The sequence below is a fragment of the Lichenostomus cassidix genome, chromosome 1, assembly GCF_008360975.1.
Source record: "Lichenostomus cassidix isolate B80296 chromosome 1, HeHo_3.0, whole genome shotgun sequence".
Lineage (NCBI taxonomy): Eukaryota > Metazoa > Chordata > Aves > Passeriformes > Meliphagidae > Lichenostomus > Lichenostomus cassidix.
In genome coordinates, this window is record NC_139479.1 from 105,001,356 (window position 1) to 105,111,432 (window position 110,077).

General features: G+C 40.1%; 1 protein-coding gene across 2 annotated transcripts; it reads left to right on the forward strand.

Annotated features, from left to right (window-relative positions):
* The first annotated feature begins 1,111 nt into the window (after positions 1 to 1,111).
* On the forward strand, positions 1,112 to 84,246 carry SAMSN1 (SAM domain, SH3 domain and nuclear localization signals 1). 2 transcript variants are annotated; one of them, XM_085075007.1, is made up of 17 exons: positions 1,112 to 1,211; positions 1,723 to 1,859; positions 10,987 to 11,124; positions 17,310 to 17,350; positions 19,772 to 19,809; positions 21,318 to 21,404; positions 25,163 to 25,230; positions 28,703 to 28,771; positions 32,349 to 32,472; positions 33,637 to 34,013; positions 66,532 to 66,603; positions 67,177 to 67,332; positions 69,280 to 69,400; positions 70,789 to 70,940; positions 73,070 to 73,276; positions 74,291 to 74,441; positions 82,995 to 84,246. In XM_085075007.1, exons 2-17 carry the CDS (start codon positions 1,836 to 1,838, stop codon positions 83,198 to 83,200), a joined length of 2,031 nt encoding a protein of 676 aa, XP_084931133.1. In that variant the 5' UTR covers positions 1,112 to 1,211; positions 1,723 to 1,835; the 3' UTR covers positions 83,201 to 84,246. The 2 variants fall into 2 exon arrangements, with proteins under 2 accessions (XP_084931133.1, XP_084931145.1); XM_085075019.1 differs by lacking the exons at positions 1,112 to 1,211; positions 1,723 to 1,859; positions 10,987 to 11,124; ... (5 more) ...; positions 32,349 to 32,472; positions 33,637 to 34,013 and adding an exon at positions 50,504 to 50,675.
* The last annotated feature ends 25,831 nt before the right edge of the window (positions 84,247 to 110,077 follow it).

Sequence of the window (110,077 nt, forward strand, 5' to 3'; positions counted from 1 at the left end):
GGGAAAGGGTGCTTTTGGTCATTACTTTCACAGTGCTCTGCACATGAGGTTTTTGCTCTTAGTTCAGTTTTTCCAGCTGGAGAACCTGAGGCACAGGAAGAGTGAGAACTTGCTCCCTCACAAGGAAACTAGCAAGTGAGCCATAAAGCAAATGCAAGCCCATCTGTGGCAAGCTTGGTCTCTCAAATGTCTATTTTTGTGTCACTGGGTGGTAATTGACAGAATCTGTTCCTGTTCCTCAAGTTTATAGGAGGAGTAAATGAGAAGTGTCTCATTAATTTGCTTCTGAACGATAACATTTGTCATAAAGTTCTTCACAGCCAACCCTACTGTACTAATATGTGAAACCAACCTGAAATTATAACTGAAAAGGAGGCCTGGGAAAAGCCTTCAAAAAGACTTTTATATACTTCACAGCATATTGGACGAATGTAAACTAAGGATTTTTCTTTTTAAAATCCTGAATCTTATCTGTGTTTGTCTGTGTGAGCCCTGTTTGGTGTTTGTTCAGGGTGGAAACCAACTTATGTTAAAATGTACTCATCCTGTCAAAGTGCAGACATTTCAAATTTGCCGGGATTGAGATTCAGACTGCAAAATTACTAGAATAAACTGAAACAGTCAGAAGTAGGAGCAAGGAAAGAGATGCCTGTCCTTTACAAATATGAAGCTGTGGGCCCAAAGAAAGGAAATCAAGATCTTGGTCACAAAATGACACTGCCTCTCCATTTGTGGTAAATTTCAGCTTCTCTCTTCAGTGCAAACTGCTGCTTGTTCATGTAATCAAATTCCATAGCATTCACATTAAAGCTATAGGAAATTAAGGGAATAAATCATGGGAAATTAATTAAGTCTTGGTAGGCAATATTATTCCAAACCCAGTCTAATTTCAGGTATTTCATAATCTGAAAAAAATTGAGACTCACTGTACTTTCAGGATTAATTCTTTGTTAGACAGTTCTACTCCACTACAGGTGAAGAATTTTCCTGATTTATATCAGCTAGTGACATAGACTACTGTTTTTCTTTACAATTGCTTCTCCTTTATTTACTTGTCTGTGTATATTATAATACCTCTCACTGTAAACCAGGGATCAGCTTTGACTACTTCCAATTTTTTATTTTCCAGATTTTCCAAGTTTTCAGATGGAAAAATTGGTTTAGTCCTAATCTTCATCATCAAGCAGTCAGCATGTCAGGCACTCAGTTTGGTAACTATTCTTTAGACTACAGGTGTACAATTTGAGGTTTTTGCTTGGTTGGTTAGTTGGTTGGTTGTGGGTATTTTTACTAATTTGTTTATGGCTCACAGGATTTTTTCCCAAGGTTTGTAAGTAAGAAGCTTCCATTCAAAATGTAATCAGTAATAACTACTGAATTTTGTATATTAATTCATGTATATAGGAAACAGCATTTCGTGAGAATTTCCGTCTTTTGATAATTGCAGTAAGCTGAGAAGATTTGCCTTGGAGTTAGGCATATGTGCCAGTAGTCTCAGACAGAAGGAGTTTTATTTCTCTTAGATGATAAACTTTAATGGAAACAACAGCCTGCAAGAGAGCATTTTCTGAGTTCATGAAAATCATTCAGACCGTGCTTTTGTTTTGCTAGTAAACATTGCTCTTTAATTCAGAAAACAGTTTGTCCTGGCCTGGGGAAGCCTGTCTCATTTGATAATGGGCTCTGAATTCAGTGGATTATTGCAGGGATTTTATCTTGCAGTAATCTCCAGGGAGAAATGTACAAACAGCTGGGAGAGCAAGAAGGAACTGCATTGTGCGGCGGGAGTTTGTGGAGCAGAATTTTAGGGTGCTGGAGTGGATCTCAATACCAACATGAATCTTTTCTGTTTTTCTCTGGTAAGTGTACACACACATGTTTTTATTTACTGGGTTACTGAGTTCGTAAACTGAACTGGTGGGTGTGTTTTTTTTAAAAATAATGAAGGTTTTATATCACAAAAGGTGCAAGGGTTGTATAACAAGAGTGAGTCTCTCTAGCCTAGATGAGGGAGTTTTTGTGTAAGAAATTGTATGTAGCAAAATATGATTCATTAAAAATATAAAGCAGAGAAGGTATAATAAATGTGCCATGCACTATCTCTGACTATTGCAAAACCATGCAGGTTTAGTCACGAGGCATTTCATCCAAATACAGTAAAATGCCTCATAGGTAATATAAAATTACTAAATATATTTATGTTGTAGTTTGTTTTTACACTAGGGTTTTTTGGGTTTTGTTTTTAGATAATATCATCCATTTTCCTTCTTGAATAGTTTGGGAGAACTGCTAGAACTTCTCAAGGAATAGTTTTCTAGCAGCCAAACATGAAAACATAGTCATCAGGGCTAATTTAGTCATGGCAATATTTGCACACAGAGAGGACTTGATTTAAATCCTCTTTAGTTGGGGTTGCTTTTTTGCACATTCTCTTCTTTTTTTTTTTTTCTTTCCTTCCCTTCTCTTTCCTTGCCCCAAGGCAACTGCTCAGAATGAACAGGTAAATCAGGATAGGAAATCCACAGAAACTGTTTCTGTTTCAAGAGCTTAACCATCTGCCAATACTAATGCCCAGTATTAGTAATGGTAATTAGCTGAGTATATTTGCTGTATTTACACAGCACAGTAGATCTGTTTGCCCATTTTTCATCTTTTGTCTAGCTGCTTAGTACATCCTCCCCATACATTTAGAAAGAACAATAAAAATCAATATTCGAGCTGCACTAATACAAATTCAAATAGGGCAACTGCTTTGTGTAAATCGTTGTTCCTGATTGCTAATACTATCTTAGTGCAGAGTCCTGGTGTTATCCAGGCCATAAAGATTAAAAGCTGGTTTGTACTTAAAGTAAAATGCAGTGATATTTCAGTATTCTGTGACAAGGGTCACTCAGAAAAATAATTCCCTGGGAACTCAATGACAATTTTGATCATAGTTTAGTGTGAATGGCTGTGTATTTGTACAAAGTTAACAATGGCTTTGTGGCACAGTCTGTAACAGCTTGAAAATACTCATTTCAGAAGTTCTTTGGGAAAGAACTGTTCTACTAATATTCTACTGCTCCATTGGAGCAGCTTCTTGTTTTCTATGTAGTTCACTTTTAAAAAAGGTGTTGAGCCTTGTATCGGTTGAGAAAACAACATTTAGATGAAATGCCATGTAGCTTGTGGGGGTGAGAGTAGGTCAAGTTCCAGTTTCCCTGTTAAACTCACATGCAGCACCCAGGGCTTCTGTGGGAGAGGTAATGACTGCAGTGCTAATGGATGGTTCAGACAAGTGAAAGCTGGTGCCATGATAGTTTCTGTAATGAAATAATTAGTTCTGTTTAAAGATTGCTGCTAAGAAGATAACCTCCGTTCTTTACGAGCTTTACACAGGAGCCATTCTGTCCGCTTTGGTAATCTCCTGCTCACCCACCAAAACACCCCACAAGTTATCAACATCTAAAGATAATTTATAGGTCATTAATGTGTTTCATAAAAGGAAGAGCCCTGTGCAGTCCTCCCTATGCTGTGACACGGGGCAGGTGCTTTCAGTAATCAGATTGTCTAGCTTGGAAATGAGCTGCTGATCCAGGTATGGCGCTGGGCACCTTTACTCTGTCGCCCTGGGACTGTGAAAAGGCTGGCTACAAAGTAGTTGTAGTGTCATACATAAGGGTGTTTTTCCCTTGGAGAGAGTCAAGCCATAAATAATGAACAGCAAAAACTTAATAAGGATTTAAAGATGACTTTTAAAGGTGCTAGGGGAGACAGTTCCTTAGTAGATGCAAATAGCCACTGATGGATAGAATTCATGGCTGATTTACATTGAGTGAACATCTGGAGTAACTGCTAAACCTGAAACCATGGAAGAGAAATTCAGGTTATTGACAGAACAAAAAGAGCCATACAAAATAAATAATATTCTCATGGAAGTATTTACCTCTTGTAGACTCACTGTCAAGATTTCAGACTGCGAAGAGTGTGTGCTCGTGTATACATGTCTGTGTGCGTATGCATATATTGTTAAAACACACTGGTTTATAGCTCAGAAAATACCTTTCAACCTGACAGAGTGTAGTGGTTGAAGTAATCTGCAGCCGGGGAGCATGACAACAATATTCTGTTTAAAAACAAAGTTTAACCAGACTTCAGGCTGATCCAAAGTGGTAGAACATCAGGGTAGTTGGAGGAACATCTGTTCATCCTGTTGAATTTGAATTTGGGTTTGCTTTCATACCTGTCCATAAACCTGAGACACAGGTTTAGCATGAGAGACACAGTGTCATGGGCCAGTGTGGCGAGTGCTGATGTGGAGATTGGAGACACACAATAGTCACAAGAGGGTTGCAATGGGACTTTGGAGCTTGAACTGGATTCTCTTCTCAAGAAGGAGTCTGGAATAATTCCAATCTGTCACCACCTGGGAGTCCTGTGACCTCCTAGTATGAATGCTCCAGCACAGGGTGTTTCCCCAGCACTACTTTGTGTCCTGAGTTGACTTCAGAACGATTTGGTTTCTTAGCTGAGATTATTTTTCACATCAGACTCATTGCCTTGGTTTCAAGGGATTTGCTGGCAAATTAGATTTGTCTTCAAAACCTTGTGTCCCTTATCCATTTATAAAATGATCAAAAGGGTAAATGTCCCTTTTTTGTAGATATATTATGTTAAAAGGTCAGTCTTAGGCCCTAAATTTGCAGTTTCTTTTCCATCTCATGGTGCTTAGTATATCAGACAATTGAATCAGAACAGTACTCTTTGTATTATGGGCAATGTACAGAGGGGGCCCCAAATCAGCATGACTTTTGTATGAACTGCAAGAAATTATGCTGCCAAACCACCTGTTTTGATGCACTCCCTAATAAATGTCAGAATCCTACAAATCTGAGAAATAAAATCTATTACTGGACTGTGAAGTCCTTTAGTTGTGGTAGAATATTTTTCCTACATTATTTTCTTGAATTGATTCTCCAGTATCAAGGATTGTGGTTAGCACCAGTTCACCTGGAACACTCCCTGTTAAACCTATCCTGAGTTATACTCACAAACACCTGACTTTCAGTGAAGTTTCCATAAGAAAATGGATGTGAGACTTCCTTGCACAAGGCAATACTGAAAGAGTAGGTCCTACATACTTTGGCAGGGAACAGTGGCATTAATGGAACTAATGGAGGCAGGGAAGAATTTCAGACAGTTAAGTGTGAACCTCTTGTAAAGCAGAAACCTGTGTAAGAATGCCAGCAGAGAAAGTCTGTGACACTCCTAATCACAGTGTTGCTCAGATCAGTTATTCAAGTTGAGCACTGGTCTTAGGATTTAAGCCAAACAAGATCCTTTTCATTTATCTATTTCTTTCCCATATGGTGCCTTTCTAACCACCACTTTTGCTAGTAAAATGTAAAGTTAAGTACAGAGTGAAAGTCTAATCCTCTTAGTGATTTTCAGTAGCATTGAACTAGTTATATGTTTTATTTTGATTGTTGCTTTAAAGATGCGCTGACAGCACTATGTAAAATGTATTACATCTAATGTTATAAACTGAAACAGCCCTTGGCACTAAAAGCTAATGTTTCTATGGTGCAAAATGCAGAGAGAATAAGTATTAATAAAAGTGATGTAGTGGATAAATTATGAATTAGCTGGAGCCTCTATATGTTAAAGAAACCACTGAGTAAATAGAAAGATGCTAATGCTGCTATAACCAGGGGGATATGATGGTACTTAGAAACGGACTGGACTTAAAAATATGTTTTAAAAAAGAAGGATTAGCTGAATGGGGAAAGACTTTCCTCTAAAGTAGAGTGTGATTAAAAGAGATCTGAGTGGATGAACTTTGTGGTGCTTCCCATGTAATCGTCTCCATATAGTCCTTGCTCCTTTTACCTGGATTGCTATTTTCTCACCCTTAAACCTGAGATGGAAAATGACCTGACTGCATTACTAAATGCTCCCTCTCCACCTTGTGATCAATCTAGTCTCTACATGTTGTGATGATAATAATATCATGCAAAAGAAAGAGCTACAGGTAATTATTTTCTTCTAGATATGAGCTAGGATATTTTGTAAAAAAAACCTCCTGATGCAAAGAGCTTCAGAAGGCTTTCTTATTTTATGTAGGATAAAGAAAATGTGCTAACTACTCCAGTATTAAGTTAATATTTTATTCTGCTATCTCTTATTTTCCTCTGCGATGTTTACTGTGCTCAGGCCTACTAAAAGAATTAGCATATGAAATGAAAAACTTTACTAACTTGGCAGGTTTTGGGATAAAAGTAGGCTTAACTGTAAAATAAAATAAAAGGGAGCAAGAAAATTTCAATTTGAGTTGCCTTCAAAGAAAGGCAATTACTACAAGGAAAACATACTCTTATAAAGCATAAAACCAGTAAGCAAAGAAAACAATTTTGAAAACTGAAGATGTATTTTCTCTTTGTTGGGTGCTCTCCTTCTCCCTCCTGTGCTTTTTGTGTGAGTTTTGGTTTTTCCATTTGCTTTCCTGGTTCTCCTCTCTCACATCTTTTCTCTCTCCCACGTGTGTGCTCACTCTTCCTTGTGTCTGCACTCACAAGCCCACAAAAGCCTTCTTTCCTTCCTCTCTTCTCTGTTTCCATCTTCTTTTGCTTCTCTTTCTTAGTTTTTTTCTTCCCCCCCAAGTCTCTCCTATCACTGTTCCTTGCCTCCTCTTTTCTCTCCCTTTTAATCTTTCTCATGCTTCTCTTTCACATGAGCTCTCTTTTATGCTTCTGTCTCTTACTTCAACAAAGTCATGTATTATTCCCTATTGAGGGAGAAGTATATGGTTACATTTTACATTGCAGAATCCTGGAAATGTGTGACAAGCTTTTAAACTCATCCTTTTTGTCTAGAGCACATGATTCTGCTCTCTCACCCATTTTCTCTCTTCTCATGACTTCACTGTCTTTTCTGCACTCTCATGCTCTTTCTCCCTTGCTTAATACTTCATGGCCACTCAAGCTCATGCCCTGGTGCTCAATTTCTTGCACCTTTTTTCCTCTTTCCCGAGTGCTGTGTTTGTCACAAGGATTCCCTGTCCACCATTTCTCACATATTCCCTCTTACTCACAAGGTGTCCTGCTCTTTCTTATCCTGCTCCTCACAGCTCTTCTTTCTCATGGCCTTGCACGTCTCCCCCATTCCCATGACCTCACCTTTCCCTCACAGCCTCATTCTTGCTGTCTCTCCTGCCTTCTCTTCCTTGAACATTTTCCCAGCACACTCTCTTTCTCACATTCTCTCTTTCTTCTTTTTTCTCACACACTCTTGTCTTTCTCTCACACATGTACTTTCTTGCTTGTGCACACTCCTGCTTTTTTGCACACTACCTTTCTCAGGCACCTGCCTTTCTCCTGATGGTGTCTTTCTAGCCCCTTGCTCTACCCTTTGTGATTTCTTTCTTGTGCTCTCCTGCTCTCTTGCCTTCAACCCTGCCATTTCTTGCACCCACCCTTTCCTGTGCCCTGCTTTCTCATGAGCATTCTCTTTTATGTGAGCATTCCCTCTGATGTGGGCTTGCTCTGTTTTACACTCGTTTGCTTTCTTACTCTCTCTTTTGCGCACTTCCTTTCTCACATCTCACACTTTCTTACATGCAGGGATACTTTCTCATGCTCTCTCCTTTTCTCATGCCTTGATTTCCCTCACATTCCCTTTCCTGTGCCCTCACACCCTTTCTCACAAACTTTTGCTTAACCCTTTTCATTCCTTGATGCCTGTTTCTCACTGCATTTCTCTGCCCCTCTCCTTGGGCTTTCTCCCTTTTCATTTCTTGTGCATTCTCTTTCTGGAGTGTTCCGCCTTTCTTGTGGCCTTGCTTCTCTCATGCCATCCCCCTTTCCAACACCTTCCTTGCCCATGCTGGCAGTTTCTCTGCAGCCATGATCTCACACACTGTGGGCTTTATCCCACCCTTTTGCTTGCCTATCTCGAGGCCACCTTTTTCCCATGCCTTCACACACTCTATTTCTCACACGAGCTTTCTCTCTCAATTGGTATTTCTCAGGCACTCTTTGTCTCCCCCATCATTTAGCATTTCTCTAATACACTCTTTCTCTCCCTTAATCTCACTTTCCCTCTTTCTCTCACACTCATTCTCTCTTTATTTAGTTTTCCCTCTTTCTTTGCCATTCCTTCTCTCTCACCATCCCCCCTCGCCATCCCCTGCCTCCATCATGCTCAAACTCTGCTCACTCATGCCAACTTTTCTTTGCACATTTGCTCTTCCGGCATGTTGCTAAGCCCTTTCTCATGCCCCCTTGTTTTCTCACCCCTCACTCTCTTTTTCATGCCTAGTCTCTTTGTTGTGCCTTCAATTTTTTTCTCACAACCTTGCCCCCTTTCTTGCAACCTTGTGGCTTTTCCTGCAACCATGCTCTCTCTCTTTCCCATGGCATCATGCTCGCTGTCTTCTTCATGACATCTCTTTTGCACACCTTTCAGACTTTTCTCTTTCTTTCACACTAATTCCCCCCTTGTTTTGTGGCCTTTATCATACACTCTTTTGTGCATGCACTCACCCTTTCCCATGCTTTTGCTCTCTTGCTCGCTTTCTTGTCCATGCCCTCCCTTTGTCAAACCCTTGCTCATTTTCCTGCACTTGATCTTTTTGGTGCCCTCCCTCTCCCATGTGCTCACTCTTTCTCATTTCCTGGCTCTTCACCTAGACTTGCTATTTCCCATGTGCTCAATCTCTACCTCACACATTCCTGTGCTTCCTCCTGCACTCACACCCTTTCCATTCCCTTATGTTAACTCTTCCTCAGGAAAACTTTATTTCTCATCCAATATCTCTGTCGCATGCTCTCTTTCTTGTCCTCTCCCTCTCTCATTCATGGGTCCTCTCACATTTGCACATTGCCTCTCTCTACCCTGCTGTCTCATCTCTCTCTTCTCCTCCCACTCCCTGTTTTGTGTGCTGGCTCTTCCTTGTGCATTCACCTTTTCTTGTGTTTTCTCTCACAGCTTTCCCATGTGCTTCACTTCTTGCATGCATTCTCTTCCTCATGCCCTCATAATTCTTTGTGCACATCCTACTCCCTGTGCACTTTCTCTTTCACATGGACCTGCTTTTTTTTCTGCACACTTGCTTTTTCTTACATGCCCACCCTTTCTCGCACCCTTGAGCTCCATCTCTCTCACACAAGATTTCTTTCTTGCTTGAGCTCTTTCTCACATTTGTCCTTTTTCAAGCACTAATTCTCACATGCTCCCCCTTACGCTCTTTTTCCCTTTCTCTCTGTTTCACCTCTTATCCTTCCCCTTCTCCTCCCTCTCTTATCCTTGTTCTTTTCCTCACTTCTTCCCTTCTCTCTTTCTGTATTCTTTCAGTGTATTTTCTTACCCTTTTCCTCCCCACTACCACTCTCTCCTTTCACTGTTCCTTGTTCTATCTTTTCTCTCCCTTTTTTGCTCTCTCACACTCTCTCTTTCACATGAGTTCTCTTTTAAGCTCCAATCTCTTCATTAAGTACTCTCTTCACTAAAGTTGTGTATTAATCCCCATTGTCAGAGAAGTATATAGTTGCATTTCACACTGAAGAATCCTGGAAGTGTGTAACAAGTTTTTAAACTCATCATTTTTTCTCTAGAAATGCTCAGTCCACAACTTCGGATGGGGAGGCTGAGCCATCATTGCTATATGGCAAAATACTTACAGTGATAAAAAATAAATGCAGTAATAAAAAAAAATGCAGTTGCTGTCAAAACCCAGGCTCAGCTGGATGTTCAGCACTTCCATGTGTAGTGAGTTTCATAAACTAGGCACCAATTTCCCAGGAAGCATTAACTCATTGGTTCCTAGAATAGGTTCAAGTACATAACTGGAGTATTTTCAAGAAGTTCACCATGTAATATTTCTCCCAAAATATTTATTTTGGTTTATCAAGAATCTAGCAGACTGAGGCAAATAAAGATTCATTGATAAACATTGTGCTTGCAAAAATTAGTCATCTTTTTGAACTGCTGCTCCACCAGTCAAAAATATTGCCTGTAAAGCTTTACATATTAATAATATATCTTCAAATATACATCTGTGTTTATCTTCTGTGCTACAGGAACAAGTGCCTTTAAATAATAATATACGATGTTAATTTCAATGGTGTTGCTCTGCTGTAAGTCACACTGCTATAAATTTGATTTATTCCTTAATTAATGCAGTTAAAATTAGTAATCAAAATTCATTGGGAAAATATTCAGTGCAGATCAAAATGGCAACATCTAAAATCATGGATCATCAGTTAGAGTGTCTTTAGTTTTGCCATCTGCTTTAACTTAACTCTTGAATTATGAAATAGCAGTGTGTGTATGTAATCCTGGCTCTTAGAGTTGTGGGACAAAAGTGAAAATCTTAGTTTCTATTAAAAAGTTTATATTCTTGGTGATTGGAGAAAAAGAACCTTACATGTGCATTAAAACACTGAGTTCAAAAGTTTGAATGCAAATGGAATTTTAAATTCTAGCCATTACTGTTATTTTAGGGACCTAAACCAAAATATTCAGATTTTGTGAGCTGGCAGGATTGTTTCTGTCTATTTCTAAGTAATGGGGTTACCTTTTTGCATCAAATTAACTTTCTTTTCCTGTATAGAAGTACTAACTATAAAACATTTCTATGGTTCATATAAAAGCTTTCATGGTTTATGGTTTTCATAGTTTTCACAGGAATTTTCATGTAGTGTTCAGTTGGAGATATACATCTGGTTTTACTCCTTCTGAAAAGATAATATTCATTTTTGCTGTACTCTCAGCTTTACAGCTGGCAATCTGTAGTGTCTAAGTCATGATGCTGTGAACTCCAGCATTTGGGTAGTTACTAAAAGTTCTGTATGCCTTTTTAGAGAAGAAACTAAATAAAGGATTTCAAAACATGGAATGGAAAACACACTCCATTGTGCAAATCATGCAAACATCTTGTTTTTTAAATTACTGTTAATTTAATATCTTTGCAAGTGCTCACCTTTGAAACTCTGTTTAAATGTCTTTTAGGAGGGCTCTATGGACAGCTTGTACGAGCCTGTCCCAGAACATCAGGAAGCCAAGGACACAGCTACTCCTGACAGCCAGGCTGACACTCCAGTGAGCACACATGTGAACTCTGGGCCACCTGACAGGTCTATGTCTTTGGTAAGTAACATTTAATTGCAAAGCATGCAAAGCATTTTGCAAAAAAATTTTGCTCTGTACACTGGCACGTGTGTTCTGCTGGCCTATCTGCGAGTTTGAGCTATCTGGCTCTTTAGAGCCACTGTTTAAATCTCATCTCTGTGGCCAATGACCTGATTTCTGCCCAGTCTTAACAACCACACTTGAAAAGCAGGTCATGAGTGTCTCTACAGTGAGCAGCAAAGGCAGATTAGTGCAGCTGCACTGGACAAGGGAATTTCTGTTTGCAAGTAACAGCATACGAAAACGCTGGGTACAGATATTGGTAGGGTTTGTCTCTAAAGAGTATATGATTGGTGTATTTGGCTGTCCTTTTTATTAATACAAAAAAAAAAAAAATCATTTCTAAAGTGTGAGTTGCATGAATTTTGTAACTGATGGAATAAACCTGACATTTTACAAGACCTCATTAGGCAAACATGTGAAGAAGGTTGTCTTCTGGGTTTTTTTTCCTTCCTAAATGATGTTACCCTACTTAATCCTTTCTTATTTGTGTGTTATTGGTAGAATATATGAGGCTTTGACAAATACTTTACCATGGTATATTAAATTTCATAATCTCATTCATTTCACAATCTCTGTTCTCTGCTTTGTAATGTGCCTTTGCTTATAATTACTGCTTTTATTTCAATGTATGATGCAGTCTGGTGATTGAATAAAGGGGAAAGCAGGATGCTCATCATTCAGAGGAGACTGTCCTCCCTTCAGATATTGTGCCAAGTTTTGCCCACATGCACCCTGGGTTAGGTACCATGTACCTGTGAGACTGCTGGGCCCTTGGTGTTGCAATATCACACAGCAGGTTTGCACCATCACACAGAATTTGCTTGGAGAAAGAGGTGGAGCTGGTGGGATAGGAGAATGGCTGGGGAATTGTGGCATGCTCTTGTTAAATTGCTGAAGGACTGAAACAACTTGTTCTTCTCAGACCCTTCTGCTGTAACTTCTCACTGTGTGCATGTGCCTTTCTTCCAGATAATCACCTCGGGGCTTTATATCATGGCCCTGGTTTTGAGAGTGCAGCAGTGCAGAGATCTCAAGATGATTCCTCATAGCATCAGCACACATCTATGAGCCTGGGCTCTGAAATGTCCCTACATTATAATTTTACTGCAGTAGGTGGGAGATGCTCTCCTGAGTGACAGGGTTTTCCCCATTACCAGGTTGTGACCTTGTCAGCATAAGAATGAGCCAGCTCTACAGTGCTGCAGCTAAGAGTGTTTAATTGTGGTTGTGAAATATGGCTGTAACCTCATCTTAGCATGCCTGTAGTACCTTCATTGTGGGAAGCTCTAGTTATTTGTATTTGTGTACTGCATGCCATTCTGCATGTGTAATATCTAAAGATATGCATTATAGTACAGCTCCTACATCCATTCATTCTTTTCCCCCTTTGCTGTGACTCCAAACCAACTTAATATTCAATGACGGCTTCACTAATGTTTCCTTGGCCAACAGAGGTTTATATGTTAGGAACAGTATTTAGTCAAAGTAAAATGAAAATCAAAAAGGCAGATTTGGTTTTTTGGTTTGTAACCAGGATAGGACATGATAGCCTAATGGATTTTGCAAAAGAAAATGAATAGCAATTGCCCTTTATTTTCTCAAGGTATGGTAAAGACTCGTCCATAGCACTGTGCTTTGCTATGGTTTTCACAAGGTGTAAGACTAAGACTTAAAGCTGCAGTTGTTTTCTGCTTTTTATTTGGCTGCACTATTTCAGAATTTTCATTATTATGTTGGTACAGAGTTAGGCTTCATAAATTATTTGGTTAAATAGAAATAATCAACCTATCCAATACAGAACTTTATTTTCCTTGACCCAGCCTGCAGAAGCAGATTTGCTACTCGTGTAGGATTAGAAAATCCTGTACATTAATCTGAAAAAATTGTGGCAAAACATCTTTCCCACTGCTCAGTGTTTTGTGGGATGGCACTGCAAAATCCATGAAGATAAATGTATAACAGTGAACAGAGGAATACAGCACTTTTGCTTCTGCTACCTCTTATCACATATTTTGGTTTTCTTAAAGGAGATATTTTGGTGATGCCACATTAATTCACCATTAAATACAAAGTTCATCATCAATGAAAACAATCCTAAATGGGGTATGTACCCTTGGCTCACTAGGTACTAACAAGAACCTTCCCAAGGCTGGCTCTGGGTTTTCTTTTCTGGTTTGAGAGAATATTCAATTCAGCACTTAACTAAAAATATCGTCTGGATGCTGTGTCACTGTGCTGGCCATAGAATCAACACGATTATTTATAAAATACTTTCTAGAAATGGAAAACAAGATTAACGATGACGTGTCGGCAGTAAGACCTATGGAAAAATGTCACTAAGGCCAGAGGCCTGTGTGTAATCTTATCTGCTATTTCTGGCATGTGAGTTATTAGAGCTACACCTTGGATGAAGCCGTTAAGCTTATTAACTGAGCCCATTTGTACTTCTCTCCCATTTTTAATTCCGTCACTCTGTTCCAAGCTGCAGGGCAGCCCCCACAGCATGATAAATTCGGAACATTATTGGCTCCATTTAGCCATCCATCATTACCTAGTAATGCATGGATAGAAGTGCACTGCTAAGTAGGTATGGACTCGAGTGAGTGTTTAAATGGTTGGCTGAAGCACGGCAGGTTCCACAGAGATGTTAAATCTCCAAAGGCTGGAGCAGCCTGGCACCTCACATTTCCTCCTCAGGAGGTTATGCCTTTCCCTTTTCTTATACAACTTCAAAATCAACAGGGCAGGAGGCATCCAACATCAGCTCTTCTCACATTTATAAAGGGTGATTAGGGCTAGTGAAAATTCTTCCTTGTACTGCAACAAGGTAGTTCTTCTCTTGCAGTGATCTTGTCTGTTGTGATTTGTGCTAATCATAACTGGGTCATTAAATTCTTCTGGAGACGTGGGAAATACAGGGTAGTGAGGCCACTGAAGCTGTGCAGGACATCATTCAGTGAAAACACTCTTTGGACACTCCTTTTTGAACTGTGGCTCTTCTTGGTCCTGGCCAAATATCTACCCAAATTACACATCCAGTATGAAGAACAATCTCTCTTTCATGTACACTGCTCTTCTCCTTCACATCACTCCAGACACCTGTTTAGTATCCAAAATTATTTGCCAGGGATGTTTCCACTCTGGTTTCCTGCAGTACTATCCTGAGCATGTTATGCACACTTGCCTTTTGATTTTAATCCTCTTGAAAAATTGGCCTGTTAACTTTGTGGTTGCTTTGCCTGTTGCTCAGCTTCAATAACATTCTCAGAAAGAAAGAAAAAAAGTGGATTTATGGAGTTGATTTTGTACTTCATGCATAGCAAATCTGAATTGGACCTTCCTCAGAAACAGCTGGTAGCCATGAGCACGTAATGAATCATGTGGGTACTCTTTGCCTGTAACTATGCTATTAACTGGGAAACTGAATTTCTACCTCTTGATGCCTGGTGTTACAGTCTTCTACCTCGTGAGCTGTCTCCAGCTTCCCAGGAAAAGAGTCTTCAGTATTAAAAACATTTTCGTATATATCCTGTCAGACTGCAATCACCAAATGTCATAAGATCCATGTATTTTTGAACTGCTGGCCGTGATAGGATTGACTACCCTGTATATCAGAAAAGTGCCAAATAATTAATCAGTCACTCTAAGCTGTTGCCAGGAAAATCACAATCAGTTGTGATACCTGCTTTAATCTGCAGTGTTATAATTGGCCTTTGATTCCAGTGAGGGCAAGAAGAGGGCTAGTTATCTCAAATGGTCATTTCTCTGTTTGCAAGTCTTTACACGCTCAGGAGCTCTAGCTTTTCTCAGCCAGCCTGGAAACACCAGAGGGTTTAATTCAATTCCTCAATTCAGAGTTACTTGATAAAATCAAGAAAAAAAGGGCTTTATCAATAATTTCATCATGTTGGGTTTCCACATGTGCAGTTTGTTTCTAGGAAACAGATTGTTCACATTTGGGATAAGGAAGGAAAAAATTGTTCCCATAAACAAGTTAATTAATGCTCTTTAGAGAATGTGGAAAGTAGAGTGTAGGTGAAACTTAATTTAGACTATAAGATAAAATATGTTTCTAGAAACTAGTTTCACATTAAATTTACATATAATTTTAAACATAGTCAATGCTGAAAAGACACTTTAAAAAATGTACAAACCACAGTAATTTATTCTTGTACCCCAGTTTAGCCACCTGATTCAGAAATAGCAGGAAGAGTGTGTGGAATGAAAGGTGCCATTTTTAAATGGCCATTTAAGTTCAGTACATATTTCATTTTGGCACTGCATCCCCTGATATCTTATGAACTCACATCAGTCATCACCTCAATATACGATGTATTGTCATCAATGCAACTTTGCTGAACTTTAGGAATTGGTTTCAAGTTATGGAGCAAAAGATTAAACCCTGTTTCATGGTCCACACCAGGGGTTTGGTGTGTGAAGATGTGAATTAAATCTTTCTAGGTATATGGCCACAAAGGGGCCTGACTCCATTTCTTTCTCTGGATCATATAAAAATTTTTAAGTTACAATATCCTTTGGTCTCTGACCTCCATGCACAATCCTTCCTTTAACAAACCTCTTTGAAATCACATATTTTATATTTTTCAATGAAATGTTGACACTGCCCTTTAAATAAGCCCTAAAATCACTTTCTAAACATTTTTAACTTTGTGTTGTTTGTGCACCTTATCTAGTAATTTCTGTTGAGTTATTGAAAAGACTTGTCCCAAGACTAAAATGCTGATTTTTTTTTCAGGAAGAAATTTATTCTACATTGCTTACTTTATTTGAAAGTGAGTGACTAATTCTCTATACTCTTTTGATCTGCACAGAGCATCTGTGAACAAATCAACACAGGCAGAAAAAAATTATGTGGAAAATGCTTACAATTATTAACATTCACAAATATCCATGCTAAAAGGACTTCCTACGCTCAGCTAAAATAACTTAGTGCAGAAAAACAGCCTTTTCTTAATGTACTCCCTGAAAAAGCTTAAAAAAATCTATGATGGGTTTTACTGAGAGGAGGGGGAAACTGTAAAATGATCAATTATGCACTTACAAGGTTTTATGTAGTACAGATTTTGTTTTTTTATCATGCAACCTGGATGACATTTTTAAATTAATATGGTCAGAGTCATGCAGATGTAGCTAGTGTTACAAGAAGTAAAAAAATTAAACATATCGTTGTGAGAAATAGGCCCAGATACACTCAGTTTTCAGGTTTATAAAATAATTAATGGTTATATTATTTTTTTAATGCTTCTTGTTGCACAACAGATTGAAGTGGTGTCATCATGGACGTTTTTATCCCTGTTCCTGATTTCCAGGCTGGAAGAGATAGATATAGAAGTTATGCAGTGCTTTGATATTCTGTCTCAGGAGATATCAAAATAACATAGGGATAGAGATCTCTTCTGTCCTAGCATGACATCCTCAGGTTTTCCTACAGTTAAAACTACCCTCAAGTCTGTGGTTAGCTGTACAGCAAACATGCATTGAAATCTTTGGCATTATTTGCCCAGCAAGGCACCCTTTGGTTTTCTCTCTCAACAGCTACCTAACTTCTCCTCCTTCCCACACCTTGTCAGGGTACCAATATTTATTGTCATGACCCTGGGGGCTGTGTGGTCTTGCCTCCAGGCCAGTGTTTGATTCTGATTTGGTCCCCCTCAGAGCTTTCAATTTTATTTACAGTTTCCTGCACCCTTCCACATTCCCCAGAATGTTTGGGTTTACAGAGTCTGTGCCCTGTGACCATCAGAAAACCACATCCCATTGTAATGTGTGGGTATTTTAATCCTCATAAAGTTTAAAAGAATACTATGGAATAAATATTATATTCATTCTTGGGGTTTGAGCATGGTTCTCTGGTTTTTCAGGGCTATTATGGTTGTCAGCTTCATGGGAGCCATGGATAACTAAAGCCTCCTGAAATCAGGACACATAACTACAAATATTCTCTGATGCACTGTGTCCTCCACAGCTTCAGCTGTTGGAAAAAGAAAGACTGGAAATGTTAGTGGATATTTTAAAACCCACATCAAAAGTATATAATTGTCTTTTCAGTAAAAAAAAAAATACATTTAGATTAAACATTTTTGATTTTCATAGAACTTTTTTCTCTATCTTTTTAAAAGGAGTTTCCTGACTTTGAGAACACACTGACCAAAAAAAGAAAGTAAGTTAAGACCAGTTCAAGGTCTACACAGTGTCACTATATTTGTCTGTACCTTTCATCTTTGTTGTTTTATTAATGTTTGCCAATGTTGCTTTCATTCTCATAGAGTACATGTATTAATGTTGCAGATGAGGAGCACGTAACAAGTTTTAATAAAGCTCTTTTGGCATGACTTTTTCATATCCACAAAGATTTCTTCCAAAATATCAGAACCAGGACAGCTAAAATCAAATGCAGTTAATCTGGGCTTGGTTTAACCATATGTCTGCTTTTCTGAAAGATTGAAGTGGTAACCTATTTTATAGCATGTTTGCACCATTGACCTGATAATCTCCTGAAGAGGTTTATTTTTGTTGTTTGTTTGTTTTTGTTTTTAATCCAAGTAAAAAATTAGTTTGCAAAATGATTTGAATAAAGCAGGTCAGACATTATTTTATGAATCATTTTTGTGATAGCAGCATATTTTGAATCCATTCATGGACACAATGCTATGGTTTGGGCTAATGATCAATATTTATTCGCAGGCAGGGGAATTTATTTTGAAAATTCTTTTTTGCTTCAGGTTGAAGGCTATTGCTTCAGGTTGATGTGGTCCCCTTCAGATGAAATCTGAAATCCTGCAATGATACAGACAGATCTTATCTGTCTGCTGTGATAGACATGAAAATCCATGGAGTTTTTGTTGGGTTTTTTTTTCATTTGTAGGTGGGGCTCCACTAAATTCAGAACATCAATGTTATCTATGTCTGTTCCTAAGAAATCTCAAAATAGGTAAAGATTTTTAAGAAAATGAGGAGCTCTTTTGTCTTTAGAGCTTTAATCTATTCCTGGTCATCTGATAAAAACACTAGCAACTTCTCAGCTGCAAACACAGAGATGTGTGCACTCATCTCTGAGATCCCAACTGTATGTCACCAGCCAGGGCTTGGTGAAACTGCTCCCAAAATTTCATTAACTATAATATGGACACAACTCTGTTGCTCATGGATTTCTCATAATTTTACACTTTAAAGGAAGTCAAACTACTATGTAGGCCTTACCAAACTCTACCAAATATGATGCAATCACCTGGATGCCTAAATTATCCTGCTTGGATCAGAAGTAGGTCTACCCCAGGAATAAAAATAGCAGTCTATAGCTACAATGTCAAATTTTACAGTGCAAATAAAATTATTCTATTTGAAACCTAATCCTATTCTAGACAAATTATCAGAATTTAGAACCGTTGTCAAGATCATTTGACTGATTAATTAAAAAAAAAAAACTGAGCTGGAAAATAATATTTTGAGCCAACATGAAAAGATTTTGTAATGAAAATTATTTCATTGTGTCCAAATTATTTCATTGTGTCCAGCCGTCACTGTCTTGGCATGACACTCCCAGTGATAATGCAGCAATTTTCCCATTCACCTTTCATGTAGGTATGGAGGAAGTGAACGAGGAATTAATCATTCTCTGTTCCCTACAATGGGGCAACAAAGAAGTAACAGAAATAAAATAAAATAAACAGACGTATCCCTTGTTTAGACAATAAGAATTAAATAATGGAATTCTGGAATCGAAAAATCCAAGTGATTTTAAAAGGAACTACTGGGTACAGTCCAGTTCCTTAAAAAACCCACAATAGTTCAGTTGCACCCTCTTGCTCAGGAAAGCCTTCAGCACCTATGTGACTGAAGATGGGAGAGGATCCCAGATTTTGTGCTCTTTCCCTTCTGCTGATCATTGTCACAGATTAGAGTCCTTGCTCTCATCTACTATAACCCTCTGGCTTCATCTACTGCTTATAAACTAGTCTCCATTGGGTTTTTAATGGATAAAGTGAAACAAATTAATCTTTATTCAAAGATTTTTCCCCCTTTGTTAACTTAGTATATTCTTCAAGTTGTGCTCTATAAACCACTGACCACAGATGGAAGCATGAGTTAGGATTAATCCTTGATGTAACTGTGCAAAAAGCTGAAGGTTTACTGGGGCAATAAAATGTCACTCAAGGTCCTGGGGATGGTATGTTCACATGTAGCTCTTTGGTTCAATCCATTATTATGTCACCTGACTTCAGGAAATCATTTCTAAATGTTGTAGGACACTTTAGATAATTTCTAAAGAAAAGTATATCTTCTTTTCCTCCTGATGGATTCCCGATTCCAACATGAGTTCTTCATTCCACAAATGAAACTTGGGTCACATATTCTTGCAGAAGGAAACCTCAGATTCTCTCAGAGCTTTGTGTGGCATGTGGGAGTAGATGATTGGGTGAATGAGACAAGTAACTCCAATTTAAGCCAGTGGGAATAGCACAGCTAAATCCCTGTGCCCTGCTTTGAAGAATTAGTTTGAAAATACCCGTATTTGATTAAACACGCTTTAATTTTTTCATTCTGACTTTCAGCTAATGGTAAATTCTTTTAATTCTTTTAGATCCATCCAGAAGTCCATGTCTGAAAATGAAGCATTTGGTTAGTAGCTGCTTAAATCATTTACTGTTTACTTGCTTATCTCAGAGAGCCAAGTTTAATTAAGGGTTTCATTTGTTTTACAGCTTTTGAAGCAAATGCAAAGGAAAGGGAAAAATAGAATTAAGCTATCGATATATTCTCCCCTCTTCCCTGCTTTCCACAGACACATTTGTAGGTAGATATTGAAAACAAACTAGTGAAACATAGAAACTGCATTGAGATGAAGATCCTATCATATTGCTATTATGGGACAGCACTAGAAATACTCAGCATGTCCAGTGTTTCTTTTAATCATTTCAATAAAACCCTGAAATATCTCTGATCTGATAAAATTCAGGTCCCTGTCCTTTCCCATTTTAAACCACTTTGTGAGAGTTTTCACAAACAAGTTAACCAAGAAAGAAATTCAGGGGTTTTGTTAAACCCATCCTGACACTGTGCATTATTATCTACACTTGTGTTTCAATGGGTTCTATTTTGTAAATCCTCTATAGGATATAATCATCAGCTTCTTAAAAGTAAAATTTCCTATTTTTTTTTTTTTTTTCAGTGAGAGCTTCCTGTTATCATGCTGTCATTTATTCTTTGGCATTCTGGTTTAGTTGTATCTGGCCCTTGCTGAGTACAAAGGTTATTGCGTGTGCCTGTAATGATGTGGCTCTACTTCACAGTGTGTCTCAGAGAGATGAAAGCTCCTAGGCTTCACTCTGAAGCTCTGCAATGGGAACACTTTCATGCAGAACAGCATCATTTGGTCTACAGCAAACAGGCTCTAATGAATTCCCAGCTCCTGGCAGGACCAACAAGAGCTTTCATAAAGAAAATTTTCTGACAGAATAGTCAGAGTGAAACCCACCATTAAATAAAACTCAACAAAACCAAAGCAAACAAACCCAGAAAGCACAAACCCCTAACAGTTATCTACATGTTGTGAAGCATGAGCACTTTGAAATTCACTGAGGGAGCAGGGGAATGGCAATCTCCTGCCCACAGCCAGCCTAGTTCTGCCATCCAGGCTGAGACATTCCAGGCCTTGGAGTGTGTGGGACAGCAGTGTGGGCATCCTTGATGCTATTCCTTGCAAACACTCCAGCTTGTTAATGGTAGACTGAAATAATAACAATTACACAATTCCTGGAAGCAAAAGAAAGGCACAGATGTTCTGTGAGATCCTAGGTCTTAAATCCAGGGTTAAGATAACAATCATTCTGATCATGTGTTAACAGTATTAAATGAGGTAATAGACCATAACAGGAGATAAAATTCGAAATCTGACCACAATAAGTATTATCCATCCATCCATCCATCCATCCATCCATCCATCCATCCATCCATCCGTCCAAATTCCTATATTGCAAAATCATCAGTTCATTTCCATGTTTGAGCAGATGCTCCAGTGTTCTGCAAGCTTGTTTGATTTGCATTCTGATGCTATTTTTATAGAATTTCCTGTTATTTCACAGTTTTGGTACGAATTCAGGTGACTGCTCTCTGTGCTTTTACTTTAGACAGGAAAAATGTGAATGGCACACTTTGGCAGGGTTCCAGGAAGCCGGAGAATGATTCCTACATCAGAAGGCACTGTCAGCTTGAAGGTAATTGCTAAACATATTTCAGCTGATTTTGCATTTTCCACAAAGTGTTTAAAAGGGCACCTAGGAAAATTTCTCATTTTTCACCAATAATACAGCTAAATAATTTGTCAGGTCTTTTAGAGATTTATTTTGTCCTCAAGGGGGGAAAAAGTAGTTAAAATAAAGCTTATCTTAAAACTTGGAAGCTAAGAACATACTTTGTGACCAGTTCCCTCTGTAGTCCATGGGCCACAGGAGACTTTCCCTACAGTAAATTGCCATATTATATTGAATTGGGCTTGCCACCTGTAGTAATCCACGTTTCCTGGGTATTTTTTACACTGCTCCAGATATCCAACAGGGAAAGAGTGCAACTTTTCTCAGAGGAAAACCTTTTGTGGCAGGTGCAAAAAAGAGCTGGAAAAATTTTAAATGCAAGTACTTTGATTCTCTTTCTAAACCCGTTCTGACCAACTTTATTAACACAACCTTACAGCTAATATCTGAGAAGTTGCTGTTTAAGAGTGTAGTAACATAAATTAATTGAAACAACATTGAGTATTGACAAGGGAGCAGTCACCTCACCTATTTTAAACACAAACTGGCCTTTAAAAATCAAAATGCTTTGATAACCTGCTTAATGTTGCTTCCAGGAATGGCATTTATATTTGTACCTTTCAAAGTTGAGGTACACCTCTTACTGTTGCATAATCAGACCAAACCAGACAAGGCTCAGCAGAAGCAGAAATCAAGATATGTGAGATTGAATTGGATGTGTGTTTTTTTCTCAACTTAAACCAACAAAGTTGGAATATCTCCTGCAGAAATGGTCTAGAGATCCTCAACTGATAGGAGATTCCACTAGAACCTGGATATGTCAAAGTAAGCAAAGGATAGGGAGTCAAATATCCTTCTGGATTTTGTTCACCACTTGAAGTTAAACTTTCAAATGTTTGGAAATAGATCTGAAATTGCAATACCTATAGCATTTGACCATCTATGGGAAAATCTGGTTTCTTGAACTCGAATCCAAAGTGAGAGATGACAGGAAGATATAGAGGAATTCTGCTCTTTTACTGAGCTAGTGAGGGGAAAAGGGACCTTCAGTAAGTCTCACTGCCTTGCAAGCAACAGGTTCTATTGATAGGTGAAAGAAATACTAGGCCTTTGTCTCCAGACAAGTCTTACTTTTGACCAAAACCATTTTGGAATGATTCTTCAAATGATACTTCAGAGGCTGCCCGATTGGAAGTGGGGAGAGGCTGAATGAGAAAGCAGAACTTTGTGACCTTCCTCCAAAGTCTTTTCTACTCCAGGCATTTTTTACCCTTTTAAATATCCAAAGCATGCAAAAGAAGCAGTGCACATTTTAAAAGCTGACAAGTGTTGTAATTGAAGGGCAGGGGCCCAGAGGGAACAGGAACCAAAGCTGGCAGCTAAATAGAAATCTCCCTTTCCCCTACTGCAGTAAAATTCTTTCAAGGGAAGTCCCCTTCACACAGTGGTGAAAACCTTTGCAAGGAGATTTACAGTGTAACACTATTGATCAAGATAATTCGTCACTATTGATCAAACTTTTCTCTTAGCAGAGATAATGCTTTAAGGTCCGTGAGTCTATTGCATAATATGAATTTCTGTTAGATTTAAAAAGCCATGTGTGGTGGTCAGCATGGAATTCTCTGCTTTCTTCAGAGCTGCATCCAAAAACCTGTCTCAAATCTCACTAAAATCAACGGAGAGACATCCACAGACACTGGCAGCCTTTGGATGAAGCCCTTGATGGCAGCATGTGTATTATTACATATACAAGCCCAAGTTTTCCAGATTGAAAACCCAGTGAAAACATATATATACCACAGCCATACATGAAAACATATATTCCTTCCACAGCAGGAATACCTACCTTTGCTCACAAGGCCAAACCCAAATTATCAGAACGAGATCTGCCAGCCTAAAACATCATCGTTGAAAAGTTGACTGTGGAATTCACAGTCATTGGACTTACATGAAAGGTTATGGAGACAAACATGGAAGTATTGGCACCTCTCAGAGCCAGTGGATGTGATTCTCCACTGCTCCTAATTTGTTCCACAGGAGAGTGACTGGCTGGTACCCATTGCCAGAGTAGGAAGACAAGGACACTGCAGCTCTATCTGTAGTTCTCCTATATTTTTACATTGTTTTTTGTTGTTGTTGTTGTTGGTTGGTTGGATTTTTACACAAGTACTTCATTCCATAATGGAATGGGAAAAAAATCATTATGGCTATCAAAAGACATTGTGGTTGGGGGACCCACTAAGCTTTGCTTTAATAACTTGCTGTTTTAATTTGGGTTTGAACAATATTATATCAAAAGCAGTGTCACTGTATGTAGTCTTTCAGGTTAAGGACATTATTTGCTGCCCCACAGTTTTTCATGATTCATCTGCAAACAGCTACTCAATAACAGTATTTTGGGTTGGGCTGTAAGAGGACTTTGGGGCAAAGGGCTGAACACTGCAAGGTTTAACTTCCAGAGTGAGCTCACAGTGCCCAGGGCTGCAGAAGTGCCTGCAGGAGATGAGAACAAGTTATCCTGAGGCCCAGAAAGAGCCCAGTTATGTTCGTCTGGTGTTGCATAAGCACTGCCTAATGTGAGTTATGGTGCTCCTGGAAGCTCAGCTGGCTACAAAATGAAATAAACAACCAGACTGGCAGACACCAGGCCCTCAGTTGCTTCAGGGAGATTTGTAGGTGCTTAAGACAACCCCAGATCTAGACCTGGACCTTATGTGCATCTTTGAATATAAATTTTAATGATCACATTCAGACACTTTTCCATGTGATAACTAAAGAATCTAAGTCACACAGAATTATTCCCTGAATTAGTCTTTCTCTTTCTAGTAGTTGTAGGGAATACAATGCAATCAGTCTTGCCTGCCTACAGTTATTTTTTGTGAATCTGTATGTTCAGTAAGCTGTCCTTTTGAAAACAGGAGAGCTACTGATGCTGTGAGGTATTCCACAGAAGCAATAAGGATGCAAAATTAGGATTAATGAGAAAAAACCCCCACATATTCCTGCTGTTTTCTAGTGACTTTAGAAAATGTGGTGTGATTAGCAGATATTTTTCTTTTTGTTTATTTCATCCCTGTAAAATATCTGAGTGATCCTGACATCTGTTCTGATGGAATCTAATCACTAAGGCTGTCCTACAGTTGTATAAAGGTGGGTGCTTTGCCTTAAGATTGGGAGTAAAAGTAGGTCTTTCAAAGCAGCCGTGCTAAAATAATTTTTTCAGACTTTTTTGACCTATTATTGCTTATTGTTGCAGTGAAGGTTAATACTCTTCCCATGGAAACATTCATTTATTGCAAGAGGTGGGAGAACGCTCATCCTTTGAAAGCAATTTCTAATCTAATCTAAGCTAAACAGATCTCAGTTGAAAAGATCATTTTTGCACTTCATTTTTTATATGAATATTCTAGACTTTGCTGCTGTAAATTAGCAGGGCAAGAGGAAGGTCTCAGTGGGGTTCTGGGTGAGTAAACTGATGACTAAGTACAGAAGAAGAAATAAGCATGAATGAGTTTTCTCTCTGTGTCAGTTTGCCAATTTGTTCTGCAGTCTCACTTCAAAGCAGTTTAGGATAAAATGTGTGCTTAAATGATATAAGATTAACTTCAGAGAGTCAAAATGTCAGCTCAAAACATCGAGAGCAATTCAAATTATATTCCTCATAAAAACATAAAGCAGGACATTTTAAAGCATGTTTTCTCTTTTCTGGTCATAATTCACAGAAGATAATATTATTGCTGATGGAATACATTTGCTGCAAGGAAAGAAGATAGAAGAAACAACATGTCAGGTGAAACAATTTTTCAGAATCTAAAATTTCATTCAAGTAAAATTTCATTTCTTGTTTCCATTCAGCACTTGCCTAGCCTAAACTTCATACTCAGTATGCCTCTTTATTTTAGAAGCTGAGTTTAAAAGAAGACTCTGGTGACTACCAAAGTTGTTCGTGATTTTACTCATGCAGACCATATGGATTTCATTGCCTAGAAAACCTTTTCTATCCCTGAGTGAATACATTTCTGCTAAACTGATGTGCTAGAACTGTGTCTGGCAAGATCTATACTAAGTGTTTAGATCTGTCTTGCATGATCCACATTGGCATATGTATCCCAATGCTTTCTGAATTTCTATAAACTTACACCATATCTCCTCTTCCTAGTACTGTGTTATCCATCCCACTGGCATGAGCAATTAATGGATTCTGACCCTTGGGTTTGCATAACCATAACAAAAACATAAAAGTAGGTAACAACCCATCAGCTGGTGAACAGCAGAGCTGAGGAGAAAGACTTGCAGCTCTGGGATTGGAATGCCTGGTGTTTGGGGTTTATGTCACTTCCAGTCCAACACTCGCTCTGATCATGTGTTAACTTAATTTCCTATCTGTGACAAACCAGCTTAGCTCTGCTGATTTACAGGACACAACAGTTTACTCAGTTTGGGACTAAAAATGTGTAACATACCCATCTATATGTGGGTGTTCTAAATGAGGAATTAATGCAATAAAATTATTAAGAAGCTGAAAATCTCTTCAATTTTCGTTTGCAGAAAAGTTTTGAATTCAAGGTGAGCACTAAACTTTAGAAAAGGCTCCGAGCTAAGTTCCCTCTGTTGTTTCTATACAATGTCAGGAGCCCTTTTGGATGTTTAGGTTAAAGCCAAGAAAAAAATGTACATTCATCACCCTGAAGGCATCTGAGATAAGACAGAGAACTGTGAAGACCCAGTGTGTAGGCAATGCTCAGCTGCATTGAAGGTCAAAGACGAGATCTGGGTTAAAAAAAAAAAAAGTCAAATGATCTGCATATCGGGGGACAGACAACCCTATAGGAAACTGGTGCCTTGAAAGTCAGTCTGTCCCAGGTTTCTCCTGCTTTCCCTCAGGGTTTTATCTGTCTCTGCATTGTTAGTTTGTTCCCATGATTATCTCCTCTCCCAGCTGCCAAAAGAGTAGCTAAGGAGAAAAGGAGAAAATAACTCTTCTTCTTTTGCATCTCTCTTTCTCTGATTTCTTCCTCTCATTTTCTAAGTATTGTGGAGAAAGATTACTCTTTGATTTCCTGCAATAGTTCTTCCCTTAGTGTGAGGAATCTCTGTCTCTGCCCATATCCTGCCACAGCAGCTTTAGGACTGACTCCTGGTTAAAATCTCCGAGGTCATTCCCCAGACATGACAGAATATGGAGGGAAAAAGTGAATAAGGCCTATGTTTGCTTTAAGTTCCCATAATCCCTTAAAACGTTCCCCCATTAACCATTTGCCCCATTTTAGAAGCAAAGTTATATTTTTGATTAATCAAAGCATTTGAAGATGCTTTTTTGGGGTGCATGAATGATGAACTGTAGGGACTTGGACCCCCCCAAACTTCAGTATCAATTTAAGACCTATTGCACTTGCTTTTTAAAAAATTCAAGTTTAATGGCATTATTTTGAATTTTAGTGACTGTTACCTCTCGTCTTCATTATCATCAAGGCAGCATTGCTATAATTCTTTTTTGAGCTTCCAAAATAGTCTGATTATATCTGTATTCATTTGCTGCACTACATTATGCACACAAACAGGGAAATGCTGAGAGAACAGCATTATGGGGAAGCTCTCACAATTTTTCTGCAAAATCAGCAGAAATTAGTGTCCTTACAAAGTGCCTGTCTGCTGATGCACACAGCATGGGGAACAGACAGGAGGAATGAGAAGTCTGCATGCAGTTGCACAGCTGCAGCCTCAGGATCACAGAACTGGGTGGGAGAGCTCACACAGCTGGGCTGTTCCAGAAAGTCCAAGGAATTGCAGGCTGCTACTCCCAGGAATGTGATGGAGCAACAGGCACAAACTGAGATACAGGAAATTTTCCATAACATAAAGACAGCACTTGTCTAGCATGAGGAAAGGTTAGACATTGACAAAGCTTCTTAGAGAGGGTAGGAGAAGTTCATTTTTGGACATACTGCTGTCAGGGGATGGACCTCTGCAGCTTGCTCTGGGGACCTGTTCTGAGCAGGGAGTTAGACTGGAGAATCCCTAAAAATGCATTCCTGCCTCAGCTGGTCTGTGGGAGCTTGTGATTCTATGAGACATGGAAGAGGCAAATTTACAAGCAGGAGTAAATCTCACAGATGAGCACCTTAGAATTTTTCCCTCTCATTGAAGAAAAAGAAAAAAAAGTGAGAAATAAAAGCCAGAAAGCAAATAAGTTTCCCTGCGTGCTTCACAATATCTTTAATCCTTCTCCATGTCCTAAATTGACATTCATTCATTCCATTCATTCTGTAAGTGCTGGAAAATGGGGCTTGAAACAGAAGTACAGGTTGAGTGATATAGCATGAGCACTGCAAGAATTGTATCTTACCATAAAAAGTACCTTTACTTTCTGCATTTATTTTTCATACCTTTGTTCTTATTTACTCACATCTAGCAGGGCTCCCTTGATGGCTCGAAGCCTTTGTAGCATATTGGGAAGGACATAAAATATCAAGTAATGCAGTCTTTGGGCTAATACATTTTCAAAAATGTTTCATGCCTCATTTCTCACGTAAATTCTTAGGTTGCATTCAGCCTTCAACGTGCCATTCATATTCATGAAGAAAAGAGGCCAGTGTTCATTATTTTCCTGATAAGCTGTAGGCACTGTCAGGCTCTGTCCCACTGGGGACTGCAGTAATGCCCCAGGGAAAGTGTGTTCCCATGGTGTTCCTCTCCCGAGGCCACTGTGACCAAGAAATGGCTCATGGGCAGATGATGGAAATGTGAACAGTCTTGTCTTCTGAGGATCGTCCCATTTTCTCCTCATTGTTAATCCAGTTCAAACTCACACCCCTGGTGCTCAACATCCCGGGAAAAATGAGGTGAAAGAAGCAAGAACCTCTTTAGAGCTGCATCAGTGATGCTCCTCAGCTCGGGGGTTGCTGCTGAGGGATGTCTTCTCTGGCTTTCCTGCTCACTAATCAAGGAAAGCCAAGACCTAGGATGAGATCCAAGGATCCCATACTATAATGCTCAGCTCTGCCATGGTACCACTTACACTGGGATGTCTCCAAGACACTACTGAGCCCCAGATAACTGAGGAAATCAAGACAGCTCAATATCAAAATTATTTCAGGGGGTGTCGGCTGGTGTATGTCAGTCTTTTACTTTCATATCCACACAGTAGCAGGTTGAAAAGCTGCCAAGCTATCATCAATATTCAGTTACATGACCCTAATTATGCTTATTCATCTTATGTAAATTGTTTTTTTTTTTTTTAATTTACTTTTCTTACTATCTAGGTGATAAACTATGAGCAATGGATCCCACCACGAGTTCACAATCCAGGTGTGCCAGGCAACAGTGAAATGGTGAGTTGACATGAAAATTCTTCATTGTTTTTCTCCAGCAGCTGGGAAGAACAGGCTGTTTTAGTAGAATTTTCTGTGTAGTATGCTCCTTCTCTAAAACCTGAAAGATCTTTATCCATGTCCTTGTTATTAATCATGATATCTTTTTGTTTTTTGAAGAATACCTTATTATTTCTCTGCTATTAATCATGATATTTCTTTATCATTTATAGAATATTGTATTATTGCTCTGTGATTCCCAGGACAAAGTCTGCCTATAATCCTAGCCTGCTTAGTCTGACTCTGCAATCATTTTAAATTAGTTGGAGTACGAGACCAAAATAATGGGAATATTTAAAGGTCAGACATATATGGGCAGAAGCACATGAAATAAGTTTGGACAGTGCTTCTCTATACATTGGTTTACTGTGGATTCACTGATATTTTTTAATAGAAAATGTATCTAAATTTGGTTCATTTTACACAACTCTTTGAAACAGAGCAAGAAGTTGTCTATCATCATATACTATTTTAATATTTTATATGTGCAGGTTATTACTGAAACTTTCCAAGAGTTTTTATGCTACCATAACAATTAGCACTGTGGACACAGTAAGCATACACTAATTTTTGTCTTCTACTATTACTCTGAATTTAAGTGCATTGGTAATCATGATTAAATCATTCCACTTCTTTGGGAAAGGCAAAGCTGTTGAAGAAAAATCATAGAGATTAGACTGTGCCATGACTAAATTCTTTATGCTGAGAAGTGACATGCTGTGCAAGTGGTTTTATTGAAATTAATGCAGTTACACCCAGGAAGGAGAGTGCTCAACAGGGCTGAGATTGCTGGAATCTGACCAGCAGTGTTTTACACTTAGCTTCCAAATTGCTGTATTTCTGTCACCAGGTTAATCCTCGTAACATCTCACTGTGCAAAGATTTCTAAGGTATTTAAAATACTTTCGGATAAACTGGAAACAGTTTATCAGACACAATTTAGGTCTTTCTCCTGTAATGCATTTTAGAAGTGCATTTTTGAAATGTGTATTTTTTGTGCTTAAGTATTCCTGCACACTTCATGCAAATTATTTGCAACTAAAGGGCAGCCTGTGATTTATGTTTTTACACAATTCATTTTGATTTGTGAAGTGACATGATTTTTCATCACTAAAACCCATTAAGTAGGGAAAACAATAATATTCTTGGTTATTGGTCATATGGGAATTCTTTCCTTATAGATTGGGCTTATATATATGCTTACAGATTGGGCAAAAGCACAATTCTCCTGATTGTCTGGTTCCTACATCAAAGAATGTTCGGATAGGCAGATAAAATCTCAGATTTGAATGCTTAGGTAAGACAAAATAAAATTCCATAAATTTCAAAGCTGTCTCACCACCAGCTGATAGTGCATGAACTTTTTTCTCCATGAAAGGGTGTTTCTGCATTTATTATTTAAGCACTTATGACTTTTTCCTAGCAATAGGCTCTATGAAATCAGTGCTTTTAAGGAAAAGAGGATTAGAGTTTGCCATTAATGAAATTATCTGAATAGATTATCTTCCATTTATCTTGATGTCTCCATGATGGAAATCCCAGATCATAAATCAAAGTCATCATGTTGCTTTTGTGTCGTTACTTGTAAGTGAACAAATTATTATTGCTACATGAGATCTAATATGAGAGCAATATTAGCATTTTAAACCACTGTGATTTATTTTGCAAAGATATCTCCCAATGAGAGACTGAAAAATTACACCTCAGTTTCTCTCTTAGCTAAGGTAAAAATGCATTCTTTCTACCTTGAACTTAGAAGAAGAAACAAATCTACACAGAGATGAAGGGCAGAAAAAGCACAGCAGAGCAGGTGGTGCTGATGAGCTGATGTCCACTCTGTGTCCTACAGGAAGTCTACCTGTGTTCACATCGTCTCTGTTGGACACCAACCAGTAGCTGGAGCTCATCAGCTGAACTTTTGGAAAGTGCCTTTTCTTTTAATTTTTGTGGCACTTTGAGACTGAACTGCAGCTTGCAGGGATAACTCTGAAATTGATTTCAAAACTAAGACACCAATGAAGACATGACTTACAAGAGACACTGGAGACGTGAAAAGGCATCAACTCTCTGGCTTCCTGCTCTGTTCCTGTGGCTGATTCCCAATTTCCAGGACACAGCAGATTTCAAGGAATGTACCATGCTGCTGAGATGGAGGGTGTCTAAGCCCAAGTGATATCCACTGTGTGAATTTTGCACCATTGTGATTAAAAAAGGAGGACTCCTAAGGTCCTATCCTTAAGGAACAAAGTCTGCATAGGCTCCATCAGCATCACTGTGATTTATATCACCCATGAAGGAAGCCATGAGAGATTTATTTAGACACATAATAATAATAATAATAATAAAAATAAAAATAAAAATAATAATAATAATAATATAGTTTTATGTAACTAAGAGTATTTTATCATAATAGTGCCTGAAAGGATAAAACAGTTCCAGATTTTTTGTGTGTAATTAAGGCATGTGGGTATCTGTTTATTTCACTAGGTCCTGCTTGGTTCAGGACAGTTTCTAATATTGTGTTAGTTCATTGTTATTAAATGAGGAGGATATAGCAGATTCTGTAGGCTATTAAATCTTCATGCTGATTTATATCTGGAGAAGGATGATGTGGTTGTGCAAATATTTTCAAGGTTTTAAATCAAACATCTGAATATAGAGGGAAGCCATACAGTATTGTTCCAAAAAGTAGCCATTGGTGAGTTACAGCCTCACTAATTTGTAATTCCTCTTTTCTTTAGTTTTTCTCAATGAAAAGCAGATATCCTATACGAAACTGAGCATATGACTATGGAATAGAAGTTATTTGCTGTCAGAGTACGAAATTTATCTCTGAAGCTCACAGAGAGGTTCAGAGTCAGGCTGGAAGAGAACTTTAATGTTTCTGGAGTGATTTTCAAGATAGGAGCTGGTTTAACATAAATGATGTATGTGAGATTGGCTGCATGCTCACCAAGCTCCTGCCCTAGGACACTGTAGTACCTAAACCTGGAGTTTCCCAGTAGGACATTGCTGGTGTGTACCATAAGAGATTTGAATTGTCATTTACATTATTGTCATTTAATCCAGGACATGAAACAAGGTATTGAAAAAAGAAAGACACCAGTACTTCAGAACACTCTCCCATACACACTTAAATGCAGTAACTCTCCACATCTGGGATTTCTGCTGCACACTTCAAATGCTTCTAGATAATGCAGTGAATGCATATATTAAAATGCTTTCTGGAACAAATCTGGAATGAAGTATTCAATAATGCTGGGGTATCCCAGAAAAGTAGTAAGTGAACAGAAATAGGAACACTGGCCTAAGCTTGATGTCTCTTGTGAGTTGCCTTTTTATTTTTTTTTTTCACCTATTAGTCCAAAGCAAGGAGGAGCCTAACTTTCAAAGCATTGTGTCAATGATCAGTTCTTTGAATCTGACACTTTGTCATTCTCAAAATAAACACCATGTTACCCTTACATTTATTTGTAGGGTTTGAATAATTTTAATGTCTTCCTTTGTTTGGTTTTGTTTTTTTTTGTTTTTTTTTTAGGGTACAGAACCAGACAATAAAGCAGAGTCCAGGGGAACATTAAAGCGATTGCAGAAATTGGTCCGAACAAAGAAAACAACCACACAAAGCCTGGAAGACGTCAAGCACGTTCTGGTGCCCCTCAGTGAGTACAGCATCACATCAGCATTCTTTCCAACATTTGGCAAATGACACTGGATTGAACATAACTGTAAACAATCCTGTCCTGCTCTGTCATTCACCACCCACCATTTCCAACCCCCAGCTGAGATGTTACTGTGATACCACTCCAGCTCTGACTTCCTCATCCTGTGAAAACCTGTTTCCTGTCACACTAGCTGGAGTTTTGTAACAGTGCATCTCGCAAGTGGGGATTCTAAATAAATGGAATTGTATAACAGCAGGGCCCCCGTGCTGGGGACATTTTGGTTTTCCTAGTTTTGCAGCACATTTCAGGTCAGAAAGGCAAAAGTCACAAACAGGAAGATAACTTGCGATGTTAATCCATTAGTCTGTGAGTGCAGGAAGATCTGAGTTATGATAAGCAAGTTGATCTCTCATCACACCTGAGTGCCAAGGGCCATCAGACCCAGGAATTCTGAACTGATTCTGGCCTCAGCAGATTTTGTGGAGTCTCCTGTAGATCACTGCTCTGCCTGTGCAACAGTTCTTCCTCTGAACTTGTTTTGCCAACATGATTTTAACAGTGTGTGCATTTGTTGTACAATGCATTTGTTTACATGATTATTTATAAACCAGTATTAGCAAAATGAATTCAAACTATGTGATGAACTCCTGCTCCAGCCAAATCACTGCTTGGGCTGAAACATATGAGGAAATAGGGATTTCAGCAACCACTTTGTAACTACAATATACATACAAGAGGTGGGAAAGCAATAACCCTGAATGCTTCCTGAAGTTTTCCAGCTCAACTCCTGCTCTCTGCAACTATCAGCAACATGACACTTAGCAAATTTTCATGGGCAGAACTAGTAAAATTTTCCACACTTTTGAGAGAACAAGACAAATACAATAAATGGAGAATAAATCTCACTTTTGGCTCAGATGTCTGACCCAGTACAAAATCCTTTCCATCTCCCTAATTATCACAATTACTTGGTTTTGGTTTTGTTGGGAATTTTTTTTTGTTTGTTTGTGGGAGTTTTTTCCTGCTGTTTTTTTTAATGGGCTTATTTTATGGAGTCTTTGGCTTTTTCATTATATAGAGTGAAAAACAGCATTAAAAAAAAAGCATGCTCTTTTCTCTATGACTTGTAACATATTATAACATGTATTTGCACTTTTAAAGATACCTTAGAAGATGCCTATCTCTCTGAAGAGGATGAAGAAGCACTAACTTCCTGCATGAAGCTGTCAAAACCTCAGGAGAAAAAGACATGGAAAGACAGTGCAAGGAGAAAAGAAGGGACTGAGGCCAGGGCGGATTTTATTTCTGCGTCTCTGGGCCGCTCATACACTTCCAGACTTAATAACTTAGGAACTATTTCAATTCATTCCGAAACAGAATTTCACTTGTGGAGTGACTGGAAGCCATTTCCTGACAACCAGCTCTGTCCTTGTGACTTCTTAATTTCAAAAATAGAAGAATGGGAAAACTGTACTTGCTCTTCTCATCAGCCACATCTTACATATTCCCTAACTGATATGGATCTACAGTACTCCTGGGTAAGTGGAAGTGGTTTCTTTTGTGCTGATATGCATAAAAATTGGAAACTTTTTGCTCTGATTCAGCATTAAAGGGATGCTGTCATCTTCCGTGTGGTTATGAAATGCAATAAACCAAATTTAGATTTCAGGTAAATGGATGTGAATGCATTGTTCAGGCTAACACCAGGGGTTTGTATAGCCCTAGGTAGTTCATTTTTAACCATGCAGACATCAGCAGCATTGAGATGGAAGGCTTTAGGCTATTCTGTTTCTCATCAGCACACTCATGTTTTTTTGGATTTTTTCATCTGTACTATACTCATCCTTCCAGGCTTAGAAAACTTTCTGGAAGTCTGGGCTAAGTCAGTAAGGAACAGTGAAGACAATGGACTTGGAGCAGGCTCCTAGAGGTCACTGCAACACTAGTAAAGGACACTAGAGTTATTTAGGCAAATGTCAGATGTTGAAGAGGTATCTGTGTTTCTGTCTTCTTGGATCAGCTCAGCTGGTGGAGCCTATTTTTGTAATTACCTGTGTGGCAGCAAGAAGATTTTAGGGACAGAAAAAAGAAGCAGAGTTTAATCTTGGTCTGAAATTATCTTTCTGGATAGCTCTCTGGAGGAGGCTTTTGTAATTTAATTGCTGGTGCTTTTTTTTAAGGGCTATTTATAACTAGAGGAACAAAACCAAGCAAAAATTCTTTTTGGTGATATATACAAAATATGGACACTGCAACGAAGCTTTTCTCCCTCTCCTCACTGGGCACAGCAGGTCTTCTGGCTGTTGTGAGCACATGGAGGGTGACTGGATGAGTGAAATACATCAGGGAAGCAGTAAAAAGTAGCCACTTTTCCCTTTGTGCCTGTTCCCTCTACAGTGCTCCAGGGACAGAGCTGTGTCTCACTGTGAAATAAAGCCAGCTCCCAGGAAAGTGCACCTAAACCACAGGAGGTGAGATACCTGCAGAGACCTGCCAGCGGAGTGTTCAAATGTGAGCCTGAGCAACCCCAGCCCTAGATCAGAGAGAGTCCTGCTGAGAGCAGCATGGTCTGTAACGTGTGCCCATGTAGCATGAGAAAGGGAAGGGATGTGGGCTCTGTACAGCAGCCACATTTCTGAATTCATGGAGGTGGTAATTCAGCTCCTTTTCCATGGCACAGTAGCTGACACACCAGGCAGAACCTGAAACATGGGATTTATCTAGCTGCAGATTTCCCAGGGATTTGGCATAGTAAACAGAGTCTAAAACTTTGATTGATGGATAATCGGAAACAAAAGGAAAGGAAACGATCCCTGAAAAAGGCTGAGGGAGGTGCAGCACTGAAACCTTGGACAGCCTCAGTGTTACACACTCCCAGGGAGACATGCAGACAGACCTGGCAGAAATGAGCTGGGAGCACTGAACAAAGACTGTGCTCTGTCAGGTGAGTCCCCCTGCCTGCCAGGAAATAGGAGTCTCTGCAGAAAGGGAATTGTGTCAGGGGTGCTGGGCTCCATCATATGCCTGTCTCCTTCATGCAAGCAGCTTTCAGCATCCCAAGCAAAGGCTGAAGTCCCAGGTCAAAACAGAAATAAGAGGAGTCAGTCAGATTTATGAGAGTGGAAGTGTCAATTCAAATAATTTTATTTCATTTTGTCACAAACAGGCTGTTAACGTTCCCTACCCTGGTGAGATTTGTCCTACCCATGTTACTATTAAGTGCCAGCAAGGGGTTTAGTGGTTTTTTTTGTTTTCTGAATTGTTTATTTTGCCATCTGCCTTCCTGGCGGGCTCTCTGACTTTAATGTATCTCTGTGGGCTTAGTGTCTTTAGATTTAGATTACAGCCAATGGCAAGACGTCTCATTCTTTGCATTTGCATCCTACCAACTGGCTCAATTGAAGATTACAGAGGCTGGATTTTCAGTTTTGCTGTTTAAGGATCAAAAAGCGGACACTGGTGGCTTTGCTATGAGAGGATCAGACATAGGGGATGGTGCAGATGTTCTTTCTGATGTTGGTTTACTTATTAGAGTAAAAACAATATATTCCATAATACTCTTCCTCATTCTGTGAGAAAGAAGGTATGGTTTACTTTTATTGGCAACAAGCAAGTTGTGGAGGAGATAGCTGGGGGTGAATTACCAAAATGCTTGTTGGTATTTCCCAAATTGAGGCTAAACTGATAGATGCAAGATGAAGATCCAAGACTGTGCTATTCCATCAGCAAGCTGCTGCTGATCTGGCTTGGGGGACACACAAATATCTAGGTTGGACAAATATTATTCAGACACATCTCAGTAACACACGCAAAGCTGATTGAGCCTGGCCTTTATTAAAGCTGAAATGGCAGACAGTAAATTAAGCAGTGCTCTCCTGTAATCACAAGGAAAGACATGGATCTCTTCATCACAGATTGCTGTTTAGAGAGACAAAATATGAATAATCCTAATTCCCTTCCTCTGATTTCTTCCTTTGACTCCTTTCTTTTTCTTCCTTTCTTCCCCCTCAGCACTTTACACAGCCTCCCCTATGGTGCTTCACATTGCCATTTTTTATTACCTGAACCAATAAAAAGGCTAACAGAGGTCATTTAGGCTATGTGAGAACTCCAAAAACCATATCCATTTTCAGCTCCAACAGGCTTCTCCAGCTCCTCTTCCTCTAGCCTCCCCCAGTTAAGCACACAATAACCACCTGCATTAGCTGGACTGCCTCTGGCACAAGGATATTGCAGAAAACTCACATTTCTCCCATCCTGCCATGGTGCCACCATTAGATTCTTTGTGTAGAGTTAACTTAGCCACAGGTCTTTTTATATATATTTTTTTTTTACATTCAGCTTTTTAAAATATAATTAGTGGTTGGTCAAAATTTTGCTGAGGGCAACATAGAGCATTGTTTTTTTTGGTGTGTCAGGCTTGCCATGTGAAATTATTGTTACTGGCATTCTTTCCAGAGAGACATAATTTATAAATAGTTCTTCCTTAGAAAGTGGAAGAATATATTTAAAAAAAAATACAGAATACTTGAGGGGGAAAAAAAAGTATTCCTGTATGCTTGGATAAAGCAACTACTACGCTGCAGGTTTTTCTATTACCACAAAGTATATCGGGGAGATCTGGGCTGATGTTTGTGATGTCATGAATCAGCTGAAAAGCAGGCAGGGGATGGAAGAAAAGATTGTCCAGACACCACTTTAACCACCACTTGACCCCAATGGGAAAGGTTATTGGGTTTTTATGCTTCTTTCTATTCCTCAGGCTTAGCCCTGCAGAAAACTGTCTGCTGAAAACAGTTAAGCTGTCTGTCTCAGACTATTTTTTTCTCTTTTTCTTAGTGTTTACTAAAAGCTGCCCTTCTGTTACTTGTATGCTAAGACCCTCACTACCCCAACAAAGTAGTATACTTAGATGTGCTGTGTCCATATGACTTTTATACAAGCTATTTAAGACTTCTGTTTTTTTTTTTCTCAATCTGTGCAATTCCATAAGACTTTTGCAACCTCATAAGGCAGGGAAAATCTACAGTCAGAGGTTGTAAACGACAGGAGCTTGCTAGGCTTGAATGGATGTGAAAGAAGCACAGTGAGGTCACAGCTGAGGGGTCCTCTTCCCAAAAGGGTTCCCAGACTATCTTGGACAGACTGAGACAAAGAGAAAAAAAGCAGATGAGTCCCTTTCCCTCAATCCTTCACCATGCTACGTTACTGGCTGACCCACCTAGTCTCCCAAAATCTGTGAAATATGGAAGATGTGTTTGTAGAATCACACAGGCCTCCTTTACAGGAAAGAGAGAGGAGACAGCAACCCCTGTTGCAGACAAATTAGCAGAGAGTTACTGGAAGTGGGTTTCTCTTCTTCACACCTCTCAGCAGCATGGTTAAGTTGTACAGAAAAAGGATTTAGTCATTGATACCATAAGAATATTTTCTGTTGCAACCTGTGTTTGACATTCATTGAGAATGAGATATGAGGGACATTTCCCAAGACTAAAAAGACTTGGGATTTTGATGAGGAGAAAGAAAAAATCTAAAAGTACTGCAGAGGAAGATACATTTTGTCTCGCATTTTCAGGTTTAGAGGAGACTAGAATGCATCAAAAGATTAGTTTCTATCTGATATGAATGTATTACACTGTGGTGGAATGAGCAGTAAGTTTGGGAAAACTGAAAAAGACTTTATGCCAATGTCTGTGTTCATTCTCTCTGTATTCCCCTCAGAAAATGCTATGGTCTTGTCATGATTAGGTTTGCCCTGCTGCTAATGGCCATGGTTCTCTGCCATTTCAGTGACCTTGGGGCTTTTTCCTTTCCTCCTGGTCTGCTTGCTTCCGAGTCCGATAAGCCATTTCTCAGCATCTCCCTTTGACCTATAGCAGATTTTTCTAGTTTGACACTCATTTTTTTGTTGAAGAAACACTCTAATTGCCAACCCTGGTTTTGGACATTTTCTTACCCTACCTTACACATTGTACATAATAGGTTCTGCTTCCTGGTTACCCCAGGACAACCTTGCTTCCTTGCTGTGGCTGCTCTTACCCTTCCCTCTGCACCTCCCCTGCTGCTCCTGATCATCTTGGTTCTCAAAAACGTTCTGCATATTGCCTGGAGGTTTATGCAGGCGTTGGGTGTCTGTGGTACCAGCTTAGTGGAGTGGGGAGGAAGGGGACGACAGCCAGTAATGAACAAACAGGACAGAGTGTTCTCTAGCAAAATGTGCTCCAAAGCTGAAAGCTGTATTTGCACTGCCCAGAGAATTGCTGTGGGAAGATTTCTGCTCCATTTCAGCCAGCAGTTTCTGCTGCACACCAGAACGCTGTGGGCTTTAATGGACTTTCTGACTGCTCAATTTTCTTAAGCAATTTGACTGTTTTCTGCAGTTTTTCCTTTCTTCGGCTAATGTCTTTCTGTTGAGAGACACCTGAACATGCCTTAGAAGAGCTTTCTCAATTGCATTTTGAATCCTCATTTGGCACAAATATAGCACTGAAAAGAATGCCTGGAAATCCCCAAATTGCTTTTCTGAGACACCAATTTTCAACAGCTCCGGTCACTCTGGCTGCTTCACTGTCAGTAATAAGTGGTCCTTTTAAAAGCTATAGCTCTTGTTCCTGTTTCAGTGACAAGGTAGGAAGCCAGATCCTCACCAAGTATAAATCTATTTTCTACGGGTGTTAGAGAGTCCTGCTCAGCTGTAGCCAAGCTGAGGCCCAAAGTCATTGCCCAGGGAAGAGATAAAGGGCAGCTGAAAGGCAGTAAACAAAAACAATCAAGACCATGATATGTGTGTTCAGGTGACAAGCTGTGGCAGAGACATGAAAACAAGATTTGTTTTCTGAGATATGAAATTGTCCCCAGCTGCTCCTCTTTCATCTTGTCATATCTTCATTTTACAAAGCCCCTGTTGCTTTTTATAACATTCTAGCTAATTCTAATTAATTTCAGCTGTTACCCTGCTCTCCCCATCCCTCCACCAGCTCAGCCCTTCTCCCTCTGCATTCAGCACTTCTCTTGCAAGGTAAAGAGAGCTAGAAACACCCCCATGCTCCCCAGACTGCAGACATCAGATATACAGGAACTGACAGACAAAAAGGAACAGTGCTGCAAAGGCACTCACTTTTTCCCAGTTCAAACCCTGTTCCAGAACCTTGTGAAAACTGATTTTGAATTTTAAGACTTATGAGTGGGTAAGGATTGAGATATATTTATGCAAGTCTGTTGTTGTAAAGTGCTGGTGACATTTGAATGGCTTTGTTTTTTTTTAACTGGTGAAAAGCCAAGAGCCATGAATAAATATTCAGGGTTTAGTTTTCCTAAAAATACCAAGAAAAATACAGACTCAGCCAAAAAGACACAAATGCTAGTGAACTTAGAAACACTAATTTTCTTGATGCTTCAGAATCTGCAGAGTTTTACTTTGTCTCTTCACAGGGACCTTTATTCAAGAAACAATTACAGCAATAAGTTGGAAAATATTATAGGGCTTGCTTCAGTTAAATACAGAAAGTGAGAGAAAATCACCTTTTAAAGTGCAAGGCTTCATCTCTCAAGTTTTGTGCTGGGAAGAGAGGAGCCTGGAAGGGTGTCCATCCTCTCTAGAGCTGAACCATGGCACTGTGCTGATAGCAAATATCTGCCACTACCATTCTGCTTCCTACAGTGATTTTTGCTATTTCCTGCATAGTAATGTGAAAAATTTTGTGTCCTCATCTGTGATGACTTTGACCATGCTGCCTCAAAGCAGGTTTTAAAAAATGTGAAAAATCTGATGCTGTTATTCTTCACTATGGTAACTCTTGTCCTATTTTTTATTTTTAATAACTTACTAGAATTTTCATAGCTATATAGGGAATGATGTCATGTTTTCCATTAATCTTAGAGGCATATATACCTAACTCTAACAAAAAGCTTCTCAAACTTTTTCTACCACAAACTTCTGGGCTGTTTGGTGAAGTTGGATTGCTAGTACTCGCTAGTACGTATGAGGTGGAATGATAATGAAGTGAATTTATTTTCACTAAAGATGTTTTAGAATACCACAGCATTTTTAATATCGTTGCAGCTAACTGCAGAAGAATATTACAATTCACCTCAGCAGATTTCATGGGTTTGCTTCTGACACAGCTTCTAGGTCCTGCAGAGCTAGAGCTAGAGACAGAAATGAAAGATTTTGGATTACTGTCATGAATGTAGTAAGAAGGGGAATATAATTGTGTAAAGTGTGGAAAAAACTGTGCATTTTGTAGACTTATTCTTTGTAAATGGCCTATGAATTCTCAATAGAATGAGAGGAATGCTACCTGCTTCAAGAAACATGATTAAGAGTCAAAATATAATTAAGCTAAGTGATGTTGTTGGTAACAAAGTGTCTGATGAAAGGATGACTTCCTGTTAGCCTTCTTTAGAATTGCCAAAATGATGCACTTTTGCAAACTGAAGGAAATAGATTGCATTGCCTGTCTGTTGCTTTCTACACCTACTCTGTGTAAGTATCATCCTTATGTGGATCTGCTGTCAGTCCAGTATAAAAGGCATTTTTGTTGTTGTTTTTTTAATTAAAAAAACCAATTTATAAAGGCTATCATTTCTTCCCATACACCATACAAAGCAAAAAACAAGTACACATTGCTCTGCTTGATCAGTGCTCCTGCTGAATGAATCAGCTAACGCAGGCTGTGTTTTCCTGCTGTGCTGTGCTAATGCATTAGCTCCTGATGCTGGCAGGGACATCTTGACCAATGAAGCCACCAGGTGCTTTGGGATCTGCCTGTCCAAGTCTGCAACTTTTAAAGTGCAATTTATCTCCTCACACAAAGTAATGCAGGTTTACTTCTGCGTAGATCCACTTTTGAAACATATTTTTTTCTAGATCTTGTGCTTGTTGAGTTGGTGACGAACTTCCCATTTGTAACCAAAGTGTTTAATCTTGCTGTGCTTGAGTTAGCTCAGAGCACCTTTGTGTGTGCTCATCTTCATTCAGGAGAACGAGCCAGCTTAGCTTCAGACTTCCTCAGGGTCCTTAATGAAGCAGAAATTAAAGTTCTACCCACGTGGCTAATTAGGCAAGGATTCTGAGGCTTTGGTAAGGAAGCCACGACTGAAGATGACTCAAGGATATTCACTGATCTTAAATTACAAGGGTACCTAAGTGGTGGCTAGCAGTGCACACCACAGTGCCTGATACTCCTTGTCTTCTCTAGCTGATTCAAATGGCTCTTCCTTTGGAGACATCAATTTTCTGGAAGTTCTGAGCTGCCTCAGAACCTGGTTATGTTTGCATGGATTTTTTTGTGAGTGTAGATTAAGTTTTTTATTCTCTTTAGTAAGTCACTTTTGTATGCTTTAAAGTGCTCCCTAAAGCCTATTAGTGAAATAAGCCTTTCATAAATCAGAAGAAATTAGTTCTGTTTTCATCTCCCTCACACAGAAGTGAAGACAAAATCACACAGTATCAGTGCTCAGCAATGGCACAAATGGAGAGTGAGGATTTTCAGTGCCAGAAAGGTACTAAGGTTTCCAGGGCTGCAGCATTATTACAATGAATATGTTTCAAAGTCTTTTAAAAGAAGTACTTCTGTTGTGACATTCTCCAAAAGCAGGGCAAGTCTTGCATAATCCCAAACTTGTTTTTATAAACTGAAAATTTAATGTGAAAACTGTGTGTTCATCCAGCTTTGAAAAAATACTTGTGGGTGAAATGAACAAGAATAGGGTCTGAAAAATAAGATTGGAAATAAAACAATGAATACATAGTGGACCTATAATTCTGGTATTTAAATACTGTCAGGTATATGTGCAGATCATTAGAAGACAAAGACCAGGGCTTTTCAGAAAGAGTTGGACAGTGATTTGTATCTGAGTATTCTCTTTTGTTTTGAAAGGAATTCACATACGGTAATGAAACTTCTGGACCATTTTTCTGTAGACATTTACTTGATTGAAGAAGTTCACCTTCCCTAACACATAAGGAAAGCAATTTGGAAACTTGAACATAAAAAAATTCTTGCTGGAAGTGCTTACACTCCAATCCATTTGACGAAATCTGGCTGAATAATTTTTGCAAAAGGATCGAATTAATTAGGTTAAATGACATGAAAATTCTTGTTCACTTCTGCTTACAACTTATCTTTGATAGCATAGCACAAGAAATGATGACAAACTGTGTGGGAAGTAGGAAAATCAAGAGTTCAGATAGTTAAAGATCATGAGACAGAAACTTTTGCAGTTATGTTGAGGGTTTCTAATTTTAGTTCTAGGTTGTGTAAGTGTTTCAATACCTAGATTTCCTTCGGCAAATTTATGCTTCAACATAATTCCCCTAAAAATTACGGCAGGATAGTATTCAGATTTTCCAGTCAGAAAGACTTGAAATCCAGCTCCCCAAACTTTGCTTTCAGTTATATTTGCTGACATTGTCTGCACCTTTAACCACAGGGTCACACCCTGAGAATTACATGCAGTCAATGATCAATTGCAAACTAAGTAACTTCTAACACAATTTCTTAGTGCTTCCCTGAATTAGATTGACAAAATAAATTCTTATTCCAGTTCTTCATAGCAGCACAGCTTCTTTAAACACATGAATCATGATCCAGTGATTAAGGATGTAGATAATGCAGATTCAATTCCCTGTGCTATTACAGACCTCTTGTGCAAAATTAGACAAAATCACTTCACTGTCTGCCTCAGGCTTCATTTGCAAAATGGGGATAGTGTGTTACTGCACACATCAGATGGTTCTTGCATGAGCAAGGATACACATTCCAACTTGTGCACCAGAAGGGCAGCAGTTCAAAGTTTGTTTGCAGGCTCTGACACTTCCATTCAGATGCATCGTTTGCACTAAAATAGACAGACATTCAGTAGAGAAAATGCATCATGAAACACACGTGAATGGGGGTGAGATTTAGCTGTCACAGACAGCAATAATTCTGCCTTCCCTTGCCTTCAAAACTTTGTTTTCTTCATCTAAGGAGTTTGGGTGTGTATGGTCCAAAAAGGTGTTGATTTTTAAGGGTTTTGGTATTATTCTTTGCACTTACAGGGGCATTTGAACCCAAAGATATTTCAAATATTCTTATGAACTTTCCCCTCACAAACTACAGGAACTACTTCTTCCACCAGTTTGTGCATATATTAAAAAAACCCAAAAAACCAAAAAACCACTTTGTTGTAAACTAGGAGGCCTAAATCCAGCTTTCAGAGTTTTGCTGCTCCTGGAGTGAGGCTCCTCTCCAGTTTGCTGTCTGTAGCTCAGCAGAACTTTTAGCAGATCATGGAGCTGTTTGAGGGGAAAGTTTTGCTCCCTCTTGATCAGCCTCTGCTTTCTGTGGGAGCAGTAAGGCAAAGGAGACAGAAACCACACACAGTAATACATGTGATAGAAGAAAAAGGGATCATGTAGATGAGAATAGATGGTAAAAAAGCATTCTCTAGAGAAGAGGTATGCAAGGTGAGTCAAAAGCTCATACACTTAGTGGGAAGTGAGGAGGGAAGGAGTGTAATAATAGAATGAAAAAAGGTAAAGATCAGTGGAAGAAATATGGAAGAAAAGTGAGATGTTTGTGAAGAGGCAAAGCATTAATCTCTTTCTACAGAGCACAGTTCTGGAGACAGCCTTCCATTTCCATTCCCTTGTCTCCCCAAAGACAAGTTACTGACACATAAGTAATTACCTTAAACATACTGAGCACTGAGACTGTCCCTGTGAGTGCTTTTAGCCTAGAGCCCGAGATAAAGCATGTTATCTTAAACCCTTAATGAAAGAAATTTATGGGACTGTGCTTCACTTCATCTTGTTGATGGGCTAAGAGCAAGTCCCCACCCTGTCAGTGAGGCTCAGCTGAGCTGGGGCAGCTTAGTCACTTGTGACCATTCAGCCACAGCCTGAAGCTGTGAGTCCCATGAAATCCTGAGTGAGGCAAGTGGGGCACTAGCCATGACCAGCACAGGGTGCAGCAACCACCCTGACAGTCCTCGCTGCCAAAATCCAGCAGGAAAAGCATCTCCTCTTCTTTGCTGGGGAGCTCAGCATGGCTGGAGCTTGGCCACCCTCCCTCACCCCTGCCCTAGGGCATGTGGCTGACAGATCCAGGTAACCACCAAACCTGCCAGACATGGAGAGAGCATGAGCCAGGCCTCCCTGCACTGAGGTTCAGATTGGAAGTGAGAGAAAATCAGCCCCTCAAGGCTCATTCCTAGTGTGTGTGATTTGGCAGCTCTGCTGGTGGAGCTAGTTTGACCCACGTTTTGAAGACATTGCCACTAATGTTAGCACCTGAACTGAGTTTTGTTGCAGTGAGCCCATGGGTCTGGTACAGAGTGTGGAGAGGAAAGGAGAGGAGAGGTAAGATTAGGTTGTAAATGATCACCTTTCCTTGGTGATGAAGACTCTTTCTTTTCTGCTGGCTATCAATAAGGCTACATGGGTAGAAATAGATTTTAAAAACCAATTACAAATAAAGCCATCTTGTCCCTCTCTGTAACTTCAAATTACAACTTTCACCCACTTTAAACCATGTTAAAGGAGAAAGGAAGAACAACATTTTCCTCTAGAATCAGTGTGAAATCCAAGCCCTGCAAGTGAATGTGCAGTGTGCTGTATGTTATTCCTTTTCCTGTTAGCCTTTGCACAGCAGTCCTAATGCTGTGACAGCACAGCAATGTGACACCCTGACACCAGTGAAGAAATTCAGCAGGAGATGTTTACTGGTGCAAGATGGTTCAAACTGCAGAGTTTTCTGACAGCAGGCTGGCATTAGAGTTAATCAGAATTTACTTCTGTTGATCTTGATTCTAATCAGAGATAGGCTGGCAGACATCATGTACATTCCTGGAAAAAATCCCCTGCTGCACTGTCAGTGCTCCTGTGTTAAGCTGGTTTTCTAAATACCAAATGAAGCATGTCATGTTTTGTGTATGAGATTAAAACACAGAGCCGAAATTTATTTTTATATCAGTTCCCTTTATTGAAAATCTCATATCTGAGCTTTTTAAATAGCCGTACAAGGCAACCATCACTATTTATCTGTAAATGCTTTTCTGGGAGGCTGAGCTTCAGCTGGATGACTATAAAACAAGTCATACAAGCCTGCAAATTCTTGGGATAAAATGCCCTTGTAGCTGATTAGTAATCTCAGCGTTCACTAACAGAATCCATTGAGATGTTCTAGGTATGAACACTGCAGTGTAGCCTTGATTTTAACATTCACTCCGAGAAGCAGTGTGGCTGTTCCCCTGCACGTCTGAGCTCCCAGCAGCAGCATCCTGCCAGTTACTTTCTGTCGTTCATCACAGACTGTAAAGTGTACTCTGCTTACAAAAAGCTGTACAGGAAAACCACCAGTGACGCACATTTCTGTAGGAAATTACTACACAGATGCTGGATAAGGCTGTGGCTGTGTTTTACAAGACACCAACCTTGCTGACTGAGTTTTCTCACCAGGAATACCTAGAAGATATAGATGCAACTTTGGCTCTTATTCTTCACGCTAATAAGAAAGGGATTTGTTCAATAGGTGAAAGCCAATCTCCTTGAGAATCCTTATGTCACAGTAGTATAGATTTTTATTAGTGTTAGTTCTAACCTGACATAGTGTAGGTATGACTGATCTGTTCGTCTACTGCTAATGCAAGAGAATGTGTTGGGATCAAAGCTTGAGATAAGTTCCTGGTACTTCAATTTCCCTTCAGGCCAGGTGGTGTTGGGAACATGCCAAGGACACAGTCTGAGGGCCTGGCGATGAGACACTTTTTCTTACTCACAGAGTAGCAGCCACTCTTTTGGACCAGACACCTCTTTAAACTCTGGTGGTGGTGTTCTATTGCCTGTCCCTGCCATATTTCTTCTTTACTCCATTGACCTTAAAGCAAAGGATTAGTGTAGAAGAAGGAAGAATCATAATAACATTTTTTTTCAGGAAGAGAAGGAAGCCCAATAGTCTGTCAAGCCAAAATCACATTTCCTGGGACCTGCATGATGAGGGTATTCCTGCTGCTCTGTACCGTGATGGTTGCTTAAACAAGCTTGGACTCACACTCTTTGTGATGCCTCATGCCTTTTCATTGAATGTATGTAATTAAAAATCCACTCAATGTAAATTATTTAGCAAAAATTGAGTTTTTGCAGCCCAATTCAGGTGTTAGTTATTCATTTTTCTGCATAGCTGCTTTCTGCAGGTTTCATAAATGCTATACTTTATATGGAATAGGAGTCTTCTTGATGTAGGGCCAACACACTGCCAAATCAAAAGTGTAAGCCTAATATATTCTTCAATCATGTTCTGTCTCTCTGAGATTTTGATTTTCTGTACCTTCTCCATTTTCTATTCCTGATGACAAAAGCCATGGGAGCCTATTCAATGGGAAATCAACCACCTTGTTGCAAGAAGTCCCTAAGTATTTTGGACCAATTTTCAATTCTAAATTCTGGATGGTGAGCTTGCAGAGAGTATGGACGTCTTAAAGATGGGACTTTAGGTATCCAGTTCCATTTCCTAGCATCCCAGTGGAAAATCACAGCCTCAGTCTTTGGAGTTAAAGTGTTAAAGTGAGTGTGTTGTTTAAATAGTTACAAACAGAGCCCAGACTGCAACCTCTGTCTTCTCTCATGGGTTGTTGTCAGGGGAGGGAGGCCTTGACTTCACTATTCCACACTTGCTCCTTTTAGTTTTTGAAGGGTCTTTGCTGTGGTAGTTTTTGGGGAGGGCTCTACTGAGGATTAGCAGTGACTGTGACTGTGGCTGGCCCTTGCTCAAATCAGACCAGGAGAGGGAAGTATCTAGCTAAATTCTGGCCCATAATTAATACATTTGAGGAAATTGTGTTCTGCTCACGAACATTCCTTGAGGAAATAAAGATTAAATTTGTTGAGTAAATTATTCACTGCAAATTATTCACTCAGCTTCACTTGCTATTCTGAGATTTCTGCAATATCTAAGCGAGTTAGATGGTACAGGGAGAGGCATGGCCATAAAATCACAGGCTGAAGGCAGGATTCCTTTCTTGTACAGAATATGTCTTCTTTTAATTAAAATAAACAGCCTAAGACACTCTGGGCTTGTTAGCATTAGGGACAGCAATGTACAGACCCAAGGTATCTTTGAGCCTCCTGTTAAACTTGGACCACATTTGTCTGATGGACAATGAAAAACGAGTTGCTAATACAGAGAAAGTCTCATTTCATTTGCTTTTTGACAGCTGGCCAGTGTGCTAAACCCTTCAATCTACTTCACACCCTGCTTTCTAGCTTTATCAGAATAATCAAGTATTGAAAGGATGAGTTTACACTTGCAGTTTAGTCTGGAAGTGATCTCTCCTCTCTGGGAAGGTAACTGGATGGGGCCCCTGAGGGAATATGATACCATGTGGGAGGGAGGCACATAAAGCCCTTGAATATCCAGGACCATTCATCACAGGTCATTCATTAAAACCGAGTAATGATAATAATAAGCTATAAGGTATGTTGCCTTTTATAAATGTAATGACAGTGGGAATCATTCTCATGGGGTCATCTTAATTATTTTTAAGTGGATAGCCTTTTTACCCATAAGACTTTCCAGATAAAAGAGTGACATTGCCTGGTTGTTTCAGGAGAGAGGAGTCAGTCCAAGCCCCATAAAATTGGCCTGAAAAACTTCTATTGATTTCACTGGCGTTTGGATCAGAGTCAAAGTCCAGCAAGGAAATGGAATAAGTTACATGCAGTCATGTCCAACAGTAAACTAAGTATAAGAATTTTTCTTTTCATTTTATACAGGTACTCATTCCCCTTTGAAAAATTAGCTTCAAATACAGAGGATATAAGCACCAAGCTTATCATTAATTTTTAATTCGAAAGAGGTCCTTTTGAAATGTAATGGTTAACTAAATTAAATGAACTTAATATTATATATGTTTGATTTTCTACACTTTGTTACTTTTTAAAACTGGTGGGTCAACCTTCCAAGGGCAAGAACATAATCAGGTCAGCCTTCAAGCCGCTATAATTTTTCTGATATGTGGATGAGGAAAGGAAATAGATATGGGTGGGCACTATATCTCTTGAAATAGCCTCTTTCTTCCTGTTTAACAATAAATATTCTACAGAAAGGAAGCTCATATATTACCCTTCAGATGAGTTCCCATTTTATTAATCATGAAGATTTTAACAGTGGCCTGAGACAGGAAATCACAGTCTAATGATCAGCAGAGTCTGATTTAATCCTCACGTTTTTATCAGATTAAAAAGAAAAGCAATATACTGCAATGTAAATCTATGTAGATAATAATCAAGTTTAATTACTATTAAACATAAATACAGCTTTTGTAAAAACTTATGGCCCTACTGAATTACTAAGGCTGATGAAATATCCATGGTAAAACCTCCTTCTGCTTCGAAACTTAAACTGATGTTTAAGGTGGTATTTTAAAATAGAAAAAAGAAAAATATCTCTCAGATTTCACGTTTATTAATGATTAATTAATAATAATAATAATATCAGTTATTGGGAACTCTGATGGATATGTTATTTTCAACTATTAAACCCCCACATTCAACTTTGGTTTAAATTAGTGTTCTGATTAAAATGTGAAGTAAAGCATCCTGCTTATCGGGTTGAAGTTCAACATACACTCCACTGCAACCCACTAACCTAGAGAGTTTTGGGTTATATTTATCAGAATTTCAGTAGCTTAACCACATTACCTCCCCCATTTCTTACCAACCCCATTCCTAGAAGGGCTGGAAAGGAAAACCTCATAATACCATTAGTGTATAACAACTATTCCTTCATCAGTCAGTCTCAGTTGCTTCTCAGTTGCCCATCCATCAGAATCCAAGAAACCCTTCAAAACTTTTCTTAAACCTTTCAAGAGAAGTCCAAATAGCAAACCAAAATGGGAATTCATCTGATGAGCATGTCTTATCCCTCCTTGGAATATTCATGTGGTAGAGGAGGAAGAGGAATATTAATAAGAGAGCTTTTATTTATGCCAAAATTATGAGTACATTTGCTTGAAAAAAAAATAAGAATTATGAAAAAACAATTACCTAAGTTTTTTCTTGACAGTTTCTCTTTAACTTTTTCTTGCAACTTACCAAAAATAGATATTTTTTCCATTTGCAGTAATCTTAAATTAAGATTTTATTGCAGCTCGAGGGGGGGGGCAAAAGTTTAAGGTTTGAAATTGAGAATTTGTCTCCATCACTCAGCAAAAAGTTGGGAATATTTCATAGTTTCAGGGTTTGTGGCCTATGATTCACAGCAAATAGGTGTTACTTAGGGTGCTCAAGACTTTTGTTTGTTTCTCTTCGGCAAATAGTATCAAGAAAAATGAAGCGGGAATTTGAGCTATTTTAATAGCTCCACTTTCCTACAGCTTCTGGGCTGGTTTTCAAGAGGTTTTAAAGGACTTCTGCCATTTTCCTCTGCTCCTTTCTTTTAAGTCTTCTGTAGGATTTACCTTTTTTCCCCCCTAACTTTGTCAACAAATAAAGGAAAATGGAGGACTGAAAAGTGCTATTTCAGGGAGTCCAAGCTCTGTGATGAATAGCAAAAAAATTACTCCACCGTGCAAAAGATGGCTTTGGGTAATTCCCTTCTCTACCAAACAGTGACCTTTAATTTCATTGCTTTTATTGCATTGCTGGAGAGAGGAAGGGAGGAGTTAGGGGCCAGTTATACCCATGGTGTAGCTCACATTTGATATCAATAACATCTCTTGGCTCTCTGAATATCAGCACACCTTCTTCCCATGAGGAAATAAAGGTCCACTTAGTGCCATAAGGCTGACAGGGAAAAACTGAAAGAGGAAAAGAGGGTGATTTTCTTGAGGTTGTCCAAAGTCTTGCTGAGGCCTGATGGTGATGCAGCAGCAGCAAAGTTTTAAAGCATTTCTCACTTTGACCCCTGCCCTCATTTTTAACTCATCTCCTTGGTGCACCTCTCTCCTTCTGGTCCCCATCACTTCCTCCTCTCCTTCCTCACTCCCTCCCCAAAGGAAGAATTCAGTTTACTCCCCCATGCATCACAGCAGCCGTGTGAAGTCACATCCTGGCAGAATAAGGAACTCATAACCAATGTGCACATCTGTAGTGCCTTCCCTTGCGCTTAGCTTGGCTACAAATTCAGAGCAGTTGCACACCCACTGGATTAACGTTAAACATGCTGAAGAGAAAACCATCTAATGCATCTGATAAGGAGAAAAGTCAAAAGCCAAAGGTAAGAATGTCTCATTTTTGTCATCAATTAATGCAAACAGGAATTTGTAATGATTTTTAATAGGAAGGTTTCCCCTTAAATCCTAGCTTCAGGATTTCCTGATGTGCTTGCAAGTACCTCAGTGCTATAAAATCAGGAATCTGTTTGTATATACTCACTTTAAAATAGTAAAGATCCAATTCAAGGAATCATCATTGTGAAGCTGCTATTGCTGTGCTAAAGAAGTCTGGTGCTGGACTTTGTCTATGGTTTTATGCTCTGCGTCAGTCTTTTAACAGATGGGCACAAAAAATCCCCTTTCCCTGTTTCATCTATGATAAACCAATGATGTTTCAGAAAAACAAAAAAGTGAGAATCAGTGAAAAATTACGAAAGCTATTAAATTTGTTATTTATTTTAATAAATTTACTTTTGCATCACCATAACCAAAGGAGAAGAGGGTACTTGGCAATCAGTGTTTGTCGTCTTAATTTCTCAGGGAATCATTAAAATATCAATCTGGAAGAAATACTCTAAACAAATTGGTAATGTTCTACAATGGACACTTTCCACCATCTGAAGTTGTGAGAAAGGGATAGTTTTGCAAGAGGCACAAGGATGTGTTCAATGCTCAAAATTTATTTTCAGTCCTCAGACTGAGTGCAAAATGACCTCTGTGCATTGTGTTGTACAAATGTATTATAGAGTATTGTCAGGCTGCAGTGCAATGGGTACTGCTCGACCTGAGCACTTCAGTCTCCATTTCTGCCTCAATTTATCAGTGCTGAAAATTTAACAAAGAGATTAGAAAAGCCTTTTAGTTTCTCTCTGCTCTCAACAACTCAGTATCTCCCAGTTTACAGATCTGCCTTCTCATTGTTTGGGAATACACCTCCCTTAGTGACTTCTGCGTCCTAAGAGATTATTGCAGACACTGCTCCAGCAAGAATGTCTTCTGGTCTTGGCTTTTGTAGATTGTGCTTGTGGTTTTAGACTATGAATTATTAACAGTTAAAATTAATGGCTTTTTCCATTGATTTGAAGTGATTTTGAATTAATTTTTCCTGACATGTTAATATTTTTTTAAGCATTGCACTGTTTGGTTTGGTATGCATTTTTTCCTGCTCAATCATTACACTGTGTTTTAATGGCAGGGAAGAAGTATAAATAATATCTGATAACATTATTGCTTAAGCAAGAAATGACCATGAAAGGCTCTGGCTTTGTTTTCCTGTCTGTAAAATATTTTCAAAAGCCTGTTTTGGCCACTCTCTTCCTCCAGAATAAGGCATTCCTTAACAATAGTCTGATTTTAATTTTTAAGGCCCACTTTTGCACAGAACTATGTAAACTTCCCATAACAAGAATGCTTTTGCTGAATGTGCTGCTCACAAACAGGGCAGGGGAGAAAGCAGCCCCACATTGCATAGAGTAGGAATCTTGGTTTGTTGTAGCAAGTTTTGAAACTTGTCCCAAGGAAGCAACGTAAATACTCAAGTTGCCTAATGCTGATTTGGGTAAGATGGGGCACAGGTCCTCACCTCTTGGAGAAGTTACAGGATTTCATAAGTGACTTCCACAGATCATGTCCTGGCTGTCCCTGCTCTGTGCCAGCTACATTTGGTACCTCCACTGGGCAGGTCTTGGGCTACCTCACCTTGTCTTTGGGCCACTTAGACATCCCAGTGTCTCCAACACATCCACACAGACCTGTGGGAGAGCCAAAAGGCCTCTTTTCATTTTAAATGAAAATCAGGTTTGCAGCCTTAGGCCCCCAAAGAGGACACCAAAAAGATCTTTTTAGGTAACTAAATCTTTACCATGGTGACTGCTTGTCTTTATCACCACTGTGACAAGAATTTCTGTGCATTAATTACAGTGGCTCACCAATATTTTCTTATTAACCCTTTTTGGTTTTATTACTTTCTAATGTGAAATATATTGGCATGAATTGATGCCTTTTGATATAGTTGAATGAATACCACTCAAGGCTGGTGTTAAAGCCTCTCTCAAGGCAATTTGCTGTCCCTGTGTAAAACCCCTCGTAGTGGTGGGCAATTCAATGGTCAATGAAAGAGTAACAGAGGTTTTCAGGAACTCACTGTTCTCTGTGCAAAGCATTTGCCTTATTTATTATTGTGGTGCTTAAGGGACTCCTGCAGACATGTTAGGTTCTGCACAGACAAAAATCTGTTTTACCACTCAGTGTACACTGTGAAAAACTGGATCTATGCCATGAAACAATAGTGTTGCTGGGTTTTTTTGTCATGCAGCAAGATGTCAGTAGTGCTGCAGCCTTGCTAATAACTTCTTTTGAATGTCTGGCAGCTTTTGTGTACTCATGGAAATGCATACAACTACTGAATGCATTCATATAAATAAACATTCATTGGTAGGCAAAAAAACATCTAGACTGGTGTCATCCCAGAGAAAACTGGGAGAGGAATGAGAGGGAAATTAATTCCAAAGAGATACTGGAAAGATTCTGTTCCTTTGCAAATATTTATCATTGTAGCTGCACATACTAGTGTATATTTATACCTTGTATATCAGTGAGGATCTCAGGTAGCTGAATTAAAAAGAAAAAGTCCTAAGGGTTAACAATACTTTGCTTAATGTTGAAGAAATGCAGCAAATTGAAGGGCTAAGGTCTCTATTTCAAGCCTATCTAATCTAACCTCTCTGTCTACCCAAGACCTTAAATGACTTACTATCACAACAGAACCTGTGCATCTCCCATCCCTTCCTGCAGGGAGTCCTTACCTGCCCTCCTTTCTTTTCTGCCAGATGAGGCACAGCTTGGTTTACATGGTGTAGCTGTTCTGAGCTGTGGAGTTATTTGTGGGCAGGTGAGGTCAGACAAAGTAGGTCTTGCACAAAGCCCTGAGGTCCATGGTCACGCTGATGGCTGGCATTGCTCACTGAAGGGAGTGTGTGTGGCTCCTGCATTCCTGGAGCACTGCAGAGCAGGAGAGCAAGCGGGGGAAGGATGCTTTTACTAGATTTGTTTCAGCTATGGGTCTGGGAAGTCTGTCCCACCATCCCTCAGAGAGCTGGGGAGGAGGAGAGCAGTTGGCTTGGAGGACAAAGCAAAGAGCCCTGAAATCACCTGGATTTTACCCTCTTTGTGCCTTATGATGTTACAGATGTCAGTGCATCTGGGGAGTGAAATGAAGCAGATTTAGAAAAAAAAAAACACTCTAAAAAATTGTACAGGTCTTCTCTCTTGTACACCCTTCAAGCAGCAGCATACACATACAACCCCATTAAAGCACTTCACAGCTATTCTGCATTCCACTTTGCACTGTTTTACACATTTGTCCAGGTGCAAATAATCTGTAAAACATCCCTGCATTGTCTTGCCCCCTTCACACGATGTAATGTGCTGAGCAGAACCTATTCCTTTCTCTCTCCCTCTCCCTCCCATTCTTCTGGACACAGCGAACTTGAGAACTGCCTGATGATTCTTGGCTTTACTTCAACACAAAGCAAAGACGACTTTGTGCCATCTTTTTCTGGCTTGACTGAAGAAAGTCTTGTGTCATTATTCTAGATGACAGTTGATCTATGTTTATGCTAAAGGTTTGAGACGTTTTTGTTTCCTTATTCTGCTTCCAAATGCACTTGGTGCTTTAAACTCAGCTTACTTCTGGTGTGTAAGACAATTCAGGGTCAATGCCTCTGCATTTTGTTTAGGCAAAAATACATCCAAGCTTCTAATTAAATCAATATTCGCTTACTTAGGTGGTAAACCATTATTTGTTTTCAGGGTTGTGAGAAAAGAGGGGCAAATCCAATGGGAGGAAATATTTTAATATGCAAATTTATTCCCTAGTACGATTTCATACCGGTAATTTTACCTTTTAGAAGCTAAAATGAAACTTTGACATCACAGAAACCAATGCACATTCTTGCCATAGACTTGAGGCCAGAATTTCACCTTTTTATGTATTCTTTACAGAAGGCCTGATCCTGATCCTGACTTAAATGAATAAATTAGCTGTGATCCCATTGATTTCAGTGGGATTATCTGAGTGAAGTTTATCGCTTGCCTAAGTGTTTGGAGCCTGTAATGCAGACAGATGCTATAAGCAAGATTTTTGGTGCTGTGTTTTTCTCAGACTGTGGCTCGTGCCTCTCCAATGGGGAATACTTATTAAAGAAAAGAAAATAGAAAATAGGTACAGCAAACCTAAACACCAAAAATAATCCGAGACATAATTAGATCTTCTGCAGGACAAGATCTGCAGTGAAGAGATTGCTTGGTGTTAATGAATATTAACTAGGATTTATCCTTGAGTGGGGAAAGCTGAAGGTTTTAATTTTATTTCAAAGGTAAAGACTTGGTAGAGTTATGAAGTTTTATATTCTTTTCTTTCCCCCTGAAATTTTGAGTGCATAATAAATGAGCCACTGCTAATGTCACAGATGCTAATTTTCACAACCATGACTGAAGTGATGTTCGTTTCCATTTGCATTTCATTCTAACAATGATGAGAGGTGATGAGTTGATGATAAGCTGTTTTCACCGTACTGCCCGCTGTGCAAATTTATGCTTATAGGCAAAGATGACACATAGTTCTGTCATTAAAGGTCTTTACTGCATTGCCTCTTGAAGAAAGACTGTTTGTCAAAATCCATTTGAGCTCTGGTAAATAAGCAGGAACAGATGACAACATCTGGGAAGTATTTTTAAGAACCTGGTTTATGGTGTAAATACCTGTGGGCCTTTATGGGGGGATTCAGAGAAAGAAATAATGATACTTGTAATAACCATGTGTGTGTAGATGGGGAAAGGAGGGATTGCAGGTGACACTTCAGATGGTGTTTTCTGTCCCCCCTAGGCTTCATAAAATACTGGAACAAGGTTAGAGTGAACCTTGGATTATTTTTCTTGTGTGAGTGGGAGGTTCTACAATCATACTGCTGCTTCTCTTACTTCTGATATTTTTTCTTCATTTATATTATCCTCTTGCTTCTCTATCATCAGCTAATTACTCTTTTATTTCAAGAGCAGCTTCAGAAAGTTGTTTGTTTCTTAATATGTATGTTAACACATCTCCTCTAGTAAGGTCTTGAAATTTGAGGAATTTTGTTTTCTCAGCAGAAAATAAAGGTCCAGAGTGTTTGTGAGGAAAGAGCAACCATCTCTCACCCTCCCCTTGGCAGGAGGCTGATTAGGATGACCAGACTCCACATTTTGATGCTGACATGAAGATAGTCTTATTGAGGGATCACACAACTCTTGGCTACCTTTTGTTTCAAAGGAAAAATGGTATCTCTGGCCTGTTCCAGTACTGATGTATTTTGTGCATTCCCTTGATTACAGCATCTTTTAAATTTTCATCAACTTTGCAGAATATTAATTTAATTTCTTGTTTCTTCCGTGTCTTGGTTTCCTCCATTAGCCAGGCCTAAGTCCTTACGAGCAGAATATTTTAAAACAAGTGAGAGTAATCTTCTGAAGAGAATGTTTACATACTACTATTCATTTTGCTTAGAGTAACAAATCCAGCTTTTTGTTTGTTTTCTTAAGCAAGTAGGAGCATTTCGAGAAGTATGCCTGAACCACCTTATCCAGCCATTTTTAGAAACGAGACTATCAGCCACAGCATTTATAACTGTACACCCTGATAAATAACACAGCACAACTACCAAGGTGACATAAATCAGCATTAGTTGCCTCTTAATTCTTTAAGAGTTGTTTAAGAGCAGTTGGCTTACTTCAATACTGTGTTTCTAGGAAAACCCAAATACCCCAAATTAAACATTGATCAGGATGTCTGTTGCTGCTGGGAAAAGGCAGTAACTATGTATTGGCAGGACTGGCAGAGGATGTGGCCTACCATTTCCTATGCTTCGATATTCTTCAAGTAATGTGTCACAGCATAAATCCAGACAAAAGCTGTTAAAAAGCCATCACTAGGCAGCTGTATAAGCACTTTCTGGGTGGCTACAAACACTTCAGCCTGACAAATCACCCCCTTGCTGTGTGGGCAGAACCCGCTGGGAATATCCACTCCTGAGAAGGGAAAAGAAGTCTTCTGGGTCTCTGTAATCACAATATCCCTCAAGCTTTCTGTTCTGAAAGGCTGCAACAAAGACAGCAGAGCTGCTCCAGTTGTTAGTTATACTCTGTTCTACAAATTGGCAGTGTCAGTGTTTTTGCTCAACATTTGCTGCTTGGCACCAGGCTACAGAATATATATGCTCTGAATATTTAGCAAATCCTACATCCTTTAAACCATCCTAATGGAGAACTTTGTCTCATGCACCAGGTAGAGGTGTTGCATGTGTGTTGTTATTCCCCAGGAAGATGAATTACCACCTATCTTTTTACCAAGTGAAATCTCTTCTGTATTCGAGCTTACTCTTACCCTTGTAGCTTTTTTAAATCTTATTCCACTTGCAGTGACCCAAGAGCATGTTCCTACTATTTTTCTGCTTCTTAAACTTGAGAGTAGAACTTCAGCCTAGGGAAAAGTTTGGAGACTGCTTCAGGGAATCTGGTTCTTTGACAATTCATAATATGTACCTTAATGCCACTTTTCTTCACCATACTTTCTTTGGTTTATTCCATGGATACACAAGAAAGCTGGATAATGACTTCACCTGTACCCAGTCTTCAGGCTGCTAAACTGCCAGTCATAACATCTTCTGGGCCCTTTCTGGAAAGCTGAATGTCAAGAGCAAAGGGTCTTTAATCATCACCCAGCACTGAAGCAGACAAGTTTTCTCTGGGAAGAAGCCCTAGTGATCTGCTGTTTTGCCCCATTATGTCTTCTGGGTGGAGTTTTAGCCCTTTCCCTTCCCTTCTATGTCTTCATCATCTTTTACCATCTTCACAAGAACAACCACATATCCTAACACTGATGTACTTGATTTCCATGAGATGCTGAATGGTCACTTCCTTGAGGACTGTAAGTGAAAATTCCTCCACTTGTCCATGCTGACCTCATGAGAAGTTGTGGTAGATTTGCTGTTTTTCCAGGTGTGTTGAAGAAAAAGTGGAACAGAAAGGTCCTGGAACACCTGAGTACTTGGCCTTAGGTTTCTCTACAGTGTTCCTCATGACTTCTTCAGGCAGAAGATAAACACCAGACTTCTGCTCAACCAGGAAACATGACAATCCGCTGGTGCGGTCTCATGTCTTTCCTCTACCATCATGTTTGAGACAGAGATGGAGCTGTGTCACTGACAGACTGTGAGAGAAAGAAATCAGCTTCCCTTAGCAACAGCACAGCCAAAAGCAGATGTGTGGAGAGGAGAGGACACAGTGGCCGAGACAGCTGAGTGACCTCTCGCAGCTCCTCTGCTGCCTCCACCTTTGCAAAGGGGACACTCAGCTCTACCACTCCTGAATGGCTTCACTCACCACAGCTGGGCTGTTTTTCTCTCACACTTCTGTCTCTCTGCCTCCTTCTTTAAGATCAGATGTAAAGTTCAAAAACTGCTTCAAAGATCTGGGAAGGGGACATGGTTCACTGATGTATGGGCAGCTCAGAGCCTGTGGAGACTGTGCATGAAATGACTGATGATGGCAGAGCAGGCATTCAGCTCTAGCACTAGCACATGGCAGGGCTCTTCTGATGTTGGCTCTTGGTGTGTTTACATTATTTTCTTCCTGTCTCATTAATGGAGTTTATATTTGCTTGCCTAATGTGGTAAAATGTGTGAAAATGTCTCTGTGTGTGGGATTTTAGCCAGTATCTGAAGGAATGGGAAGAGGCAGGAAGAGGAAACATCTTCCTACCCTTCTGTGAAAGCTTAAAACCTTGTAGCTGGCACAGTCTCCTTTGCAGTGATAGGGCTGATTTCAGTAGGATCTGGAGTATATCCTTGAGTTTGGGGTTCAAAGAACACCCCAAAGCCCTCGCTGCTTTCGCTGCCTCAGTAGCAGCATCTCTCTGGTGAGTGTCTCTCACCTATGTGTGTGGTTTTCACGGAGCTTGTGGGAGCAGAGGAGGGGAAAAGCTCACTCACTCTTCTCGTGTGTCAGAATGAAAATATACTTCATGCACCTGGTGCATTTGTTTTTCATTAAATAAAGCTGTAGTTTTCCTCTGAGCTGCGATCACAACAACCCATGCCACAGAGATAATCAAATGGAGAGAGGGGAATAGATGTGCTCTTACTGGTACCCTGGTGAGTTGTTGATTGTATTAATTCCTGTTCTAAAATGACCTGTACAGAATCAGGACTATTATCTTCAGATTCCTAGATTTTTTTTTCCCTAGGATTGGAATTATAGAGTTTACACTACAAAGCAAAAATGGAATTTAATCCATCATACTTCATGAACTAAGAAGGATTCTTACACACTCCCAAACCACGAGGAAACCCTGAGCTGGAACCTTCTTTCAGCTTCCATACTGGTCTGAAACCAAAAGCTTGCTGAATGTATTTTATGAGCTCAAATTTCCAAGGAGCATATTTTATATTCCCAGGCATAAACTGTGCGAGCATGTCCAGTTTTTGAAGCCTGAAAAGCTGAAATGATGTTCTTTCTTCAGCTGGACAATAAGGATAACTTTGGCCTGTGGATGACAATAAGCCAACACTGGAACTCAGCCATTTGACATGGGAGGGCACATAGAAGACAAAAAATGGTGACCCTGGTCTGCATTTCAAAGCAGTCCAAAATTAATCCACTGTAATGAGTATAGTATTTTATTTGTTTCTTGGGTTTTTTGCTTTGTTTTCCAAGATAAAAGTAATTTAAATAAATGGACACAGATCTGATGAAACACTCAAATTCACAGTGACTGATGATAGATACTGCACTGAATTTTGCTTCTCTACTGTAGTGCATCTCCATTAAGGCAATTTCAGCTAATCTCACTATGGATTCATTAATCAAGTGTAGTCAGGATGTCTGAAGGGAGATAATGAGGGGAGAAAAATAGCCTATTGTTTGGATCTTATTCTTCAGCTAGTTGTTTTGTTTATCATGTTCCATAATATTTGTACCCCAATAAATAAGTTCCAGTTATAATTCGTTACCATAACAGATGACTAGGACATCTTTACTTGCAAATTCAAAATCATTCCATAAATAGATCAATTAACTTTGTGTTCTCTTTGGATCACAAGGAAATCACAGATTTCCAGCCTGCAGTATCAGTTGGCCGTGAAATGGAAACAACGTGGACTGGTACATTTTAAAATCAACTCCCTTTATCCAAAGATCCAAGCATCCATGGAGCTATAGTCCCTAATCCTATATTTTCTCTAAGCACTAACATCCTGCAGTATCAGCAGTCCTTAGTGTCTTCTAAAATTTCTCCTCTAAAATGCCCAAGAAAAGATTTGTTCATTTTTTACTTACTTTTTACTCATTTAGGATTACATACGGTATATCTACCCCACATAAAGCTGTCACTATGTTACTTTAGGAAAAAAAAAAAAAAGAAGTGGAGGTTCTAAGAGCCCAGTGGGTTTGGAGACTGCTGAAGATGGGAATGTTTATAAGCTCTGTTATATTAACTGCAGCACTCAACCTCAGGTGACATAAAGCATGCAAAAAAGAACTTTCTGTCAGTTTTATTATTTCTAAAAAGGTTCCCCTTGAAAGAGAAGAGTGACCTTGCTCTGCTGAGCTGACATATGCCACTGAATTAATGGCTAGGCTTTGCTGTGGGGAAGCTTGCAGAAACATTACAACTCCAATGGCTGAGTTTGCTGCGAACATTAATCAGGGGAACCAAGATGATGTATCAAACACTCATTTAAAAGTAATAAAAACTAACTCTCTTTCTGCCCCTCTCCCCCAAGTTTCTTAGAATTAGCTTATTGTTGGTCATTACCTGTTGTCAAGGGTAAGAGTGCAGCAGGGCAGTAAAACTCGTGTAAGAGCTTTCTGAAGTTTGCTTACTCTTCAGAAAGAAAACAAACAAGCTTTTGGGATGATCAGACTTGACCGTGACTTAGAGGTTATTTTTTAAATATTGTTTTCATCTGGTAGGTCATTTGAAGGAAGCTCTTCCCCCAAGCAGCCACATTCCCACCTCCTCTGCAGGAGCACATTGTTTGCCCCACTGTGGGTGTGCTGGACAGGCATGGAGTGCCTATAAAAGGGACCTATAATACAAGTCCTTGAGGCTGTATTCTTCTCAGCCCCTCTTTGGGTATTATATGTATTTTTCTCTCCACTTAAAACCTGCAAACATGCTTGTGAGTAATTTCTCTCGCACAGGAAATCCAGCCAAACCCTGCAAGGTCAGGGCTTAGATAACACACAGAATTAATAAAATCATGCTGTATAAGTAAGCAGGGAAAGGACTTTAATTGAAGCTAGGTGATTTGGTTTTAAAATGTGAGAATTCGTCTGTGAATTCAGCGGGTTTGAAGAGGAGGAAGTTTCGGGAGAGGAAAGATGTTGGTATTTAAGGGATTAAAGATCAAAGCCTGCAATGCTTGCGCAGTGTTTAACCAGCCTTTACTCAGGCAGTGCTCCCCTCTGCTGCAGGGATAGCTCTGTGGAGGGTGGATTGCAAGGCTCGTTCCTCGGTGTTTCTGCCCATGTGTAAATGAAGGGTAAAAAAAGGATAGCAGGGAGGTGGAAGGAAGTGCTCATCATGCCAAATACTTAACTGTCATTTTCATAGCTCCTCTGAGTTTGTCACACATCCTTAACCTTCTTTTAAAGTCATTTTCTTTTCATGGTTTTGTGTGCCACTGAAAGTCACTTTTAATTAAATGCCATATAAATAATAAAGTCTTAATTACATAATTATTGCAAATACCTGTGTGCACACTCCCAGAATTGGACAGAGTGCCAGAAGAGCACTCGGAGTGACTTTTCTCATTGGGAACTGAGAGTACTGTGCAGCAACTGGGCAGTAACCATGGTGCTCAAAATTCAGGGTCAATGAGCATTTAAAGAAAGTGCAGTCAGATCCCTTCTCCCCCCTTGCCCATATTGCAACACTCACTTGCACAAAACTTTCTGAGTGTTAAGGCTGGCGTTTCCCAAATTGCATCCTTATTTAGTCCCTCACAAAGTTGTTTAACCAACACTGCACATTTTTTGCCAGACAAAATTGTCGCTTTGCTCAGCCACCCTACAGGCTGCCCCCTTCCAGAGGAAGACTTAGAGACCTTGCTAAAAATCCCACTCTCGTTTAACTTCAGGAACAGCTGCTCTGCCCTTGCTCTCAGCTCCCCAGCACTTGCCCAGTGCAAGGTGCCCCTGGAAAGCTCTGGAGAGGGTTTCTGGTGGTACATCTGACTGGGGTTTTGGGAAATATGTGCCTCACGTCAGCAGGGATTTAGGCTTGAGAGACCGAGGCTGGTACCAGATAGAAGTACTGATAAAACAGCTGCTCAGTGTTTACCTTGGAGAGTGCAGTTTGCTCACCTGGAGGAGTGTTAGGTATGATTAACTCATTTTTTTAATTCAGCTTTTCTTTTCCAGCCCTTCCCCAGTGTTAAAATTAGGGTGTTTGATCTCAGGTTTCATGGGGGCAGTTCTGTTCAAAGTCCACTTTGCTCCCCTCTCTCCCAACCTCCATGCAGCTCCTGAACACCAGGCCACGATAACAACCAGTCTTTTATAGAGTCATTTTTAAGCCAGTTAAAAATGCCATTTCAGTAGATTGCTCTATTTGAGTTAGCAGGAACAAGCTGTATCTTTTTTATTGCTTTTGACTGGTGAAGTGCAAGGTTTAGGCCGTGTTTCATGTGGGCTATAAAGTTATATTAATGTGTTGGTTAGTGGTCAGAAGTTCTGTATGTGTAACTAATGTGTAAATAGGAAAAATTCCCTGTGGCAGAGAGGTCATGATGTCTTCTCTTTTATTGCTTCCCTTACTCTTTGGAGAGTTGCTTAATCTTTCATGCAAATTCTCATTCTTTATACAGAAGTGAGGATTTTTTTGGTGGTGTTTGGTTTGTGGGTTTTTTTTCCCACAGAACATCCCAAAAGCTATAAATTTCTATCTTGCCATCTGGGAAAGTAGGGGACAATTCTTTTGATTATCTATGCAAGAAGATAAGCTAGCAGAGTGGAAATATTCATCCCTACTTGGTAACTCTTTCATTCTCAGAGTGGTGTCCTCCTTCTGAAGGAACTAGAACCATCAGAGAATAGAAGAAATTAATCAAATCCTGATCTCCACTTATCTCCATCAATCAGAGCAGCAAGAACAGGCAGTTCTCCTGAGGGCTGCTGTAGCTTCTTTCAGAAAAAAAAGGGAAGAAGACAAGTGTCTGTAGCAGGCAAGGAAATTGAGCAACATGCTGAGTTCCCTTTTTATTGCTGCCAGTGACCACGTTTGCCCCTATACAGCTTACATGGTTTGGGTATTCTAAGGATGAATGGAAGCTAAAAATTAAAATGCATGGAGGAATTTGAAGAGATTTGCTTGTGTGAGAGGGTCAGTACAAAGCCATTGCAACATGTGGGACTTAAAAGATATTTTCAATAGGACCTGAAGCAAAATATAATGGGCCAGAATTTCTCACAGCAGGGAACCAGATCGCTGAGCAGTGTGAATTGTCCAAAGAAAAATATGGGATGAATATCACCCATAATGATTTTTTAGCAGGATAATTGCTGTCAGTTTTGGCTCAAAGGCTGTCTGTAGACACAGGGAGGCTTTGACTAGTTTATCACAGATAAAAACTTACTTCTCCTATGATATGTCCTACAAGGGAAGGATGTTTTATAATGGAAGGTCGTGGATTGCAGAACCTGTTGTTATATTTGCATACCATACCATATTATTTTCTAGGGAGAATGATAGGCTATTTACAGACAAACCAGACAATCAACTGCAGACTGTCTAAATTAAAATAAACAACAATTGCATAGCACTTATCCCTTTAAAAGGATTATTTAAAGTTCCTGGATTTCAGGGAATAAATTATATAGCAGATGATGGAAGAAGGTTTTCAAATACTTTAAAGTAACTTTGAGATTTTCTATTATGTTAGTTTGGAATACTGAAGGGGAAGAGATGAAAGTTAATGTGTTGATTTATAGAAATTATCTGATCAGTCCTTGTGTGGGAAAACACAGTTGTTTCTCCCTCTGCCCATATCTCCATTAGATTTTACTGAGCAAATTCGTATTTGCTTAACATATCCCTGGGTAGCTCTTGCATGAATTGAGCCAGAAAAACCACTTAACTTTATAGGATGCTGAATCCTGGTATCAAAAGTCAATAGCATATTTTCTCTTAGTAGCTTTGCATTTACTTTAAAAGCTTCCCTTCACCTGGAAATAAGGCCTGTCCATATCTTCACAAAGTAGGTGTTCCCTGACACTAATGCAGTGACTGACACTACTGAAAGTAATAGTCCCATTCCCTTTGCAGCCAGGAGCTCCTAAATCTGCTTTTCGTTATCAGTATAATGGGGTTGGATACATTTTTAAAAGGTGGTGCCTATTGATTACTTAATGGAAAAAGTTAGTATAGAGAACTGCTGAAGCAGCCCTATTTGGTGCTCTCCAGTGCAGCAAGACCATTATCTAGAACAGTGGAAATCATCCTGTAACCCTTATTAATATTTAATAAGGATGAAGCAACATTGAAGTAGGCTACAAAACAGCCCAAGGCTCCTGCCCATGTAGGATATAAGGTTGTTTCAAGGGTCAGAAAAGAATAACTGACTTCCCTGTGCTCGAGCTGTTTATAGGTAAGACCAACACTAAACAATGTTTTCCCTCTTGCTCCTCTTAAACTACTTCCAGCACATCTGCACTTTAATATACACTTATTCCTACTAGACATATAGAAGTGATGGAATGCAACAGAAAGGTCAGTGTATGTTTAGAGATTGCTGAGACTGTTTTATACTTCCCCAATATTGCTGTGAATCCCAGGTTCCCTTCCCGTCCCTCCCCCTCCATGCTGCAGGGCACATTTGGCTGAGCTGACAAGTTAGTGAAAGGTGTTAATCCTGTCTAATAGAACCATAATCCTCAGGGCTGTGTTTTTATATCATACGATTGAGCTAACCCCTTGTCACAGGATGTTCTTCATCTACTTAATAGCAAAGTTCTTTATGGGAATTTTAGATAGAATTAAGTGTACCATTCCAATTGTTTTCAATTCCACAATGTAAAAACAAACAAACAAACAAACGACAATGTTTAGCCAACTGAGATTTTACAATCAATTAAGAGGAGAGTCGTGTGATTTTTGTCTTTTTTTTTTCCCCTCAGTGAATGGTAAATGTCATTTTAGTTGTCCAAAAATATTCACAAATCTGGGTCAGTTTCTTCAAATAACCTTTTGCTGGAAGTATTTCTCAGGTTAGATATGCCCAGAAATATAGGAAGTGGAGGGGGGCTGGGGAAGGGGAAATGTTATTTTTCTTTTAAGCTACACTGCTTAGAATATGGACCCAAAATATGGGTAAACTTTCCTCTTTCATCTGACTCTGCTCAGGCTCCCATTGCTACATCCACATTCTCTTTTTGGGGAAGTGGGAGAGCAAAAGGAGGGAGCTGGAGGTGAAGAGGGCACAATGGCTGCTTCAGAAACCTGAGGAAAATAAAAAGATTACTCATGTGGCTGGGGTGAGGCAAGAAAGCAATGGAACAAGGAAGTAGTTTGGCTGAAATCACATGGGCAAGGCAGAAAGATGAAAAATACAGGAAAATCTGTTGCCCAGATAGTCTGAAATCACTTATTAAATCAACCAGAAAGTATTTATTTTGTGATTTTCTATTCAGTTCAATGATTTTTTGCCTCTGGAGGGGATTTTGAATACTCAAAAATAGACTGAGATTATATTGCATCATATATAATAGTAAACCCTGCTTAAGAATTCTCATACTGCATTAAAGACTTTCATTTAGTGTGGAAGAGGGAAGCACTTAAAAATCCCAAGTCGTTCTGGATTTAGCTGTGAGTATTGGTGAAGACATAAAAACACACTTTGAGACCCTGTAGAGTGGATAGATGTCCAAATTCTGGCTGTTATTTGGGCCACACTTAAAGGGATTCCAGACTTGTCATCAATGCCAATTCTATGCATTTTGCCACCATGGGCAGTGCAGTGTCAGACAGCTCTGCCTGGGCATGTCTGACAGGTATTTCTGTACAACCTCACTCCTCAAAATCTGCTGCTCCACTCTGCTCCACTCTGCTCCTTTCCATGTCATTTATCCACATGCAGAAAGAGTAACACCTAGATGGAAGTAAGAGCAGTCCATTCACTGTCTCTTAATGCACAGCTCAAGTGATGCAGCTTTGTTATGCCAAGTAAAGCTGTGGCACAGAGGAAAATTGTACCCATTTATGTTTAAAAATCAGACTTTCTAATTGGAAAATTGGGAAGAAAAGCACGAGGCCTGCCTGATTATTCTGTTACTTACTCCCTCTGCACTGAGTGCATTTTGGACAAGACGTATTCATAATCCTCAGCAGTCCTTGCTGATTCCTGATGGTACAGAACCATAAATGGTCTCCTCAACTGCAAAAGTACATTGTATAAATTGCCACAATTTTCACCACCAAACCAAGTCTATTTCTTGTATCATGTTTATTAAAACACCTTTTTTTTTAAACCCATAAACAACAGTTTTTCTTACCTGCAAATAATGCATAGTTATTTACATACCTATTACATAAGTAATATAAAACAGATGTAGAAGGACTCATAATCATACCTATTATCTAATTTGTATTTGAAGCAGTATTGTTTCTCTTACTCGTTTTTTGGCTTCTGGCTGTACAGTCACATTTTTTTCCCCTACAGTCACCTCCTAGTTTGTTTCTAGCTGGATGTAGCAGTTCATGGTCCACTGATATGGGAGGGATTTTTAACACAAACAGGTGGCTTTGACATTTTTATATAAGTCTTAATAACAGCACAAAGCAGAACACCACGAGTGAGTCAAGGTTTGTCTTCTTTTCTTTCACAGCGCACAAGCAGCTTTGGAAGCTTTGACCGTTTCAGGCATCACTCAATATCAAAGACAGATGATTCAGCTGAGGTGTGTATAATACAAAAGTTTAAATTTCTGCTGTTCACTTTCCCATGACGGTTATGCAAAAACATTGGGAAGCTATTGTGTAAATTTTACACTGGTGAGAACTTTCCTCATGTACCTGGATCTGTCTGGGTGATTGAGGCCTTACCAACATGAACAAGAGAATCACACCTAAAATTTGGCACTTTGATGTGAAAAAAAACCAACCAAAAATCCCTGTGCACTTCACTTTGGTGTATGCCCAAAGTAACCAGCACTTTACAAGTAACCCACAGATGTCTCACTTTTGTTTTCAAGACATCTGCAAAAATTGCCTCAACACTTATTTGTATTAGGGACAATAAATAATGCTAAACAATATTTTCTACCATAAAATCTATTTGCTTTCTGTCCTTACACATAGAGTATTGTGCTGCAAACCTGTTTGGGTATGCAGTTTCCAAGCAAAATGGCCATGACTGAATTTTGTCATGCTAACTGTGTTAGTGTCCTTAATATTTCCCTGTAATTCCTATTCCACTATGCTGCATTTTATTTTCGTGGTGAGTTGTTGCTTACTTTTTGATTTCAAAACAGATATCAGAGCTGGAAACTATAAGTGACATTGGGGAAGCAGTACAAGCCAAAGCAGCAAACAATGGAGGAACTCTGAGTAAGAAGATGAGAGCCATTTCACTTACCATGAAGAAAAAGATGGGTAAAAAATACATCAAGGCACTCTCCGAGGAGATGGTAAATACAGCCTGAGAGCCTCGTGTTTGTTGAAAATACATGAGAAGTAAAAATATTATGTGCATTTTTTCTGTTCATGTTTTAACTGCCCTCAGTTGTGAGAGTCCATAAACCCAGGGTAACAACACATATATTGAATTAAGCCAGCTTTTGGTGTGTACCTGTTCTTTCATGTGCATTTTAGTGTACACACAAATCACATAGTTAGGGCCCAAGGGAGCCACAGGAGTTTTACATCATTTAATGTTGCTTTTTCATCAAGGAACATTTGTATGAGCACAAAAAAAACACCTCATGTGAACACAAGGGAGTATTGGTTGAGCCCCATCATCAGTCTGATACTCAGTTTGTACAAAAAGCTTCATTAGAATAATTTATCTTCCAATAGAAGAATTATTTCTGAAGTCCATTTTGTAAAGGTCAGCCAGCATCCTAGAGAATTCCAGCTCACATGCCTTATCTCCTTTTACCTTATCTAATCTTAGTGAAACTATCTTTATTAAACACAAAAACCATAATCTTGCACATACTGCAAACCCTGTTTTCTCAGTATGTTGTGTCAGTAAGTTCCAAATTTTAAAAACATAAGGGAAAAACTTGTTACAATTAACAATGCTAAAAAATTTTAGCCAGTCTGCATCCTATCTCACGTGTCAATATCAAGTAAGTGAGGAAAATAAATGAGGAACCTCACAAGCAGAAAATAGTGTTTCACTATTATCTAAAATAAAAAAAGAAATAGTTTTTTGAGGTCAAAGACAAGGATCCCTATTTCATTAGTTTAGTTTTCTTTTTTTTTTTTCCTAAAATGCAATTCATGATCTTTATATTGTATTTTTATATTTACTTTCTGCACATTTAAAGCAACAATTCCCATGACAGAAATTCAATGGATTATCTGGTTGGACACACATGTAGCATGATCTTCATTCCTGCAGGAGATGATGGCAATCAATACCAGCCTCCTGCTGATTAATCTGTGGGTTATGCTGGTGCTTAGTTCTTATTGAAAACCAGTATAGTTCTTCATTTCAGTGCTCTGCCTGATATGTCCCTGTATGGGTGTCTGCTTCAGTCATGCACTTCATCTTTGCTTCACTTCAGCATCTAACTGGTGAATAACCAATTTTTCCCCCAAATATAATGTGCTGAAGGAAGTTTCAGTTGCATCAGGATATCACACACAACATGGTGAATTCTGCTGAAAAATCCCTCCCTTTGAAAGGTCATTGCTATTTCATTTATCTGTTACATCGTCTCTAACCTACCTGTGACTGAAATATGGATCTTATTGTTTCAAACAGGCTGTGATTCCTGAGGTGTGATTTATTGGTATAAACTCCAGGGGCCAATTTCATACACCATTAGACTTTGTGGGAGAAACATGCACCTGTTAATTCTGAAATGCACTGGATTTCGAGGCCAGGGTGTATGTTGGGCAGTGTGGTGAGCGCAGTGCTAGAACACACCAGTGCCCTACGTGTGTGCAAGTGTCCCCAGCCTGCCACCAAGCAACTACCATCTTCAGAGGTTCAGGGTAAAACACAGCTGTGTCAGCCAGCTCTTCACCACCTGCTTTCAGAATTGAGCTTTATATTTCCTTCTCTGAGACAAGCAGACAAAACCTCATCAGCTGACTAGGAATTTCCCGTTACAAGCTTTTGGTTCTGCCATGGTGTGTTGCAGTCTTTCTAGCTTAGCTGTTTGGGATGGAGTGAGGGGCACAGAAACAAGGCAGGGAATTTCTCCAAGATCATAAAACACCAGGGGTGATTGTCGGGCATGGTTGGTACCAGGCATCAAATTTTAAAATGTTATCTCTCACAAAATAGTTCTTAATAAAGTGCAGTGATGAGCTAATCTCCAGTGATACTTTAAAACAAACAAACAAAAATGTTTCTCTCAAATGCATTTCTTGGGGGTTAACATTTGGTTTTTGTGTTAAAGAATGAAGAGGGAAAAGATGACAATGATCCTGGTGGTGGAACACACACTGAGAAGGTCTCCCTGAAAACCAGTGACTCTTTGGAAAGTCTCTATAGTCTGAACAGTGGCCAGAGCTCATCCAGTAAGTACAAGACACCTACGCTTCTTATTCAGTCATTCGATCAATACAGTTCTTGTTTAAATCTGTAAAATCAGAGCTGGTGATCAAAAATGTGATGGTAGAGAGCCCTTCAGTCTGACAGACAAAAGTGTAATTTGGTTAAATGGGTAGCAGCTAGGGTAGATATACCTCTCTCCAGAAATGAGTGTTTTTAAGAGTGGAAATACTAACTGAAGAAAAAAAATAGCATGGATTATAGGGGATGTTACTGGCACATGTGCCATTAACTTTTTATGGGGTTATCATTGCTGCAGTGCTGGGTTTGCAGTCACTGGGTGCAGCCACACAAGCACCCTTCCCTGGCAGAGGGGCTGTGAGTTCATCCTTTGCCCCACAGACTGAGGCAGACAAAGTGTCCCTGAGAGATGAGGGATGTGGGTCTGACCTGGCAGCCTTGCGACAAGATGCAGAGAGACACAGCCCACCTGAAACCCACGAAAACCCTCCTCCATCGGGGTGGTCTGGGTCAGAGGGCAGAGGGGTCTCTGATGAGAAATGTGCCTCCACCTGTCTGTGTTGCTCTGCTGTGGACATTTGCTGGGTGGCAGGGCACAGCTCTCCCTGGTGACACTGCTGTGCCACCCCGCAGGCACCACCCGAGCCCTGAGTGCAGACTGGAGCTGCAGGCCAGACCATTTGCTCTTACAGCTAATCTGGCCCTGAGATGGAACTGTGCACTTAAGCAATCACCTCAAACAAAACCATTTTTATGATCATTTTCTATGACGTGATTTGTGAAAATCGTATATGGGAGTTTACTTCCAGCACACTGCTGCTCTTATCTAAAAACATATTTGGATGGGATATTGCAGAGCTTGCTCAAATTTGTTTGAATTACTCTGCTGATATTTTATTGCTCAACTCGGATAAAATGACAGGCAGAAATGTTGATAAGATTAAAATTTCCCTCTGCAATGCAGGTTTCTTTGATGTTTCAGCTAGCTCTGGAATGAAATAAAATAACTTCTACAGTACTTGTTTTCATTTCTCTGAATAAACAGGAGAAGTTCAGCAGAATTAATTCCCTAAATTGCACTTTTAGGCTACATTTTATTAATCTGCAGAGGTAATATTTCAAAAAGTATGTAAGTAAAATGTGTAGTCTATTAGTATCATCACCAGAAAAAGATTACTGTAGGGAAGATATTAATGAAAGATCTCCTACCCATTTTCTCCTGTCTCTCGTAGCACGATTTTTATTGAATGTAGTTATTCTGGAATGTGTCAAACCCACACAGAATACGCTCTGTCTCTGATTCTGTGGTTTTGAACACTTTCCTCTTGGCTGCAGTGCAGGGTTGCATGTCTGGGCATTGGGGCAGGGGTCTCTCAAGCTTCCTCTCTCTCAGGTGGGGTGACCAGCTGCTCTGATGGCACAAGCAACAGGGACAGCCTCCGCTTTGATGACGAGGTGCCCTACAATGGACCCTTCTGCGGCCGAGCCAAAGTCCACACCGACTTCACACCAAGTCCCTATGACACTGACTCGCTGAAAATCAAGGTGAGACAACCACCAGGATTCCTTCCTTCCCACTAACAATGCCAGGGGGACCATTTTTTTCATGTAAACAATAAATTTCTTAATGAATGTTAACTGTTTAAGCATGTGGAACACTCTAAAAGCAAGGCCAGTCTGGTTTTGCAATGCTTCTATAAGGACTTAGTTCAGACAATGCTGCAAAGCCAACTGCTGCTAAAGGCTTTTTAAGGCACAGAATCCAGGTAGGTACCTCTTCCTTGTATCTACCTACATACCACAGCTTTCCTCAGAGTAAAATATGTGTTGCTTCCCACATACATGGTCTGGAGTAAGAAAGAGTAAAATCTCATGAAACAGGAAGTTGTTTCCCCAGCTTTCTAAGTCACAACTAGGATATATCTGAAGCTCAGTGGCACCCATTGCCTTTAATAAAAAGTTTGCCTTTCCATTAAACTTTTCTTCAAGCCTGCCTTTGAACTATGAATTTTCTTCCAGCCCAGACATGTGAGGGGTGTCTGAACTGTGTGAGTGAAGAGAAGGAGCAACAAACATGGGCCCAGTTGAACAATTCTAAAAAATGCCCAGCCCTTCAGACTACATATGTCTGTAGCCTGGACTTCTTTTCCCTCTTTGTAAATACCTTCATATCTAGATTATATTCATATTTCAGCCTCTTTGCTTCTTCTTCACAGCTTCTTTTTGCCATATCCTCACCTGTATCTCTCACAGACCTCCTCTCCTCCTCTGTGGCCCACATCAGAACTGCTGCTCTGCTGATACTTGCAGTCTTCACCACTTGCCCTCCACTTCCGCCCACATCTAGGGCATTTCTTTTAGAACAGTTTAACTGGTTTAACTGTTTAACTGGTCATGAAATGCCAATTATCTGCTGGCTCACATAGGTTTCCTTTTTAGTCACTAGGTGTATTTTGGAATTACAAACTAATACTCAGGGTTGAAATTCCCTATATTTACCACGCACAGTTTCAGTACCCTGAATCTGAATTCAAAGTGCATCTGCAGCTTGGCTTAGAGCCATTGTCTTATCCTGATCTGCATCCACATCTGCAGCTCCTGAGCTTCAGGAGTATGTAGAATAAAGTGTGCTTATGTAGCTTCAAACAAACATTTGTTTCGTTTCCATTTCAAATGTGCTCACAACTCTGAGCCCCATATTCCAGCTAAACCAGGTCACCAGCCCACAGTCAATCTTGTTCTTGGGTTTGTACAAAAACTGGAGTGACCACTTGACTTGCTGTTCCTTGACTTGCTGTTCCAGACCACAAAAGATGTAAATCTTGGAGCTATGAGCACATCTTAACAACCTGAGCTGGATTTCTAACTTTGTAACAGAATCCAAAATGAAGTAGGCATTTGTTGGATAACTCCTCAAAGGCTTTCAGCATTTTTCTGTGATACATGCCAAGAAGAGATGGCTAATTTTTGAGGCCCTGCAAGCAACTTGTGTAGAGTGTATGACTTTTTAAGAGACTTTTACTTTTTTTACTTACATTATAGAGTGACTGTTTTGCTCAGTTGAGACCTTGGTTCCCACAGTGTGGCTGTGAACACCTTTACCAAAAAGCTCTCTTGAAGTAGCTGTGTTGTCACCCTTTTTAGCACTCATATTTGTTAAGGGAGTTAAATGTTCTTTATTACCTTTGAGAAATGTAGCCAGTGTTTTTTACTGTAAAATGGGTAAGAGTCCACCTTTCACACAGATCAGCTGTCTGTTTTTGAAGACCCTTGAGAGGTTAGATAAGATTACTCCGCAAATGCTTTGGCACATATCTGGAAAATAATCTTACAGTAACCCCTTGCTTTTCGCCAAATCTATGCCCACTGCCCATGACAAAAGTTAATCGCTGATGGAACCCTTTCCCTTTTCAGGGACCAAGTGGAGCACAAAAACAGTGAGAGTGAGAGGGGCTGCTTATGCTCACCTCTCCTTTGCAAAGGTTTGGAGATAAGGAGTAGCTCCCTTTTCTGTAATTATTTTCTTGGGATTTTATGAAAGCAAAGGCACTAAATCTAGGTAATTAAAAAAAGTTACTTTGCACTGACTGGTGCTGGTTTTGGTCCCTAGAGGAAAAGCTACATATAACAAACCAGAGGTATAAGCAGTGGTATGTTTTTTTTAATTGTTCTAGAAAGGAGACATCATAGATATCATCTGCAAAACACCCATGGGCATATGGACAGGCATGCTGAACAACAAAGTTGGAAATTTCAAGTTCATTTATGTGGATATTATCTTGGAGGAAGAATCTGCACCCAGAAAGATAAACCCACACAGAGGAAGCAAAAATACCAAGCCTAAAACATTGCAAGAGCTCCTGGAATGTGTCCACCTGCAGGTCAGCCAACGCGTTTCCCAGCTCTGTTTGAAATGTTCCTTTTCTGTGCGCTTGGGTTTGAATGTCATTTACAGGCAGGAGCAGAAAGGCAGGTTTCAGCAGTTTTGATGTCAGCAAAGCAAAGCAAAGCAAAGCAAAGCAAAGCAAAGCAAAGCAAAGCAAAGCAACCTTGTGTCTCTCTTTTATCTGATGTGAGTGGCTTCTAGAACTGCATTTTACCACATCACATGGCTGGGCTAGGAGACTCCACTCAGAGGGATACTGGTGACTTGTCAGGTCAGCCTGACTGCAGTCCTGTCCCTAAGCATAGATGTGGGGCTATGCACACTTCAGGGACAGGGCTGCAGTCTGACTCCAGTGCCAAAACTGAGAATTTGTGTTTCTAATTTCTTGCGGTCTTCAGGGAGCAGTAGTGTTTTTGCACTATGCTCATGTTGTGCCTCTCTCCCTCTCTGCAACCCTAGATCTTGACTGAGTGTCAAAGTGTAATGAGGTCATGATTTACAAGTAACATTTTTAATAAGGGTAATTGCTTTGCTGCTGATGCAAACACTCCTTTCCCTGGAGCATGCACAGAGTTTTGTACTGAGTTGACACGGCTCAAGGGGACCGTGTGTGACACAGCAGGGCTGAGGGCTCCCTCAGCTTCACTTTGGTTACATCCAGGGGCTCCTCCTGTGCAAAGGCAGAGCACTCCTTTCCTCGGTGTAGGAGTGACCCACAAAAGTCCAGCCACTCAGCAGATTAAATAATTTCTGACAGAGCACTGCCCTGGTCCAGTTTGCTGCTGGACTGTGCTGTACAGGTCAGGCACAGATGCTGAGGCCAGGAGGACTCCCAGGCATCTCTGCCTCTGTCCCCTCTTACTCTCCACCTCTGCCAAAGGTGAGTCAATCAGACTGGAGAATGGAGCCCATTCCAACCTGGCCAAAAAGTAAATGTGAAATTGTGCCTATTCCTCTACTAAACATAGTGCTTGTTTCCATGAGAGGATCTGCTTGTTTCTTTTTGTAGGAATATGCCTCAACCCTCTTGCTAAATGGCTATGAAACTCTAGAGGACTTAAAGGATCTACAGGAAAGCCACCTGATCGAATTAAATATTTCGAACCCAGAAGACAGGGCAAGATTGTTATCAGCAATTGAAAATCTCCAGGACTGTGACAGTAAGTGTTTAAGCTTTGTTAAGAGTCATTTGCCCCAGTATCTTTACCAAAGCAGAACTTATTCCAAACAGCTCCAAAAGGAATTTTAATTTTTTTAACAACATTCTGCAGATAATTGCAGATTTCTTCTCTTCCCTCACTTCATCTCACACTTGAATCCTTATCCAAATTAGCTTTTTCTTGTAGGAAGGTCCTGTAAAAAAAGAAAACAAAAACAAACAAACAAAAAAAAACCCCACTAATAGCTGGTTTGCATTTTTGTCTTAAAATTAATCTAACTTTTGTTGCTGGTGAGCTTTCAAGAGCTGAACATACAGGGTGTGTATATATTGATCACCATTATGTTTTCTTCACTTGTTCCTTTTGTGGGGAGTGCAAAAGCTAGGATATGGAACAGAAAAAAAACTTGTCATGATATTTTAATGGTATTTCCAGACTGATTTTGAGTTTTAAATAATTTATGCAAGTTTTGTAGGGACTACAGCTAAGCATCTATTTAATTAGACACTCAGACAAAACAGGAGATGTTTTTGGCTTCATTAATGTCTGTGCATACTCTTCCCTACCCTGAGCAGTCATGACATCAAATGTGCACTTGCAAGTGAGAAGCATAGGAAAGAGAGAGCAGGAAAAACAATGTCTTCCTGGGATATTTTAATATCAATTTTTGTCAGGCATCCAGTTATTATCTCCTCAGTAGGTAGGCAGCTTTCCATTTTTTTTCTGAATGTTTGGGGTTTTTTTTGGAACCCCATTTAGCTGTTCCTGTTCTTACTCAGCTTCCAGGGAAAGGTTAGGCTCTTGCAAACATGCTGGAGTGCCATTAGAAATGGTTTCTTTGCCCTCCAGGTTCAGAAGTTCTTTCTGGTCGATAGCTTTGCGAGATGACAGGTTTGAAAAGAACTCTTGAAGGGCTGTCTATGTAGAAGCAATGATTGAAAGAGTGAATCCAGGAGAAAAAGGGTTACATTTTGCAGGAATTTGATTGCAGGGAATCTACCTGGAAATCATCTGAAAATGTATATACTGAGTATAGTGTATTCTTTGTGGGAACCAGCCTTGCTGTGTTTTCTGCACCTTTTATTGTGAATGTTTTTCAGTATTTAACACCAGAAAAATAGTAAAGAAAAATGCTAGATTGTAATTTTGCAGCTTTGCATCAGTGTGAAAGCCAAACTGAAACATAATGGTTTCTAACAGACCACACGAGAGCCAAACTGTTCTGTAGTGGTGAGAATATGGTTTGCTATTTATATTCATGGAGTAACAAGAAGCAGAGCAAGCAGCTTTCAATACTGAACTTCTTTTCTGAAGGTGTCTTAACATTTAATGTTCTACATGCACCTGTGCAAGGACCAAACCTAACAAGGTCCTTACATGTCTCATACACTGAAAATTAATAAATTTACCTTTATTATCCACACTGGGTTCTTCCTATATTGGCAGCATAAGATTAAGACACTTTTCCAGGCAAAAATGTGTCCCTGATGTTATCTGCATGGTAGTCTAATAGCTCAAAGTCTTCTAACAGTTCTGGGAATAATAACATTAAATCTTATAAAGTGGTCCATGCTTCAAAATCAGTGATGACACTGTAGTCTTACTTCAAGAGGTGAAATGAATATTTGTTTCACATGCACTTTAGATAGGTATAGCAAATCTTTCCAGTATTCAAATTCAATCCAATAATTTTCCCAGAATTTATGAATGCTCACAAGCACCAGAACCACAACATCTTTATCTGTCAAGCCAGCTATAAGCATTCCTTTAAGTCTAGTTAACTTGTGTAAAACTCATGTATATTTTAAGGCAAGCCATGAGTAAATACTGTCCTAGTTTGAATCTTGAATCAGGGCTCAATCAAATCCTTGCCTTGTCTGGTTGCGAAAAGATCAGAGCATTTGTCATGTGGCTGGTAGGGACAGAATTGAATAACCTGCTCCAAAAAGGAGGATAGTAAAGACTAAAATGGATAGAAGCTATCTGTTAAGTTGTTATAACGAAAGACAGGGCGTCAAGATGATCTTGGGGATAAGCTCAGCATGAGTCTGACGTTGTACGAATCATTTGACCTCTTTGTCCTTCTGTCAATCAGATTGGAAAATTGGGTTGAGAGAGCTGGGTGCTACTGTGAAAGTGAATTCTGCATCTGGACTGAACTTTCCTGGGTCAATATTTTTTTTCCTAAATGGGCATGGCTCAGTCCAGCATAAATGATTTTTTAATTAAAATTGATTTTGTGCATTGCTTAGAAGTGAGCTGCATAATTACCCACAGCTACAAAGCAATCTGTTTACTGGCCAAGAGTATCCTAGATGGAATTTCAGCACTTTCCAGGTAAAAAGTTCACTTTTTTTAATAAGGTTTATGAAAAAATAAGCTAAGGCCATAGACTGTATTTACTGTTCTAAGCTCATCTTTCTCACAGAGCCTGGAAAACTTCCATGTCTTCATTCCATTCATGCTTCCATGAAGCACATGTTTGATTAATGGATGGAGGGTCAGGTATGGCCCAGAGTTGAAATACAAAGGTTTCTGAGTTTTTGTGAATGCTATTATTCAGAGCAGCCAAATGTGCTGGAACATAGCCTCATTTTACTAGATCCTCCTATAAATGTAGTAAAACAAGGTTTCATATTTCTTTAATATGAAATCTGATCTTGTGAGATGTCCAGAGGTTTTTACAGGGCTTTTAATTTCTTTTTCATTCTTTGGCTTTTTCTTGACATTTATTGTCTGTTATGCTAAGTAATTCCTTCATGACACATACTTGTGGTGTATAATTCATTTTGCAGAAAAAACATTTAGTGAGTTTTCTAACCAAAAGACCTGCAGCAGTAGTTTCCACATTATATGCTTAAAGCCATGCAAAATATAGGATTTCTGGCAGTGACATTTTTTTAATCTTACATTTGATTTGGACCTGAATGAATTTGAAAGCAAAAATTTTGCTCTTCTTATACCATGAATTAAAAAGTAAGTTTTATTTAGCAAAAGCTACTACATAGTGTTTTTTAAGCAGGTTTTTCTTCCTAATACTTCTCTCTACCTTCTTTCTACCTTTCCTGGGAGTCCAGACCCAAATTCATCATCTTCAAGTATTTCACATTGCAAGGCTGTCCTAAAACTGCAAGGACTTATAAACTCCTCATGTCCATCCCCCACTTCTCAGATATCTTCTTAGATTTTCTATAAGTTGATCAGACCTATATATTTGGGGCAAAATTCTTGGTTTCCATGAATTCATGGCTGTGAGGAAAAAAAAAGAAGTCTTTTTCATAAAGTATTTCTTAATAGCTTTCCATCCTTCTCCCAGATGGCTTCTAGACAGGAGATGGATGTCTGTGCTTTTGTAGGATGCTATTTTTAAAGTGAAGCAGTTGCTGGATGGTTAATGAATAAAGTAATAAAAGAAGTTTGGAACTTTTTTCTTGACCGTTTCCCAGAACACACGTTTTGGTGTATGCAAAATAGGCTTGATTCTCTTCTCAATTAAATGATTTAAATCAAGAGTTTCATCCCTAAAGTCCAGTGGGTTACACTAGTCTGAACCTATTCTGAGCTAAAGAAGAATTAGACATCATTGGATATGTGCACACAGTTCATTTTATGGAAAGAAAAAAAAAAAACAACCCAAAAGGTGAATATGTGCAATTTGGGGGATAATATTTTGCACTTTTCTCCCCAAATCCATTCCCTTAGCTTACTTTTCATATTTAAGTGCAGATCATACTCTAAATTCCATTACCAATAGTGGAAAAAGATTTGTTCTTTATTTATTGTACTTGGACAGCAAGACAGGTGATAGATAAGGACACAACTTTCAGTTCTCAGTCACATTCCTCACATGAGAATCAGGCACCAAGAGTGCCATTTTTCACTGGGCAGTCCTTTCAGTACATGGGATCACACAGTATCTTGTCAAGGTCAAACAGTGCTCAAAGACAATCTCCCCTTCTGCACTGTGGTACAACTCATTGGCCTGGACATAATATTGCCAGATTTCCCAAGGAAACTCATCTTTGCATGAGTATTAGTATTTTTCACTTTTTTTTCCAGGCACATCTGTTTGCTTCCAGATTTTAGATCAAAAAAGAAGCTTCTCATTTCTGTTTTCACCCCAAGTTCTCACATCAGTTCAATAACTTTTCCCTACCACAAAAGCTATGCCACTGATTTCAGTGAGTGCAGTATTTTAAGTTGCATATCTGTAAATATTCACAAAATATTAAGTCTTTTGAATGCCCAAAGTATTACACAAACCACTTCAGGTTTCTCTGCATCTTTTTCAAGAACTACCTCCCTTTACTGCTTCAAAATGATCCTTTCTGAGTTTGATGCTTTGTGAGTTCTCATTTTATTTTCACACTGAGATGGTCTAACTGGTACAGGTGATATATGGCCTGTGTACATGCATAGGAGGTCTGGCTTCATCCTCCAGGACTCACTTTGTTCAGTGGTGCCCAGTGACAGGGCAAGGAGCAATGGCCATAAATTAAAACACAAGAAGTTTCTTCTCAACATGAGGAAGAACTTCTCTACACTGAGGGAGGCAGAGCACTGAACAGCTGCCCAGGGAGGGTGTGGAATCTCCCTCTCTGGAAACATCCCAAACTCACCTGGACCCATTCCTGTGTCACCTGCTCCAGGTGACTCTTCCTTGGCAGGGGGGTTGGACCAGATGGTCTCCAGAGGTCTGTTCCAACTATCCTGTGGTTCTGTGATTTTGTGATTCCCTTTAGTTATTGAAAGGTGCTGCTCAGTACGGCACCACTGCGCCTCCCAGGAAGGCTGGCAAGAGACTCAGCCTAAAGCACTGTGCACTTAGCCCAGCTCTTCTGGACAAAACTCACAAAGGCAAACTCTCGGCACACTCATGAAGTGTGGTTTGCTATTGGGTGACCTTCTTTTTGTCCAAGACAAAACCCAAGCCTCCCGCTACTCATCTGGTTTAAACTGACATAACTGCACAGGAGTCAGTGTGACCTCTGCACATTCTTGAGCTGAATTCCCTTAAACCCAAGCTTAAAGTGCTTCCCTAATCAGGACTTTAACCTCATGAGAAAGGGGAAAAGCGCTGGTGAAGGAAAAAAGAAATCCATCCCTGAACGTGTCGTGCACATCTAAGTCATTGAATAACAAAAACTCATTTTAAAGGTCTAAAGAGCGAGGAAGAGATGCATCACACATCTCTTACCAAGGCTAAAGGCCTCACATTTTTTTCAGAAGTCTGAATATAATCCTACTGTCTAAAGGAGTACTGAAATATATGTGTCAAAATGATGCATATCTTGGGCTCTTCTGGCCATATCATAGACAACAGTGACTGAGAGCCATTTATCTTATGTGAAACTGCTTTACTGTAGAAAAATGATAGGATTTCCATTTGTTGATAAGATAGTTATTTCTGATGATTCCGCAACATCTAACGGCAGTTTAATTTTATCGAATCCTGTTTTCTGTGCAGTGTAGCTTTCTTCTGATGTCCAAAAGATTAAGGCAGCAAACCTACCTTTCCTAAAGTGGGACTTGAACATGTACGTGTTAGAGAAAGGACTTCAGTAGAACTCAGTAGAAGAGTCAAAAGCTTAAAAAAAAGAAAGAAAAAGAACAAATATTGCTTTGCTTTTCTTGTGAAGCAACATCTAAAATTGCATGCTATGTATATTTATAATACTCAGTATCCTGTTCAAGTGGTTTAGTAGGTGCTGCATATTATTTAAGGCTGCTTTAAAGAGATAAAAAGGTACCAAAGTTTGCTTTCAGTCTTTTCTTCTTAAAAATGGAGGGGGAGGGGTGTTCCTCCAACTTTTTCTGCTTAGAATGAAAAGTAGAAAATGTAACATTTTTACTGTCTCAAACACCTGAATACTTTTGATTTTCAGTTTTTCATGCAAGAAAATTCATCTACTGTTACAGGAAGTTTTACATGTTTGTATGTCTTCTAAATAGAAAATTCATGTTTCCCTAACTGACCTAAATTCAGGTTAAAAAAAAAAAAAAAAGAAATCTCAGTTCCAGGCTTGTCTGTGCATTTTTCCCTAAAATGCTCTAGGGAGACATTGATAAAAAAAATTAGGATCTGTTGTTCATATAGGCACTGCTAAGATTATCTAGACAACTAGTTACAGTGCACTAATACAGTGACTGAGACTGCATTTTCCTTTTAATCCACTGGTTACTCGGTCTCCTCTCCATTGTAAAACAAACAAAGTGAATGGAGGCTCCTCTCTGACCTTGAAAATGTAAACAGGATTAACACTTTTTAGGTCAGAGCATGCCGGGGCAGCAGATGATGCTGGAGCGGCAGATGAAAAGGCAGCGAGCGGCATTAGGCGGCCGAGGGGATTAGGGGGAGGCGGCAGGGCAGGAGGAATCCCAGTGCTGCACAAGCCCTGTTCCCTTTGCCCTGCTGGGATGGTGCTGCCAGCAGCGACAGACACACTTGGGACAAGGCTTTACTGGGGCACTGCTGGTGTTTGTGCTGAACTGCTGCTGTCGCTGCCAACAGCAGCGGGAATACCTTCACCGGAGTGTGCCTTTGTAATTCCTTCCTGACTTCAATCAGAAATCAATTGGACCCTACATGATCAAATATTTTCCCTGCAAAGAGAGAGATAACATTTGACACGACAAACTGTGTTCTGTAAAGTGAGAAGGAGATCAAACAGTTACAGATATCAATTAAATCTGCCACAACGTGTACTCCTTCACACAAGTGCAATTAACTATTATTGGGAGCAAGATGGAACTTTTATTCCTTAGAAAATATTTAAAGCAATTTTTTTTATTTTTCTTCTAAATACATCTGGTTATGCCTATACCCTCAGACTTTATTAAAAAAATAACTAAATTGAGACTTTGGATTATTTTCTTCAAAAATCAGACTAGTTTTTCAATTTATTTAGGCACTTGGAAGTTAGAAAATATTAAACAGATTTAATCAGGCCAAACCAATCTACAAGACTTCCGTCAAGACCTCAAAAATTTTCTCAATATATCAAAATGCTTTGTGAAATAAGCTTGTTGAAATCTCACACAATGAAAAAGGTCTCTGAAGAAATTCTCCTGCTCTTCCATTTCACTTTAAAGAGTGAAACATTTAATTTTTTTATTTCTAATTTATTATTTGTTGTTAAATACAAGATTAAAAAAAATCAAGTTTAAAATCATTCCCACTTTACCAAATTTTATAATTTCCAACAATTAAAACAAAAGTCAGTATGAATGTTCTCTGTGGAAATTTTAAAATTCTAGGAACTAAAATTGATTTAGATTTTGACACAGCATTAAATCCTTCATATCTTAGGACTTCCATTCTGCCTGAACTTGAATTGAGACAGTTTAAATATGACTAAAGATCCAAAGCTAACTATTTAACCATGGAGTAACAAATCAAGTGAAAGAAGGGAACTTTCCTTGCAAAAGCAAACAGGTAGCATTTTTCTGAGGAGCTAAAAGTCTGGAGTAAAACCATTTGTTTCCTCTGAGATGTGTTCCCTCTACTTTGTCCGGAAAGCCAGGCACAGTTTGAAAACTACAGCTACAGGAGGTTGATAATAGCACAAGAAAAAAAGTAGGAAAGAGAAAGATTTATATTTTATAGTTGATTTTCTTAAGAAATTTACTGTGAGTAAACGTACTTCACAGCCAGAAAACAGGAACAGGAAATTTAAAACTCGTACACATTAGAGTCATGACATACATGCATGTCCTGTTTTGTTGAGCTTTGCTTGAGAGGTCTGTGGATAATCTCACTGAGTTGCAGATTTTTGTGTGAACATACCGCAGCTGAACAAGGACAAATTATTTGCAAGATAATTTGCTTCTACTTAGTTTTGAAACAGTGTTAAAAAACCATACAGCAGAAGTTAGGCATCTTAGCTTCCTCTGAGGTCTCTGTGTTTTGGAAAATAACCTTCTGGATATCAAGCTAAGCTTAGGAAGTTTCCATCATCCACCCACTCCTGCTGCAAAGCTCAGTGCTTTAGAAAAGCTGGTTACCACACCTCTGTGCCACCTCTGAGCACCTCTGAAGGGCAGCACAATCTCTCTCCCTGCAGAGAGCACATCAGATGCTGGGGGTTGCATTCAAAAGGCACAAACCTGTAGTGCAGTGTGTTCTAAACGAGGCACAGTGGGCTCCATGATCAATGCAGTGAGCAGGCTCTGGGATACACGAGTGTGGGAAGGGAAAGGTGCCATCCCTGCTGCAGGCACTGAGCATGCACAGTGACTGCTGCACCTCTGCACAGCCTGAAGGACTTCAGCATTAGGGAGGCCAAAGCCTCCAGCATTCATCTCTGAGAAAAATTCAGAAGGAAAAAGACCAACCTCAATGTCAACTCAGATCTTGTTACACTTGTGTAATCATACTTTTAATTCTGTGATGCTGAGGTTTCTGTTTCTGATGGAAAAAAGAGATTGATTTAGTCATGAGTAGATTACCAGCTTTGTTTCCAAAGTTCTTCAAGATCCGTCATGCTGCTGTCTCAACTCCTTCCTAAGGTACTTATTTTGACAATTTTTTCTTTATTTTTCTGTTCTTTCTAGCTGAACAACAGCAGAAAAGTGAGGATGGTCAGGAGACGCAGAACTTAAGCCCTCACCCGAGCTTTGACAAATCACAGCTAAATGACTGTCCAAGAGATTCTGGCTGTTACATCTCATCAGAAAATTCAGATAATGGTAAAGAAGAAGCAGACCCAGAAGCCCTGTCTGACATGGTGCAGTCAATAACAATCAGTGAGTCAAACTGATTCGGTCCTGCTGCTTTTCTGCAGATTTTCAGAAAAGACAATCACATTTGTCAGTATGATGGCACAGAAGCAGAACACAAAATATTCTCAACACTGGAAAGCTACTTTTATCTGATTCATGATGCTCTAAACTGTTTAATATGTGGACAATTGATAGCAAAATATTAGTTGATAATAAGAATTGCTCATGTTTTTCTTTTCAGTGAATCCACAGATATTTCCCAAAAAGTTTATACAAAAGTATTTATAAATATTTGTACAGCAAATGCATTTTCTGTAATAATAGAGAATTTTTTAGGTAGTGGTTCATAACCTGGAGATGTTCATTTCTGGAACTGTCCAAAATGTAAATATTGTACATATTTATTTTGAAAATATATGGATTAAGCACACTGTCTCTATTTTCAGCTGTGTTTTGCTGATTTGTGTACAGAATGTATTTTCATTGATATATCATCATAACAAAAAGGCGGATACAGTCAGAGTCACACCCTACTCTGAAAAGTACTAAGCCAATTCTCATTAATATTAAAGCTGTTTCACACCACTTTTCTCCAAAACGAGCTCTAAAGTAGACAATAATTTCCTGTACTTTTTTCCTGGAGGCATTTGAGAACTCTGGGGTAAATCTGAATTTAGCTCTCTGTGTTCCTTATCTTGTAGAACAACTGAGCCATCCAAATGGCTTATGCTGTGGCAATTTTTTTATGGTTATTTTCACACCTGTTCTCATTTGTCCCAAGCATTATACAGAGAATGCAAGGTTGGAGAAAAAAATTATCAGGATCAACGCTGTGCTTTTATGACACCTTTTTGTGAAGATGTTGCCTTTTGTGTCTGGTGTGGAGTTTGTTAATAGAGTATTTGTTTGTATACAAAACTCGGATGCTAACATGGTTATTGTACATGATTGTCTTTCATACGAGATTTTATTGTCTTTTCCCCGTAGATTTCACACTGGAATACACATTTTAACTGCCTGTCTTCTTTTAGAGTACTTCCCTTAATAATAAACAGAATCATGTGTTTAAGCCTTTTAAAAACTACTTGATTTTTAATGTGGTCATTACATTTCAAAGACTGGTCTCTTCTAACACTAACACTGTAAATAGCAACTCCACTGAGCATTTTTAGCAGGCATAATAATCTGTGTACCAAATCAATAGAAAGACTTTTTTCTCACTCATTAGTCACACAATTTTCATAATTTAAGACATTTTGCATTTATGTTAAAAAGTTTCCACATACTGTTGACAGTCTGAAAGAAAATCACCTTCAGAAGAGATGAAACATGGAAAGTTCTGCCCCCAAAAGAGTATTTCTGAAGAAGCTATAAACAAATGGAAAGCTTTTCTCTCTTTTTCTTTTCCCCAATGTAAGTGTTTTCTGTACTTTTTATGACTCCTCCAATGACTACTGCTGTCAGACCACAGATCTGCTTTGAAGGCAAAAAAAATTGCAATTTTAGAAAATTGCATTAACTAGGTTTCAAAGATTTGGAGTAAATAAACTCGGTTTAGAAAAATAAACCAGAAAGGGAGGTGGTACAATTTTTTTTATATACCAGCAACAAATGCCATCATTTAGCAGCAATGACCCCATACTGCCAGGCATGGTTGGGATGCAGAACCCTTGGTGGGATGAAGGATGTGGGAGCAGCTGTATTTGTTTCTTAATGCTTTTCCAGCCAGTAGTGTGTCGTGACATGAAGTAGTGACATTACTTAATATGACTTCTGAAATAATGGATTTGGATTGGCTTCTATCATCTCCTCATTCTAGTGAAGGACGAAATTCAGCTTGAATTCCTCTCAGAGGGGCTTATCTTTTGGCTTTTGTGGCAGAGGCACTTAGTCTTCAGGTTCTACCCAGACACCTGTAAAACTGCTGAACCTGTGAAATTATGTTGAGGTGAGCGTAAATATGACTGTGACTGTCAAGAAACAGCTAAGTTAGCTGGGTCAAGGACTAACAACCACAGAGACCAGAGCTGCACCCTGATACAAATACTCTGAGAAATGTTAACTTGCACAGGTTTGCAAATGAAAATAGGCCTCCCTAGCTAGTTGCAGTGAGACAGGCAAAGCTTCCAACTGAGCAAAATACCCAACAGCTGCTTTATTTTACAGGAATTAAACTCTGCCTATTGGGCTGATGGCAAGGGGATAAAGGTGTAAGGTTAACTAGCTGGGAATGAAGGGTATGAGCTGTAACCACTGTGGTCTCTAATCACTAAGGCTTTGTCTAAAGGGCTCTTTAGAAAAATATATCAACTGAATGCATGTTCAAGACTTTTCTAACTTCCTGCAAAGGCAGAGCAGATTAGATGTCAAACTGAGACACTTCCGCTCTCTCACACTGTTCTGAGAAAAAGAATGAGGAAATTTCATGCCACAAAGAAAAAAAAAAGTGTTTTCTACAAGAAGCAGACCCAAATTTCTTTCATCTCTTGCTGGTTTTGTTAATCACATTGATCATGGATTAAACTGTTTGTGGTAGTAGAAGCATTTCTCCAAATTATTTTAGTGCTGGGTAATCCAAATAAGAGGTTATTCTAGGAACTCTTGGAAAATGTCTGGTGGAGATCTGAGTTACATTTGAGTAACCTTTAAAATGTCCCAGAAATAGGGAAGAGAAGAAAGCAGTAGAGGTTTTGTTCCTCTCTGTCACTTGGTCAATGGTGTCATGTGCCTTTTCATTTTTAGTAACCTTCCTCTGCAATTAAGGAGGACTAAAGCATTTGCAAGTCTCTTATTTGAAGCCTGTTCCCTGCAGAAGCCTGAAGCCTGTCCCTGGTACAGAAGATGCAAAACCAGTCAGTATTAGCAGAGGCAAACTCTAACGAGGGCAGCCCTTCTAACCTTTAGGCAGTGGGGATTTCCTGGCTGCTCAGGGCTGTGGTGCAGGTGCAGCAGACTTCCCCAGGGCTGACTATTGACACGTGTGCTGCTGCTGCCCACAGCAGAAAGCCACAACTCAGAAAGGCTTTGGTGAGACCCACAAAAATTCAGGTGGTGGCAGGCCCCCTCCTCCCCCAGGCAAAACCATCTCTGGGCAAAGTTATCAGCGTTTAACAGCACTGCCCCATGCTCAGCCCCATTTGACTGCCATCCACAGCTGGCATCACGTTAAAGGAGGGCTGCTCTACCATCAGAGAGGGGAGCTGAGTGCCAGCCACAGCCCTATGAGCCATGTGGAGTAGCCTGCAGATCCCAGGAGGCAGCAGCCTGCCCTCCAGAGTTTGTAACAGTACCGCGAAAAGCCAGAGTGCATAAATGCAGCAGCAATGGGGCTACCAGCAAGGAGGAGTTTGCTTTCATTTTGCTGAGGTGCCAGTGAGCACAGGAAGCACAAGGCAGAACGTGGGCAGACCTGTGGAAATTCTGGAGAAGTTTCATCTCTGAGGGACTCAACCAACTACAGCCTGCCAGCTGGACTTTGCAGCACTCCCACAACCCTGAGCCCAGCAGTCCAGCCAATTTTCCATCCACCTTACCACCCAGTTTTCCATCCTGTAATTCACCAGTTCTACCCTGAGTGTCCAGCTTGTGATGTGAGGAAGCCCACAGCTCATCAGCTGTGATATAAAGGATACCTTTATAAAATAGCACTTTCTCCCATGTAGTGGCAATTAAAATAATTCCTGGCATTGTCCTGGAGCTGCATCACACTGGTAGACCCATTTGTAAAGAAGGCTGGTGCAGAGATAACAAGGCAATATTTTAAGAATAAAAGGATAAAAGGGTGCTGTGAAACAGACAGGCCAGTTTCTAGATGTCACTGTGTTCACAGGATGAGTACAACCTGCCCCTTGCCTGGAAATCAGCTATTCCATCAAGTCAAGGTCAGTACAGTTCTTTCTGCCCACACAAATGCACAGGTAAAGGAAGATGTGCCACAGACTGACCCAGTGCCTTGGGTCACATTGGCTGCTTTGATGGCAGTTGTGCAACTGAGTCACATTGTCACAGATGCCTGAGCCTTTTGTCACATCAGAGAGAAGTAGTCTGAACATGTCTAGTAACAGCATGGCAAACAGTCTGCCTCTTCTTCACAGCTCAAAGACAAGGTTTTGGCCTCTGAAGAGATTATTTGCATCATGCTCTGATGTCTGCTGGCTGTGTATGTTGTAGTACTGCTTTGTGCAATGATATTGGAATGCAAGACACAGGTATACTTAACATAGGATGGTACAAGTATATTCCTTTGGTTTAAGAGTTCCTGAATGAGGCTCATTTTTGTCCCTGATTCTTGGTTCCTGGTAGGCAATGAGCATGTTTTTGCCTACAACTCAGGAGAACATGGAAGAGGCCATGATATGGCTGTATAGAGCGTTCAGTTTGTATGTCCCCAGTATCACCTGATGAACCCATCAGCCTGCAGATCCTCATCTGCCTCTGAAGTCCTGAGGATTGGCCAGAGGACTGGCACAGGCTGGAATCCTTGCTGCAGCCAGTGACTTTGTCAACCCTTAAACTGAACCCAGCTCTGGGCTCCCAGCACAGCAAGGACAGGGAGCTGCTGGAGCCAGGCCAGAGGAGGAACCTAGGTGATCAGAGGGATGGAGCAGCTCTGCTGGGAGGAAAGGCTGGGAGAATTGGGATTGTTCAGCCTGGAGAAGGGAAGGCTTTGGGGTGAACTAATTGTGGCCTTCCAGTACCTGAAGGGAGTCCACAGGAAAGATGGAGAGAGACTATTTACAGGGGCTTGGAGTGACAGAACAAGAAGAAATGGCTTCACACTGACACAAAGTAGGTTTAAATTAGAGATCAGGAAACAAGTATTTGCTGTAAGAGTGGTGAGGCACAGGCACTGCCCAGAGAAGTTGTGTCTGCCCCATCCCTGGAAGTGTTCAAGGCCATGTTGGATGGAGCTCTGAGCAATTCAGTCCTCTGAAAGGTCTCCCTGCCCATGGCAGGGGATTGGAATAAATGATCTGTAAGTTTCCTTCCAACCCAAAGCACTCTATGATTCTATAATTCTTTGATTACCTGATCCTAGGAGAAGGGCTGGCCTGTTCACTGCAAGACCGATAACAGTGGTGTCAAACCTTCTATGTTGTCCTGTCTAGGAAAGGTCAACAAACACCACTACAAACACATGGGCAAAAGGGACTGGAGAACAGTAATGAATTCAGGGAAACACAACTGTTGAATCTACAGAGTTACATCATGGATGCATAAACAGCAGTCATTGCAATGAACATGAATTATGTATCCAGGGAAATATGTATTCTCTAGAAGGAGGACACAGGTGGGACAAGGTCCATCATAGGCTTGGAGGGTCTGAGATGGTCATTTCATTTTTTGTGGCTAGACAGAATTAGGTCTGACATACCCAGAAATCTCTGCTAGGCATGAGAATCTGCCTGTGCCAAGAAGTCATACACAAATGAGGGACAAGAGGGCTGGAGGGCAAGTGATGCTCCTTAACAGTTCACATACCTTGGCTGCTTAATTTAGGCCTGGCCAATGTCCCACAATATGGGTATTCCCTGGGCAGAGCACACATGTCCTCAGCCCTTAAGGCCCTTTTCCCATGCCAATCCAGAATACCTCCCTCCCTTCCTCAGTCATGGTTTCTGGAGGAGCTCTGGCGCACTGTGCCATTCATGGGTTTTTAGAGTGGAACATCAGAGGTGCAGCTGTGTTTTGCAACTCAGCATTAGGACATGGAGACAGGTCAGGACCGTGCAGGGCCATCGAGTAATTTTGACAGACTGTGACCAAGATGGTTGACACCCTTTGGCTATCAGTTATGTCCATATGGCTGAGGGAGGGAAGACATGGGAGGGCTTCAACCTGAATCATTCCCAAGCCTCAGCCTTCCTGCAGAAGGAACCAAAGGGTGTGAATTGTAGCTACCCTGAATGCAAGCAAACAAACGAGTGTTAAGGGTTACTCAGTGAGCTGAGGTGCAGTTTAAATACAGTATATACTCTGCCATCAGGACAGACAGCCTGTGCTGCTTCTGTTCCCAGTTTCTGAAGCACCTCATCTGGACACTACTGACCTGCTTTGCTCTGATGCCCAGTAACCAGTGCAGGTCTCAGTGACTGCTCCTGCAGCTGGTTAGCTCAGCCAGAGCCAAAAATCAGGCCCCAGCCTTTTGCCACTTTTGTTTGAAAAGAAACAAGGTCCTTGTGCCTGTGATGCACATTATATAACAAATCTCTCTAAAATGTTCACCATCATATTTGAGAGCAGTCCCTCACTGCCTATCAAAAAAACATCCTCCAGGGAAGGCACTTCTCAAAACACTATCAGCAATAACCTTAGACTTTAGAGAATGCAAATGTAAAAGAAGTGGAAATGGAAAGCCACTCATGTGGGGAAAAAACCACTTTAGAGAAAAATGAATACAGCAAAAACTGAGGAACTTGCACTCTTTTAAAGAAATCTCTCTGTATATTACCTAACTACTTTGCCTCCTAAGTTTGCTCTCATCTCCAACATAAGAGGTGAATGACTGTCATCATTTACACTGGCATATTAAAATAAAATGTAACTTACTCAAGAACAGTTATTTCTCTTTAAATGTCTCTGTGGTAAAAATATACAGCAAATACTTCCTTATTGATGTTTTGAGCTACATGGCTATTTAGAGAGAGTGCTGAAGTATCAGAAGGAGCTAAAAGATCATAACAGCTAGCTAATAGCTGTGCACCACTCAATTGTATGTACATGCCTGCAGGACATCTACCTGTCTTAGTTCTGCTTTATTTTTCAGACAAAATATAATAGCAATCTTTGCGTCTTTTAGCTTGGTTAAGAAAAACGTGCTTTGTGACCTAGAAAAGGCTTTGGAGGGGTTGCTTTTACATTTAGCTTTCAGAGTGTAGGGAAAGCCATGATCAGTGGAAGGGGCTGTGTGACCAGTGACTTTGTCAGCTACAGTTTAATTTCATTAGAGAAAAAAAAATTGGAAAATTGACTCGTTTGGCCTGAATTTGTAGATATATTTAACATTTAGTTAAGGTATCAGAAACATTGTATATTGTGAAAAACATGAGGACTGTAGCTAAATGGGTCAGTCCTACAGTTGGTTAGAGGTCTGTGAAAGGCAAATGATGGTTGAGTTTCCAGCAGAACAGGACCTGTGCATGAGCATATGCAGACCAGTTACTGATAATTCTCACATAAATTCAGTCCTCCAATACTGTAATTTTGTTGTTTACTCTGGCAAAAGACCTAAATCTGGCCCAACTGGCAGAGAAATTAGGCATTATTTGACAAAAATAAACAAATTTGTGTGAGACGTGATTCAACAATATAAGATCCTAGATAAGAGGTTTAGGTACATAGAGTACAGTACTTCACAGTTTCAAAATTGAATACAGGGGATCATTTAATTAAAACCTATTCAACTGAAAATCCTATTTATCTGAAACAAATGTTTGTCCTATCTATAATATCAACAAACTATTCACATGAGCAACTAGCAATAAACAACAGAAAGATGCACAATGAATGTCAATTAACACAATTTGCTATCAAATAAACTTGCAGTTTATGTATACAGCTTTAGCACTGTCCTGTGTATCCATTATAAAGGTCAATTAACCTCAATTGCAGCTAGTCAGCTTGTTCTAAAACAAAATCAACATAAGATACCTTTCTTTTTTTTTTTTTTTTTTAATCAGCATCTCAGCAATTTGGTTGCCTGGCACTGAAGAACTTCTAAATTGCTAGAAGTCTTTGCTAAAAGTTTTATGTTAGGAAATGTCAAAAAAAAAAAAAAGAAAGAAAGAAAGAAAAAAGTGAGATTGCCTGAAATTGTCAAGGTATCATAGTGTGGCTGCATAAGGCTTTTAAAAATATTCATTATTCAGCACATAATCATGGATTCAGAACAACAAAGAGCTTTGGTATGTGTGTGCCTCAAAGGATGAAAATCTTCCAGAGTAAAGCTTTCGATGCATACACTAATCCAAGACTACACTAACAAATCTCTTGAAATGGAAATCCTTGTTGAAAATGGCCTGTGTGCTTTAAACACTATCAAAGCATTTTTTTTCTCCCCTCTCCCCTTTGGCTGCAGAATGTCAGCATTTATGGTAAAAGTCAATCAGGTGCTCACTTGTTCTGCTTAATCAGGAAGAAGTGGTACCACGTGAGCACTGGGAGCTCTCATCTGGAATTGCACAAGCATCACTAACTCAAAGGACCATCAATGTTGTAGAAAGCAAAGGCAAGCGGTTAGAAGTCTGACATATTTGTCTGTGAGAGAGGCATTAAGTATTTGAAATCACACCTGAAAAAACAGATGAATCCCTGGACTTAGAGAAATGCTGGTTTTCTCAGAAGTTATTCATTACATTGTTGATAGAAAAAAGCCAACCAACAAACAAATCAGAAAATCAACACACAAAAAAATAAACCTCAAAACCAAAAACCCAATATGGATTACTGATCACTTTGCAGGACATTCTCCAGTGGCCATTCCAGCCACCAGCCATTGAGTTAGGCTTCTATCCAACCTGTCAGTGTTTGAGAGGTTGTTTAACTCAATTCTTAAAAAATAATGGGCAAGGTAGTGGCTGACATGATGAATCACAATTCTGGCCCTGCCAGATGCTTCTAACAGTCTTTTTAAAGCCGATGGTAGTTACAAAATGACTACAGTGGTGTCTTCTCTCTTTAGAAATGAAATCATAGGAGACTGTACAAAGACCTAAGGCGAGAAAAGATTGCTTTCTCGGCGCGTACAAACACACCTTCCTTCTCAGAAGGTTAACAGGGGCTCTGTGCTTTCTGTGTCCTTTATGAACTTTGCCTTTGCTGTAGGCACACAACGTTCAGCGCTACAGAGCAATTTTTCCAGTGCTACTGCTACTGAGGCTCACAGAATTAAAAAAAAAAAAAAAACAACCCAGAATTTTAGAACATAATTATACCAGACATAAACCTGTGGGAAAAGGCTTTGTTTTCTGGGTAAAATTCACCTGTGTCCCCAAGGCCTATGAAATACTTGCCTACAATTGTAGTCTGAAAACTAGAGTCATTTAACTACATTAGAGTATCCTGACTCTCTGCTTCATCCTACTTCAGTTAATTCTTCCTAGAGGTGATTTTTACTTACCACTTCATTGCTACAGCAAACAAGAAACTGCATTACACTGTTTAACTCATCAGGATTACAGCAGTTAAAAGAACAACTAGCACTCATAAAAAAGTAAGAGTCACTTCCCTGGCTGATAGGTGTGTGCTTTCAAATCTCATCTACAGACACAGTTCATGACTAGAGAAGCAGCAAAAAGCTTTCTTTTCATTTTTTTACATTTCTAAAAAAAAGGCTTCCTAAAAGTAAGTCAGTATCTGAATCTCAGCATTATGGTCTCAGCGTGAGATAAGAGTGAAAACAGATGCTTGGCTTGTCTAGCTAACACTGAATGGTGATCTGTACAGACCTGGCAGAAATCTTCAGATAATCCTTAAGTTTCATGTAAAATGAGAAAATGTTCAGTTATTGATCCAGGATATGTAGGGATGTTGCAGTTCCTTCGACTGAAAAAAATCATATTTACTATGATTTTTCTCTAGCTGAAAAACTTTGCAATCAAACAGTTCTGCCCCCTTGTAGGAGCTTGCTAGAGGAGAGTATACCTCATAAATCATGGGCTTGATCTGGTAACATTATAAGAAAAAGACCACCTGAGTCAGCCAGCTTGGTGTAAGGTAATACCTCCTAAAAGGCATCCTGAACATCATCAGGGTCTTGTGAAACAACATTTTGATTAGCTAAGTGAAAATGAATCACAAGTGTTGGCATACAGCTATGCTATCATTTTATTCAAAGAATGATCAATCGGTGGCAGAGTGATGAAACATTAAACAGACAGATCAATTCAAGACATTATATTCTTACAAGTCTCCTAGATCCCCTACTCAAGATCTGATAGTTTCCACAAGACTTATCAGACAGGGATGATAATTACAAAGATATGGTAATTGAGGGCATTATATCAAGCGTGTGAGCTGGATCTGCTGTCACAGCAAGAACTTCTTCACTAAGAACTGGCAGAGAAGGATTTTCTTCCCCCGTGAGTGGCACAGCAGGATCCTCATCCAGTCACTGGCACAGTAACAGGTTCCACTTTAAATCTATCCTATCTACATCCTGTTGAAGTAATTCAGTTAATTGCGTGCATCAGTCTAGGGAGAAATCTTTCATACTGCTAGTTACGTCCTTGGATGAGTAGGGGAGCAGTCAAACACTGAGGGGGCACTGCTGCCTGCTAGACCTGGAGCCACTGCCTCAGAGCCAAGAGTCCACTTAAGCACCAAGGCATCAAGCAGCCCACAAGATCAACTAAGCTTTCAAATGCTATAAATTACTCAAGAAAGGACGTGCTGTAAGCATAAATGTGCACCGTGGTGCACAGCATGGGGGAAAAGCTAGCCAGAGTATGACTTGGCAATTTAGAGAATTCGATGCTAATGTTAGTTTATTAAATTTCTGGTTTTAGCTTTAGGGGAAGAAAAAAGAAAAAGAAAAAAAAATAAAAGGAAGGAAAGAAAGACTGAGTAAAACCAAAAGAATTGCAATGAAGGCTAGACAAAACATTCACCCTGACAGCTGAGACACAGTTCTTCTACAGACTGTGCCAATATTGACTTCCACATAAAGTCCTATTTTTTTATAGAAAAGGTTAACCTTCCACAATTTACTTACTCATGAAATATAAGGTGAACAGAGACACTAATGCAAATGATCCAGTATATTAAAAAATGCATTGAGCCAGGAAACATTCAAAGTTCTGTTATAAATTATCTTTTAAGGTCTGGAATAGTAGACATAGTGGCTGTGCCAAGCCCTATTAACTGGAATAGATGGATTTAGAAGGAATCTTCTTTTAGGGCTGGTCTCTAAAAGATATGGAGGCTTTCTGTCCCACTCATCCTTCAAAGATTATTTTTAAAAAGGGTTATAGATAGCCCATCACGTTGTTAGGAGCTGAGTAGCAAAGTATATATAGGCAACTAGAAGTATATATTTCAAAGGAGCAAGGTATAATAACAACTGTTTGATCCCTTCCTATCCTATCCCATAAAAGTTATCACTATCATTTATAAGGGTGGGGGAGAAAGAGGCTGAGTTGGTTTGGTCAGCTTTTGACATGAACAGAAAATGACAAGTTGTGCTGTTCTCCTTCCCCTGCTGCCCTCAGACTGCAACCAAAGAGAAGCAGCTGATCTGAATAACAAAGTTTTGCTGCTTCTCTCTCCAGCCTGGGACACCAGAGAGATAAGTTCACACCCCCCTGCTTTATTTTTACTATAATTCCACTGAGTCAGAGAATTTTTGGCAATGTTGGGAGTTTGAAGGAGCAGGAGCCTATGAGGAAGTCCCCCCAAATTTCCCACTGCCTGGGGAGCTGAAAGGCCTATAAGTGTTACTTAGGGCTTGATTGCATGAAATGGCCAAGGTGGGGTAGCAATACCATGTCAGGTCTCTGTGCAGACCATTTTATTCTGCTGTAGCAATTCTTTCCTCTTTATGAGGAAACCAGGGTTGATGGGGAAATTTTTGTACAGATCAGTTCCAATTAAATCCCAATTACAAACCCCTTGCACATATTTATTGGTGGAGGCAAATCTTCACCAAGAGAAAAGTGCTAACCCCAGAATCAGAGAGCTTAGAGATGGGATGAAGCCCTTTCCCTATGGGACTGTCCTTTAGTAGTCAGGTTTGCAACTTATCAACATTTGCTGAGGTGAATGGAAAGGTTTTCATACAGACTGGGACAGTCTTTAAACTGAACTATATTTTTCCTTTAAATATGACTAACGCGCTAGATGGTGAGATGTAAAAGGGACAAAAATAGAAAGATGAAAAAAATCCTTCCTTGGGTACAAGATCTGGTATGGAGATATTTGCTATGCAGGCTGTGCTGAAAACCCTCTAACACTTTGGAGGGACCATTCTGGTTTAGTTTATCTGCGGTGACTGAGGCAAAACAGGGTTAGTGTCGAGACAGCAAGAGAAAAGGATTTCCTCTGGCAGGTGCATTGACCCTGGCTTGCAAGAAATGCCAAAGAGATGCTGGATTTGAGGAGAGATTTGAGGATACCTTGTTCCAGTGTCCCCAGCTTCAGTCAGTTTATGTGAATCCAGCGTTGCATACCGGTGCAAAGCCAAAACAGACAGCAGACTATATATTCAGCTGGGGGTGGATTTCACAGTTCTTTGCTCAATATGTGAAGCTTTTGTGAGGGCCATTCAAGTTCAGCAATCAAGCATGGAGCAACCCAGACACCATGTCCTCACATGTTCAGGCACTCTTCACAAGCTGCAGTGTTGTGGTACTGCATGAAGTACTATTCCGAGCCAAAGCTGGTTCCTGCACCTGCCAGAAGGTAAATTAGCAGTAGTGATTTTTTACAACTACAATTTCTCAGTCATTTTAAAGCCAGTCAGTAACTTACGTGGTTACTTTCTTAGCAAGAAAAGTGCTTGTGCAGTATCTGCCCAAGGTGCTCGAACTATCTGGCATTTAATCATTCTTTTTAATTTAACGGAGAAAGATAACTCCTCTTGTGTCTAGTCTCTTCAGGAGGTGACTTACTTCCTGTGTAATTTCCCTTTGTGTGGCATGAAAAACAGCTATGCTATTCATCTCTTCCTGTCTCCTCATTTTTAGCTCTAAGGTACAGAGCTGGGTACTGTTGCACATTATGCCAGAGGTCTATTAAGCAGCATACTGGTGCACCGAGGTGGAAAAATGTAGCAGGCAGTGATGCTGGCTGCATTCAGCTCGAGCCTCGTAAATCCTGGGCACATTCTCTGCATTGCCCAAGAGGTGCTGAGGTAAAAGAGAAAAACTGTGTTACCTGCATGCATGACAGATTGCCAGCACTGAAATGTTCCCTCAGACTGCGCTGCTGCTCCTTTGCACCTTTGCTCCAAGGGTCATGTCAGCAGGGGAGGCAGAGACAAGAAAGGGAAAGAAGGGCAAGGGGATGTGCCCAGGTCATACCATCTGTATCCATTGGGATTAAGGCCTTGGATATGCTGTTAGATGCTACATGAGAGCACCTCCCTGCCTTCCCCAGGCTAGTGTGGGCTGGCAGCCAGACACAGAGTGAGTTAGGAAGTCATAACCAGTTTCTCACCCTGCTTCAACAAACATGGACTCAGCAAAGCCGAAGCTCTGGCCCAGCGCCTTTGCTGAACATGAAGCCTGAGATGTGGGTGTATTTTTACCACTTACATTCCCTCTCGAAGTCCGAGACTGGAACATTTATGCAGAATTCATTCGCTGAGTTTTTAATTCTTTGCAGGCAAAACAGTGTGTCAGCAGGTATTGTCTTGCTCTCTGAAAGAAGTAATCATTCTCAGCAGTGCTTCCAGTCAGAGGGTCTCCAGGGCCAACTCCAAGCTCTGCAGTCAAAGGGGATGTTTGAAAGAGAGGGCTCTGGATTTGGCTCCAAAGCCTGGCACACATTTTAAGTATGTCATATGGCATTCCTTGGAAGTATCGCTGTCCCTGTATTTTGGGTGTAAATTGTAACGTAAAGTGACACAAGTTTTGCTAAAGGCTCCTATGCAAAATGGTGGTGGCTGATATTAAAGTCATATCCTGTGTTTGTCCATGTTTTCCCTAGATGATGCACCTCTGAGGGTATCAGCACCTCAGCTCACACAGGTGTGAGCCAGCCCAGAATTCATAAATACCCTGTTAGCTTCTATCTGCAAGGGAGCTTCAAATCAGTGCCTGCTTCTGCAGTGAGCCATCCCTGCGAGGCCATGCTGCCCCTGCAGCTCCCATGCCACTGGACAGCCTCACCTCTCAAGCCTGAAACACCACGTGCCCAAACAAGTATCAGGAATGATGCTCCAGCAAATTTTCCTGGTATGGGCATGAAAACTTAATAAAACCCCTTGCTTTGATAACTTTTTTTGAAGCTATTCTCTACTCACTGAATGGAACTGAAAAAATTAAAATGCCTTTCCTCCTCTGACCCTGCTATGTCTGGTGGCAGCCACCCCCCACTCCCCAGACATGTCCTTCCCCCCACCCAAGGCTCCCTGAGCAGATCTCCAGAGCTGCAGTTGACTGGGAAAATGCAATGGCTGAGTCACAAGGCTTGACCAAGAGGTTAACAGTGAATCCACATTAAAAAAGGTGGGGTGCATCTCAGCCAAAGGTGAGCCCTGGGCCAGCATTGCCCACACACAGCCCTGTGCTGTGGGTCTGCAGCCACCACCCTGGGCTCAGTGCTTGGATTTATCTGAGAGCCATCATGGAACTGTGGGGCGACAGCAGAGACACTGCCAGCCCCTCCATGCTGCAAGCAGACGAAAAGGGGAGTGCCTCCCCTTTGGAAAGGGGAATAATTAATACATCAGGATTTAATTTGTTTCTTTTTGTCCTAAAAACGTTGCGTTAGAAAGCTCCCGTTTTCTGCAGGGTTGCAGAGGATAACAAATGGACGGGGAGGCCAGGGGACTGAGCTCTGGCAGCTGAGGCGAGAGCCATGCTGAAGAATACCTCATGTTAAACAAGCAGGATAATTATTCTGCTCTACTTAGCACCAGCTAGGCCTCATTCGGACAACGGCGCTAATTTTGGGGCACTGCATTTTAAAACAGACAGAGACACTGCAGAGAGTTCAGATGAGAGCAACAAAAATGATTGAAGAGTTAGTAAATAAGACCTCTGAGAAAAGGTTACGAGAGCAGGGGCTGCTCGGTCTGGAGGAAAGAGGACTGAGGGGAAGCATTACTGTCTACAGATATGCAAAGGGCTGTTACAGAGATGACAGACCAATTATTCTCATTAGAGAACAAGAACAGAACAAGAAGCAATGGGTTTAAGATGCAGCAAGGGGGAATTTGGATTAAATAATAGCCAAATGTTATAATTATTGGAAAAGTTAGGCTACGGAACAAGTTTACAGTGAAGTTTGCAGAATCACCCTTACTGGAGAAATACATGGTGAGATGAGAGACCTGTCTGTTAGGGCTAGGCTAAGACTAAGGAAATACAGAGCTCTTCTCTCCTCACACAGAGGTGATCCTGAGCCCTTCACAGAGACACAAGAATGGCTCCTAATAAACAGAAAGGAAAATGAATGGTTTGTGTATATGCACATGAATGTGCATGTATATGAATACTGCTGAAATTAACACTATACACAAAAGAAATGCTGTGAGTAGTCACAGCTCTTATTGTTATTCCATGTTTTGTCCCAGAACACCATCTCTCCACATCAGTCTTTCTCCAACAGTAAGGAAGTCATGACTGGGACATCAGTAAAACCATGCACACATTTTTAGGTTCCAGTTCCACATTATTTTTCCCATGGAATGGTGAACTTAGCAGGAAGCTCATTGAGCTTGATTTACAAGCAAAATAACACAGTGTGAAAGTGCCATGGATAGCCAACCATGCCACTGCCGTGGAGGCTTACTGTGACAGCTCCATCATTTCACCTCTGTGCCTAGTTCAGATACAACAGCACAACCAACACCAGGTCCCCTCGACTCAATGGTTACCTTAACTACAAGGCAGAAATCAACAAAGCCGCAGGCGGGGAACCGCAGATGGTAATGGAAGCACTGAGTCACTCCCAGTGCTACCCTGCAGTGTTAGAGCAGTGCAGAGCCTGACAAATGCCACTTTGTCAATAGTGTGAACAGAGAAATACCTGTGTCTGAAGCTCAAATATTACCTTAAATTTATATTATCCCTACCACTTCTGTGAAGTCCTAAATGCTTTGAGAATTACACATGTAAGCACTGTGCTATCAACACATTTGGTGAAATTTTTCCAAAACATTAACTTCACCTTTTGTCATTAAAAGAATGCCCAACCCACACCAAAAAGGCTCCCACACTAGGATACTCTGAGTCTTCAAAAGCTACTCTGAGAATTTTGAAAATTTGAAAATTTTGGACTAAATAACACCATTAATGCTGATGTAGCATTTAGCCTGGTGTGCGGCTTTATGTTGAATTTTTTAAAAATGTATTTGAAACAGAAAAAAAAAAGGGGTGGCATAGGCAAAGAGTTAGTCCAAATGTGAAACACTGAAAAGAGTGACAATGTAGTCAAGTACGAACTATTATTTGCAATACTGTAGTAGCTCAGAAACACTCCTCTCCTTGCTGTAGGTCAGTGCTCTGGAGAGGTTATCACCACTGACCAAGCTCTTTGCAACATTTTTTTTGAGGCTATCGTAAAGGCAAGCAAGAAGCATGTGCTGATAAAAGAACTGATTTGAAATGTCAGCCTTATGGGAGGAGGTGCCAGTACAGCTATCTTTTTTTTTTTTTTTTCTCAAGTACAAGAGGATTAAAACCTTCCTGGTCAGGAAGAAAACCCTGAGGAAAAGAAGCCAAAAGTCTGACAGGGCGATGAACCTCATAGCCATAGCAATAATTTTGCAAATGACTAATAATAAGGAGTCGATAATCCAAAGGATGATCTCTGAAGTGAAGAGCACCAAATTACTTCGGGGAGAAAATCAATTATCTCCTTTTGTGGCTGCACAGCCTACAATATGCAAATGCACAGAAGTTACCATAGTCACAGAAACCTGAATATCAACTTAAAAGAGAAAAAAACCAAGGAATTTTACAAGAATTGCTCAAAAATATCCTCTTCATGAATGGATGCTTTATTGACACAGCTGCAATGTTATTCTAATATTCTTCATCACAAAGGCTGACAGCCGTCTAGAGATGTCAGCATCTATGAAAGAGATGCTGCACTATGGTGAAAGCAGAATGGGATGACTGGGTCTGGAAGGCAGCACAGAAATCAAATTATCATCAAATATTGTGGGCAGATTTTTAACATCTCTTCTCTTGCTGAGTGGTGCCTTACTCCATAACTGGGTCACTGAAATTAATGGAACTACTTGCAAGTAAAACAGTACTCAATGTGCCTTAGAGCATCAGAGTCTGACCCACAGCACATATTCAAATGTCACCTTGTATTTTAATGTATCTCAGACTTGAGGGGGTTTAAAATTATTATTAATTTAGAAATAGTCTCCTTATTGGGATCAGGCTCTTTTTTTCACTGGAAGCACAAATGTCTTTAGAGGAGATGTCTGAACATTTGGCCACTTGTTACTAAAAATCCCATTTCCATGCCTGTGTAATCCACATTCCCTGAAGGTTTTGAGAGCAAGGAGCTTATTGTTGATGAAAAGGGAGAAGTGCAGCCTAAGGGCTGCTTGGGAACTCCAGATGGACGGAGGTCTCCGAGGGGAGGGTGCATTCCTCGAGCATCTGCTGGTGAGCCAGGAAGAAGACTGTATGGGACAGACCTCAGACACGTTGCAGTTAAGCATCGGGTTTAGGGACTTTGGTTAAAACGCATTTAACCTTTGGATTTAAGGATAAAATAATATTATCCCTATTGGGGGATAACTGACAAAAGCACTGTATCAATTGTGCTTGGAATGATGAGTTTCCCTAATTACAAGCACCGCCTTTACGACCACACTAGGGAAACCTCTGAAAAGACTGGGAAAGTAATGAGACAAGGAAAGTTTTATCCAGAACAGCTTATTTAGGAGCAAGGATTTTTCTCAGCCTCAGCGTATCCCTGGTATTTTCTAAAAATGGGAACAGAATGGTGTCACTTCTGAGATGCTGAAAAGAGCTGAAAGTACTTGGACTCAAGCCATGGAGAGAGAGCAACTCAACTGAGGGACATGGATAAGGACCTCCTAGCCTTATTACATGATTTGAGAGAAGGCACAGACACTTCTCTCCGTGTTAAAAAAAGGACAGCAAAGCAGTGAGAGATCTTTGTGCCCCACAGGTGAATTTCCCCAGTTCTGGACAAGAAATTCTTAGACTTAACAGAGAAGATGGAAAAGGTATATGTGAATTGCTTCACTACTTACATCTCTGAGAGACAGATTGGGGTTAAGACTTCACTAGGAGGGGAAATTCTCACCTAATACCATTTCACTGTTCCTCAAGCTTATTCTGTGACCCCTTTTATATCTGCTTTTATACCTGTTCTTCAGAGACACATGGGGTGATTAACACCATCATAGGTAACTTTATTTAGTGTTCCAAACTACTGGGATAAGGCACTAAGCTGGAGCTATTTAAATATTCTTTTTTTTTAGGGTAACTCCTAAAGCTTGAATACAGTACTTATTAATACCTGTAGTACTTCACTGAAAGCATGATGAGGTGCAAGAAGCCGCAAACTTGTCCAGTTCAAGGTCCACTGAAGTATTCGTACTCCAGAGGCCACATGTCATGAAATCAAAAATTGCCTCCAAAGATGGTTTAGGTCAGGCCATGAAGTTCTGGGCTTTCAGACTACCTCTCTGCTGGGGTGTTGCTGCTGAGTTAATTTTCAGTCCTGAATTAAACTGACACTGCACCAGCACAGGCACTAAACCTTCAGTGAGGGAACTCTTCTTTTTACACTGGGTAACAAGTACAGCTGAGTGACCCTCAAAATAAACATTTATGGCAAAAACCAGTCGTGGCTGAGAAAGCTGGAAAAGAACTACTGTGCATGTGGTGCCTTAACTATACTCTTCACTCTTTTGGAGCAGCACTGAATTATGAACTCTTGCCAGCTGTAGGATATGATGTGCTCTAATATCAAAAATATGTATTTGGAAATAAATAGAAACAGCAAGATGTACAGACTGCACACCAGCTCCATGCCACTGGGCATTCCTCTGCTTAGGATCATTCATTACAGGACTTACCATAGAAATACACTGGTCTGCCTAATACAGCAAGCTACAAGAGCTGTCTCAGAAGGAGGTGCTATGAAATATTTACATATATTGATTCTCTTAAGGCACTTATGACATGCATAGGCCTTAGAAAAGTTTTGTCATACCACCATTTTGTAAAAGTTGGTCCTAACTCTGCAACTTGAAAATCATTATCCTTTCCATCAGCTTCTGTTCTTGCTCTTATTGTCAACCTGAAAGTCCAGTCTGAGGCACCCACACATTTAGCCTTTTGTAAGACAGATCTCATCAGGAATTCAGCTCAGCAAATCTTGACAAGAATTTTTCTTTTCAAGTAGCAGACGGACTATGTATATATATTTAAGGATAACATGGGAGTTGGTTGCCTTAGTAACAGGATCTTTCAGCCATTGCGTTTAGTATTTACTCAGCACTGGAAATGTACACTGTATTGAGAAAAAATACAGTCCTTTTATTAGTCTGCCCCTGTGTATATGCCCATCAGCAGCAAATGCACTCTGTGTAGTTTGACTTTCCATTTCTGAGTTATGTGAAACCTCTGAGAAGAGAGCATGCAGAAATGAAACCAGGGCACCTGGTGCAATGTATTTTTGTTACAAGTGTTTTGAGAGAAAAAAAAACCTGTTGTGATAGTTTAAAGCACTGCACTAAATATATTCCATGTCTCTCAATAATATCTCCAGAAGCAGAAAACTATAAAAGCATTTCTATTCCATAGTTTCATACTCTGATGAAAATAAATCTACGGAAAATAGTTATGAAAGAGGGTATTTGTACAGTGACAGTTTCCACAAGTGCATTAATGTGCAGTACCAGTTAACAAGAAGTGTTAAAATGCTGTTTTACTTGGCATTTGTGGGGATGGAGGTGAGTGTATATACATTTAAAGTGCTATTTCAAAGCCCGCTTCAGTGTGGGTGCAACCACGCACCAGTTACAGCTGCATCAATTACAATGCAGGAGAAACTAAGCAGAATTAAGCCACTGAATTTTGGGACCAGCCAGGATGCCAAAAGGTTTATATCTCTTCCTGTGCAAACATGCCATGGGATCCTTCATCCTCCCAACAGGACAACAGAATTGCTTTCAGGTACTAAGCACAAACCCACCACCTCCAGCTGCCCAGTGCCTGCTGTGAGGGCATGGGGCTGCCTGGAAACAGAATGGATCTACCACAGCACAGAGCCCCCTCCTGCCTCTGGGAAGTGCAGAGCTGGGAAGTGCTTTGCTCCAAAACAACAGGCAAAGACCGGCTGGATTTTCACGGATTTCATTTCAAAATCCAAGAACTGAATCAGGCCCTTCTGCTTGAACATACAAGAGCACTTTACCCAGGACCTTACAGCCCCAAATGTGCAGGGCTGAGGCTGGAGAAGGTTTAACCACATGAACCAACCTTGCAGACTCTTTCGTCTGTGCATTACCTCTAGCTCTTAGGGTAACCCAGCTCCTGCACTGATAAGAAATCCACTCCTGGGCTGCTCTTTCTCATTATAATTTAAGAAAGTGTAAAACACTTCTGTATTATAGCAATTTAATATCTGATATGGCCTCTGTCACAGTGTTATATCATACCCTTACAGGATGATGGACTCCAGTCTAATACGGCTTTTCCTTCTCTAACTACTGCAATCCTATATCCATTTTGCAATTCAGATGGAACAGACCCTGCTCAGATAGAAAAGCAGAATGTTATAATCTCATAGAATAACTTAAATGTAATTACAGACAGAACATTTATTCTATATTAAAAAAATAAGAGCTGGAAAATAGATGTTCAAAAGGCACAAGAGCAGAGAGAGCAGGTGGAACCAGACAGTTCCACTGATTTAAAGCACTATCCAACAAATGCAGGCTTTTTCTTCTGTCATGAACAGTTTTCTCCCCAGTCCTGACTTTATCAGTTTTTTTTTAGCACCAACTATTTTTGCATAGATGGGTTTGCAATGGACTTTTGGGTTAACTGCTGAAAAGAAGCCCTGAAGACTCTGCTACCAGACAGCATTACTGGACTTTGCACTCCCCCCAGAGGGGCAGGAATGTGATTCACTATGTTCGTGTGTAGGGCTCTGCTGCTGCGCCACCAGCTGCAAAACCCACTGGTGCCACACAACGTTGGTGCAAGGGAGGCCACAAAGCACCCAGCTGGATGGAGATCAGCAGCAGGAGGAGCAGAGAGGTGGATCCATTAACCAAGAGAAATAATTTCCCCCAAGTTAAAATGTTTGTGTTTAAAAAGAAAAGTGGGTTTTTTTCCCCATTTCTGTTGCCATCCTTCAGTGTAAGATAGAGAAAGCTTCATGTTTCTGTAAAAAGTGAAGGGAGAAAGAGATAGATAATATAGATTGTTTAAAAATGGCAAACTGCTTTTCCTGACAGGCCTTCCATGAATTATCTCCTTATTGCAGGCTGCAAACTAAACTGCATTTTCTTAGGACTGCCTTTTACAGGAAGAGCTCTGCTCCTGTTTATCACATACCTTAGAGAACTAAAATCTATCAGTTTGCAGCAAAAAAAAGTAAAGAGGAGTTCTGAGAACTCAAAGAAGAAAAAATAAAAAAGGCCTTTGCTTGTCCTGATCAGATTTTAGGGCCACGGAACTCAAAACTAAAATATGTAAAAGTCATAAAGAAAGAGGCTTATCCATAAAATTCTTACCCATACACAATAATCAGAAAGAAGAAACATAATGGCAGTGAATTACTAACTCTCAATGACTGCAGATAACAGACAACTCAATGTTATTTTATGAGGGAACTAATGTACAAAATCAAATTACCAAAGAGGTTTAACTATTTGGCTCCCAATCCCACACATATTGGAACTACCCAGACATGCCATAATTTCCATACATTGAGCCAGAATGTGTAATTCGACTTCAAAAAGCTGCTGTTAGTAACTGGGACCATCAGAGCATGCTGTACAACTATTGTTTTGCTTTAAATGAATGTAACAGCAACAAGGATGAAGACAGATCTTGCAATTTGGCTTATTAATTTCTACTAAAATAGCAACACCTTTCTTTTCCATTTTTCCTTTTTTTTTTTAGTTTGTAGATACACATATTGCAGGTTTTTAACTACTTTTTTTTTTGATTGGCACAGCGCTATACATCTGTGTCTATCCTCCAGTGCTTCTGTCATACCTAACTGCTTCTGAAATGAAAGCACAGACCATGGTTGCTGCAGTAAACAGACAGAAAAGGACAGGTAGTTTGTTGTATTGTTCCTTGGATCCTTTTCAGCAAAGTGAGGGTGAAGTATTGATGTTGCATGATGTGAACTTAATCTACATCTCCTTGTGAGAGAGAGGACAGCTACAGTAGGAGTAAACAGGTAAGGGGAAAAAAAGGACTAAATTTGTTGTTCAAGCAGCTGAAGCTGTCAAGGTCCTTAGGAAAGGGAAAAGCTGAAAGAACTGACATCTGTCAGCTCTGCTCACTTTGGGACTGACTGACAGCAAGAGAAGAGCATTGTACTGAGATGGGAAACATTTGGGGCTTCTCCAGAACATATGAAGGATGCATTCTCTGTCCCAGCAATTCAGCAGAAATTAATATACTTCTACTGCCTCTTTCTGAGCTTGTGAAATCCTTCCCTCACACTGCTGTTTAATTGCAGCAGTGAGTGCTGTGGAAGCACCTCGGTGTGAGGTTTGCAGCACACAACCCTCTGTGCTATGTGCTGCAAACAGGAAAAAAAAAAAAAGCAGTGTTGCCCAATGAGACTGTTTGCACACAGTCAGAAATGTTTCTTAGAACCACGACATAAACATACTGTTGCATTTTTATCAGTATTTTGTATTTGGTAAAAATATTCTGAAGCTTAAGGGCTCAGTGCCCGCAAATATGCTGGCACACAGATTTTGCATATCTTTTAAAGTCTATGCCTGTGCTGGGGTGTGCATAAGGAGTAGCTGATTTTTCAAGCACTTGCAAATCTGAGCAGCAGGACCGAGCCAAAAGCATGGCAATGAATTATGGGCTGCACGAAGGTGTTGATACAGTCCAGCAGACCTACACACAGAGCAATCATTCAGGAAAGAGAGAAAACTGGCATGGAACTTTTATTTTATTGTGATTGCACAGAAAGGCTAATCTCTGCTTCTGTGGATGGATCGTTTTCCCTAGCTATGCACACTTGTTCTGGAACGGCTCTAACTTTACAGTATCTGCTTCCAACAAACTTCTCTCCAGGCCAAACAGACACTTGCTACTCACACGACAGAGCACGGGGGAGTGATGCTGAAGAAAGAAGACATGGTGTGGCTGACATCTTTGCTTGTCTTGTAGGAGTAATCTGAGTAATGTCGGAATGATTCCATCAATAGTGTCAGAAATGGGTTTAAGAGCCCTCCAGGTACGTTGCAAGCCTTGGCACAGGGAACAACTCATGTGAAGTGGTTGCCAATTGACCAGAGGTTCTGGGAAGGTACAAAGCAACACTAAGGACCTTGACTTAGACTGATGACACAGTTTTCTTCTATGTTCTCAATATTTCTTTCCCTATTTCAGACGGTCTGGAGTATGAAAGAAGTATGGTGGGCTATGCTGTCAAGTGCTATTGGTTTCACATACTGAACTCAGGAATGACACCAAACTGAGTTTATATAATGCTGGATGAGCTTGCTTACATCTCAGTTGTATCTGCACTACTTATCCACTAAACTGAAGTATGCTGGGCATTTACACAATAATGGCAGCTCTGGTTCCTGCAGGACAGATGTGTACTATGAAGATCATTAGGAAATGCCACTACCACCTTCCCAATGAGCAACTATAAATGAGGACACTTCTCTCCTGTCAAATCTTTGATGATACTCCTTAATACAGATTCCTAAAAATAATGGAAGAAGGCTGAGTTGTGAGTTCTCTGGAACAGGGTTTGAGACATCTTTTTTCAAACTGCCAGCCCTCCAGGCTGATCTATTCTTAAGTCACTGACCTTCAGTGTTCCTTTGCTCCACACAGTGTATAGAGGAATACACGCTCTTACCAATTATTTCTTCCTAAATTGGAAACAATACGGGCCAAAGAACTAGGTCTTCTAGGAAAATAGGAAGAGCATAGTTGTGCCTGGAGTACCATAACACTAGTTCTGAGTGGTAACTGAAAAAGATCTTCTGTGCCAGTCAAAATATTCACAGGAAAGGCCCTAAAGTTCTTATCCAGTGTACAAACCCACTGAGGTACTGTAGGGGATACCTCCAGGAAAAGAACAAATGTAAAACAGATACTCTGATGCTTCAGCCTCAGCTCTCCACAAAAAAAAAAAAAAAAAAAAGAAAAGCAGTTTTCTCTATCCACACATATTGCAAAACTTCTCCTTTGCCTGGGGAGGTCACTGTTCAGGCAGCTATATTTCAGTGCATTCTTCTGTTTATCCTTTCATTGTCATTTACAATAGACCAAACTGACAAGCCTGACTGACATCTGTATGGATTTCATACACACAGCAACAACATGAATGAGGTAAAGTGGCCTCCTGGGAGATTGCTGGGACTCTTGTTCATTATCATTATCACCATGATGATTGGTGCAGATGATGAGACTCCCAGCCATCCCATCCTCCTTGTGCTCTGCAGTCCTTCACACAGCGAGGTGCTGCAAACACTTGTGTGAGCAATCACTTCTCCTGTCACCCCATGCAGTACCATTCTCCCTGCTCCCACACAGGACACCCAAGCTGAGCAGAAGGTGGATGATGTGTTCCAGACACCAGCAGGAATCCAAACCAAGCCATGATTCAGTCCCACTACCCCAGGCTGCCGTGGCTGGGGAGAATTTAGTCAATCTCACAGCTGCCTTTCGGCCTTGCAACACTGACCCACTTCACCATGGTCAGGCAGGAAGAGAAACTCTCAGTTACCAGACCAGTAAGTGCCAAACTGCTTTTACTCTTCAATAAAATGTCTCTGGTTTTTTATTATTATTTTTCATACTATAGAAAGCTGTATCAGCATACAGACCAACTGAAAATCAAGTAGAGAAGTGGGAAAGAGAAAAAAATCTGTGATAATTTCTCTTCCACATTACTTTTCCTAGACATCTACCAGGTTACATTATACTGGTATCACTGCAACTGTTTTCATGAAAGGGGAAACAGTAACTTCATTGTTAACCTCAAAATTATTTCATGAGGGTTCGGTGCAATGGGTATGTTAAAGCAATTAAATAAACTGTAATGAAAAATGTGGCACCGCTTTCATGACTTACACCTTTACAAGACTTTGGATAACTACTGCTAAAGGTTAATATGCTTTATATGAATCTGCAGTTATCTGTCAGACACTGAAAACGATCTGGGGAAGGAATGCTGCATGGCAGAGACATCTGCTGGGAGCTCCTTGCACTCCTTCCACACCTCGTGGTTCAGCTCTCCGGAGCTGCAGATCCTGGGAGCAGCCCTGAGCTGCTCCTGCTGCCTCTGGCTGGGGAGTGAGTTTGTGGCTAATGGAGAATTCAGCCTGCCCAGCCATGGCCAGTCAGCCACTCAACAGGAGCCAGAAATTTTTAGGCTACATGCTGGAAATTAAATGGAAACTTATGCATCTAAATTGAAGGCTACACTCCTCTATCCAGCTGCCTGACATTGAACTATCTGTCAGAGAAAGGCTGGGCACTGGTGAAATCCTTCCCTTTCCCAAGCATATACAGCAGGAGATCAATGTTTTAATTAGGGAAAGGAACTATCAGTGACCTCTGCAATTTTGACAACGTACTTGCACTAAGGCACTATTATCTAAGTTAAAAACTGAAAATGAGGTTTCAGATTCTAGCATCTCCTAAATTCCCAGCATCAATCACCTCCCTTCTCAGAGAGACATTGATTCTACTCTCCTCCTACAAAGCGGATCTCAATCCTTCTCTCCCTTCCTCCTTCATAGTGGAAAAACACAGATTGATCATCCTAGGTTGATGGGATCACAGTGTGCTTTGACCATATCCCAGCACCCTGTGTTTCAGTTTTATACACTACCTTTAAAATGATTGAGACAATGCAGGAAGCACTCACCGAGTAAACCCTAGAAAGAGGAAACCCTGTTTTGTACAACAGCACACAAGAGGATGCTTTGCAAACTCAATTCCCTTTTCTCTGAACGCCAGGATACAGCTGATGCAAAGCATCCTGCAAATGAAAACAAGCTCTATTTGATTCCACGCACACCGAATGCTTGAACTGTGTTTAGCACATCACAGGTGTAGGGTTTGAGCGATACTCCCCAGTGTAGCAGGATTTTTCCTGCAGACACCAGTTCACATCTGATGGGAGACTGTTTTAAAACCAGCCTCTGCTCTTACATTGTAAGAACAACTCTCTCCCTCAAGCTACTTGCAGACAAAAACATGTTTACCTCCACCTATCAAAGCACCAGGGGAAAAGAACAGCCCCTTGAAGGAAATTAATCCCCGAAAAGCGTTTGAAATGTTATAAACAGCTTACTAGCAGAGTGAACAGATGCACTAAGAAGGATAAACAAGCATTTGCCCAGCCCCTCGGAGGGAGCTGGCTGCACACCCCTTTACACTCATGCCAGTGGCAGGCGAGTGTCAAGGCCCCTGTGTGTAGTGGCCAAGGGTCACTTGATGTGGCCCAGGCCAGGTATCCAAAGCAAGCAGCCAGCAGAGGCTGCTCAGGACCAGTAGTCTTTGGCACTGCAGCACCTTGCTCCCTCTCACTCAGGAGCATCCAGGGAAGCTTTATCACAGCTTTTTCAAAGGAGTTGTGTAGGTCTGAACTTGCACTGCCCACACTCAGGTAAGGGTGCTCATCATGGAGCTCGTGCCTTGCCTGCTGTCACAGAGAAGGGGCAAAAGCACAGCATTCCAGGGAAAAAACCAGCCTTCCAGTGTCTGCCCCTAACCACATTTATGCTTTCCCCATGAGGCAGTATGTGGGGCAGGGGGTTGCCCTCGCAGCTTTCCCTCGCAGTCCCTCTCCCTCTATTGCCCAATGAATATTGAATTATTCTGTGGAAAATCAAGCTGTTCTCTCCAGAAACGCTGAATGTTGCCTTCTGCTTCTGAACAACCCATTCCTGGGTGTGGCATACCCTCAGATAATGGAGGAAAATGGAGACAGGTCTGCCTCTCACAAATGAGAGCAGGTAAAAAAGCTGATATGGAAGACACTGTGGGAATGCCCAAAAGCACTAGGGAAAAATCACT

What these genes read in the sequence shown, in the direction of transcription:
- SAMSN1 (XM_085075007.1), top strand. Translation starts at nt 1,836, where the DNA reads ATGAATCTTTTCTGTTTTTCTCTG. An exon ending in TGCCAGGCAACAGTGAAATG is followed by an intron (nt 28,772 to 32,348) that starts GTGAGTTGACAT and finishes TTTTTTTTTTAG; the next exon opens with GGTACAGAACCAGACAATAA. An exon ending in TGGAATGTGTCCACCTGCAG is followed by an intron (nt 73,277 to 74,290) that starts GTCAGCCAACGC and finishes TTCTTTTTGTAG; the next exon opens with GAATATGCCTCAACCCTCTT.